Genomic DNA, 122,016 nt, shown 5'->3' on the forward strand with positions numbered 1-122,016 from the left:
CATTTTGCTCTCAGATTGAGTCAGCACCTCCTCTGTAGTAAAGTAATCAATAATGTCAGTGGATCAAATACATGATTTCATTTGAAGTGTTGCAAATCAGCACCTTAAAAAAGTATAGATTTTTTTGTATTCATAAATTGAAGTTGTATGACTGAATGAGACATTTTCTCAACACTTATTGTTGTCAGAAAGCTTGTTGTCTTAGTAGGATTCTCATTCTTTCACCATATAATTATGGGTAAGGGACAGGCATAACCTGTAGGATGGATCAGGGAAGTGTTGAATTCACAAATATGTTATGGCAGGTCTGAGGGTATACACCATGGTTCTTAGACCACAGTTGGTCATTCATAAGAAACTTTGTGTGACGCAGCACCTGGTAACCAGCATGTTGGCAATATAATTTTAAAATAGGCTACTTACACAAAACCTCAACCTCAGCTTTACCAATTGTAAACCATAAATACATATACTGTAAAACTGGTATATAGTGTAATGTATCAATTTCAATGTTCAAATGTTTCTTACACTTTATGAATAGCTATTCCAGCTTCAAACTATGTATGTTACTCATTACCAATCAAACAAGGAAGTTGATGGAGAAATCATACTCATTATGATAATATTTAGTTATATCATCTCATTCCTGGCATAGGGAAGTTATTGTTTTGTTCCACACAGCAAATCGTTTAACAGATCACAGTTTAAAAAGGCTGCTGAAAACGACAGCCCTGTGTTACTACAGGAGAGTGTGAAAAGTGATAATTATACTGACAGCAAAATGTCAAAATAGTCACAATAGGATAATTAACAGGTCATTTAAAATAAAATAAAATACCAAGAGGCTAAATCATTGTTCTAGTTGGATATAGTCAGCAAAGGGCTCTCAATAGACATATTTTCATATACCGGTGATCACTGGCATTAGCACACACCCACGCAGCCCCTGCAAGGTGGGGGGGCCCACAGGCTTTAGGTTGGTGTCCTCCTGCAGGTCGGGCCCCCCAGATAGCATAGGAACACGTGATAAGCCATTGTTTGTTTCATTATAGGAAATTAGCTTTAAAACTGCAACATTTTCTCTCAGACCCATAATAATAATAATAATAATCAGTTGTATGACTGAATGAGACATTATTTTCTCAACACTTATTGTTGTCAGAAAGCTGGTTGTCTTAGTAGCATTCTCATTCCTTCACCATTTAATTATGGGTAGTGGACAGGCGTAACCTGTAGAATGGATCAGGGAAGTGCTGAATTCACAGAGAGGCTTTTGATATGTTATGGCAGGCCCGAGGGTGGAACACTATGGTAACCACGTTCATAAAAAATGTAGTGTGACACATCATCTGGTAACAAGGATGTTGCCATAGGGAATTTATTGTTTTGTTCCACACAGCAAATCATTTAACAGATTACACCTTGAAAAGGCTGCTGAACACAATAGCCCTGGTGGGGTTACTACAGGAGAGTGGGAAAAGTGATACAGCATGATGTAAAAATAGTCACAATGTGATAATTATCTGGAGTATTTCTCCGGTCTTATCCAGTGTCCTGTGTGAATTTAAGTATGCTCTCTCTAGTTCTCTCTTTCTTTCTCTCTCTCAGAGGACCTGAGCCCTAGGACCATGCCTCAGGACTACCTGGCCTGATGACTCCTTGCTGTCCCCAGTCCACCAGGCCGTGCTGCTGCTCCAGTTTCAACTGTTCTACCTGTGGCTATGGAACCCTGACCTGTTCACCGGACAGGTCAGGGTTCCATTTTAAGAGGCTACAGAGCGCCTCCGGTCGTGTGTCGTTAGTGTCAGAGCAATGAGTGAAACGGTACTACTTCTGTAGGTCAATATGACCTTCTAGAGAGAGGGCATAGAGCCAGTAAGGTTAGATATTAGAAGATATCTGTTCGGTGACCTGAGCCGAAGTATTCTGTCCGCCTATTGCACTAAGCAAGTGTGGGCAGACCACAGGCTATGCCAAATGGGTAAATGTGAGACTTCACTATTAAATAAAATCAAATTTATTTATATAGCCCTTCGTACATCAGCTGATATCTCAAAGTGCTGTACAGAAACCCAGCCTAAAACCCCAAACAGCAAGCAATGCAGGTGTAGAAGCACGTAAACCCACCCTTTCCAGGGTAAAATGGACCCTATTTTGTGCTTGGAAATGAGATTTCTGAACAAAGTGGGGTTAGCTTGCACGAGATGCTAAGCTAACAAAAGGGGGAACATTTTTCCCTTCCTGTGTTCCGTTTAAATTCCTCCTCCTTGCGCAACGGAAGTCCCACCCTTTGTACTCCCGTTTGATTTCACCGTTACATCTCTTAAAAGAAGTAGGGGAAATCCAAACGTGGATCACGTTAAAATAATACAGCAATCTCAATTGCTTGGGTATCATCGCCTCATTCAATTTATTTATTCAAATTGTCGAACATACCTTTCTAGGTTCTTTCAATTAAATGAGACACCTTAAACTTTGCAATATTAATTTAGATGAAGCAGATCTCTCAGGATAATTTAAAGTTTAATTCCCAGATAGCATATACAGGTTTGATTATTCATTACATTTGATCAATCAGTAAAATCTGCTTTTGCAAAGCACAATCAATCAGTCCCACCTCCAGCAGGAATCCCATATGGCTGTGGCCTGAGGGGAAAGTGTACCATAGTGGTGAATGTACCTAACATTACTTTTATGATAACCCAGCAATCTCAATTGCTTGGGTATCATCGTCTCATTCAATTTATTTATCTAAATTGTCGAACATACCTTTCTAGGTTCTTCCAATTAAATGAGACACCTTAAACTTTGCAATAGTAACCTAGATGAACCAACTTCCCAGGTTAATTTCTCCCGCTCTCATTCAAGACTCTATCCAGGGCCCGCTTGATCAAGAAACAAGCCCCCGGACTTTGTCTATAGACTCTGATACGAAGTTTGCGATGAAAAAGGTCAAACGCTTCGTTAAAGCTAAGCCTAATCAAAATCGGAAACGTTTTTTAAAAAAGGGAAAAAAAAGTCATTGTTCGATGATCTCAAAAGGGCTTGAAGCAAACTAAACGTTGGTTTTAAAGTGGAACAATGCGACACTAAACTTCGAGGGGTCACTCAGACTACCTCGCCTCTCACATTGAGAGTCATGCTGAAATTACACTTCCAGGACGTATCGCTAGTTCACTCTGTGTATGTTACCAGCCTCGAAACTGTACCCCTGCTACTTGGAGCAGACTTGATGGATCAGTTGCTCCCATTGATGGATTGGAAAACCAACCAGGTATGGTCACAGGCCAAAGTACATTCTCCACTGAACACACTGTCTTTCCCTAACGCTAGCTGCAACACAGTCATTCACGAGGGGTATCTGTCGAAAACGTTTAGAAACCTCTTGGTGCAGAATCCTATCCAAGGAGATATTACGACATCTCGACACATTCCATCAGCCAACATGATTGACCATTCTTTTCATGATTTCGAGCCAGCTGTCTCTGTGAATGAGCAACTTCCCTCCTCCTTGCAGTCGTGCAATACAGTAGTTGAGATGAACGTCTCTTGCCCTTCGGACACTTCCGCAAGCACTGCGGCCGTCTTAGCAAGAAAAACATAGATGCGCAGAGTATACTCTGCTTCCGATGATACACCTTCCACTTTGTGGGGGGCTTTCACCCCTTACAATGATACTAATGGCGTTAGTCCAGCAACTGACCCGATGACTCCCACTGGAAAAACACTTTGCGATATCACAGACCGATATCCTCGTCTCAGTTCGTAGGTACTGAATAGGTTGCCACACACGGACGCGATGCCTCGACAGCCACTGAGCGTTTTGAAGCACAACACCAGGAGATTTGGTTGAAAGGTTACAGCCATTCTCATTACAACACGGCCGCTGACAACTCGTACATAGGGTCCGACCTTTCCGTTTGCGCCTCAGACACCAACACCACCCGCTGATGGGGGGGTCCGAGACACAAAGGGGGGGGGGGGGGGGGGAATAGTAGCCCAGACCCATAATGAGCCTCATCGAGGCCGGTGGGGGAGGTCGAGGCTACGGACAACATGGTACGAGGCCGCCAGAGAATAAATCAAATCTAGTTGTAAACTTCCCTATGAGAACAGTGAGGAGCAGACAGGCCCCTAGACGGAGATTACCTTAGAACACATCTAAGATAGTACTGAGGTGTACCACACTGGTTGTAAAGGAAGTCCAGTGGACTTGTCCAACTCCAAAACAAATGGCAACAATAATCATTCCTTGCCATGTGTAGGTTCTACTACAATACAACTAGTAAAATGCTCCAATCATGTGTCCCGGTAGAATAATATTTCAAAATAAATCGGTAGGATAACTGGTCCCTTTGAGCACCAGTACCAATACCAGCAACAGAGTCCAGCTACAATCAGTAAGAAGGTTAGAGAACTAACCAATCAAATTACCCTTGACAATGGCGACTGCGGAAGGACCACCAGAGGGCAGGCTGGGCTCATGGATAGTAGCCCAACAAGGCATGGGAGACAAGGTAACCAGAGGCAATTAAGCACAGCTGACAGTACTAATGACATACTCTCCTTCCCCTATAAGAGAGAGAATGGAACCAGCAGAGAGAGGGGAAACTATCTCTGGAAGATGGCCACCGAGAGAGAGGAGCTATCCAGGAAGAACCACTAAAACGGTGACAATCCCGTGACTTTTTGTTGTAGTTTAAAGATAATCCTATTATGTTCTTGTTTCATCTGGAGAAGAAGATGTATGTTTTTCCTTGGAAGATTTTCATTGATTATGTTGGAGTGTTTGTGTTGACCCTATGCCCTCAATAGAGAACTGTGTTCAATCAAGAAAACTTACTCCTGACTCGTTTATTCCACCTTCCCGCTTTAGAGTGACGCCCAATTACTTGGTCCGCTCACATTGGTGGAGGATGCGGGCATTAGGTGGACGAGTGACACAAGGATAAGTGAGTAAATCAAGATTCTTCCAGTAGACCCGGAGGAACCATTCAAGAACGATGGATAACGCCCTACTACAACAATTGATCACGGCACAGCAGACAACCATAGAACTCCTGCAACAACAGCTGAGCCGACGAGAAGAACCTAGAGTTAAGCCAAGAGCGGCTGCTCACGCCATCTTACCTCGTCTCTCCAAGGAGGATGATATCGAGGCCTTTCTCATGACCTTCGAAAGGACGGCTACCTTGGAAGAGTGGCCGCCCACAGAATGGGCGAGCGCATTAGCCCCTCTTTTGACCGGGGTGGCTCAGGAAGCCTATTTTGACCTGGATTCCCGCGAAGCTGCGGACTATGGGCGACTAAAAACCGAGATCCTGTCCCGGTACCAGCTGACTGCCAGAGATAGGGCTGTAAAATTCCATCAATGGACCTATACAGCTGATCAACCCGTCCGTGCCCAGATCTTCGCATTAATACGACTGACGAAACAGTGGCTAGAACCTGGAAAGGGAGTAGGACATGTGATAGAGACTCTCGTAGTGGACAAGATATTGAGAGAATTACCCAGTGACTTAAAAAGGGTTGTGGGGCAAGCCAACCCGTTGTCAGCCGACGACATAGCACAGGCGGTAGAAACATATCGGTCTACAGGGGAGTTGTTAAAAAGTGACAAGGAGGAACGGAAGGAGTCTTCCAATCCCGTACCACGACTCACCCCGGCGCGCCCGCCGCCGAAACGTCCAAACCCCCCCCGGAGGTGGGAGAAGTCAGCCACCACACAGCAGGGTTGGTGTTATAAATGTCAGTCTCCCAACCATTATGCCCCACAATGTCCTAGCAAGGATGAGCCCATGGTCACGGAGTCATCACTGCCTATCCCCACACATCCCGTTTTGAGGGGGCAGGATCAACACTGTTGGTTAGCAGAGATAGCCCCAGCCTCAGAGATTCCGGTGCGAGTCAAAGGACAAGATGTGGTAGCTATTCTCGACTCGGGAAGTATGGTTACGTTAATAGAGGAGTGGATGGTGACCTCCGCAGCACTGCTACCAGACAAAGTAGCCGTATCCTGTATCCATGGAGACACCCACTATTACCCCACTGTGAATCTGCCTATTCTCACTCCAAAAGGAAGGTGTACAGTCAGGGCAGGGAAAGTGCCCCAGCTGAAGGTGCCATTATTGATCGGGAGAGACTGTCCCCTATATAAGGAGCTTCGGCAGATGACGTTATGTACGGGAAGAAGAGGGACAGGAAAGAAGAGAAAATCCAAGCCCGAGGTAGTAGTCCTACAAGGAGACGTAGCCGCGTCCTCGTCCTCTGCAGCAAAGGAAGAAATAGCGACCCAACGTTTACGACAGATATTCCAGGAAACCACCGATGAAGACACATGTGAAGGGTTATACACAACGCAGGAAGAAAGGAGCAACCAGGCGCTAAGGGATATATTTGAAGCTCCATCCGAGGAGGGAACCTGGAAGGGATTCTCCTCGGTCACCCCTGATGGGGATGTGGAACATCCTCCACATCCCTCTACCGAGGTCGACCTGCCCCAGGAATTAAAGGGACAGTTCGGCACCTCGCAGCATAGAGACCCAGACCTAAGGGAGGCCATGAGGAAGGTGAAGGTGATCGACGGGAGGAACGTCGACGGATCAGGTGAGCCCCCTCTTCCTTACTATGCAATCAGGCGGGGTCTCTTATACTGGGTCGTGCGACGAAGGGGGGAAAACCAGGAATTACTAATGGTGCCTAGGCCATACAGGGATACAGTTCTACAGTTAGCCCATGCCCACGTCCAAGGAGGACACCTGGCACGAGACAAGACTATTGACAGAATCATGCAGAGATTCTATTGGCCCCGGGTCACCAGGGATGTGGCCAGGTATTGTAGGACGTGTGATCAATGTCAACGTACAGCCCCACGGCCACACCTACGTAACCCTTTGATTCCTCTCCCCATCATAGAGACTCCCTTTGAACGCATAGCTATGGACCTCGTAGGACCCCTCCCAAAATCCGCCAGAGGACACGAGTACATCCTAGTGGTTATAGATTACGCTACCAAGTTCCCGGAGGCCATACCCCTGCGTAACATGTCGTCAAAGGGAATTGCCAAGGAGTTATTCCTGATGTTCTCTCGTGTGGGCCTCCCCAAGACTATCTTAACCGATCAAGGAACCCCGTTCATGTCCCGGTTGATGAAGGACTTGTGTCGGTTATATCAGGTTCAACAGATACGTACAAGCATATTCCACCCTCAAACAGACGGGTTGTGTGAACGCTTGAACAAAACGATTAAAAGCATGTTGAGAAGAGTGGTGTCCCGAGACGGGAAAAACTGGGACATGCTTCTCCCACACTTAATGTTTGCCCTGCGAGAAGTACCCCAGGCATCCACTGGATTCTCTCCGTTTGAATTGCTCTATGGCAGACCCTGTCGAGGAATCCTCGACTTAGCCAAGGAGACCTGGGAGACCCAACCATGCCCCTTTCGATCCACAATAGAGCACATTACCCTGATGAGAGACCGCCTGTCAGCAGTGTGGCCCATAGTCAAGGAGCATATGGAGAAGGCCCAAAGGACCCAAGGCCGGGCCTATGATAAGTCCGCGACCCCCGTGAGTTCACCGTGGGAGAGAAAGTGATGGTGCTTGTGCCCACGGCCGAACATCGCTTGCTGGCGCAGTGGAGGGGGCCCTACGAGGTAATGAAAAGGGTCTCATCGGTCAATTACCTCATCAAGCAACCTGACAGGAAGAAGAAGGTCCAACTCTATCACTGGAAGATGGCCACCGAGAGAGAGGAGCTATCCAGGAAGAACCACTAAAACGGTGACAATCCCGTGACTTTTTGTTGTAGTTTAAAGATAATCCTATTATGTTCTTGTTTCATCTGGAGAAGAAGATGTATGTTTTTCCTTGGAAGATTTTCATTGATTATGTTGGAGTGTTTGTGTTGACCCAATGCCCTCAATAGAGAACTGTGTTCAATCAAGAAAACTTACTCCTGACTCGTTTATTCCACCTTCCCGCTTTAGAGTGACGCCCAATTACTTGGTCCGCTCACACGACATAGGAGTCACTCAGAGTGCAACACGTGGAAGGGAATCTCCAGTGCACTCTTCCAATGTTTACCACACATGTCACTAATAAATAGAATCCTCCATTCTGGAGTAAAATTATTAGAAGTCATTAACCATGATCACACCACGTATGACTGGTCCAATACTCAAAAGAGTACTTCCGTCGTGAGGTTAGCTCCTCCGTGGAAAACATAGCTATGAAATAGACTTCATACCTATTACCACTACAATAGTGGAAGACACAGTGACTTGTAGTAAAAACTACTACAGACTCCCTCGACTCCCCAGACTCCCGCGCTTGTGTAAGCATAAACGCACATGCACAACGGAACATCCAACTAGGATTTATGCTAGGATCACTTAAGGGTCCAAGCAAAATACCAGCCTTAGTAAAGTTTAACATTTACTTCTAGGCTTTGACTCTACAGCACTCACCAGTTTTCTTCCCAGAAGTCCATAGGTCATCCCTGTAGATTGCCCAAAACTAGTGCCTTACAGCTGTAAACTTATCATATAGTTATCAACTTAGGATAGTGCCTAAGCAACACACCAAGTAGGAAAACCCTAGATATGGCATTAGAGACAATGCCATGATAGTCATTTTGCCAGAGCATTGGACGTATATAGAATACAGTCCAATTAGATGATTTTTGTGTAAGAACTATATTTTGTATATCTTTTGTTTATGCTTTCATTCCTTTTCGGTTCAGTTCCTTTGACACTTAGGAAGTGATAGAGCCATAAACAAAGTCCCCATACAACCATCACTTAGTGCCACAACGCCGCTCATTGGGGAATGAATGCAATTATATATATTTTTGTGTGTGCGTTGTTAACATCTGCCTAAGTTACTGCCCAGATCTTCCAGTCTGGACGACGACCAGATGACGGGTCCGGAACGGCGACCCCAAATCCGGACACCGGCGGCCCATACATGTGCCAGCATGCCCCGCTGTCAGAGAGCCTGCCAAGGTAAACCACCAGAGGGGGGGACCGCAACGGCGATCACCAACCAGGACATCCCCTGGCCCTTCCTGGGGTACTTTGCAGCTTCCAGGGAACCTACCAAGGTAAATCACTAGAGGTGGCCGCAACGGTGATCACCAACCGGACATCAACTGCCCATTCTTGTGGTGGACTGCTCCGCTCTCAGAGAAGCCTACCAATTTCTGCCACCAGAGGGGACTGCAACGATGATCTACAAACAGGATATCATGTGGTCATGATTTTATGTTGATTTGTAACTTGCACGACAAACAAGATCCAAACCACCGGGGGGGGTGTATGTCATGACGTTGCCCTCTTTGGGTACAGCAAGCTCCATCCCCATCTTCCTGTCTCCTACACACAGGCTGCTGTGGTCAGAGAGAAGTCGTAAATTGCTGGAAGAGATTATCTCCTCATGGCCACAGAGAGAGAGTAGAGTTTTCATAGAAGAGAACAAAGGAATTTCTTCCACCACACAGACCTTGAGGTCCGAACAACATTTATGTTCTGGAGAATGTATAAAAGATTGGTGAAGACTCCAGCTACGAACTGGTCCGTTTGGTACAATTTTGTGAAACTCATGGGAGTCAATACGGCCACATGATCCTAACGCTGTTTATATAATAGCCTCAGATATAAGGTTTACATCTACAGTGCCTTGCGAAAGTATTCGGCCCCCTTGAACTTTGCGACCTTTTGCCACATTTCAGGCTTCAAACATAAAGATATAAAACTGTATTTTTTTGTGAAGAATCAACAACAAGTGGGACACAATCATGAAGTGGAACGACATTTATTGGATATTTCAAACTTTTTTAACAAATCAAAAACTGAAAAATTGGGCGTGCAAAATGATTCAGCCCCTTTACTTTCAGTGCAGCAAACTCTCTCCAGAAGTTCAGTGAGGATCTCTGAATGATCCAATGTTGACCTAAATGACTAATGATGATAAATACAATCCACCTGTGTGTAATCAAGTCTCCGTATAAATGCACCTGCACTGTGATAGGCTCAGAGGTCCGTTAAAAGCGCAGAGAGCATCATGAAGAACAAGGAACACACCAGGCAGGTCCGAGATACTGTTGTGAAGAAATTTAAAGCCGGATTTGGATACAAAAAGATTTCCCAAGCTTTAAACATCCCAAGGAGCACTGCGCAAGCGATAATATTGAAATGGAAGGAGTATCAGACCACTGCAAATCTACCAAGACCTGGCCGTCCCTCTAAACTTTCAGCTCATACAAGGAGAAGACTGGTCAGAGATGCAGCCAAGAGGCCCATGATCACTCTGGATGAACTGCAGAGATCTACAGCTGAGGTGGCAGACTCTGTCCATAGGACAACAATCAGTCGTATATTGCACAAATCTGGCCTTTATGGAAGAGTGGCAAGAAGAAAGCCATTTCTTAAAGATATCCATAAAAAGTGTCGGTTAAAGTTTGCCACAAGCCACCTGGGAGACACACCAAACATGTGGAAGAAGGTTCTCTGGTCAGATGAAACCAAAATTGAACTTTTTGGCAACAATGCAAAACGTTATGTTTGGCGTAAAAGCAACACAGCTGAACACACCATCCCCACTGTCAAACATGGTGGTGGCAGCATCATGGTTTGAGCCTGCTTTTCTTCAGCAGGGACAGGGAAGATGGTTAAAATTGATGGGAAGATGGATGGAGCCAAATACAGGACCATTCTGGAAGAAAACCTGAGGGAGTCTGCAAAAGACCTGAGACTGGGACGGAGATTTGTCTTCTAACAAGACAATGATCCAAAACATAAAGCAAAATTTACAATGGAATGGTTCAAAAATAAACATATCCAGGTGTTAGAATGGCCAAGTCAAAGTCCAGACCTGAATCCAATCGAGATTCTGAGGAAAGAACTGAAAACTGCTGTTCACAAATGCTCTCCATCCAACCTCACTGAGCTCAAGCTGTTTTGCAAGGAGGAATGGAAAAAATTTCAGTCTCTCGATGTGCAAAACTGATAGAGACATACCCCAAGCGACTTACAGCTGTAGTCGCAGCAAAAGGTGGCGCTACAAAGTATTAACTTAAGGGGGCTGAATAAGTTTGCACGCCCAATTTGTCAGTTTTTGATTTGTTAAAAAAGTTTGAAATATCCAATAAATGTCGTTCCACTTCATGATTGTGTCCCACTTGTTGTTGATTCTTCACAAAAAAATACAGTTTTATATCTTTATGTTTGAAGCCTGAAATGTGGCAAAAGGTCGCAAAGTTCAAGGGGGCCGAATACTTTCTCAAGGCACTGTATAAGTTATCTTGTATGAGCTTTAGTGCCGAATACATTACGTTGTTACAGGTGTCAAGCTTATGGTCATGTGGTAGCAGTGTGTAGAACAGAAGTTCCAAGGTGTGAGAAGTGTCCAAAATGGCATGAGACAAAGGAATGTGTAGCATTAGGGAAAGTAGTGGTATGTGTTAATTGTAGGGGTGCCCATGGGGCTGGGGATCAGAAATGTCCTGTGCGAGAGAGGCAGGTTGAGGTTTCCAGGGTTAGAATAGTGCAGAAGTTGTCATATGCTGAGGCAGTGAAGAAAGTAGAGGAAGATGGGTCAAGGGGAGGGATCCTGAGAGGAGTGGTGAGAGTAGTAGATCTGTACCACTACAGAGGTATAGGCCAACAAGTCAAATATGTTTTAGTAAGATTGGATTTTTAGCATTTATAGCAATTGTTATCAACTGTACTGCAGGGATGGAACGGAAGTCACAGAGAATTGAGGTTGTGGTGGCAGATGCAGAGAGGTATTTGGGTCTGCAAGACTTGACATCAGAAGTGTTACAGGGTGTGTTAGGTTGTGATGTCCCATCCTTTCAAATTGTTGGCATGGTAGGACTAAGTAAATCAAATCAGTTACATACACATGGTTAGCAGATGTTAATGCGAGTGCAGTGAAATGCTTCTAGTTCCAACAGTGCGGTAATATCTAACAAGTAATCTAACAATTCCCCAACAACTACCTAATACACACAAATCTAAAGGGGCGAATGAGAATATGTACATATAAGTATATAGATGAGTGATGGCCGAGCAGCATAGGCAAGGTGCAATAGAGGGTATAAAATACAGTATATACAGTACATGTGATAAAAGTAATGTAAGATATGTAAACATTATTAAAGTGGCATTGTTTAAAGTGACTAGTGATCCATTTATTAAAGTGTCCAGTGATTGGGTCTCAATGTAGGCAGCAGTCTCTCTGAGTTAGTGATTGCTTTTTAGCAGTCTGATGGCCTTGAGATATAGGCTGTTTTTCAATCTCTCGGTCCCAGCGTTTATGCACCTGTACTGACCTCACTTTCTGGATGATAGCGGTGTGAACAGGCAGTGGCTCAGGTGGTTGTTGTCCTTGATTATCTTTTTGGCCTTCCTGTGACATCGGGTGCTGTAGGTGTCATGGTGGGCAGCATGTTTTCCCCCGGTGACGCGTTGTGCAGACCGCACCACCCTCTGGAGAGTAGATTTAAATAGGGGAGTAGGGTGGTACTATTTTTATTTTATTCATTTTTAGAATGTTTTTGTGGGTGCAGTGTTAGATGGTAGGGTATTTGTTTATTTATTTTTTCAAGCAAAGTTTAAGGGAGTTTACTCCAGTCTAGTAGGTGGAGGTAATGAAACATTGGATGCCAACCACCGTTAAACCTCGTCGAAGATCAAGAAGAAGTGTAACCGGAAGTGGATTGGAGGGAACGAAAAATATTCTGACATCTGTTGAAAAGGACAACATAGTCTGTAAGTAAGTTCACATATGGTATTTAGCTAACAATGTTATTATAGTAATGTTTAGGGAGCTTGTCTATTGTATCAGGATCTGTACAAAGACAAAGGGCTAGCACTTGGTAACTACCTAAAGTTTACGCACAGACAGGGGGTGGGGATTGGTTATAAATATATTTGGTTTACGACTCTTTCCAATGTTGGAAATCCCAGCTAGCTAGCTAACGTTATTAAAACTGCCTGCCAGCTAGTTTTGTAATGTCATGTTAGGTATTTGGCACAGGCACATACGTATTTGGCATATGTCCCAATTGAAGCTAGCTGGCTAGCTAAATAGCATTGTTAGTCATATTGGAAAAATAGTGACCAATTGAAGTTTGTGCCAGAATTAATCCAGTTTGCTTATAATGGTGTTGTGAACTGGCTAACTAAATCGAACCTGCTGTTAGGACTGTTTTGGCTATTTAGCTCTAACAACACTTGCTGTTTTTTTTGGTTCTAGGGACTACCAACCTTGTGTCCAGCAGCCAGATCACCATGGCGAAAAGGAGGAGCCTGTCCAACCTGGTGGTGTCTTGTAAGTGGGCGTCCTGCACCTTCAAAGGCCACTGCATGGAGGAGCTCAGTGAACACATGTCACTCCACCTGAAGGATCACCTAGGAGACAGAGATGCTATGGAAGAACTAGGTGGGTTCGTGAGGGGACTGGCAGATGACAGCTACATCAGTGTCTCAGTATTGTCCCAATAGCTTCCTTTCCCTAGTCTTTTCCATCAGGTGGAAGCAAATGTAGAATTTGAAATCTTTCTGGCGCCTACAGTCTGTCAGTGATAACACACCTCCAAACAAGCTTCAATGCCTTACAACACTCCTTCTGTGGCCTCCAACTGCTTTTAAATGCTAGTAAAACTAAGTGCATGCTCTTCAACCGATTGTTGCCCGCACCCGCCCTCCCGTCCAGCATCACTACTCTGGACGGTTCTGACTTAGAATATGTGGACAACTCCAAATAGTTAGGTGTCTGGTTAGACCGTAAACTCTCCTTCCAGACTCACATTAAGCATCTCCAATCCAAAATTAAATCTAGAATCGGATTCCTATTTCTCAACAAAGCTTCCTCCACTCAAGCTGCCAAACATATCCTCGTAAAACTTACTATACTACCGATCCTTGACTTCGGCGGTGTCATTTACAAAATAGCCTCAAACACTCTACTCAGACTACATCCAATTTGCTATCACACTGCCTTCCATTTTGTCACCAAAGCCCCATATACTACCCACCACTGCGACCAGTATGCTCTCGTTGGCTGGCCCTCGTTACATATTCGTCGCCAAACCCACTGGCTCCAGGTCATCTATAAGTCTTTGCTAGGTAAAGCCCTGCCTTATCTCAGCTCACTGGTCACCATAGCAACACCCACCCGTAGCACGGGCTCCAGCAGGTATATTTCACTGGTTATCCCCAAAGCCAACACTTCCTTTGGCCACCTTTCCTTCCAGTTCTCTGCTGCCAATGACTGGAACAAATTGCAAAAATCACTGAAGCTGGAGTCTTGTATCTCCCTCTCTAACTTTAAGCATCAGCTCTCAGAGCAGCTTACCGATCACTCTACCTGTACACATGCAATCTGTAAATAGCACACCCAACTACCTCATCCCCATATTGTTATTTATCCTCTTGCGCTTTTGCACCCCAGTATCTCTACTTGCACATCATCTGCACATCTATCAATCCAGTGTCAATGCTAAACTGTAATTATTTTGCCTCTATGGCCTATTTATTGCCTTACCTCCCTACTCTTCTACATTTGCACACACTGTAAATAGATTTTTCTATTATGTTATTGACTGTATGTTTGTTTGTGTAACTGTTGTTTTTGCCGCACTGCTTTCCTTTGCTTTGCTTTATCTTGGCCAGGTCGCAGTTGTAAATGAGAACTTGTTCTCAACTGGCCTACCTGGTTAAATAAAGGTGATACAAATAAAAAAGTGATTTCAAAGGAAAGTAGTCAAGAACAGGAAGCCTTTGAAAAGTACTGAGACATAGTTGATTATATGCTGACCAGAATATCACTAACACCTACTGCCTTTCGCCAGATAACGTGTGTTGTGTTGCTCCTTCTAGATGACTATGCATGTCTGTGGGAGGGCTGTGAGTTCCTGGCTATGGGCAGCCCCAGGGAGCTGGAGATCCATGCTCACTTCCACACCTTCCACAGCAAACTCAAGTTCATTGGGGAGCAGATGCTCAAGTCCCACCCCAACTTCCCCAGCTGTACCCAGGACCTCCACAGCAACAACCTGGTCCCTGAGATCTCAGAGGGACTTGTGTGCCAGTGGGAGCACTGTGATGTAAGTTAATAATACCCTGGAGGGTGATTCTGCATCCCACTGTTTGACATCTACCTTATATTCCACTGCCACCCTCAGTGATTCTGTGTATGTGATGTACTTAATGTTTGTTGTTTTTTGCTACAGAGTACATTTAACAACCCGGAGTGGTTCTATCGGCATGTGGACATGCACGCTCATTGCACTGGTCTCTCTCCTCTCCCAGACCAGCAGCAGGCCATCTTCTGCAGCTGGAAAGGTACTGCTAGGGGCAAGAAAGGGATCACATTATACTGTATCAGCACAGCCTTTCCTGCTGTAGTGCTACATTGAATATACTGATGTTTTGTTGGCCTGCTTCAGCTGATATCCTCTTCATGTGTTTCCACAGGTTGTGATGCATTCTTTAAGATCAAGTACCGTCTGCGGGAGCACCTGCGCAGCCACACTCAGGAGCGTCTGGTGGCCTGCCCCACCTGCGGCTGCATGTTCTCCAGCAACACCAAGTTCTTCGACCACATCCACAGACAGGCCGAGCCAGAGGGTGAATGGGCTCAGCTCTGCCTGGCCAGAAGTCACTGTTTTACAGCTTATAGGCAGATATGTTATTGGCTTAGACATGTACATTTTTATTTGATTGAATGCCCTCTGATTCTTGCAGAGTCCCTGGTGTGTGAGCATTGTGACAAAGGCTTTGCCAATGAGAGACTGTTGAGAGACCATGTACGACAACATGGTGAGTGTGCTGTTCTCCACCACTTTTGTTCAGTATTATTTAGCTCATTTTCCATGTCTGGCTTGGACATGTACATCTATTAGTCAGATTTATTTTAGTTGTAGTGCTATCAATAGGGTTTGTCAATAAGATATTTTGATTGGCTGATGATGGCTGTTGTCTGTGTCCAGTTTCTTTCACTGTAAACCTTATGAGTGATCTATCCTCTGCCTCTCAGTGAACCATATCAAGTGTCCCCTATGTGACATGACCTGCACCTCTCTCGCCACTCTGAAGATCCATATCAAGTTCCGCCACTGTGACGAGCGACCCTTTCCCTGTGACTTCTGTGAGAGCAGGTTGTTGTTCCACAGTCATCACAACTTACTGACCCTTATGGGCTGTAAACATATTGTGCACATATTATTTTGCTTACACTTTTGTTTATGATGCATGTCTCCCAGCTTTAAGAACCAGCACGACCTGCGGAAGCACATGGAGACACATAATGAGGGGGCGGCCTACCACTGCTCTGTGGAGGGCTGTGACTACTCCTCCCGCATGGCCCACACCATGAACCAGCACTACAAGAGAGTACACGAGGTACTTGAGGCTGTCTGCAGGGGACGCCAAACACTCACTCACTGCTCAATAGACCTACAGAATCAAGATCAGTGTCAAAGCTTGACTTTTTCATTTTCAAATATGCTTTTGGGTTTGTGGAATTTTGATCACGTGTACTCCATTTGACACTTGTGTAATTTTCCCCTGTAGGGTGGAATGGTCTCAAAATACAAGTGTCATCTCTGTGACAGAACCTTCTCTTGGTGTTACACACTCACTCTTCACCTGCGCAAGAAACACCACCTGAAATGGCCCTCTGGACACTCCCGCTTCAGGTATGAACAGCACTTGATCTTTCCCTTGTGTGATTAGTTAACATGAGTTAGTCAGTTTTACCATAAGGGGGTGGTTGTTGATTATTTGGCTTGCTTCAGATACAAGGAGGATGAAGATGGCTACCTGAGGCTGAACATGGTGCGTTACGAGACAGTGGAGGTGACTCAGGAGATCATGAAGAACATGGCTAAGAAGAGGACGCCCCATAAGGGCCCCGGGTCCAGCAGCCGAGCCAAGAGAGCGGCCACCCGGGCAGCCAGGAGTCATGGCTCTCCCCCTGGCTCCTCCTCCCCCTCCTCTTGCTCCTCTTCCTCAGAGCTCTCTGCAGGGGAGGAGAAGTCAGCCCAGCCCAGCCCCAGGGGCAGTGACTCACCTGTGTACTGTGTACTGAGTAACGTGTCTGATATGGGGGATGACCCCGACGCAACCCGGGACGGCTCTGACTCCTGCGGGCCCTCGGGTGCTGTGAGGGCCCTGACTGAGGTGGCCAGGGGTCTGGGGATGGATGTGGTGTGATCACACACAGACCCTCCTTATTCTAGTGGTCCAAGTAAACTATTGACGTTGCCACATTGTTGTCTCCAACCTTGATCCTGTAGACTAAAGTAGTGATACCAACTTGAATTTTATCTCAATGAATAGGAATATTCCATTCGATGAATGCAGCCATTCATATCTAACGCACTGTCATTCCTTTGTGAAATGTGCACTTGGTTGAAGAAATACAGATCCAGTATCTTCCCAGGACCAGTGTTGGAGACCACTAATGTAGCATTACTGAATCACTCCAATGTTACAGCTGTGCTGCATGTATGATGGCTGGGCTTAACCTGGGATGGACTGTTTATTAAAGTTCACTAAATGTTAGTATCTCTGGAAGAGATGTGACAAGTTGACAAGAATGTGAAGACTGTTAGTGCTTACTATCCCTGATCAAATGTTTTTATTTGTTAGTGTTTTACAGTATTAGCTTTAATGCGGCGAGGGCGTTAGCAGCATCAGAATGTGACCCCATTGACAGCAGTTTTGAAATCACCTCAGGTTTTTAGTGTAGAAGTCTCAGGTCACTTTTTTTTTAAAAACTCTTTTCCATTAAGTTATAGGTCTTAGGTTTTCCTTTGTGGTCACTGGATAATCTGATTTCATTAATGCTGTAGCTTTTGATTTGACCAAGTTTTTTTTTAATTTAAGTTTTGTCAGTTATATTTTTGTATGTCCATTTTAGGAACAGTAACCAGACTAACTCATGAGTTAACATTTTATGAACGAATTTGCACTTTTATGTTGAACAAAATCATTGTTCATCAATTTACAGGTGTTTTAAGGGATGTAAAATCGTTTTTCAACACAGTAGTTTGTCCTATATCTGTGTCATACAGGTAATAATCAGAATCACAGAATTTGTCTTGAAGCAGTACCTTGCAGAGTTACAGTTCTAAGGCAAGCAAGCTCACAGAATAGCGTCTTCTGATTTCTGTCATTACGAGGTAGTCCTGTGGGACGCGCCAGACAATGGGAGAGAGAAGGGGACCAGAGGCACCAGTGTGCTTAAGGACCCAGGGGGAAGAGTTCTGTTGGGGAGGCTACTCTGGGGGCTCTGTGTGAGACCCACCATGGAAATATGTGTCACGTGGAATAGGTGGAGGTCAGGAGGCTGGGATGGGGGAGATGGCCTCCCATGGTGGCAGAACGGAGGCTGTGCTGGTAGTATTCCTCTCTGAGCATAGTCAGACGCTCTCTCCATGAGGTAAGCCCTCTCCTGCTGCTTCAGGGCCAGTGAGGGGTGATGGGGTGGGTGCGGAAAGCCGTGATGAGTGTCTCTGTATGACCAGTCTGCTGCCTTCAACAGCCTGGCCCCCACTACACCACGTGGAGGATCAGCCCTCATGCTCAGCTCTTGACGGGAGGAGACGGGGAGGTCCATACCTCTGTATACATCCCATAGTGGGTCTCTTAGGGGGGGTCCCAGGGAAGTGCAGGGTAAGGGTACCTCTCAGCTCCTGAGTAGGGGATGAGCTGAATAACAGGAGTGCCAACATGAGTCCGGGCCAGTTTACATAAGCTATTTACTGGGTAGAGTACTGGAATAATGTTTCCTATGGTCATGTGCTGCATCAACATGGAGGATGGAGTGTGTATTGGAGGGGTCAGAGATGGTTTCTCTGTGGGGTTCTGGGTTTGAGGGCCATCATTGAAATCCTGGTCATCCTCTCTGCCGCTTCATCTTCTTGGCCTTTATGTGGTTTTCACACTCAAGCCCTCTCTTCCTGACTCCCAGCTACGTCTGCCATTGGACCGCTGATCAGGTTTCAAGGTCATTGTCTGAGGAACAGACTTCTCTTTAGCCCCGTGAAATGTCAAGAGTCCCTGCAACATTGTGGCCTTGATGTTTCTCCACTATGTACTGTTTCTCCTCGATCTTCTCTCTGGGTAGGTGCAGCTGCTTTCCCCATTCCCTGTCCTGAGGTTTCCTGCTTGAATCGTTCAGGTTGTCATTCAGAGGACAGGGGTGTCTTCTGCTGCCTGCTCCACCACTCAGGAGTTCGTCCTACTTCTCCATTTGGTGCATTTAGATTGTCTTTGATAGATCATGGGATCATCATCTGTTTTTAAGAAGAGGAAGAATAAGCAAGTCAAAGAAATGTGAGTTTCAAAAGGCAATTCCCTCCTTTATGATTATATTGTCATAATACTGAACCAATGCTGAAGGGAGACTGAATGTGCTACTCACTTAGTGCTAGGATTGCCATTCCACCAAAGGCTGTGGCACTCATTGTCCCCAAAACTCCAAATGAAGGATGTGTACTGTGTGACTGGAGCAGGAGAACAATGGGAAAATGCTAATTTGAGTCATTTCTCTCTGTGTTAGATTACAGTACTCTAGTGAGAAGTCATCTTTTTAAGGAGGTTAAATCTTTGGTCCCTGTCCTCACCTTGGTTAGAGAATGGGGTGGAGGACTAAATAAGGTCCCGTTGACGGTGGATGGCTTGAATCAGGTCAGGACCAGCAGGCTGAGTCAGAAACTCCGGCTTGATACCGAAGTTGATTGCTTGTGAGTCCACTTGCATTTTCTGCTGAGAAATGGGAGGACAGACAGACATATAGTGCCAGTTATGTGTGGCTTCGATACAAATCATAATTTTGGGATTTTATACACATTTTAGTGGATGTTCAATACATTTTCATACCTTCACCCGCAGTTTATGGTGGTGGATCTGCTAAGCATTGCGGACATGCATTGTATGCCATCTTCCTGGTCTCTGAGAGAATATCCAGTTCAGTAGGTCGAAATAGAAACAGAACTCAAAACACTTTTCAAATGAGAACATTTTGGCGATACAAATTAAAATGATCTAAAGGGTACTCTTGGGATTCTTCTCACACAAGTAGGTGTTTGTGTGACCCAGACCTAGTCCTAGGTCCTGGTGCCATGTCTAGAACATTTGATGTCTGACAAAGACAAGGAAATGTAGACTTCTGATCACACACTACTAACTCATGACACCATAACTTGATGATATCTAAATACTATATATTTTGCCTCTGTCCCAACTTCCTAGTTCCCATTACTCTCTTTTCCACTGGTACCTTGGAAGGCTGGAAGGCCCCCTGCAGGGAGCAGAAGGGTCCTGGGTGCCATGGGGGCCAACCCTGGCATCACATGTGGATGGGTCAGCTATAGAGTATAGAAAAGCAGTATATGAGAGAGACTTACATTGTGTCTGTAGAAGGGATCCACATTAGTTGAGAATTTGACAAAATAAAAATAACATTCATTAGATTTGTACAGGCTTCATCAACATAATTGATATAAAACAGTAGTACTTCAAATCAAATGTTATTTGTCACATGCGCCGAACACAACAGGTGTAGGTAGACCTTAGTGAAATGCCTACTTACAAGCCCTTAACCAACAATGCAGTTAAGAAAATACATTAAAGTAAGAAGAATAACAAACAATTAAAGAGCAGCTTTAATTTAACTTCTCTGTACATTTCTGTGTGCTGATGTTGGTGTTCGTGGACCTCAGTGGACAGGTAGAGGATGGTCTGGCCAGAAACCTGGAAGGCCAGGAAGCGTGAACTCATCTGTTGCAGCACAGAGGGCTCCGAAGAGGACGAGCATAGCAGACATAACAAACACATTCCATGTAACTGTAATCATTTCTGCTATATTATGTCTGAAGATACTAACATATCTGTAAACAGGACCACTCCAAAAGGCTATATAGGGAGAATGGCAGCTAAGCAGATGAAGATGTACCTGAGTAGGAACTACCTGCTGGTTGCTGGGCAGTAGAAGGCGAGACACTCACTGGGAGCAGTGGGGTAGGAGGAGATAAGACAGCTGGGACACACACACACACACACCAACTGATTAATGGACTGCTGAATGTATATTTTTCTCTTGTTTTGTTTGTTCTTTTCCACTCTGATAAGCTACCCAGGAAAGGGCTGAAAATAGCCCACATTAATAAACGGTTGTGGCCAAAAGTTTTGAGAATGACATACATTTCCACAAAGTTAGCTGCTTCAGTGTCTAGATATTTTTGTCAGATGTTACAATGGAATACTGAAGTATAATTACAAGCATTTACAAGTGTCAAAGGCTTTTATTGACAATTACATGAAGTTGATGCAGAGAGTCAATATTTGTAGTGTTGACCCTTCTTTTTCAAGACCTCTGCAATCTGCCCTGGCATGCTGTCAATTAACTTCTGGGCCACATCCTGACTGATGGCAGCCCATTCTTGCATAATCAATGCTTGGAATTTGTCAGAATTTGTGGGTTTTTGTTTGACTCCTCTTGAGGATTGACCACAAATTCTCAATGGGATTAAGGTCTGGGGAGTTTCCTGGCCATGGCCCCAAAATATCAATGTTTTGTTCCCCGAGCCACTTAGTTATCACTTTTGCCTTGTGGCAAGGTGCTCCATCATGCTGAAAAAGGCATTGATTGTCACAAAACTGTTCCTGGATGGTTGGGAGAAGTTGCTCTCGGGGGATGTGTTGGTACCATTCTTTATTCATGGCTGTGTTCTTAGGCAAAATTGTGAGTGAGCCCACTCCCTTGGCTGAGAAGCAACTCCGCACATGAATGGTCTCCGGATGCTTTACTGTTGGCATGACACAGGACTGATGGTAGCGCTCACCTTGTCTTCTCTGGACAAGTTTTTTTCCGGATGCCCAAACAATCGGGAAAGGGGATTCATCAGAGAAAATTACTTTACCCCAGTCCTCAGCAGTCCAATCCCTGTACCTTTTGCAGAATATCAGTCTGTCCCTGATGATTTTCTTGGAGAGAAGTGGATCTTTGCTGCCCTTCTTGACACCAGGCCATCCTCCAAAAGTCTTTGCCTCACTGTGCGTGCATATGCACACACCTGCCTGCTGCCATTCCTGAGCAAGCTCTGTACTGGTGGTGCCCCGATCCCGTAGCTGAATCAACTTTAGGAGACGGTCCTGGCGCTTGCTTGACTTTCTTTGGCACCCTGAAGCCTTCTTCACAATTGAACCACTCTCCTTGAAGTTCTTGACGATCCGATAAATGGTTGATTTAGGTGCAATCTTACTGGCAGCAATATCCTTGCCTGTGAAGCCCTTTTTGTGCAAAGCAATGATGACGGCACGTGTTTCCTTGCAGGTAACCATGGTTGACAGAGGAAGAACAGTGATTCCAAGCACCACCCTCCTTTTGAAGCTATTCGAACTCAATCAGCATGACAGTGATCTCCAGCCTTGTCCTCATCAACACTCACACCTGTGTTTAATGAGAGAATCACTGACATGATGTCAACTGGTCCTTTTGTGGCAGGGCTAAAATGCAGTGGAAAGGTTTTTTGGGGATTCAGTTCATTTGCATGGCAAAGAGGGACTTTGCAATTAATTGCAATTCACCTGATCACTCTTCATAACATTCTGGAGTATATGCCAATTGCCATCATACAAACTGAGGCAGCAGACTTTGTGAAAATTAGTATTTGTGTCATTCTCAAAACCTTTGGCCACGACTGTACATATGTAGCCTTAGAAATAAGGTTCATGAAATCAATAACTTACATCAGATAACATCTATACATAGCAATCGTAAAGTATTCAGACCCCTTCCCTTTTTCCACATTTTGTTACATTACAGTCTTATTCTAAAATGAATTAAATTAGTGTTTTTCCTCATCAATCTACACACAATAACCCATAATGACAAATCGAAAACAGGTTTTTAGAAATTTTAACAAATTACTTAAAAATAAAAAAAGGAAATACCTTATTTAGATAAGTATTCAGACCCTTTGCTATGAGACTTAAAATTGAGCTCAGGTGCACCCTGTTTCCATTGATCATCCTTGAGATGTTTCTACAACTTGGAGTCCACCTGTGGTAAATTCAATTGATTGGACATGATTTGGAAAGGCACTTGTCTATATAAGGGCCCACAGTTGACAGTGCATGTTCGAGCAATAACCAAGCCATGAGGTTGAAGGAATTGTCCATAGAGCTCTGAGACAGAATTGTGTCAAGGTACAGATCTGGGGAAGGGTACCAAAACATTAATGCAACATTGAAGGTCCCCAAGAACACAGTGGCCTCCATCATTCTTAAATGGAAGACGTTTGGAACCACCAAGACTCTTCTTAGATCTCGCTGCCAAGCTGAGCAATTGGGGGAGATGGGCCATGGTCACTCTGACAGAGCTCCAGAGTTCCTCTGTGAAGAACCTTTCAGATGAACAACCATCTCTGCAGCGCTCCACCAATCAGGCCTTTATGGTAGAGTGGCCAGACGGATGCTACTTACTCCTCAGTAAAAGGCACATGACATCCCACTTGGAGTTTGCCAAAGGGCACCTAAAGGACTCTCAGACCATGAGAAACAAGATTCTCTGGTCTGATGAAACCAAGATTGAACTCTTTGGCCTGAAGGCCAAGCGTCACATCTGTAGGAATCCTGGCACCATCCCTTCAGTGAAGAATGGTGGTGGCAGCATCATGCTGTGGGGTTGTTTTTCAGCAGCAGGTACTGGGAGACTAGTCAGTTTGGGGGAAAGATGAACGGAGCAAAGTACAGAGGGATCCTTCGATGAAAACTTGCTCCAGAGCGCTCAGAACCTCAGACTGGGGCAAAGCCCGGACTTGAACCCATTCGAAGATCTCTGGAGAGACCTGAAATGGCTGCAGCGATGCTCCCCATCCAACCTGACATGGCTTGAGAGGATCTGCAAAGAAGAATGGGAGAAACTCCCCAAATACAGGTGTGCCAAATATGTAGCGTCATACGCAAGAAGACTGTAATCGCTGCCAAAAGTGCTTCAACAAAGTACTGAGTAAAGGGTCTGAGTACTTACAGTTGAAGTCGGAAGTTTACATACACTTAGGTTGGAGTCATTAAAACTCGTTTTTCAACCACTCCACAAATTTCTTGTTAACAAAGTATAGTTTTGGCAAGTCGGTTAGGACATCTACTTTGTGCATGACAAGTAATTTTTCCAACAATTGTTTACAGACAGATTATTTAATTTATAATTCACTGTATCACAATTCCAGTGAGTCAGAAGTTTACATGCTGGAGGAAATAGGTACAAAGTATCTATATCCACAGTAAAACAAGTCCTATATCGACATAACCTGAAAGGCCGCTCAGCAAGGAAGAAGCCACTGCTCCAAAACCGCCATAAAGAAGCCAGGCAATGGTTTGTGGACAAATATTGTACTTTTTGAAGAAATGTCCTCTGGTCTGATGAAACAAAATTAGAACTGTTTGGCCATAATGACCATCGTTATGTTTGGATGAAAAAGGGGGACACTTGCAGCCGAAGAACACCATCCCAACCGTGAAGCACGGGGGTGGCAGCATCATGTTGTGGGGGTGCTTTCCTGCTGGAGGGACTGGTGCACGTCACAAAATAGATGCTACACTCAATTCGTTTTTGGTATGTAAACTTCTGACCCACTGGGAATGTGATGAAAGAAATAAAAGCTGAAATAAATCATTCTCTCTACTATTATTCTGACATTTCACATTGTTAAAATAAAGTGGTGATCCTAACTGACCAAAAACAGGGCATTTTTACTAGGATTAAATGTCAGGAATTGTGAAAAACTGAGTTTAAATGTATTTGGCTAAAATGTATGTAAACTTCTGACTTCAACTGTATGCGTCAGCAACCACAGCTAATGAAGTAACTGAAACCCTTCACAAAGAGTTGCAGTCCGTTTTGGAATGGGTAGCCAGTAATACAATGTTCCTGAACATGTCCAAAACTAAAAGCACTGTATTTGGTACAAATCATTCCCTAAGTTCTAGACCTCAGCTGAATCTGGTAATGAATGGTGTGGTGTGGGTGTTGAACAAGTTGAGGAGTCTAAATTACTTGGTGTTACCTTAGATTGTAAACTGTCATGGTCAAAACATATTGATTCATTGGTTGCAAATGTAGCGGATGTGAAATGGCTAGCTTAGTTAGCGGTGGTGTGCGCTAAATAGCTTTTCAATCGGTGACGTCACTTGCTCTGAGACCTTGAAGTAGTGGTTCCCCTTGCTCTGCAAGGGTCGCGGCTTTTGTGGAGCGATGGGTAACGATGCTTCGTGGGTGACTGTTGTTGATGTGTGCAGAGGGTCCCTGGTTCGTGCCCGGGTATGGGCGAGGGGACGGTCTAAAGTTATACTGTTACACAAAGATGGGGAGAGGTCTGTCTGTAATAAAGAGATACTCTGTCTTTTCACAGTCCCCAGGTCCAGAACAAATTCAAGGAAATGTACAGTATTATACAGAACCATAAGTGTATGGAACTCCTTTCCATCTTATATAGCACAAGTTAACAGCAAACCTGGTTTAAAAAAACAAAGAAAGCAACACCTCACGGCACTACGTCTCTCCCCTTGTGACCTAGATGTGTATATGTACTGACGTACACTATCATTCAAAAGTTTGGGGTCACTTATAAATGTCCTTGTTATTGAAATATATATATATTTTTTAATGGTCTATTAAAATAACATTAAATTGACCAGAAATACAGTGTAGACATTGTTAATGTTGTAAATGACTATTGCAGCTGGAAACTGCTTTTTTACATGTAATTTTTTAAAATAGAATATCTAGGTAGGCGTACAGAGGCCCATTATCAGCAACCATCACTCCTCTGTCCAATGGCAAGTTGTGTTCGCTCAACTGGCAGCCTCATTAAATAGTATCCCCAAAACACCAATCTCAATGTCAACAGTGAAGAGGCTGGCCTTCTAGGCAGAGCTCCTTTGTCCTGTATCTGTGTTCTTTGCAACTTTGCGTAGAAGGCCAGCATCCCGGAGTCGCCTTTTCACTGTGTGTCAAGGAAGCAGTGTGACGCATGGCTCTCGACCTTCGCCTCTCCCGAGTCCATATGAGAGTTGGCGTGATGGGACAAGACTAACTACCAATTAGGGGTAAAAAAATGTAATTTAATTTTTTTTTTTTAAAAAGGAGTCCAGAAGGTTTCTTCGGGCTGTCCCCATGGGATGGGACCCTTCTTCAGACCCTAGGTTTTAGAGAGCACTTTCTTTTCTAAGAGTGTAGACAAATAATGTCATTGGAGTTATAATTGATCATATCTGCCAAGTGATGTCAGACAATGTGACATTCCCTCATTCTAGAAAATCCCTAGTCATTTAGAAAATCTCATCAGCTATATGGCCAACTGGTCTGATACTGACACGAGCTAAGGCAAGTTTTACTCTGGAGCTATATATATATATATATATCAAACCAAAGTTTATTGGTCACATACACAGATTTGCGGATGTTATCGCAGGTGCAGTGACATGCTTATGTTTCTAGTAACAGTGCAGAAACATAAGCATTTCACTGCACCTGCAAATCTGTGTACGTGACCATGACCAACTTTGATTTGATATATACTGTAGCTCCATAGTAATACATCAAAGTGTATTGGTCGCGTACACAAATTTGCAGATGTTATCGCAGGTAACAGGTTCTTTTGAAAAACATTATAAGGGAACTTGATAACAGCTTGAAAACAGGGGTCTCTATTCAAACAGATCTGCTTTAACCAACATCCATAGCGGGTTTCTTGGCGGTGTCGGAGGTGGAACTACATGCTGTTGTAACGGTTTTCTTGACTTGAAGGAGAGGCGGACCACAATGCAGCATGGTTTCTATTCATGTTTAATTTATAAAGACTCTACACATGAACAAACTAATAAAACAAGAAACGTGAAAACCCCAAAACAGCCCTATCTGGTGCAAACACAGAGACAGGAACAATCACCCACAAACACACAGTGAAACCCAGGCTACCTAAGTATGATTCTCAATCAGAGACAACTAATGACACCTGCCTCTGATTGAGAACCATACTAGGCCAAAACATAGAAATCCCAAATCATAGAAAAACAAACAGACTGCCCACCCCAACTCACGCCCTGACCATACTAAATAATGACAAAACAAAGGAAATAAAGGTCAGAACGTGACAGTACCCCCCCCCCCAAAGGTGCGGACTCTGGCCGCAAAACCTTAACCTATAGGGGAGGGTCTGGGTGGGCGTCTGTCCGCGGTGGCGGCTCTGGCGCGGGACGCGGACGCCACTTCACCATCGTCTTAGTCCGCCTTATTGTCTGCTTCCGTGGCCTCCTAACCACGGCGACCCTTCTAAATGACCCCACTGGACTGAGGGGCAGCTCGGGACAGAGGGGCGGAAGCTCAGGACAGAGGGGCTCAGGCGGCGCCCGGCAGACGGGCGGCTCAGGCGGCGCCCGGGCAGACGGGCGGCTCAGGCGGCGCCCGGGCAGACGGGCGGCTCAGGCGGCGCCCGGGCAGACGGGCGGCTCAGGCGGCGCCCGGGCAGACGGGCGGCTCAGGCGGCGCCCGGGCAGACGGGCGGCTCAGGCGGCGCCCGGGCAGACGGGCGGCTCAGGCGGCGCCCGGGCAGACGGGCGGCTCAGGCGGCGCCCGGGCAGACGGGCGGCTCAGGCGGCGCTGGAGAGGAAGGCTCTGGCAGCGCTGGACTGAGTAGCTCTGGCGCCTCTGGAATGAGGGGCTCTAGCACCTCTGGACTGAGGGGCGGGAGCTCTGGTAGCGCCGGAGAGGAGGAAGGCTCCGGCAGCACTGGACAGGCGGGAGCACCTGTAGGGATGAGACGGAGAGACAGCCTGGTGCAGGGGGCTGCCACCAGAGGGCTGGTGCGTGGAGGTGGTACCGGATAATCCGGACCGTGCAGGCGCACTGGAGCTCTTGAGCACAGAGCCTGCCCAACCTTACCCGGTTGACTGCTCCCGGTCGCCCTGCCAGTGCAGCGAGGTGGAATAGCCCGCACTGGGCTATGCAGGCGAACCGGGGACACCGTGCGCAAGGCTGGTGCCATGTAAGCCAGCCCAAGAAGACGAACTGGGGACCAGATGCGTATAGCCGGCTTCATGGCACTTGGCTCGATGCTCACTCTAGCCCGGCCGATACGCGGAGCTGGTATGTACCGCACCGGGCTATGCACCGGCACTGGGGACACCGTGCACTCCACCGCATAACACGGTGCCTGCCCGGTCTCTCTCGCCCCCCGGTAAGCACAGGAAGTTGGCGCAGGTCTCCTACCTGGCTTCGCCACACTTCCTGTGTGCCCCCTCCCAATAAATGTTTGGGGCTGACTCTCGGGCTTCCATCCATGCCGCCGTGCTGCATCCTCATACCAGCGCCTCTCTGCCTTCGCCGCCTCCAGCTCTTCTTTGGGGCGGCGATATTCTCCAGGCTGTGCCCAGGGTCCTTTTCCGTCCAATTCGTCCTCCCATGTCCATACCTCCTCGCGCTGCTCCTGCTGCCGCTTCTCCCGCTGCACCTTGGGGCGGCGACCCTCCCGTGGTTTTGCACCGGGTCCTCTCCCTTCGAGGATTTCTTCCCAAGTCCAGAAGTCTTTCTCGCGCTGCTCCTGCTGCTGCCCGTTACCACGCCGCTTGGTCCTGTTGTGGTGGGTGATTCTGTAACGGTTTTCTCGACTTGAAGCAGAGGCGGACCACAATGCAGCGTGGTTTCTATTCATGTTTAATTTATAAAGACTCTACACATGAACAAACTAATAAAACAAGAAACGTGAAAACCCCAAAACAGCCCTATCTGGTGGAAACACAGACACAGGAACAATCACCCACAAACACACAGTGAAACCCAGGCTACCTAAGTATGATTCTCAATCAGAGACCACTAATGACACCTGCCTCTGATTGAGAACCATACTAGGCCGAAACATAGAAATACCCAAATCATAGAAAAACAAACTTAGACTACCCACCCCAACTCACGCCCTGACCATACTAAATAATGACAAAACAAAGGAAATAAAGGTCAGAACGTGACAGCTGTCAAATACAACAGCAGCTCCTGGCATTATACCTAGGCTGAAAGAAATCCTCATTATTTCGTTGAATGATTTTTCCATTTGAGCGTAATTATTTCTATATAGCCAACACTTTCTCGTTCTGAACTTCTAACGCGAGTGGCGGTTGTGGCTTTACAACGATGATCAAGAGCAGCTCCAACACAGTTACACCTCCTGACACAGCCGAAACATTAGCTATGCAGGTGTCGGCAATCTCCGGTTAACTTTTGATCTGATTGAATCTAGGCCTTCGGTGTGTTTCACAGGACAGGACACTCTAGTTTCAAAGACCACACAGTCTAAAAAATATATGCCAGTTATGAGTTGCATTATTAGAATAATCCAATTGAGGACTTTGGCTTTACAAATCCATTTAATTGATTTGTGCCAGTGTGCCAGATTACTGTCCACATTGAGACAGAAGTTCATAGAGAATCACCAACGCATATAACCTGCAATTAACTCACTTTGCTGAAAACCTCCTGTGAACAGAAAACAAATCAACAAATCCCCCTTGGATTATGCTTGTACGCCATGCATGGTGTTTCTATAGTGAAAGGGGCTTTGGGAGTCTCATAATGGATTGTTGGGATCTCTTTAGGGTGATGCCCCCCTTTCAAGCCCCTCTCTATGGATGGAACAACTGATCCCTCTCTCTGCAGGGAGTAAATCCCTTGGTGAGAGATGGGGTTTGTATGGGGCAGAGTTGATGCAATACGATGGGGTGGGGCCAGCATTAGGCCTGAGGTAATACGGAGAGAGAACATTAGCCCTCTAATAATGTAGACATTCTTAAATGCATTTCTATAGCTTCTGAAATATTTTTTACAACGGTGGGGGAGTGCCAAGTTGGAGGCACGCTGGCTTCAACACAGTGCCCCCTATCTGTCATCTAGTGTATACATAAAGCATTGGGTTAAACCTGTGTTTGGAGCTGTCAGCCAGTGGGATAGGTATGTCCTCCCTTCCTTTACTTCCTGGCTGTTTGTGTCAGTCATCACAGTGCCATGGCTGCCCTGACCTCTCTAACCCCTCGGCCTGAGAGATCCAATGGCTTGATCCCTCCATTCTCATAAAGACAAGATTAGCTGGAGGTTAACCACTCCTGTTCTCTAAATTGCGTCCTTGCCTGCACACAAAAAAGAGACGCCAACGAAGGACATGTATGTGAAAACGGCCAAGAATACAGAACACCCATACATAATCCAAAGAAAAAATTAAGTTACACCCTTAATTTACAATGTAAGCTACTGTAAGTATTTCAGTCATCTCAATTGGCAGGAAACATTCCATTAACCAGTTTGCAGCCCTCTCTGTGTGCGTGTCATAGTAAAGAAGAGGTTGAGCTGATAACTAAAACACACTCACACAGTTGTCTGTACTTGCTGACAGATTCCAACATGGTTGGAATGTGAAACCGAGTGAAACAGAGTCTCTCCAAACATCTTCTCCATTCAAAATAGTCTCAAAGACACAACAACCGATAAAATCAGCTAATAATAAATACAATGTGCAGTAGCCCATACCATATTATGGATACCAGATCATGGAAAAACTATGTTTATTCGTACCTATGTTACAAATCATTACCAATTAGTAAATCCGGACAAACATTTTTACGTTTTCAGACCTTCAACGATCATGCCTTTGAAACAGGCAGACATAAACACACATATACTAACCTATCTATTGTGCCAATGCATGTCCAATTTGTCAGCCAACCTTAGCAGCAATCCAAAAAGGCAGGCAAGTGGCTTACTCCAATGAATAAACCCTTATCGGAATTCGGAAGTGATTCAAAATCCAGCCTCTCCAGCATGAGACTAATTTGGCTCTGAGACAATCCTCTGTCTGTCTGTAGGGTCTGTAGTGTCAGGTAACACTCAGCAAATACTTCCTCTACCTCGCTTTGTCTTACTCACCCTCCCTCTCTCGCTTTCTAGCACTCTCTCTCCTCCTCATCCACCCTCTATTTTTCTCTCTCATCTCTCTATCATTCACACTCAGTCACTCAGACAGCCCAAGAGGTGGTAATGGGGATACATGGGGATGTCGATTCTCTAAAGGGGGATCTGGAACAGAACATTTAACCCCCTCTACAACCCAAATAACCATAACTACTCTGCGTTAGACCAGAGGCCCGAGCTGCCCTAGGAATGCCCAACTTAAGACACACTTACATAATAAACATTATGACTACTACGTATGAATACTGGCTATAGGGGGGTTAAAACTTTTCATACCACATTGGATATATGTCAAGCCCTGACCGTAGAGAGTATTTTATGTCTCTATTTTGGTTTGGTCAGGGTGTGATTTGGGTGGGCAGTCTATGTTCTATGATTTTCTATTTCTATGTGTTTGGCCGGGTGTGGTTCTCAATCGGAGGCAGCTGTCTATCGTTGTCTCTGATTGAGAACCATACTTAGGTACCCTTTTCCCCCACCTGTTCTGTGGGAAGTTAACTTTGACTTTGTTCAGGACACATAGCCCAAAGCGTCACGGTTTTTAATTACATTTTTTTTTAAATTTTTTTTTAAACCTTTATTTAACTAGGCAAGTCAGTTAAGAACAAATTCTTATTTTCAATGACGGCCTAGGAACAGTGGGTTAACTGCCTTGTTCAGGGGCAGAACGACAACGGGCAGTTACTAGTCCAAAACTCTAACCACTAGGCTACCTGCCGCCCCCTTGTCATTTTTAATAAAGAGAAAATGTACGCTTACCATGCTGCACCTTGGTCCAGTCCTTCAGCCAGCCGTGACATAACTTCCCACCACCAACGGACCAAGCAGCATGGTAAGGTGGACTCCTGGACATGGGAGGACGTTCTGGATGGCAAGGGAGTCTACACATGGGAGGAGATCCTGGCGGGAAGGGATCGCCTTCCATGGGAACAGGTGGAGGCAGTTAGGAGAGCAGTGGCAGCCGCAGAAGGAACCAGCGGTATGTGGGAACACGGCTGGCAAGGATGCCCGAGAAGCCCGAAACTCCCCGTGCTTACCGTGGAGAGCATGGGACTGGTCAGGCCCCGTGCTATGGGGTGATGCTCACGGTGTCGAGGCGGAGCATTCATAGGCCGGTGTGCTCGGTGTCAGCATCCCTGGGGCGGCAGCGTAGCCTAGTGGTTAGAGCGTTGGACTAGTAACCGGAAGGTTGCGAGTTCAAACCCCCGAGCTGACAAGGTACAAATCTGTCGTTCTGCCCCTGAACAGGCAGTTAACCCACTGTTCCCAGGCCGTCATTGAAAATAAGAATTTGTTCTTAACTGACTTGCCTGGTTAAATAAAGGTAAAATAAAAAAAAATTAAAAAAAATCCCGCATTTGCCGGGTGGAAGCTGGCATCCAGCTATGCACTCGAGACTACTAGTGTGCCTCCACGGCCCAGGAAGAGGCCTCCTGGATGTCTCCCCAGCCCGGTGAGTCCTGTGTCTCCCTCCTGTCCGGCGCTGCCAGAGTCTCCCTCCTGTCCGGCGCTGCCAGAGTCTCCCTCCTGTCCGGCGCTGCCAGAGTCTCCCTCCTGTCCGGCGCTGCCAGAGTCTCCCTCCTGTCCGGCGCTGCCAGAGTCTCCCTCCTGTCCAGGGGCCCGCTACAAGGGTCCCCAGTCTGGGGTCGGCGGCGAGGGTCCCCGCTCTAGAGGCGCCACCTAAGTGGGCCGAGCCAGAGGTGGAGCGGGGTCTACGTCCCTCGCCAAAGCCGCCACCGCGGAGAAATGCCCACCCAGACCCTCCCAGGTTCAGGTTTTGCGGCCGGAGTCCGCACCTTTGGGGGGGTACTGTCACGCCCTGACCGTTTATGTCTCTATTTTGGTTTGGTCAGGGTGTGATTTGGGTGGGCAGTCTATGTTCTATGATTTTCTATTTTTGTGTTTGGCCGGATGTGGTTCTTAATCAGAGGCAGCTGTCTATCGTTGTCTCTGAGAACCATACTTAGGTAACCTTTTCCCCCACCTGTTTTGTAGGAAGTTAACTTTGACTTTGTTCAGGGCACAGCCCAAAGCTTCATGGTTTTGTTCTTTGTTTTTTCAGCATCATTTTTAATAAAGAGAAAATGTATGCTTACCATGCTGCACCTTGGTCCAGTCCTTCAGACAGGTGTGACAATATACCACGACCTCCATACAGGTCAATTAAATGGCCAAGCTTAACTTTTAATTTAGAATTTTAAATACAGAGAATTCATGGAGGACAGTCTAATCTTCCACTACTTAAGTGAGTAACCTTTATCTCAATTGAATTAAACCAGCTGTAGCAGTTCGTCTTGGCATTGTATACAAACATTAGATTCTGAGCATATACAGTACAGAAGTTACATGAATGGACTGAACCTCTCATTTCATTGATCTGAACACAGTCACCTTTCTATGTGTTTACAGACGTTTTATTAGGCTGACCAACATAATGGACAGCTGCTTCTCTACTGAATGACAAATGGGAGATTTATACTAAACAAAAATATAAACAACATGTAAAGTGTTGGTCCCATTTTTCATGGACTGAAATGAAAGATCCTAGAAATGCTCCATATGCACAAAAAGCAAATTTTTCTCAAATTTTGTGCACAAATTTGTTTATATTCCTGTAAGTGAGCATTAATCCTTTGCCAAGATAATCCATCCACCTGACAGGTGTGGCATATGAAGAAGCTGATTAAACAGCATGATCATTACACAGGTGCACCTTGTGCTGGGGACAAAAGGCCACTCTAAAATGTGCAGTTTTGTCAAACATAATACCACAGATGTCTCAAGTTTTGAGGGAGCGTGCAAATTGCATGCTGACTGCAGGAATGACCACCAGAGCTGTTGCCAGTGAATTTAATGTTAATTTCTCTATCATAAGCCGCCTCCAACATCACTTTAGAGAATTTGGCAGTACGTCCAACTAGCCTCACAACCACAGACCATGTGTAACCACGCCAGCCCAGGACCTCCAAATCCCGCTTCTTCACCTGTGGGATCATCTGAAGGAGTGCTGAGGAGTATTTCTGTCTGTAATAAAACCCTTTTGTGGGGAAAAACTAATTCTGATTGGCTGGGTCTGGCTCCCCAGGCTCCTCAACGTAACCAAGACTGAGATGATTGTGGACTACAGAAAAAGGAGGACTGAGCATGCCCCCATTCTCATCGACGGGGCTGTAGTGGAGCAGGTTGAGAGCTTCAAGTTCCTTGGTGTCCACATCAACAACAAACTAGAATGGTCCAAACACATCAAGACAGTCATGAAGAGGGCACAACAAAGCCTAAAACTAAAAAGATTTGGCATGGGTCCTGAGATCCTCAAAAGGTTCTACAGCTGCAACATCCAGAGCATCCTGCTGACTGGTTGCATCACTGCCTGGTACGGCAATTGCTCGGCCTCTGACCGCAAGGCACTACAGAGGGTAGTGCGTACAGCCCAGTACATCACTGGGGCTAAGCTGCCTGCCATCCAGGACCACTACACCAGGCGGTGTCAGAGCAATGCCCTAAATCTCATTAAGGCTCCTAAATTCCTGATTCAGTGCACAACGAGCAACAGGAGTGTGAACAACAGGTGGAATTATAGGTAGTGTTGCCAGAGTCTCTCATTTAGCTATGTTATAAAGACTGACATGATTCAATGAGGCAGAGGGATAAACCACCATTGAAATCAGTTCGCTGTGATGGAGCAGGAATAAGAAGGAAAAGAGAGACTTGTTATTCTATTGTTATTTTATTTATTTATTGAACCTTTATTGAACCATTTCAAGTAGCTCAGGTAATTTATAAAACTCAACCATAAAACCCAACCATACACATCAGGTCCTCAAAGCTAGGGACTGCAAACTCAGTTGCACTTTTACATTATGTACACAATATAAAAAAGTATGTGGACACCCCTTCGAATGAGTAGACAAACATTGGCAATAGAATGGCCTTACTGAAGAGCTCAGTGACTTTCAACGTGGCACCATCAATAGATCCCACCTTTCCAACAAGTCAGTTCATCAAATTTCTGCCCTGCAAGAGCTGCCCCGGTCATCAGTAAGCATTGTCATTGTGAAGTGGAAATGTCTAGGAGCAACAGCAGCTCAGCAGCAAAGTGGTAGGCAACACAAGCTCACAGAACGGGACCACCGAGTGCTGAAATGTGTAAAAACCCTCACTACCGAGTTCCAAACTGCCTCTGGAAGCAACATTAGCACAATAACTTTTCATCAGGAGCTTCATAAAAGGGGTTTCCATGGCCGAGCAGCCACACACAAGCCTAAGATCACCATGTGCAATGCCAAGTGTCGGCTAGAGCAGTGTAAAGCTTGCCGCCATAGGACTCTGGATCAGTGGAAACACGTTCTCTGGAGTAAGGAATCATGCTTCACCATCAGGCAGTCCGGAGGACAAATCTGGATTTGGCAGATGCCAGGAGAACGCTACCTGCCCTGATGCCGAGTGCCAACTGTAAAGTTTGGTGGGGGAGGAATAATGGTTTGGGCTAGGACCCTTAGTTCCAGTGAAGGGATATCTTAACAGTACAGCATGCAAAGACATTCTAGATTATTCTGTGCTTCCAACTTTGTGGCAACAGTTTGGGGAAGGACCTTTCCTGTTTCAGAAATGGTTTGATGAGATGGGTGTGGAAGAACTTAACTGGCCTGCACAGAGCCCTGACCTTAACCCCCATCGAACACCTTTGGGATGAATTGGAACATTGACTGTGAGTGTCACGCCTCGACCGAAGGTGGCTCCCCTTCCCGTTCGGGTGGCGCTCGGCGGTCGTCGTCGCCGGCCTACTAGCTGCCACTGATTATTTCCTCCCCCTCCTTATGTGTTTATTGAGTGCACCTGTTTTGAGTTGGGTATAATTAGTGAGGCTTTATTAGTCAGCCGGCCCGCCTGGTTCCTTGTGCGGGATTAATTATTGTGACATTCTGTTTTGTGTAAACTGGTGCGCACGTCTGTGAGTTACGTGCTTTCCCATTTCGTGTTTTTTTTCTGGACAGTATAAGTCCCCCTGTTAGGGGCGTTTGTTTTGTATTACACCCTGTGTTTTCGTGGGGTTGGCTTATGTTCGCCGTTGTTGTGCATTAAAATAGCACTCCCCTGAACTCTCTGCTTCCTGCGCCTGACTTCTCACCCACTACACTCAGAACGTGACAGAATCACTCACCAACCAAGGACCAAGCGGCGTGGTAAAATACAGCGACGACAGCAGCAGCAGCAGCAACAACAGCGGCCGGCATCACAGGACTCCTGGACATGGGAGGAGATACTGAACGGAGAGGGACCCTGGGCACAGGCTGGGGAATATCGCCGCCCCAAAGCAGAGCTGGAGGCAGCGAAAGATGAGCGGCGGCAATATGAGGAGGCAGCACGGCAGTGCGACAGGTACGAGAGGCAGCCCGAAGCTAAGCCAGGTAGCAGACCTGAGCTCACTCCTCGTGCTTATTATAAGCAGCACGTTACTGGTCAGGCACCGTGTTATGCGGTTAAGCGCACGGTGTCGTGTTATATAAATATTCATACACATAGCTCATATAAACAAAGACATTCCGTCGTAAGAACACATATACCCAGCCATAAGACTGACCCCCTCTTCCTTATATAAACACACATCTCATCTCCCTCTAACTGGCCGGTCCCAAGAGCAAAGAACTTTTGCTGTGCACCAATGGGGCCCGCTCTGGCTAGAGCAAGGCCCGCCTCCAACCCTCCGACCAGTCAAGAAGACCGAAACGACAAGACTCCACCTACTTTATTCTATGTATAAAAATGTATGTAACCATTGTATAGGCCTCTTTTTTCACCTGGCTCCTTGCCGAGTTATGTGAACTAGGTCCGTGCACGTAAAACTGCGGGACAAGATATCTCTGACTCATTAAAACTGTCTTTTGTTACAACTGAAATCCACTCTGTCCAGCGTCCGTGATTTGGTCTCAACTCTCCAGTATTTGAACACTAACAGTCGCCAGTACGTGTCCATAGCCCGGTGCGCTATAGGACAGCCCCCCGAGAGTGGCATGCGAGTGCGGGCATCGAGCCAGGGCGTATGGTGCCTGCTCAGCGGGTCTGGTCGCCGGTGCGCAGTTTTGGTCCAGGGTATCCTGCGCCGGCTCTGCGTGCTGTGTCTCCGGGCGCTGGGAGGGTGCAGTGCGTCCTCTGCCTGCGCTCCGCTCGTGCCGGGTAAATGTGGGAATGGAGCCTAAGGGAGAAGTGCGTGTTAGATCTCCCGTGCTTACCCACAGCCCTGGTTCAACCTGTGCCTGCACTCTGGAGGGTCCGGGCTAGAGTAGTTGTCCAGCCTGGGGAAGTGGTGCCAAGGTTGCGCACCAGAGCTCCAGTGCTCCCCCACAGCCCGGTCCTTCAGGTGCCTCCTCCTAACACCAAGCCTCCTGAAGGTCTCCCCAGCCTGGTGGTTCCTGTGGCAGCCCCACGCACCAGGCTGTCTCTCTGTCTCCTCCCTGCAGGTGGTCCCGCCTGTCCGGCGCTGCCGCCGGAGTCTCCCGCCTGTCCGGCGCTGCCGCCGGAGTCTCCCGCCTGTCCGGCGCTGCCGCCGGAGTCTCCCGCCTGTCCGGCGCTGCCGCCGGAGTCTCCCGCCTGTCCGGCGCTGCCGCCGGAGTCTCCCGCCTGTCCGGCGCTGCCGCCGGAGTCTCCCGCCTGTCCGGCGCTGCTGCCGGAGCCCCTCTGTCCCGAGCCGCCGCCCCTCTGTCCCGAGCTGCCCCTCTGTCCATTGAGAAGAGTTGCCATGGTTAGGAAGCCACGGAGGTGGACAATGAGGCGGACTAAGACAATGGTGAAGTGGGGTCCGCGTCCCGCGCCAGAGCCGCCACAGCGGACAGACGCCCACCCAGACCCTCCCCTATAGGTTAAGGTTTTGCGGCCGGAGTCCGCACCTTTGGTGGGGGTGGGTATGGTCAGGGCGTGAGTTGGGTAGGCAGTCTATGTTTGATTTTCTATGATTTGGGATTTCTATGTTTCGGCCTAGTATGGTTCTCAATCAGAGGCAGGTGTCATTAGTTGTCTCTGATTGAGAATCATACTTAGATAGCCTGGGTTGCTTTGTTTGTTTGTGGGTGATTGTCTATGTTAGTGGCTTGTGTCAGCACAGGTCTCATTTGTAGCTTCACGGTCGTCATTGGTTTATTGTTTTTTGTTACTCTTTTGTATAGTGTTGCAGTGTTCAGTGTTCTCTTTATTAAAATTCACTATGAACACATACCACGCTGCATTTTGGTCCTCTGATCCTTCTCGCCTCTCCTCTTCAGATGAAGAGGAGGAAGACCGTGACAGTGAGCCCTACATCAGTGCCCTACCGCACTAATGCTCTTGGCTGAATGGAAGCAAGTCCCCGCAGCAATGTTACAAAATCTAGTGGAGGCCAGAAGAGTGATAGCAGAGTGTTATAGCAGCAAATGGGGGACCAACTCCATATTAATGCCAATGATTTTAGAATGAGATGTTAGACGAGCAGGTGTCCACCTAGTAACTGGGAGCAATGAGTTGTGTACATTCACATGCTTTGAAATCGTTGAGAACGCCGATTGGCTGATGGCAAACCAGCTGCGTTAACCGTAAACTGAAAGCAAAGCTATCATGCATGTACACAAATTAGTGTTAAAAAACATGTTAATTGATTGCTTTTTATGTTTTGTTGCATTTGCATGGGAGAAGTCGGAGCTCAGAAATGGTAGATGAGTTTCCCACTGGAAATTACCAGCTGGAGGGGCATTCAAGCGGATTTTACCCAGTGTAAGAGCATAATTTGAGGAGTCTCCGGAAGCATGAGAGGAATGGGAGATAGAGGAATACTGCTGAGGCAGAGGGCTCGTAGTGAGGACGACTGGCTACTATTCTGAACTTCGTGTGGTGAGCTTTCTGGCGCCCAGAGCAGCTGAGGCATCACCCAAGTCGGTGCTACACAGTGGAAGAGAAGTCCAGTGGCTATAAGTCAGGCTGGTTCCCAGACTTTCCCTCTACAGGATCAGCAGCAGACTCCATCAACTACCATCCTTTGACCAGCTCTCTCTACTCAAGCCATGAACTGACCACCCCTCTCTTCAGAGGATGCAGCTTTCAAAGACTTGGCCTCTATTGATTGAACTGTCATGATATATTGCTTGCTTTTATTTGCTCTTGAAGTGCTTTGAGATTTTATGAAAAGCACTATAGAAATGTAATAAATTATTTGAAATGTAATAAATTATTATTTGGATTCCTGGAGAACCAGCTCACACATCAGCCCTCTGATCTCACATCCCCTCAGCCTTGTATGAACCCATACTAGAACCACATGCCAATAAATGCACACGTTAATTTGTCCTTACTGTACACTGTTTGGTCCCCAGGTGATTTCAGTGTGACTAGAATAGTATTGTTGTACAAAAATTGCCCTCAATTACACAGCTCTGGCACACTGTCCCTAATGCCCACTAACCAATAAGGCAACTAAACTCAGCAAAAAAAGTAACGTCCTCTCACTGTCAACTGTGTTTATTTTCAGTAAACTTAACATGTAAATATTTATATGAACATAAGATTCAACAACTGAGACATAAACTGAACAAGTTCCACAGACATGTGACTAACAGAAATGGAAAAATGTGTCCCTGAACAAAGGAGGGTCAAAATCAAAAGTAACAGTCAATGCAGCTGGTGGCCACACCAGATACTAAGTACTGCAGTGCATCTCCTCCTCATGATTTGCCAGTTCTTGCTGTGAGATGTTTCCCCACTCTTCCACCAAGGCACCTGCAAGTTCCCGGACATTTCTGGGGGGAATGGCCCTAGCCCTCACATTCCGATCCAACAGGTCCCAGACATGCTCAATGGGATTGAGATCCGGGCTCTTTGCTGGCCATGGCAGAACACTGACATTCCTGTCTTGCAGGAAATCACACACAGAACAAGCAGTATGGCTGGTGGCATTGTCCTGCTGGAGGGTCATGTCAGGATGAGCCTGCAGGAAGGGTACCACATGACGGAGGACGACGTCTTCCCTGTAACGCACAGTGTTGAGATTGCCTGCAATGACAACAAGCTCAGTCCGATGATGCTGTGACACATCGCCCTGGACCCTCCACCTCCAAATCGATCCCGCTCCAGAGTACAGGCCTTGGTGTAACACTCATTCCTTCGACGTTAAACGCGAATCCGACCATCACTCCTGGTGAGACAAAACCGCAACTCGTCAGTGAAGAGCACTTTTTGCCAGTCCTGTCTGGACCAAATCAAATTTTATTTGTCACATACACATGGTTAGCAGATGTTAATGCGAGTGTAGCGAAATGCTTGTGCTTCTAGTTCTGACAATGCAGAAATAACCAACGAGTAATCTAACCTAACAATTCCACAACTACTACCTTATACACACAAGTGTATTGGGAAAAATAATATGTACATAAAGATATATGAATGAGTGATGGTACAGAACGGCATAGGCAAGATGCAGTAGATGGTATCGAGTACAGTATATACATATGAGATGAGTAATGTAGGGTATGTAAACATAAAAGTGGAATAGTTTAAAGTGGCTAGTGATACATGTATTACATAAAGATGGCAAGATGCAGTAGATGATAGAGTACAGTATATACATATACATATGAGATGAGTAATGTAGGGTATGTAAACATTATATTAAGTGGCATTGTTTATAGTGGCTAGTGATACATTTTTTACATCAATTTCCATCAATTTCCATTATTAAAGTGAGCTGTTGAGTCAGTATGAGTTGAGTCAGTATGTTGGCAGCAGCCACTCAATGTTAGTGGTGGCTGTTTAACAGTCTGATGGTCCCTGCTTTGATGCACCTGTACTGACCTCGCCTTCTGGATGATAGCGGGGTGAACAGGCAGTGGCTCGGGTGGTTGTTGTCCTTGATGATCTTTATGTCCTCCTGTGACATCGAGTGGTGTAGGTGTCCTGGAGGGCAGGTAGTTTGCCCCCAGTGATACGTTGTGCAGACCTCACTACCCTCTGGAGAGCCTTACGGTTGTGGGCGGAGCAGTTGCCGTACCAGGCGGTGATACAGCCCGACAGGATGCTCTTGATTGTGCCTCTGTAAAAGTTTGTGAGTGCTTTTGGTGACGAGCCAAATTTCTTCAGCCTCCTAAGGCGCTGCTGCGCCTTCTTCACAACGCTGTCTGTGTGGGTGGACCAATTCAGTTTGTCCGTGATGTGTACGCCGAGGAACTTAAAACTTACTACCCTCTCCACTACTGTCCCATCAATGTGGATAGGGGGGTGCTCCCTCTGCTGTGTCCTGAAGTCCACAATCATCTCCTTTGTTTTGTTGACGTTGAGTGTGAGGTTACTTTCCTGACACCACACTCCGAGGGCCCTCACCTCCTCCCTGTAGGCCGTCTCGTCGCTGTTGGTTATCAAGCCTGCCATTGTAGTGTCGTCCGCAAACTTGATGATTGAGTTGGAGGCGTGCATGGCCACGCAGTCATGGCTGAACAGGGAGTACAGGAGAGGGCTCAGAATGCACCCTTGTGGGGCCCCAGTGTTGAGGATCAGCGGGGTGGAGATGTAGTTAGCTACCCTCACCACCTGGGGGCGGCCCGTCAGGAAGTCCAGTACCCAGTTGCACAGTGGCGGGGTCGAGACCCAGGGTCTCGAGCTTGATGATGAGTTTGGAGGGTACTATGGTGTTAAATGTTGAGCTGTAGTCGATGAACAGCATTCTCACATAGGTATTCCTCTTGTCCAGATGGGTTAGGGCAGTGTGCAGTGTGGTTGTAATTGCGTCGTCTGTGGACCTATTGGGGCGGTAAGCAAATTGGAGTAGGTCTAGGGTGCCAGGTAGGGTGGAGGTGATATGGTCCTTGACTAGTCTCTCAAAGCACTTCATGATGACGGAAGATAGTGCTACGGGGCGGGGCGATAGTCGTTTAGCTCAGTTACCTTAGCTTTCTTGGGAACAGGAACAATGGTGGCCCTCTTGAAGCATGTGGGAACAGCAGACTGGGATACGGATTGATTGAATTTGTCTGTAAAAACACCAGCCAGCTGGTCTGCGCATGCTCTGAGGACGCGGCTGGGGATGCCGTCTGGGCCTGCAGCCTTGCGATGGTTAACACGTTTAAATGTTTTACTCACGTCGGCTGCAGTGAAGGAGAGTCCCCAGGTTTTGTAGCGGGCCGTGTCAGTGGTACTGTATTGTCCTCAAAGCGAGCAAAGAAGTTATTTAGTCTGTCTGGGAGCAAGACATCCTGGTCCACGACAGGGCTGGTTTTCTTTTTGTAATCCGTGATTGACTGTAGACCCTGCCACATACCTCTTGTGTCTGAGCCGTTGAATTGCAACTCTACTTTGTCTCTATACTGACGCTTAGCTTGTTTGATTGCCTTGCGGAGGGAATAGCTACACTGTTTGTATTTGGTCATGTTTCCGGTCACTTTGCCCTGGCTAAAAGCAGTGGTTTGCGCTTTCAGTTTCACGCGAATGCTGCCATCAATCCACGGTTTCTGGTTTGATGGTTTGATGGCAGCAATGGTGGGTTTGTGCCCATAGGCGACGTTGTTGCCGGTGATGTCTGGTGAGGACCTGCCTTACAACAGGCCTACAAGCCCTCAGTCCAGCCTCTCTCAGCCTATTACGGACAGTCTGAGCACAGGCCTCCTAATTGTCCTTAGAATTTCTAAGCAAACAGCTGGAGGCAGGGCTTTCTCCTATAGAGCTCAATTTTTATGGAATAGTCTGCCTACCCTTGTGAGAGACACAGACACAGACTCGGTCTTAACCTTTAAGTCTCTATTGAAGACTCATCTCTGCAGTAGGTCCTATGATTGAGTGTAGTCTGGCCCAGGAGTGTGAAGGTGAACGGAAAGGCACTGGAGCAACGAACCGCCCTTGCTGTCTCTGCCTGGCCGGTTCCCCTCTCTCCACTGGGATTCTCTGCCTCAAACCCTATTACAGGGGCTGAGTCACTGGCTTACTGGTGCTCCTTCATGCTGTCCCTAGGAGGGGTGCGTCACTTGAGCGGGTTGAGTCACTGGAGTGGTCTTCCTGTCTTGGTTGGCGTCCCCCCTTGGGTTGTGCTGTGGCGGAGATCTTTGTGGGCTATACTCGGCCTTGTCTCAGGATGGTAAGTTGGTGGTTGAAGATATCCCTCTAGTGGTGTGGGGACTGTGCTTTGGCAAAGTGGGTGGGGTTATATCCTGCCTGTTTGGCCCTGTCTGGGGGTATCATCGGATGGGGCCAGTGTCTCCTGACCCATCCTGTCTCAGTCTCCAGTATTTATGCTGCAGCAGTTTTGTCAAGGGGCTAGGGTCAGTCTGTTATATCTGGAGTATTTCTCCTGTCTTATCCGGGTGTCCTGTGTGAATTTAAGTATGCTCTCTCTAACTCTCTCTCTTCCTTTCTCTCTCTCTGAGGACCTGAGCCCTAGGACTATCTGGCCTGATGACTCCTTGCTGTCCCCAGTCCACCTGGCCGTGCTGCTGCTCCAGTTTCAACTGTCCCAGACCTGCTGTTTTCAACTCTCTAGAGACAGCAGGAGCGGTAGAGATACTCTCAATGATCGGCTATGAAAAGCCAACTGACATTTACTCCTGAGGTGCTGACCTGTTGCACCCTCGACAACTACTATGATTATTATTTGACCATGTTGGTCATTTATGAACATTTGAACATCTTGGCCATGTTCTGTTATAATCTCCACCCGGCACAGCCAGAAGAGGACAAGCCACCCCTCATAGCATGGTTCCTCTAGGTTTCTTCCTAGGTTCTGGCCTTTCATGGGAGTTTTTCCTAGCCACGATGCTTCTACACCTGCATTGCTTGCTGTTTGGGGTTCTAGGCTGGGTTTCTGTACAGCACTTTGAGATATCAGCTGATGTAAGAAGGGCTATATGTGCGTTCCTGGTGTAACTCTGGCAGTTGTTGCCATCCTGTACCTGTCCCGCAGGTGTGATGTTCGGATGTACCGATCCTATGCACGCGTCGTTATATGTGGTCTGCCACTGAGAGGACAATCAGCTGTCCGTCCTATAGCGCTGTCTTAGGTGTCTCACAGTACAGACATTGCCATTTATTGCCCTGCCTCCTTGCAGCATGCCTAAGGCACGTTCAACACAGATGAGCAGGGACCCTGGGCATCTTGCGTTTGTTTTTCCAGAGTCAGTGGAAGAGCCTCTAGTGTCCTAAGTTCCTAACCGTGACTGCCTACAGTCTGTAAGCTGTTAGTGTCTTAACAACCGTTCCACAGGTGCATGTTCATTAATTGTTTATGGTTTATTGAACAAGCATTAGAAAGTGTTTAAACCCTTTACAATGAAGATCTGTGAAGTTATTTGGATTTTTCCAAATTATCTTTGAAAGACAGGGTCTTGAAAAAGGGACGGTCCATTTTTCCCCTGAGTTTAGCTACCCTTCCAATGGGATCCCATTAGACTGAAAATAAGGCAGTGATTAGATGAGGCTTTGGGATGAGATGTTCTTAGTTAGCCAATTCCACTTTTACTGACCTGCCAAATCCCTTTAGTTGGGGTAGGGGCTAAATGAGGGTAACCCTAAACCTGTGGTACATTAAGGATCCATCTGAAACCCACCCATGGCCCAGGCAACCCCTAAAACAGCTCATTAAAGTGGTAATCCAACACTCAACCAGCAGTGAGGGAGTGGCTAACAAGGAAAGAGGTAACATTTGCATTAACTGTGATATATTTAAAAGCTAGGGTTAGAATTATGTACAGGTAGAAAGCGCTCCATTTCCCAACACTGCAAACAATGTTTTCATAACAGAGACCAAGAATAATGATAGGTAGACGCACTTTATTCCTAAAACAGAAGCTGCGGCACACATGTATATGTACACACACACACACACACATATATACACACACACACACAATTCTCTAAATCCGTCATATAAAATACATATATATGTATATATATATATAAATCTGACAATCTGTACCTCATATCCCATTTAACTGAATGCATTGAATTACTGTGCAACAGACTACCACTGTAGCTGAGCTGTAAGTCCTGTCCACTCAAAAGGAAGGGATATAAATGCCCAACCTACCTATCTGTACATCAGGGGAATTAAAATGTAAATACCCTTTAAAAAAAATGACTCTAAAAGCAGCCTACAGCAAATGCAGCTTACAGTTTTGTAATTCAAAAAAAATGTGATTACATTTTAAACCAATTCCTTTTAAAGTGAGATGGCAATACACACCATCAGATTTTTTATATATATAAAAGAAATAAAAATGACAAATTTAAACTTACAATAAATAATATATATGCAGGCATTTCATTAAGCTAACATTTTATCAGAAGATAATTAAAAAGACAACTTATTCTCCTTTATGAAAAGTCCCTTATCCAAAATGATAAAATGGACACTTGGCATTTGATTGATAGGACACCTCCAGTGCTGCCATGGAGACGCTGGCTGGGGGAGATTCCTTATGGCCAAGCCCCCACCCTGAAGTGTTGAGGGTCCATCCACTCCAGGAAACACCCTCCCATTAGTTTCATGAGCTCCATAGATTCCACTTGATATCCTTGTTCAGAGCATGTTCATGATAAAGTTGTACATCTGATTGAGCACCACAAAGTGAACAGGGAGACAGGATCGCCGGTCTTGAGTGGCAGGGTCACACGTCAGCCAGGAGAGGGCATTGTACTGCTCCAGCACAAACCTGTCAGGGGCAGAGAACACATAACTATGTATAACTAACTATACATTAAATTCCCCTCTTAACTAATAAACCTATGCTCTACCTATCAAATCAGTGTATTTCCCATTGCTTTCATTCCATATTGAGCAGTGTACCTGAGCACATCTGAGGTGTGGTTGGAGTCCAGAGGGTGGGAGTGTTTGCTGTGGAGAAGCTCATCTGATTGGACCGAGGACACGTGCAGGTGCAGGGAGGCCTGGGGAGTGACGACAAACAAGAGGTCAGCTAGATTAACAAACGTCACACCAGTTAGATTAGAAAAGGGAAACATTCAAATGACAGGACTCCTGATCAAGTAAAGCATAAAAGTGCTGCTGAGTTTTATGACCAGAGAAGAACAAACGCCTTTGAGAGCAGAGTGAGCGTTAGGTTAACTGTCAGAGGAGCAGTAGGTAGGTACAGTACCAGTCAAAAGTAAGGACATATCTACTCATTCAAGGGTTTCTCTTTATTTTTACTATTTTCTACATTGTAGAATAATAGTGAAGACATCAAAACTATGAAATAACACACATAGAATAATGCAGTAACCAACAAAAAAGAATTAAGAATCTCAAATAAAACTATATTGTTTTACAAAGTAGCCACCTTTGCCTTGAAAGGTTTGCACACTCTTGGCATTCCCTCAACTAGCTTCATGAGGTAGTCACCTGGAATGCATTTCAATTAACGGGTGTGCCATGTTAACGTAATTTGTGGAATTTCTTTCCATCTTAATGTGTTTGAGACAATCAGTTGTGTTGTAGGGGTGCTATACAGAAGATAATATTTTACCAAATAGGGCCAAGTCCATATTATGGCAAGAACAGCTCAAATAAGCAAAGAGAAACAAAAACAGTCCATCATTACATTAAGACATGAAGGTCAGTCAATCTGGGAAAATAAACACTTTGAAAGTTTCTTCAAGTGCAGTCGCAAAAACCATCAAGAGCTATGACGAAACTGGCTCTCATGAGGACCGCCACAGGAAGAAGACCCAGTTACCTTTGCTGTAGAGGATCATTTCATTAGCGTCAACTGCATCTCAAAAAGCAGCTCAAATGCTTCAGAGTTCAAGTAACAGACATCAACTGTTCAGAGGAGACTGCGTGAATCAGGCCTTCATGGTCAAATCACTGCAAAGAAACCAATACTAAAAGCCACCAATAAGAAGGAGAATTGCTTGGGCAGAGTAGGTGAACGGATGATCCCCGCATATGTACAGTGCCTTGCGAAAGTATTCGGCCCCCTTGAACTTTGCGACCTTTTGCCACATTTCAGGCTTCAAACAAAGATATAAAACTGTATTTTTTTGTGAAGAATCAACAACAAGTGGGACACAATCATGAAGTGGAACGACATTTATTGGATATTTCAAACTTTTTTAACAAATCAAAAACTAACAAATTGGGCGTGCAAAATTATTCAGCCCCTTTACTTTCAGTGCAGCAAACTCTCTCCAGAAGTTCAGTGAGGATCTCTGAATGATCCAATGTTGACCTAAATGACTAATGATGATAAATACAATCCACCTGTGTGTAATCAAGTCTCCGTATAAATGCACCTGCACTGTGATAGTCTCAGAGGTCCGTTAAAAGCGCATCATGAAGAACAAGGAACACACCAGGCAGGTCCGAGATACTGTTGTGAAGAAGTTTAAAGCCGGATTTGGATACAAAAAGATTTCCCAAGCTTTAAACATCCCAAGGAGCACTGTGCAAGCGATAATATTGAAATGGAAGGAGTATCAGACCACTGCAAATCTACAAAGACCTGGCCGTCCCTCTAAACTTTCAGCTCATACAAGGAGAAGACTGATCAGAGATGCAGCCAAGAGGCCCATGATCACTCTGGATGAACTGCAGAGATCTACAGCTGAGGTGGGAGACTCTGTCCATAGGACAACAATCAGTCATATATTGCACAAATCTGGCCTTTATGGAAGAGTGGCAAGAAGAAAGCCATTTCTTAAAGATATCCATAAAAAGTGTCGTTTAAAGTTTGCCACAAGCCACCTGGGAGACACACCAAACATGTGGAAGAAGGTGCTCTGGTCAGATGAAACCAAAATTGAACTTTTTGGCAACAATGCAAAACGTTATGTTTGGCGTAAAAGCAACACAGCTGAACACACCATCCCCACTGTCAAACATGGTGGTGGCAGCATCATGGTTTGAGCCTGCTTTTCTTCAGCAGGGACAGGGAAGATGGTTAAAATTGATGGGAAGATGGATGGAGCCAAATAAAGGACCATTCTGGAAGAAAACCTGATGGAGTCTGCAAAAGACCTGAGACTGGGACGGAGATTTGTCTTCCAACAAGACAATGATCCAAAACATAAAGCAAAATCTACAATGGAATGGTTCAAAAATAAACATATCCAGGTGTTAGAATGGCCAAGTCAAAGTCCAGACCTGAATCCAATCGAGAATCTGTGGAAAGAACTGAAAACTGCTGTTCAAATGCTCTCCATCCAACCTCACTGAGCTCGAGCTGTTTTGCAAGGAGGAATGGGAAAAAATGTCAGTCTCTCGATGTGCAAAACTGATAGAGACATACCCCAAGCGACTTACAGCTGTAATCGCAGCAAAAGGTGGCGCTACAAAGTATTAACTTAAGGGGGCTGAATAATTTTGCACGCCCAATTTTTCAGTTTTTGATTTGTTAAAAAAGTTTGAAATATCCAATAAATGTCGTTCCACTTCATGATTGTGTCCCACTTGTTGTTGATTCTTCACAAAAAAATACAGTTTTATATCTTTATGTTTGAAATGTGGCAAAAGTCGAAAAGTTCAAGGGGGCCGAATACTTTCGCAAGCAAGGCACTGTAGTTCCCACCGTGAAGCATGGAGGTGGTGTGATGATGCTTTGCTGGTGACACTGTTGGTGATTCATTTAGAATTCAAGGCACACTTAACCAGCATGGCTACAACATCCCATCTGGTTTGAGCTTAGTAGGACTATCATTTGTTTTTCAACAGGACAATGACCCAACACACCTCCAGGCTGTGTAAGGGCTATTTGACCAAGGAGAGTGATGGACTGCTACATCAGATGACCTGACCTCCAAAATCACCTAAACCAAATTGAGATGGTTTGGGAGGATATTGTGTTATTTAATAGTTGATATATTCTACAATGTAGAAAATAGTTTTTTTTTTACATGAAGGAAAACCCTGGAATGAGTAGGTGTGTTCAAACATTTGACTGGTACTGTAAGTACCTTGAGGAACAGTGGGCACTGGTTCTGTGCCTGGGGGCAGGCGGACCAGAACCAGTCAGGCAGGGGGCCAGCCTTGGCTGTGGAGATTAAGTAGCCCAGGGCCATAGGCTGCTGCAAGATGTTCAGGGCCTCCTCGTGGGACTCCATACGATCTGTGCTCTGGCCCTGGAACACACCGGGACATAGGTTGACACCAATACTTATTCAACCTTCATTTACCAGCAGTCAGGTAAGCATCCTCCTGCTGGTAGTGTTGTACAGGGGCAGAGAGGCTTACCTTGCTGCCGTCTCCCCCCTGGTGATAGTGTCCACCGGGGGAGTGAACGGGGGAGGTGGTGGGGGAGTTGGGCAGGATGTTGATGAGATCAGGGTCCACCATATCATTATCAAACAGGTCAAAGATGCCCATCCCATCTGAACCATCTATGAAGAGGGATAAACAAAGGGTCATTCAAGACTATGTCCCATTAGCTCAGACAGAGAGCTGCTTTGTCTCCGTTTCAGTAACATCGCCGTGCGGAGCCAGACTACAGCCAGAACATAGAAAGGCATCAACATTTACAGTGTGTGTGTGTGTGTGTGTGTGTGACTGACCAGGGTTGATGGGGTTGAAGGCGATGTCTAAGTTCTGTTCGGTGGTGGCGTTGTTGACCTGCACCATTGCCGAGGTGGGGAACACCAGGATGTGGGTGCAGGACGTGTCCTGAGGAGTGCTCAGCTGGGACGTCTGCATGTTCAGAGTGGTGCTGCGGCCGAACACTGAGCCTGTCGACACAGAGTCTACACACAGCAGAGAGAAGGGTTAACATGATACAGACATCACCAAAACATTTCAGGAAATTCAGTGGACTCACAAACAGGGGAAGCAAGGCCATTGCTCAAGGTTCAACTTCTGTTCATTTTTACCTGGCATGATGACAAAGGAGCCTTGGGGCTCCATGGCAACCAGGCAGGCGCTGAGGATGCTGGGAGTGTCTGCGGCAGAGATGCCACACATCCTGCAGGTCTCCTTGAGGCGCTTGCTGAGAGACTGCAGGTTCCTCCTGCTCAGCAAAATACTCCAGTCTGGAACAGAGGGAGAATGTCATCAGGGCACATCAAATCATGTACAACTCATTGTATCACTTACTGCAGCTAAACGATTGCTGCAGCTGTACATAGTCCATCTGTAAATAGCCCACCCAATTTACCTACCTCATCTCCATACTGTTTTTATTTATTTACTTTTCTGCTCTTTTGCACACCAGTATCTCTACTTGCACATGATCATCCATCACTCCAGTGTTAATCTGCTAAATTGTATTATTCGCTCCTATGGCCTATTTATTGCTTACCCCCCTCATGCCTTTTGCACACAATGTATAGAGACTATTTTTTTCCAACTGTGTTATTGACTTGTTTGTTTACTCCATGTGTAACTGTGTTGTCTGTTCACACTGCTATGCTTTATCTTGGCCAGGTCGCAGTTGTAAATGAGAACATGTTCTCAACTAGCCTACCTGGTTAAATAAAGGTTAAATAAAATAAATGCACTACATGAACAAAAGTATATGGACACCTGCTCGAACATCTCATTACAAAATCATGGGCATTAATATGGTGTTGGGCCCCCCCTTTGCTAATATAACAGCCTACACTCTTCTGGGAAGGCTTTCCACTAGATGTTGGAGCATTGCAGCAGGGGCTTACTTCCATTTAGCCACAAGAGCATTAGTGAGGTCAGGCACTGATGTTGGGCAATTAGGCCTGGCTCGCAGTCAGCGTTCCAATTCATCCCAAAAGGTGTTTAGATGGAGTTGAGGTCAGGCCTTTGCCAGTCAAGTTCTTCCACACCAAATCAACAAACCATTTCTGTATGGACCTCGCTTTGTGCATAGGGACATTGTCATTCTGATACATTAAAGGGTCTTCGCCAAAATGTTGCCTCAAAGTGGAAGCACAGAATTATCTAGAATGTCATTGTATGCTGTGGTGTTAAGATTTTCCCTCACTGGAACTAAGGGGCCTAGCCTGAACCATGAAAAACAGCCCCAGAACATTATTCCTCCTCCACCAAACTTTACAGTTGGCACTTTGCATTGGGGCAAGTACACTTCTCCTGGCATCCGCCAAAACCAAATTTGTTCTCCGGACTGCCAGATGGTGAAGCATGATTCCATACTCCAGAGAACATGTTTACACTGCTCCAGAGTCCAATGGAGGTGAGTTTTACACTGCTCTAGCCAACACTTGGCACTGCATGGTGATCTTAGGCTTGTGTGCGGCTGCTCAGCCACGGAAACCCATTTTATGAAGATCCCGACGATTGGTTCTTGTGCTAACGTTGCATCCAGGCACAGTTTGGAACTTGGTAGTGAGTGATGCAACAGAGGACAGATGACTTTTAACGCGCTGCGCTCGGCGGTCCCATTCTGTGAGTTTGCGTGGCCCTTGCACTTTCCACACACTTACAGTTGACCGGGTCAGCTCTAGCAGGGCATACATTTGACAAACTTACTTGTTGGAAAGGCAGCATCCTATGACAGTGCCACGTTGAAAGTCACCGAGCTCTTCAATAAGGCCATTCTACTGCCAGTGTTTGTCTATGGAGATTGCATGGCTCTGTGCTTGATTTTATACACCTGTCAGCAACAGATGTGGCTGAAATAGCGGAATCCACTAATTTGAAGGGGTGTCCGTGTGTTCACACACAGTCAAACGTTTGGACACACCTACTCATTCAAGGGTTTTTCTTTATTTTTATGATTTTCTACATTGCAGAAGTTAAGACAAAACTATTAATTAACACATATGGAATTATGTAGTCACCAACAAAGTGTTAAATCAAAATATATTTTATATTTGAGATTCTTCAAATAGCCACCCTTCAAGACAGCTTTGCACACTCTTGGCATTCTCCTAACCAGCTTCATGAGGTAATGCATTTCAATTAACAGGTGTGCCTTGTAAATTTGTGGAATTTATTTCCTTAATGCGTTTGAGCCAATCGGTTACGTTGTGACAAGGTAGGGGTGGTATACAGAAGATGGGGCTATATGGTAAAAGACCAAGTCCATATTAAAAATGGCAAGAACAGCTCAAATCAGCAAAACAAGAAACAAGTCCATCATTGACTGACCTTCATGTCTTAAAGTAATCTGGAAAATATCAAGAACTTGACGTTGCAGTTGCAAAAACCATCAAGCACTATGAAGAAACTGGTACTCATGAGGACCGCCATAGGAAAGGAAGACCCAGAGTTACCTCTGCTTTAAAGGATAAGTTCATTAGTTACCAGCCTCAGAAATTGCAGCCCAAATAAATGCTTCAGAGTTCAAGTAACAGACATCAACTGTTCAAATCGCTGCAAAGAAACCAGTACTAAAGGCCACCAATAAGAAGAAAGAGACTTGCTTGGGCCAAGAAACACGAGGAATGGAAATTAGACCAGTGGAAATCTGTAATTTGGTCTGATGAGTCCAAATGTGATATTATTGGTTCAACCGCTGTGTCTTTGAGACGTAGAGGTGGTGAACGGATGATCCCTGCATGTGTGGTTCCCACCCTGAAGCATGGAGGTGGTGGTGTGGGGGGTGCTTTTCTGGTGACAGTGTAGGTGATTTATTTAGAATTCAAGGCACTTAACCAGCATGGCTACAACAGCATTCTGCAGCGATACGTCATCCCATCTGGTTTGCGCTTAGTGGGACTATCATTTGTTTTATCAATAGGACAATGACCCAAAACACACCTCCAGGCTGTGTAAGGGCTATTTGACCAAGGAGAGTGATGAAGTGCTGAATCAGATGACCTGGCCTCCACAATCACCTGACCTCAACCCAATTGAGATGGTTTGGGATGAGTCTGACCGCAGAGTGAAGGAAAAGCAGCCAACAAGTGCTCAGCATATGTGGGAACTCCTTCAAGACTGTTGGAAAAGCATTCCTCATGAAGCAGGTTGAGAGAATGCCAAGAGTGTGCAAAGCTGTCAAGGCAAAGGGTAGCTACTTAGAAGAATGCAAAATAAATGTTGATTTGCCTACCACTTTTATGGCTACTAAATGACTCCATAGGTTTTATTTAATAGTTTTGATGTCTTCCCTATTATTCTACAATGTAGAAAATAGTAATAAAGAAAAACCCTTAATTGAGTAAGTGTGTTCAAACTTTTGGCTGGTACTGTGTGTGTGTGTGTGTGTGTGTGTGTGTGTGTGTGTGTGTGTGTGTGTACACACACACACACAGTTGAAGTCAGAAGTTTACATACACCTTAGCCAAATACATTTAAACTCAGTTTTTCACAATTCCTGACAATTAATCATAGTACAAATTCCCTGTGTTAGGTCAGTTAGGATCACCACTTTATTTTAAGAATGTGAAATGTCAGAATAATAGTAGAGGGAATTATTTATTTCAGCTTTTGTTTCATCACATCCCCAGTGGGACAGAAGTTTACATACACTCAATTAGTGTTTGGTAGCATTGCCTTTAAATTGTTTAACTTGGGTCAAACATTTTGGGTAGCCTTGCACAAGCTTCCCACAATAAGTTGGTGAATGTTGGCCCATTCCTCCTGACAGAGCTGGTGTAACTGAGTCAGGTTTGTAGGCCTCCTTGCTTGCATACGCTTTTTCAGTTCTGCCCACAAATTTTCTATGGGATTGAGGTCAGGGTTTTGTGATCCCCACTCCAATACCTCGACTTTGTTGTCCTTAAGCCATTTTGCCACAACTTTGGAAGCATGCTTGGGGTCATTGTCCATTTGGAAGACCCATTTGCGACCAAGCTTCAATATATCCACATAATTTTCCTCATGGTGCCATCTATTTTGTGAAGTGCACCAGTCCCTCCTACATCAAAGCACCCCACAACATAATGCTGCCACCCCCGTGCTTCACGGTTGGGATAGTGTTATCCGGCTTGCAAGCCTTCCCCTTTTTCCTCCAAACATAACGATGGTAATTATGGCCAAACGGTTCTATTTCTGTTTCATCAGACCAGAGGACATTTCTCCAAAAAGTATGATCTTTGTCCCCATGTTCAGTTGCAAACTGTAGTCTCACTTTATGGCGGTTTTGGGGCAGTGGCTTCTTCCTTGCTGAGCGGCCTTTCAGGTTGTTGATATAGGACTCATTTTACTGTGGATATAGATACTTTTGTACCCGTTTCCTCCAGCATCTTCACAAGGTCATTTGCTGCTGTTCTGGGATTAATTTGCACTTCTCATACCAAAGTACGTTCATCTCAGGAAGACAGAACGCGTCTCTTTCCTGAGAGGTATGACGGCTGCGTGGTCCCATGGTATTTATATTTGCGTACTATTGTTTGTACAGATGAACGTGCTACCTTCAGGCGTTTGGTAATTGCTCCCAAGGATGAACCAGACTTGTGGAGGTCTACAAATGTTTTTCCTGAGGTCTTGGCTGATTTCTTTTGATTTTCCCATGATGTCAAGCAAAAAGGCACTGAGTTTGAAGGTAGGCCTTGAAATACATCCACAGCTACACCTCCAAGTGACTCAAATTATGTTAATTATCAGAAGCTTCTAAAGCCATGACATCATTTTCTGGAATTTTCCAAGCTGTTATTAAAGGCACAGTCAACTTAGCGTATGTAAACTTCTGACCCACTGGAATTGTGATACAGTGAATTATAAGTGAAATAATCTGTCTGTAAACAATTGTTGAAAAATTACTTGTGTCATGCACAAAGTAGATGTCCTAACCGACTTGCCAAAACTATAGTTTGTTAACAAGAAATTTGTGGAGTGGTATAAAAACTGTTTTTTATGACTCCAACCTAAGTGTGTCAACTTCAACTGGGGGGGGTGATATATAAATAACACACACACACACCTCTCTGTGTGGCATACATACATCTCTGTGTGGCATACCTCGTAACTCTCCGTGGCCAATCCTGCCCAGGCGGCCAATCACCACCCTCCAGGGAAGTGATGTCACCTGTACCAAGCCTAGACACCACTCCCACAGCTTCTGCAGGCCCAGCCGTCTGGCTGAACCCTTTTTCCTCCGAGCCCTTTACAGAGGACACAACAAAGTCACAAAAGAGACAGATTCTGAATTGAATTTGAGTGTCTACCAATTTACATGTGTGTCACTGACCTGTTTGGCACGTCAATGCTGATGATGCATGTCTCCAGCAGCTCTCCTGATTGGTCAGTACAGGAGGCCAGGAGCCAGCGCTGGTCATGCGACAGGCAGTAGCCCACAAACAGCACATTGTACTTCTGAGAGGCCTCTCCGAACGTCTCCCCCAGCTCTGTCTGCTTGTCCTTGATGGGCGCCAGGATGAAAGGTGGTGTGTACAAACGCAGACACTCCGGCCTCTGCATAGGTGTGAAAGTCAAAGGGTCAGACCAATGGTTCCTTGTGTGTCACTTAGCAAGCTGCATTTAGTAAGCCATTGTGATTTATTCAACAGAGCAGTGGTCTCTTGGATCATCAAGGTATATGCAAGGAGTTGCCAAAGAGCAGGATGTTATGTTAAACAAACCATTCACATTGTGACAAATTTCTAATTTCTAAAATTTCTAAATTTCTAGAACTGATAAGCAATCTAAATCAATCCATTAATAATATTTGTGAGGTTTTAGTGCCGTTTCCTATGTGTTGTTTACCTCGGAGCTCCTCAGTGCCATGTCGATGGCCAGGCCAGGGCCGAAGCCCGTCAGAGCCTTGATGTTGGTGTTGCTGGGGAGGGGCCGTCTGCACTGGGTGAACACCGAAAAGGCCAGGGACTTGAGGTGCTGACCATAGAGATGGCGCTCCTCAATGCGCACTGGCTGCAACAAGTACTGGCAGGGAATGATCTGACCAACACAACACATAGTTAGAAACCAATGTTTTAACCACACCAACCCCACAGGTGTTTGAGAACTGTTGTCAAAAGAGCCAATGTGCTGAACATAAATATGGATGGTCTGCAGTCTGGCTACATGTGTCAAGTCGTCCATTACCTGCACAGACACAGAGTTTCTGATGTGAGGCGGCAGGAACTGGAGCATCTCCACATAGCAGCGCAGCAGACCCAGCGTCCACACACTGGAGTGGGTGTCCCTCTCCCCGTCCTCGTAGCTGAAGGGGTCCACGATGTAGACCACAATGGCCGGGGGGAACGTCACTGCATGGGACTCTCCGTCTGTAGGGACACCAACCTTATCTCTCTCCAACGTGCTATAGAGAGAGAAGCACTCGGGTCAAACAACCAATAATCAACTAGCTTTATGTATTAGATTAAAGATATTTAGCAATCCATATGTTCTCTTCCAGACAAGCAGTGGATAAAATGGGAGAGATGGGTAAGGTCGTAACTCAGCCTATTCCAAGTGCGTGTAAATTACAAACTCAGGGCTACAAGTGGTGCTACAGAAAATCAGTTTGACTAAACCAGAGGACGTCAGATGGTGAGGGTACATACGTCTCCACGGGCTCAGTGGTGGCCTGGGGCTGGTTGGCAGTGGGGCCAGTCTCTCCTGTGGTCTGAGCACCCGACTGGGGCCCGTTCTGGGAGACGCTGCCCTGCAGGCCTGATGTCCCGTATGGTGTGTAGGAGCTGGGCTTGGCTGAGGGCATTCCTACCCCCCCTATCCCTCCCACTGCCTGGGGGCCTATGGTGGAGGAGGGTGGTGTGCTGTTGGTAGGCTGGGCAGTGCTGCTGCTGGTGGAGCTCTGGGGGCCTGAGGAGGGGGTGGTGGTGGAGCAGGGGGACTGGGAGGAGGAGGACTGGGGAGAGGCCACAGTGGGGCTGCGCTGGTTCAACAGAGAGCTGTCCAGAGACTGCCCAGCCAGGTACGGAGCTGAGGAGAGTAACAAAAAAGTTGCGAAAAAGAAGACAGATATTGTCAGATATTAAGAGACACCCAACTTGCCTTTGTAGAAGCCAAATAAAAAATTATAAACACAAGAGATCCCAGCTCTTATTCAGTACAATCTCCTGAAAAAGAAGATGGCAATCTAATGAACGACGTACCCAGGTCATGCCGGCACACTTGGGCGTAGAGTTTGAGTTTGCTGAAGGCCTCGCTGTTCCCGTTGCTGCTGGCCATTTTGAGGAACCAATCACTGAGGGGCTGCTCTGCCAGGTTCCTGCCTTCTGCCGTACCAACCCGCAATATGCCATCTGCATGAGTCTTACAGATTGGTCTGTGCTGACCCAATCGACAGGCCTGCAAAGAGAAAATCATGGGTAAACGTACCAATTTTCTTAAAAATGTATATTTTATTAGACTTTGGGGGGGTGTCTATCTGCTTACCTCGTACACGGCCGTAAGGTCCTTGAAGAAGCTCTTAGCGCCGCGGAGCAGAGCCTCGTTCTCAGGACAGACGACCACATATCCAACGTCCCTGTGGGAGCCGAAGGGGTCCAGCAGCAGCTTCTCCCAGTAAGGCAAGCCGAAGGGCGACAGCACCACAAAGTCATACTCATACCCCACCAGGAAGGTAGGGATGGGGAGGGGCTCTGGAGACTCGTCAGTGCCTAATGGTTCAGAGAGGAGGCATAGTCAGACTCATTGCAAAGTTTAGTTAAGGGCGGCAGGTAGCCTAGCAGACAAGATTGGGCCAGTAACTGAAAAAAAATGCTTTGTGTAAACGTAAACAAGATATAAAGTACTTAGAAAAGACAACGGACCTATATATATATTTTTTATAATATAATATTTGAGAACTAACAAAATAAAAGCTAGACAATCAGGGTGAATGACATTTAGAAAACAATACATTTTGTAGTATGGATTTTGTCATTATGTTGGAGCAAAATAACACAGCATTAATCATGGCAAAATGCATGTAATTGCAGGAAATTAGATTTAAAAGGGAAAAAGATTCTCAGCTCCATGCAGACATTTATAGAATTGAAAGAATTCTCTTCAATTCAGCTGCGCCGAAAGGCCACCACCTAAGCCCCTTTTTGATACAGAAAAAGCCCTGGATGCATTCATCTTTAAGTAGTATTATTATCATCATCCTCCTTGTGTTTACCGTAGGATCCCCTGCCGGCCATCTTGTGAAACTGCTGCCAGGTGAGAGGTCCCTGAACTCCCCAGGACCGTATGCTCCTCTTCTTCTGGATGGCATCCTGGAGTACAGGCTGGAGGGAGAGCAACACCCGCAGCACGTCCTGAGAGAACAGCCTGCTCACTTCTGCAGCTGAGGGGGAGACAGTGGGTGGGAGGGATCAACATCATACAAACACACATCCAACCAAGAAGACTGTGTTTCACATAAGAGTAGGAAGAAAGGAAATGGAGGAAGAGAGCAGGAGGGGAAACAAGTTTGTGCATTGTCAATGAGTGAAGGAGTGGACTCACCTTTGCGTTTAGGCCAGTTGTGTAGACACGTACTCTTAACCAGTGCCTCGTCCACCTTGCCTCCTGACATGTTGTCCATGAACTGCCGGCCATGCTCCAGAGCCATGTAGCAGTCGTTATAGCAGTCCCTCTCCTCTACCCGTAGAGAAAAGCGAGAGGGGCCTGAGGACAGAGCCCTGGGGTACTTCACCCCAGCCATGGGGGAGAATGGGTTGGTACACTGGTCCTGCAGCAGCAGGATGAGCTCGTCTGGGGGCCTCTCTTTGGGGTTGCCAGTCCTGTGAAGGGAGGCAGCGTGCAGCTCCTGGAAACGCCTCTCAGAGTCCCGGCCAGCGTCTGAGTCGCGCCCCACCAGGTCCAGCTCGTCCTCCAGGAAGAGCCCAGCCGAGCTGCCGTAGCGGCGGTTGACCACGGCGCTGAAACCGCAGGTACAGGGGTACTGGGCCTCGCCATTGTCGTTAAGATACACACCCACATCTGCACCACGGATGTTCATGTTGCACACGCACACGCAGCAGCTGTCAAAGTTACAGTCCTTGAAAAGGTTCATGACGGACTCAGAGAGGATGAGGGTGACGTAGAGGCTATGGGCCTCAGGGATGGAGGGCACGGTGGCTGGCTCCACTGAGCTGAGAGGTCGACAGGTGGAAGGGGTGGAGGCGGGCGAGTAGAGGTCCGAGTTGTCATATTTGAGCGATCCCTGGACACTGGCTGGCCCTCTTGGGGTGCGTGGGGTACGGGGAGTGCGTGGGGTGGGGGCGGAGAAGCGGGGTGTGGCTGGGGAGGGCAGGATGCCTGTGCCGCTGTTGCTGGGTGGGGCACTGTTGGACATGAAGGGCGTGTGGGTCTGAGGTGTGTAGCTCTGGTAGTCTGGCTCAACACTGGGGATGTTACTGAAATAGTGAGACAACAGCACAAACATTAAAACTCCTGACACACAAGTGGGTACATGACTTGTATAATTCAAGGGGACCAGTCTGATTGGTTACCCGTCTTTGGTGAGGAGGCCCATGGATGGCACTGGGGGTATGAGCTCCAGTTTGCCCATGGTCCAGCTGGGTGTGTAAACACAGTCCTCTGGCAGCTTGATGGGCATCATACACTGACTGGGCAGCATCTTCAGTGGAGCAAACATGGAGCAGCCCGTGAATGCCTTGCACGCCTCCGACTTGTAAACAAACGAGAAGTCCTGGAGGTAGTTGGGGGAGAGAAGGAAAATAAGCCACTATAATACTTCAGCAAGTCTAAGCTTAGAGAAAGTATTGAAGCTGACAACAGCATGACTAGACAGAGTATGTTAAATAAGACGTCAGTGTTATTCCACCCCCCCCCCCCCCCCCAGAAAAAAAAAAAAAAAACTTACACTATGAGCACTTTGCTGATACCCTGTACTTACTATGACATGTGGTTGTCTCACTGAGCTATCCTTAGATGAATGCACTAACTGAAAGTCATTCTGGATAAGAGCAACTGCTAAATGACTAAAAGGTTCATGTCAAATCGAGAACCTCCACACTAGACTGAAGTTAAAGGCCCATAACAATTTAAACATTTATTTTCCTGTGTTTTAGGAATATTTCCACACCATGAGGTTGGAATAATATTGTGAAAATTATAATGCCCTTTTAGTGTAAGAGCTGTTAGAAAAGACCACATGAAATTTCTGTCCATTTTGGTGGGATGGAGTTTTGGCATTGCTTGGGGACGTCACCAGGCGGTATAGGTCACTAGACCAATAACAAAGAGTTTCAAACCTCTCTGCCAATAACGGTTCTTTTTCAGGTTACATATCCCTCATTAGGCCCCACACTCCAACCACCACGAAAGTCCGAGCAAAATTCTTGCTTGAGAAATTGCTCTGGCAATTTGCTAAGACGCCATTTGTCATTTTTGACCATTTTCATAGAAAACAATAAGAGTAAGTTCTTAATTATTACCCAGAAATGATTTTCAATCAAGATAAAAAAAACAGCTGTATTGGGCCTTTAAGATACCTTGATCTCAGAAGGCTTGGGGCTGCAAAAGCCTTCCTCCACCTCCATCTTGTAGTGGCTGCTAAACTGGCTCCCATCCAGCAGAGTGAGGCCCAACCCACCCTCCTGGCCACCGTAGTCCTTCCCCCCAGTGTTCATGGGGGAGTAGCCCATGATGTGCTGTTCCAGAGAGGGGGGGGTGGGGAACATCTTGTGCAGGTCAGCAGAGCCTGGCGACAGGAAGGTGAACAGAGGAATCACCCTATTGTTTGGTAAATTAATGTAGGATACAGTGATGACCTAAAGAGAAACTTTAGGGAAGGAATTGGAGAAAGTGAACATACTTATGCAGGACAGAGGGTCCAGATTTGATGTTTTGTGTTCCTTACTGCCAAACTTGTCTCCATGTACTCCTGCTCTCCTGGATCCAGGCTGTTGGAGACAGATCATTTTAAAAAGGCTTTGAAAAGAGAGCTTTTCTAAGACTTTACACAATGTTCTGTTAGCAAAGTATCAACTTAAGATACGGAAATGGACAAAAGGATATGTAACCCAAACAATGTTGCCCCCCATGTAGATGAGAACTACAGTGCCTTCAGAAAGTATTCATACCTCTTAACTTACTCAAAATGTTGTTAATGCCTGAATTCAAAATGGATAAAATAGTTTTTTGCCCACCCATCTACACACAATACCCCATGACAAAGTGAACAAATATTTTGAGAAATGTTAACAAATGTATTAATAATGAATTGCAGAAATATCTAATTTACATAAGTATTTACACCCACAAGTCAACACTTCGTAGAAGCACCTTTGGCAGTGATTCCAGCGTTGAGTTGCCCTGGGTACGTCTATCAATTTTGCACATCTGGATTTGGGGATTTTCTCCCATTCCAGATTTACTCAAGCTCTGTTAAGTTAGATGAAGAGCAGCAGTGAACAGTAATCTTTCCACAACAGTTTTGGGCTTTGGCTGGGTCACTCAAGGACTTTCACATTCTTGTTCTGAAGCCATTCCAGCATTGCTTTGGCTGTATGCTTTGGGACATTGTCCTGTTGCAATGTAAACCTTCGCCCCGTCTAAGGTTGTTTTCACTCTAAAGCAGGTTTTTAAATCAAGGATTTGCCTGTATTTTGCTCCATTCATTGTTCCCCTATCCTTATCAGTCTCCTAGTCCCTGCCGCTGAAAACCCTCATAGCATGATGCTGCCACCACCATGCTTTACAGTAGTGGTGTTAGACGGGTGATGAGCTGTACCTGATTTTCTCCAGACATAGCACTAGGCATTCAGGCCAAAGAGTTACATTTTTTGTCTCATCACACCACAATATTTTTGCCTTATGCTCAGAGTCTTTCATGTGCATTTTTGCAAACTCCAGGTGTGCTGTCTTGTGCCTTTTTTCTTGGGAGTGGCTTCCGTCTAGCCCAAATTGGTGAAATGCTGTAGACTTCTGTCCTTCTGGCAGGTTCTCCCATCTCAGCCAATGAACTCTGTAGCTGTCAGAGTGGTCATTTGGTTCTTGGTCACCTCCCTTGCCTAGGTCCTTCTTGCCCAGTTTGGTCAGACGGCCAGCTCTAGGCAGAGTCTGGATAGTTACATATTTTTTAAATTTCCCAATGATGGAGACCACTGTGCTCTTGGAAACTTTCAACACTAGAAATGGTTTTATGACCTTCCCAGATATGCTTCATCACAATTCTCTCAGATCTAAAGACAGTACCTTGGCCTTCATGTTATAGTTTCTGTTCTTACATGTACTGTCAACTGTGGGACCTTATGTAGACAGGTCTGTTTCTTCCTAAAAACAATTTAATGGGCCACAGCTGGACTCCAAGTTGTAGTTACATCTCAAGGACGATCAAAGGAAAGTTGATACACCTGAGCACAATTTGGACTGTCACAGCAAAGGACTGTATTTCATTTAAGAAATTTGCAAAAATCTATAAAAACATGTTTTCACTTCATCAGTATGGGGTAGCGTGTGTAGATGGGCAATCATTTTTATTTAATAAATGTTGAATTCAGTCTGTAACGCAACAAAATGTGTATTATGTCAAAGGGTATGAATACTTTCTAGAGGCACTGTATACTCTACTGACCGCAAGCTCGTCTTCGTCTGAGTTGAAGAGGTTGTCCAGATCGTTGATGGACACAGCCAGGTCTGTCTCATGGATGAGGCTGGTGGAGGGTATAGGCTTCCCACCGGCCGCACCCTGACCATCTGCACACACAAAGGAAGTGCCATCAGTAACCACTCTGGATGACCATTTTATTGAAATTCCACTCGTAGTTTTATAGGAGTGATTAAAATAAAAAAATTAACAATAAAGGAGGAAATGCTCACCATCTGCTGAAGTCCCACTGCCATCGTCACCCTAAACAAACACCAGCGTAAAGAAATGCGTTATTCTCTTGGCATCTGCTACATCACTGGCTCCCAACCAGGGGTTACTTGGTCTATCCACAGTGGGTACTTGAGAAGACCAGAAGCTTACTGGTAAAATGTACATGGGTGCTTCAGGGGTACTCCAGGCAGAGCAAAATTCAGTTGGTGGTACAGTAAGCAAAAAATGTTGGTAACCACAGTGCTACATCATCCCATAAGCAAAAGTGGCATACACATGTCAACTGAACTAACCACATTAGGTAGGATTAGGAAAAGGGTGTAGGGATAACTATGGAATTAATTCTTAGAAACTCATGTTTGAAACTCACCTTGTGTCTCTTGCTGGTTTCTCTCTCCGATCCTGGTTTGTCCTTCTTGTCAGTGAAGGTGAACTCCTCGTCTCCCTCCACGAAGGCGTAGGGGTCTGGCTCCTCCTCATGGTCCTCGTCAGCCATGGCAGCCGCCAGGTGGCTGTTCCTCCTCTGGGTGTAGGTTCTCACCAGGTCGTCAGACACCTTCAGAGGCCTGCCAGAGCCAGACATCAACCTGGGAGGAGACAATGTTACGTAGATGTTCAGTAATCATGTGAAAGCAGGGGAAACTGCATATATAATGCTCAAAGTGGATGTACAGAGAGGGAGAAACCAAATATCTATCATAGCCACTCATCACCTTGGTGCTTGTAGTAAGGTTTATCATTACATCTTGAAAGAGGGGGTAGTGTACTCACTCTGTGACAGAGACAATGTTCTCCTGCCCTCCTCCTCCCCCAGAGTCATCCTGTAGTTTGTCCACAGGCAGCAGTGGTGTCAAGAAGTCTGAGGCCTTCTTCCGTGGCAGGTTGAAGTACTTCCATGGGTTGTGGGCCGAGTCTTCGTTGGGGTTGATGGCTGAGCCCACGTAGGCAGTGGGTTCCAGGGATTCAGCGTAGGTATGGGGGAAAGGCAGGGGCAGATCAGACAACGTCTTCTGAGGCAGCAGGCAGGGCTCAGAGGAGGGGGGGTAGAAGTGTTGGTGGATGGGCGTGGAGGAGCTCTTCATGGCCCCAGGGTCTTCCTCCCCGTGCTCGCAGGGGTGGGGGCTGAGAGGTGGGGGCTGGGGGGAGCCAGCCAGGTCTTGGGGGGTCCCGTGGGTGTGCAACATGGGGGCTTTGGAAGGGGCTGTGTCTATGTGGTGCAGGCTCGGGTAGGGTCCCTCATCCTGGGTTCTAATACACAGCCTCCGGGGTTCCATGGCCTGCTCCTCAAACACATAGCTGCGGTGGTGAAAGGGTGTCTGGGGCCTCTTCTGCTGCTTCTCCCCCTTCTCCAACTTCTCGCCCAGCTTGTGTTTGGGTGGCGGCTGTGGGGGCTTGCCCACTGATGGGGGGTTTCCTGAGGTGCTGCCTGATCGTTGCTTCTGGTTTTTATGCCTGGGGTGAAGAGTCAAAATATTGGAATAGCAATTTACTGAATGTTCATTTCCAAGATGTCTGTCATACAAATCAGACCCCCTAAAGGACTCTGGTGAGTTACAGAGAACAATTCACATCAGCCTAAAACACATGTCAAGCAAGGCCCGCGGGCCGGATCTGGCCCATGATGTCAATTCATTTTGGCCTGCTTCCATACCGCCCACGACGTTCTGCACTACAAGTCCTAGCAAGCACTACTAACTTGATGAGCTCCAAAGACAGTGCATTGCCACACACACCCCCCTCCTCCCAGACCCACACGTACACCCACCCAACCAGGAGCCAGCTAGTGCGCTGTATCACCTCATTTGCAGCAGCCAAGCGGTTTTCCTTAATGGTACTGACCGAACCTACCAGACCAAAAGTTTAAGTTGTAGGCTAAATGTTGATGCCAAGTTTCAGTTCCATTGCTGTAGCCTACAGACAATGCCATCTTTGATGTCAAAAAGTTATTAGATAAAGGATTCACACGAGTATAAATTAATACTAAAGCACACAAGTGAGTTTGAGTTAAAGGTTGAGTCATCGACTTAATGAAATTACAGCTTGATGTGCTGTCCCATTTACAGAGCAGCAGAGGGAAAAGGCACAGGCAGTCCTCCTAAGCTACTAAAATGTTTAATTCTGGCTTCGGTTTATAAAACTTAAAACAAAAAAAACCTGGAACAAAATGCTTAAAATATTATTTATTTTAAAATGCTATATTCAGCATCCCACGTAAATGTATAAGTGGACATCATAAAGGGGCATATTTAAAAAAAAAATATATATATATATATATGGTCAGTTTAGGTCGCAGTTCTATTCACGTTTTATTCTAAAAACAAACATAGGCCATGTCTGGACTGTAAATTCATTGTGTTTTTTCAATATGGCCCGTGCGGTGATTGAGTTTGACACCCCTGGCCTAAAACCCCCACCGTTTTATAAAACGTGATCCACAGTACCTTGAACAGTTGCAGTGTGCCCTATGCGATGACTCCACAAAATCCCATACTCCCGTTTTGTCCCCCTCCTCCTCCTCACAGGTGCCATTGGTCAATGTAGCAAACTTCCTCCTGACAAAGAACCAGACAAACAGAGCTCAGCAGACAGCCTCTCCTTCAATAGACCAGTAGTATGATATGAATCAGTAGGGTGAGGTGACAGGTAGTGTACATACTTGCTCTGGGCCCGGTTGGTAGTGCACTCCTGCCACACGCTCTCCACCACCTGGGCAGCCAGCCTACGGGGGATCTTGCTGCCATGGATACCGCTGCTGTTGGAGCTGAAACCATCCACTGTCAAGCACAGCTTTAACCACCTCTGGGCTGCCTGATGATCTATAGCAAAAAAGATAGAGAAACACTTAAGTGATAATGCCCAAGAAGCCGGTGTTTGGAGGATATACAGTTTTGGCTGTAGGTGTTAGCCCAGAGACAAAACACTGGCTTCGAGGGCATTATCACTTTTATAAGACTGGTCACCAACAAACTCAAAATAATTGACATATTTTCATTAAAGAAAAGTTACTCTGATCAATTTATTCATACTATTTCATCCTTCCGCGAGACATAGCCCTAGATTTGTGTCAGGACTGCTACCTATGCAGGCTGGTTGTTTGTTCTATAGGTTAGGTTAGAACCCGTCGTTAAAGTATTTGTTTTAAATCTAAGGATCGACCCAGTCGTTTGTTCTAAAAGTTCCATTGCCACAATGGCTGGTAACGTTCTTATGCCTTGCTTGCTAGCCAGCCAACTTTGGCTAACAGTCACGTCAAACAGCACAGCCAGAACAGCAGCAAAGTAGCTGAATATTGTTTAAGCGGTTTTTCTAGTAAAATAATTTGGGATACATCCATAACAATGAATGCGCTAATGATGCACAATTTCACCTGGCATATAACATTTGCTCTCTCGCCAGGCCACTGTTCAGCATAGATTTCTAACTGCACAGCTAAAACATTAACTTCGAACTGAAGCTGGAATGACAGAAAACTAGCGGCATTTTGTGATTTTCTATTGACATTTATGTAACCCCAATAAAAAAAGAAACGTCCTCTCACTGTCAACTGCATTAATTTTCAGCAAACTTAACATGTGTAAATACTTGTATGAACAGAAGATTCAACAACTGAGACAAATTGAACAAGTACCACAGATGTTACGAACATAAATGGAACGTGTCCCTGAACAAAGGGGTGGGGGTCAAAATAAAAAGTAAAAGTCAATGCAGCTGGTGGCCACACCAGATACTAAGTACTGCAGTGCATCTCCTCCTCATGGACTGCACCAGATTTGTCAGTTCCTGCTGTGACATATTACCCTCACTCTTCCACCAAGGCACCTGCAAGTTCCCGGACATTTCTGGGGGGGGGGGGGGTGGACCTAGCCCTCACCCTCCGATCCAACAGGTCCCAGACATGCTCAATAGGATTGAGATCCGGGCTCTTCACTTGCCATGGAAGAACACTGACATTCCTGTCTTGCAGGAAATCACACACAGAATGGCCGGTGGTATTGTTATGCTGGAGGGTCATGTCAGGATGAGCCTGCAGGAAGGGTACCACATGATGGAGGAGGATGTCTTCCCTGTAACGCACAGCGTTGAGATAGCTTGTTATCATTGCAGGCACAGTCCGATGATGTGACACACCGCCCAAGACCATGACAGACACTCCACCTCCAAATCGATTCCGCTCCAGAGCACAGGCCTTGGTGTAACGCTCATTCCTTCGACAATAAACGCGAATCCGACCATCACCCCGGTGAGAAAAAAACGCAACTCATCAGTGAAGAGGACTTTTTGCCAGTCCTGTCTGGTCCAGCGACGGTGGGTTTGTGCCCATAGGTGACATTGTTGCCGGTGATGTTTGGTGAGGAACTGCCTTACTGGTTAGGCCCACAAGACCTTAATTGCCTACAGTCTGTAAGATGTTAGTGTCTTAATGACCATTCCACAGGTGTGTGTTCATTAATTGTTTATAGTTCATTGAACAAGCATGGGAAACAGTGTTTAAACCCTTTACAATGAAGATATGTGACGTTAATTTGTAAAAATCCAATCATTTTTGAAAGACAGGGTCAGAGACAGTTTTTTATGCTGATTCATGATAATCGACTGGCTCGTCCTGACATCAGACACGTTCATTACTATGGGACAGCTGGAAATCGAATGTAATATTGAAACAATGTTGCAAATGTCAGAGACCGGCAAGGTTAATACAAATCTCCTTAATACAAATCTTTTAGTGTAGATCTATTACATAAATTGCCTGGCTGGGCTGATGAGACAGTGGATTGAGCAGTCAGATGAAACAGAGTAAATAGGTATTACAACGTCAGATTTAGCCAGTGGTAACTTGTGGAATAGACATCGCCTGGAAGGGGGTATTTATCCAATCAGCATCCAGGATTAGACCCACCCGTTGTATAAATTAATAATACTCAGTATTAGTAAATCCTTCAACTTACCAAAATAATCAGTTATGAGTTTCATGTACCTATCTAGGGAGTTTTTCCTAGCCACTGTGCTTCAGCATTGCTTGCTCTTTGGGGTTTTTGGATGTGTATCTGTATAAGCAATTCGTAAAAAGGGTTTTATAAAAGAATTTAACCTGAACGCATCAATGTTTAATCATTCAAAAGATGGACACTGAAGCCAGACAGCAAATCATATCCTATTACACCTGCAGTGTTTTTGGTCCTAATAGACTAATTAGTAAATGGTAAGGATACCCGTTTGGGCCTCCTCTGGTGATGTGGGAGGAGTAAGGGTGACAGAGGACATGGCATGGTCTCTGTGGGTCCCCTGGCCCTCACACAGGATGGCTGAGGGGTTGGCTGAGCCCTGGGGGGCTAGGGCAGGGAGGTCTGACTGGGGAACCAGTACTAGACAGGCAGGGTACACCATCCTCACTCCAGCTGGAACAGATCAGCACAACACATTTTGTCAGTGACAGCCTCATTCAGAAAACACACACAATTGCAATACCACATACTAACCATGAAAATAACACATCCACACACTGGACAACACGCAACTGTAGCAACATCCCCCATCTTACCAACAAGGACCTCCACGGCTGCTAGTGAGTCGTCCTCCCAGTCTGCATCCTCCATCTTGTCCTCAGGGCGGTCCTTGGCGCTGGGGCTGATGGGATAGAACTGCCTCCACTCCTCAATGAGTTTCTGGGTGGGGTGGTCAGACATCTTGAAGGACTGGCCCGTGACCGTCCCGTTCAGACCATATGGACTCAAGATGACTGTGGAAAGGAGAGAGGGGATATGAAGTGTGAGGTCAGCACAGGTCAGAATAGAGTCGCGACTAGAGATAAATTAATTATGACAGCAGGCAAGACTATGCTTGAATTATAAATACTACTGCAGCAGCATTGCCTTTGACAAAAAATATATAATTAAAATCTATGGAAATCACAGTATCTAACCAATGACAGGTAGTTTAACTGTTGTCTCAATAGGCCATGGCTGGTTAGACCCACCTTGCAGGGGGCTGGCATTCTGCTGTGCCAAGCTCAGGTGCTCTTCACTCAGTCGCTGGACAGACTGGTGCTGGGCAATCTCTACGCTCGTGCACACATTACTGTCCCCGTGCAGGAAGAAGGTGAACGCACACGACAGGTGTTCACTGCAGAAGGGATGGAAAAACACAGTCAGTCTCAGATCCACCTGGAAATATTGGTAAGACATTCCTTAGAGAAGCAATCCGAGTGAAACATAAGATTCAATGTCTTATCAGATACAGAAAGCAAAATGATTTATTCTCATTTGGATTCACTGTTACAGGTTTCCTAAATGCAAAAGAAAACAATTAAAAGGGTTGAACAGTTGTCCTTGACCTGACAGGATACTTCAGACATGAAAGAAAAAAAACTATACCAAAACAATCTACAGTCATGAGGCTGTAAGCAGGGTTTGGGCTAGAAATGAAACTGAAAGGCAAACAAAGATTTGCTGCTGTATGCAGAGTAAAGATCTTCTTGCATGACTTCTTGACAAACGGAGCAAGTCAGGATACACTGGTTTATTACAATCGGTGCCATCTTTCTTTCTGCCTCAGGCTCACTCATGTTATACGTGCACTGAACAGTTAACAACAGTAAATGTACAGATTAAAAAAAAAAAAAGACATCCAGGGTTTTCTTCTGGATCAAAAAGGAGCGTAGGTGGTGGGTGTGGCGTGGCAATGGGTGCGGTCGGCACTGCCGAATCTCTACACCACCATCTAGGCTGTGTAGGCATTTTTAAGCCAATCTCCTGCAATTTTCACCATGGAGTGGAGATCATGAAATTTGCTACAAAAAAATTTTTTCTACATATTCTGCCATGGAGTAGAGAATGTTATAGTTTTAAAGGTAATTTCCTGCCATTGTATGCATTTTGCCATGGCTAATGCTCAAACAAAATCAAAACTGCTAAATTAATTATTTGGGGGATTTTCCCTGTCTAGATTTTATGTTGGTGATTGAAAACGAACAAATACATTATTACAAAAAAGTAGGTCTATCTTTTCAACATACTTAATATGTGGTTTTAAGTTCACACCGAAAGCATTTGTCCATCCCAAAAGTGAAATATTTTTAAAAATTACACCGTTTGGACGCTTTGGCAGCCCGCCCAAGGATTACAATGGCCGAAAAATCCCAGTTTTCCAGTTAAATCGTAACAAAAACTTTGATTTTCTATTAGGTTGAATCAAAGGTGGGAATGTTGGCACGAGAAGGCACAAGACAGGGTTATCAATGTCAAACTAATCTTTACAATCAAAACTTTTACAGTCTGTGTTACATAGATAGCAGCGCCAGTACTTTGCTGGTAGGATAATAGTCTCAACATCCCAGAAATACAATTGATGACAGGCTATTGGTCTGTTCCTAGAGCGACAGGCCCATGTCTTCACCAGAGAGAAAGCAGCTGGAAATCCCGATGAGGGCGCTCCACTAAAACATGCCCACAAGAAAAGAAAACTGCTTCCCCAAATGCTCTCTGTTCTTTAAAACCACAATTTAACCAACACCCATCTATTTGTGTGACTACCTGGACCTATCAATTGGTTTAAGTATTGAAACCAAACCATATGGATTTGAATGAAAAGTACTTGAATAAACATGAAACAATAAATATAAGCAGCAAACAATTTCAAATAGGCTACATGCCATATTAAACAGCATATAAACACTAAACAGGTCAGCAGCAGGAAGAAGGAATTTAAATAAAATATGTTGGGAGGGTACATTATTCCAAGGCTATAGCCTACAAAGAAATACATTGTGAAGCATTGCGAGTGAAACACAATAAGCTGGTAGGGAAATAAACCCTTGGCATCTAAACATTTTGTTATATTAAATCATTAGTCTATAAATTATAAGCTGTGACTTACTTAGAATTAAAAACAATTTACACAACCCCTTTTTCATGATATCCAATTGGTATTTACAGTCTTGTCCCATCGCTGCAACTCTCGTACGGACTTGGGCTGTGCAGAGATGCAGAGTAAAAAAAAAAAAAAAAAGGTAGGCCCAAAAAGGTTTTTAGGCAAAATAACGCAATCAAAACAGAAAGCTCCTTGAATGGGGGAATATGCCAGGCCTATTGGGCCAAAATCAATTATGGCCTATTGTATAAATAATACAACGGAAATGAAGGGAACTTTTAAGAGATCTGATTTTTTTTCCTACAATGATACACTTAGTTATGACTCAGTTATCTACCCACCACATTCCTTTCTTTTAGCATGTGCACAGAATAAGTATCTTGCTTTTGGGATATGTGTCTTCAGATTCCACAATGATTATTTAGTTGTGGACACTACAATCACCACACTCCCTCCCTTGGTACTCATCTTTGTAAGTCACCCTGATTTAGCACTTGTGTGCTTTATTGGTTTCTTTATGAAAATATTTAGCTAACTCCAAGACAGTAGCTAAAGCAAGGGGATATAGCAGCACACAAGTAGACTACAAATGCATGCTGGGGCGGGCATGCCCTGAGCTGGTGAAAAGAGCGCTCCTAGGCACGCTCCGCTCTACTCACATACTGTCTTATATGCCATTAAAACCTACTTCCAGATCACAATGGCTGCTTACTGTGAGGAAAATGGTCATTGAGGCCTGGCCTTCAACCAGCATGGACAACAGACAGATTATTTTAGTTTCAGTTAAAAGTGATCCTCCAAGACACCTATAGACCAAAATGTGATCACCTAGTTAAAAAATAACAGATTATTTTAAAATTGAAATGTTGAAACAAGGCTTTATTTCCTCACTAGTGCTGCACAGCCAAGCGGGCTAAACACACCAAAATAGTTCCCGTTGACAAGGTTTGTGTAAAACCACAATGCAGACTCAGGTGACAGTGAGACAGCTGAATCTCACTCACACACCAACTCATTTTCACCAAGTCCAAGGAGGCACTGCTCTTCTTCAACACCCACTTGTAGAGGTCTTCATCCTGAACATTGTGGCCAATTCTCACACACTTCACACCCGTAAACACACCATGACAGCTTAACACCCCAGTGATCATGCACTGCTTGAATTAGCAGGGCAGGCAAAACAGGCAGGGCTCAAATTAGCCCATTAGGGCTCTCCAGGATTCCCCCAGGCCCCATTTGAGTGCAGGGGGAAGCCAAAACTGTGGTGTCATTCCACTTAAAGGCACCTGCATGCTTCCCAGCCGAAGAGTTCTTGCATATATTATGACTACATAAGCTGTTAAGGCAAAAAAAATGTAGGGCGCAAGCCAATGTCTATGCCTCTTCATCTAGGTTTGGTCAACAGTAGGGATTGTTCAATTAAGTATTTGTTTGTTTTCCCGCACATTTTATTCATTGAGAAATACTGCACCAAACATCTTAGATGTAAAATTGCTCGACTAAGATCTTCTCTGCAAAAACCTCAGAATGAATGACAGATTTATTTGAATAATTCTGACTATTTTGAGGAAGTGTATACTTGCTACAGCGTCTCAAATTTACAAACAGTACTATTGGTGCTTTTTTCTTGTTTTTCAAGCTAAGTTCTTTTAAAGGCGAGCACACTCGTTTGGTCAGCCTAGCCGCCAGGAAAACTAAAGCATGCTGACGCATAACAGGGCAAAAATTAATACAGTATGCATGTCTAATCACAGCAGCAGAAAATAATTATCTGCTGCTTGTTCAACCTGAGAAAAGGCACCACATAGATTCCCTAATGTTCCCAAATTATCTAATGGCAGTGTAGTAGTTGTCTGGAATCTGAGGTAATTTATAGATCAGAATCTGTGCAGGGCTGACTCACGTGAACAAGCATACATTCACCTGCCCCCACTAAAATACTATCTACGGACAACAGGAAACTCTCCAGACATCCAAGAAGTAATCCAGCAGAGCTATTAACAGAAAAGGATACTGATGTGTGAACGGATACTAAACATATGCTGCCTTTGAAGAGCCAAGTGTCCTAGGGGGATTTCAATGAATCCATCAATCCAACGAACCTCAGGGTTTATTTCAAGAATAAATCATAAGAGACAAAAGCGTCAGATAGGGAGTCACTGACAAAGTGTGTACATTTCTATGGCCTGTGTGTTACAAAGCACATGCCCGAACATCAAGTAAAAGGAAAACTATCACATTCACATGCTGACAAGATCAGGCATGCGCGTGGGTCCGCCATCGCACAAATGTTGATTTTGTCCATCCACACCAGATGCGATCAGGACACGCAGGTTGAAATATCAAAACGAACCCTGAACCAACTATACTCATTTGGGGACAGGTCGAAACACATGAAACATTCATTGCAATTCAGCTAGCTAGCTTGGTGTTGCTTGCTAATTTGTCCTGGGATAAAAACCTTGGGTTATTTTACATGAAACGCATAAGGTCCTCTACTCCGACAATTATTCATCTTTCAATCACCCACATGGGTATATGATCCAAAAAAAACAATGAGGAGAATGGAGAGGTGGGGCTTGCAGCACGTCAAAATAGAACAAAGTTATATTTTAGAGCCTGGCTATGGAGACACTCAATGACGCGAGCAGTTTGGATGAAATAGTCGAATAACGTGTACATTTATTTTGTAACACGAGCAGTGTGTTCAGCATGTCAGAAATGGCTGAATTTCACACAAGACATTAATTCACATCATTAACACCTTCCATTGGCATTCACTCAATTTACTATAGGCCTACATTTGTGGCCAACCAATTTACTATTCTTGGCAGATGTTTTTAATCCAGTGCAATACATTACTAAAACCAATAAGGAATTACACTGGATCAGGATGCCTGGTTGAACTGCTGTAGAAATGTATTAGAAAGTCACCAGAGCACTCCGCAAAACTGATGAAGATATCAATACACTGGTTACAGAAGAGGGTTAATATGGGGACTCTTACCTCTTACTGATGGGCTTCTCATCCTTCTCGTAGGGCTTGACAAACCACTTGCCAATACGGACAAAGCTGCGGTTCATGAGGCAACGCTCCAGCAGGTTGTGTACAGCTTTGAACAGGAGTGTGCGGCACTCGTAGGACAACCCGCTCTCCCACTCGCCTTCCTCTTCACCTGAGCCAGGGAGAGAGCAAAGACAGTCAAATAGCTGCTGAATGCTCCATCAACATCACAACTTTAAACTGTAAACAAGAACTGAAGGATTGGTGGTGTTGCCGTTTGTTATGGGTTCAAACAAGATTCAAACAAGATTCAAACAATGTTTACGATGAAACTCAACACATTATGCAACTATGGAAATAATATGTTAGGAAAAATCCACTAAAAAACAGCAGTCAAACTGTGTAGCTTTCATGGACATTCAAGAAGCAAAGTGTCACCACCCACGCAATCATGATGCATTATATCCAAAAGATAATTTGAGTGGAGTTTCCCTTTAAGCTTTCACAATTAACTGTTGCAACAGTTTGACGGGTGGTGGGGATACAAAAGGTAATTTCACCTGACTAGTGTAGGATAGATAAACAAAAATGTTCACTTTGTTTTATCAGTGGCAAGGACTATAAGATCTAGCCACCAAAATCAAATCAAATTTTATTTGTCACATACACATGGTTAGCAGATGTTAATGCGAGTGTAGCGAAATGCTTGTGCTTCTAGTTCCGACAATGCAGTAATAACCAACAAGTAATCTAACTAACAATTCCAAAACTACTGTCTTGTACACAGTGTGAGGGGATAAAGAATATGTACATAAGGATATATGAATGAGTGATGGTACAGAGCAGCATAGTCAAGATACAGTAGATGGTATCGAGTACAGTATATACATATGAGATGAGTATGTAAACAAAGTGGCATAGTTAAAGTGGCTAGTGATACATGTATTACATAAGGATACAGTCGATGATATAGAGTACAGTATATACGTATGCATATGAGATGAATAATGTAGGGTAAGTAACATTATATAAGCAGCCACTTAGCTTCACCCTGTAGGCAGCTAACTACTGTAACAGGAGCTGCGACTCCAATGAAAAAGCAGATGGGAGATATTATGATTTAGGCTTTCAGCTGACCAGTATCATGGTGTGCAACCCCCCCCCCCCCCCAACAACAAGTAGACCTTAAAACTGTAGGCCCGACATGCAAACTACTTGCATCTTTTGGTAGTGAAAGATGCAGGTAGTCATTGAAGTGCATCAGGCTGTGGACTACTGGACAACTCATCTGAGCAGTGCCTTGCATGACTGGCAGCCTCTCTCCAAAAGTCAGAGTTTATCCTAACTCCAAGTGAGCCACAAACATAACCTTCCCGTAGCAGAGGCTTGCCCTTACTTGACAGATCGTGGTGGATGAGTTCGGCGAAGCTGGGGTCATCCCCCCACCAGAAGAGCCAGAGCTCACGGCGCCCCGGGGTGTGGTGCCTCCGCCACACGCTTAGCACATCGGCCGCCAGGCACCGGCTGAAGCTGCACAGGATGGGGTCTTCCTCTGTCACGGGAAAGAGGATGGGCGAGGAGGTGGGCCCCTGCCACACAAAACGTCGCCATTTTATCCCAGTCAGGTCAGCCTGGGGGATGGGGTGAGAAAAAAAGAGAGCTGAGACAGAGGTCCAATCCCAAATGGACACTAGAACCTATGCACTTGTAGAGATCTGAGAGGATTTCACAGGTGCAACTAATATGGTAATCGCTCTACCTTGCCCTCTGATAGGCTCGATGGAAGTTTCACCATATTCCTTGCAAGATCTTCGAAAGTACGTAGGGTCCATTTGGGATTGGCCCAGAGACAAGAGGCAAGCCGGCTGAATGTAAAGCAGTGCAGTAGTAGCCTAACTCCTGGGACAACTTTAACAGCTGCTTTATCTAACCAGTGTGAAGTTCCTCCAAATACAAAATGTAAAGGATGCAGTTGTTCCTTTGTGTGCAACCTAACCTTCCAAATCATTAGTCTTTAGGGTTCAAAGGGTGGGAAACCCATTTATAGCAAAGTATTTAGTGCCAATGGTTATTACCTAGAATATTCAATATAGAATAGCTTCGAATGCTATGCAACATTTTCTAGAACAAGAATATAGAATCAATTCAAAATATGACAAGACATTTATTATATCCTAGTTTTAATAAAATATACAGTTTCAGAATCACTAAAACTATTGGCCTATAGTTGATATAAGGTACACTTGTCTTAGTACCCCGTTGAAAGTTCTATCCATAAGGGAGTACCACATAACACTACAATGAGGAAGTGTGCAACTCACTAGCTTCATGAGTTGTAGTTGACAGCACTGGTGATAGGAATGCTCACTGAAGAAAACAATACTGTAGACCTAGTCATAGGCTGACTCATATTGTTGGCCTAAAAAGTTAGCCATAACTAACTAACCAAGCATCAAGTTGTAAACAAACGCAAATGTACACTGACTTGTTGCTAAGAAATAGTTAGTTGGATAGAAGAAATTGAAATCAAATATATAGCTAATGGTAATGAGGTGAAGAAGAATCATTAACATCTCACAATGACAGACAACCTCACAAAATAACCTGAACATTGCATGCCAGTTAGCCAACATTAGCTAGCTAGCGAAATGATTGCTAGCTAAGTAAGAATGTTTGTAGTTGAATCTGGTGTACTTCAACTGCTATAAACTAACATCGTATCAACAAAGTATTAATGTTAGCTAACTACAGTTAAGTCACTTGCAAAATTGCATTAGACAGTAATCTAGAACAGGCCTTGACGCCTCCAGTCAGCTGCAGTCAAGCGGTTTAGCTTGCTGTCTGCCTAGCCAAAATGGCTTTATGGCCTCAGTTTGAGCTAGCTAACGTTAGCATGCCAACATAGTTTAATCACTCACCAGGCAAAATAGGTTGGAGTGGCAGTCCTCTAAACTGGCCCCGTTTGGTACAAAACATGAACTCATCCTCACAGCGTGGTTGAACAATCCATCGTCTCAGTTACCGAGAAGAGCAATATTCAGCTAAGTTATTTGATCTGGATATTGAGTATTTAGCCAACTAACCCAGAAAACTAAGATGCTAACTTGCTAGTTATTTATACAACCGGTTGATGCCTAGCCACTATGCTAGCTTCTTGCTTGCTAAACAGTCTCGCTGTCTTAATAGCCAGCTAGCACAACTAGCTAGTTAGCTTTCTACGCTAACAGCGAGTCCGTTTTCTTACTTTACTTCATAATACGTTAACTAAAATAACTACACGAACCATACCACAGCCTCACCATGAAGTGATGTAATCTAAAACAAGTTCAGAGCAAAGAAACGCTCCCCTCCCTGAGTTAAGCTATCTAGCTAACATAGCCAAGTCAGACTAAATAAAACAGTTAGCTAACACCACCCTTATATTCCCCATAGTCGCCGGAATCCGATAAAACTATCAAAACTTTCACTAAAATACTGACATCATGATGTAAATGTCCAGTAAGGGTAAGCATTTGCGTTTACTGATTCTCGGGTCCTGCAGGTTGCCATTTGAATTCAAGGCTTGAATTCTTTAATGGCGGCCAAGAGGACAACTCTGCCTCCCAACTCCCATTGGCCAATTTGTGGCAATGGTGGGGTGGGGGGGGGGGGTCACACTATAACTGATAGCTCGTAACTGAGTTTACTGATCAAACCAATGACATCTTTGTATCAAGCCAACTCATCCTATAATGATCATTATGCTTTCAGGCTCCAGCCAGCCATAATCTAATGGAAATAGTAAAAAAAACGGAACCTCTCATTCTGGTCCCAGTCAGTCAATCACAGGTAATCCTCCTCAGGTAGCCAAGTGGTTAGAGCGTTGGGCCAGTAACCGAAAGGTTGCTTGATCGAATTCCTGAGCTGACAAGGTACAAATCAGTCGTTCTGCCCCTAAACAAGGCAGTTAAATTAACCCACTGTTCCTAGGCTGTCATTGTAAATAAGAATCTGTTCTGAACGGACTTGCCTAGTTAAATAAAAAGACACCACTAAACAAGGCAGTTAAATTAACCCACTGTTCCTAGGATGTCATTGTAAATAAGAATCTGTTCTGAACGGACTTGCCTAGTTAAATAAAAAGACAGAACTACTGCACAATATGTCAACAAAACAGGGCACAATAGGACAGTTTTACTAAATGTTTGCATTTTTGCAAGTTTTCCCCTGTTCTTTATTAGAGAAAAAGGTAAATAGAGGTAAAGGAGGGGGAATCATATCTCAAACATACACAGCTGTTTGGGGGAGCTCTGACAGAAGTGTGGCATACTTTCAACTCCAGCTGATGACATGAGGGTATAATGTTTAATTTCCAGGGCACTCTAGTGTCTACAAATATATTTATTAATTCACATTATTTTGGAGATTTCTGTTACAGCTATCAGAATACATTTCTGAAATACTCCCCATACAATTTCAGGTGTAGAGTGACAGAAAGCACCCTTGTTGATTATTTTATGTTTGTCACGAGTGAAACTCTTGCATCCAATGTACAGTACCAGTCAAAAGTTTGGACACACCTAGTCATTCAATGGTTTTTCTTTATTTTTTAAAAACTATTTTCTACATTGTAGAATAATAGTGAAAACATCAAAATTATGAAATAACACATGGAATCATGTAGTCACCAAAAAAGTGTTAAACAAATCAAAATATATCTTATATTTGAGATTCTAGTAGCCACCCTTCACCTTGATGACAGCTTTGCACACTCTTGGTATTCTCTCAACCAGCTTCATGAGGTAGCCACCTGGAATGCATTTCAATTAACAGGTGTGACTTGTTAAAACCTAATTTGTTGAATTCATTTCCTTCATAATGGGTTTGAGACAATCAATTGTGTTGTGACAAGGTAGGGGTGCCCTATTTGGTAAAAGACCAAGTCCATATGGCAAGAACAGCTCAAATAGGCAAAATGAAACGACAGTCCATCATTACTTTAAGACATGAAGGTCAGTCAATACGGAACATTTCAATAACTTTGAAAGTTTCTTCAAATGTAGTCGCAAGAACCATCAAGTGTTATGATGAAACTGGCTCTCATGGGGAACGCCACAGGAAAGGAAGACCCAGAGTTACCTCTGCTGCAGAGCATACGTTCATTAGAGTTACAGCCTCAGAAATTGCAGCCCAAATAAATGCTTCACAGAGTTCAAGTAACAGACACATCTCAACATCAACTGTTCAAAGGAGACTGCATGAATCAGGCCTTCATGGTCAAATTTCTGCAAAGAAACCACTACTAAAGGACACCAATAATAAGAAGAGACTTGCTTGGGACAAGAAACATGAGCAATGGGCCCCCTCGGGTGGAACCACAGTGTCTCCTGACCCCTCCTGTCTCAGCCTCCAGTATTTATGCTGCAGTAGTTTATGTGTCGGGGGCTAGGGTCAGTTTGTTATATCTGGAGTACTTCTCCTGTCCTATTCGGTGTCCTGTGTGAATCTAAGTGTGCGTTCTCTAATTCTCTCCTTCTCTCTTTCTTTCTCTCTCTCGGAGGACCTGAGCCCTAGGACCATGCCCCAAGACTACCTGACATAATGACTCCTTGCTGTCCCCAGTCCACCTGGCCGTGCTGCTGCTCCAGTTTCAACTGTTCTGCCTTATTATTATTCGACCATGCTGGTCATTTATGAACATTTGAACATCTTGGCCATGTTCTGTTATAATCTCCACCCGGCACAGCCAGAAGAGGACTGGCCATCCCACATATGCTCTCTCTAATTCTCTCTTTCTTTCTCTCTCTCGGAGGACCTGAGCCCTAGGACTATGCCCCAGGAATACCTGACATGATGACTCCTTGCTGTCCCCAGTCCACCTGACCGTGCTGCTGCTCCAGTTTAAACTGTTCTGCCTTATTATTATTCGACCATGCTGGTCATTTATGAACATTTGAACATCTTGGCCATGTTCTGTTATAATCTCCACCCGGCACAGCCAGAAGAGGACTGGCGACCCCACATAGCCTGGTTCCTCTCTAGGTTTCTTCCTAGGTTTTGGCCTTTCTAGGGAGTTTTTCCTAGCCACCGTGCTTCTACACCTGCATTGCTTGCTGTTTGGGGTTTTACGCTGGGTTTCTGTACAGCACTTTGAGATATCAGCTGATGTACGAAGGGCTATATAAATAAATGTGATTTGATTTGATTTGATTAGAATGGTGGAAATCTGTCCTTTGGTTTGATGAGTCCAAATGGGAGATTTTTGGATCCAACCACCGTGTCTTTGTGAGACGCAGAGTAGGTGAACGGATGATCTTCGCATGTGTGGTTCCCACCCTGAAGCATGGAGGAGGTGTGATGGTGCATTGCTGGTGACACTGACAGTGATGTATTTAGAATTCAAGGCACACTTAACCAGCATGGCTACCACAGCATTCTGCAGCAAAACCATCTGGTTTGCACTTAGTGGGACTATCATTTGTTTTTCAATAGGACGATGATACAAAACTCACCTCCAAGCTCTGCAAGGGCTATTTGACCTACACTTTTTTTATATATGACCAAATACTTATTTTCCACTATAATTTGCAAATAAATTCATTAAAAATCCTACAATGTGATTTTCTGGATTTTTTTTCTTCTAATTTTGTCTGTCATAGTTGAAGTGTACCTATGAGGAAAATTACAGTCCTCTCTCATCTTTTTAAGTGGGAGAACTTGCACAATTGGTGGCTGACTAAATACTTTTTTGCCCCACTGTATATATATATATACCGTTGAAGTCAGAAGTTTAAATACACTTAGGTTGGAGTCATTAAAACTAATTTTTCAACCACTCCACAAATTTCTTGTTAACGAACTATAGTTTTGGCAAGTCGGTTAGGACATCTACTTTGTGCATGACACAAGTAATTTTTCCAACAATTGTTTACAGACAGATTATTTCACTGTATCACAATTCCAGTGGGTCAGAAGTTTACATGCACTAAGTTGACTGTGCCTTTAAACAGCTTGGAAAATTCCAGAAAATTATGTCATGACTTTAGAAGCTTCAGATACGCTAATTGACATGATTTGAGTCAATTGGAGGTGTACCTGTGGATGTATTTCAAGGCCTACCTTGAAACTCAGTGCCTCTTTGCTTGACATCATGGGAAAATAAATGAAAATCTGCCAAGACCTCAGAAAAAAATGTAGACTTTCACAAGTCTGGTTCATCATTGGGAGCAATTTCTAAATACCTGACGGTACTACATTCATCTGTACAAACAGTAGTAAGCGAGTATATACACCATGGGACCACGCAGCTGTCATACCGCTCAGGAAGGAGACGCGTTCTTTGGTGCGAAAAGTGCAAATCAATCCCAGAACAACAGCAAAGGACCTTGTGAAGATGCTGGAGGAAATAGGTACAAAGTATCTTTATCCACAGAAAATGGAGCCCTATATCGACATAACCTGAAAGGCCGCTCAGCAAGGGAGAAGCCACTGCTCCAAAACCACCATAAAAAAAGCCAGACTATGGTTTGCAACTGCACATGGGGACAAAGATCGTTCTTTTTGGAGAAATGTTCTCTGGTTTGATTAAATAAAAATAGAACTGTTTGGTCATAATGACCATCGTTATGTTTGGAGGAAAAAGGGGGATGCTTGTGGAGCCGAAGAACACCATCCCAAACGTAAAGCACGGGGGTGGCAGCATCATGTTGTGGGGGTGCTTATCTGCAGGAGGGACTGGTGCACTTCACAAAATAGATGGCGTCATGAGGAGGAAAATTATGTGGATATATTGAAGCAACATCTCAAGACATCAGTCAGGAAGTTAAAGCTTGGTCACAAATGGGTCTTCCAAATGGACAATGACCACAAGCATATTTACAAAGTTGTGTCAAAATGTCTTAAGGACAACAAAGTCAAGGTATTGGAGTGGCCATCACAAAACCCTGACCTCAATCCTATAGAACATTTGTGGGCAGAACTGAAAAGGCATGTGCGAGCAAGGAGGCCTACAAACCTGACTCAGTTACACCAGCTCTGTAAGGAGGAATGTGCCAAAATTCACCCAACTTATTGTGGGAAGCTTGTGGAAGGCTACCCGAAACATTTGACCCAAGTTTAACAATTTAAAGGCAATGCTACCAAACACTAATTGAGTGTATGTAAACTTCTGTCCCACTGGGAATGTGATGAAAGAAATAAAAGCTGAAATAAATCATTCTCTCTACTATTATTCTGACATTTCACATTCTTAAAATAAAGTGGGGATCCTAACTGACCTAAGACAGGGAATTTTTATGAGGATTAAATGTCAGGAATTGTGAAAAACTGAGTTTAAATGTTTTTGTCTAAGGTGTATGTAAACTTACGACTTCAGCTGTATGTGTTCTCTTCACTATTATTCTACAATATAGAAAATAGTAAAAATAAAGAAAAACTCTTGAATGAGTTGGTGTGTACAAAATATTTGACTGGTACTATATATATATACATGAACATTGGTGCGAAGACCAGTCGTGCACGCAGTGCATTTTGACCAAACTGTTCCCCATTCTTTTGATCCAGATTTCTGGGGAGTATTATACCTCATATTTAAAGGGATACACCCAAATTACAAAATCACATTTGTTTCCTTACCCTGTAAGCTGTCTATGGACAAGGTATGACAGCAATCCAAATATATGGTTCATTATGAGTCTAAACTCTATCAGTATCATTGTTTTTAGGGGCAGCAGGTAGGGTTAGAGCATTGGGCCAGTAACCGAAAGGTTGCTAGATCTAATCCCCGAGCTAACAAGGTAAAAATCTGTCGTTCTGCAAAAAATAATTTCTTGTTAACTGACTTGCCTCGTTAATTTTTGGGAGGCAAAATCCAAACAAGTGCATCTAGTCATGCAGTACCACTTACCACCACATGGCAGCAGCCCCAGTATGAGAAATGTATTTTCACCGAAGTTGGCAGCAGCCACCCAGTCTGGCTCTCAGTTTGGGTACTGCTGGTTTATAGGACAGAAGCAGAGATTTTTACACAGCGAAGAGGACGTGAAAATAATTTATACATGAGGTTGTTGATGCTGGCAAATATTATTCAAGGCGAGCTGGTACGACAGGCTGGAAAGCTGAGTTACTGACTTGAATATATTTACTTTATACCAAGGTTTGCTAGGCAGCATAATTTAACCTGGGCAGGATACAAACCAGGATATTCAACATGTTTTAAAGTCTAGTCATAGTCCTGGGTCTGTCACAGCAATTCTAGTCCAACTAAGCAATGGTACCTTTCCAACAATTAAAAATACACTGAGTTATTATTCATGTTTACCATTATAGAAGATATGCATGTACTCATTTAGCTTTCACATGACGCAACATTCTCTTCTCTATCAGCAAAACAAATATAACCAAATGCCAAAAAGTAATTGACACTAAAAGTGAAAGAATGTAAAAAGTAAACATTTGTTTTTATTGAGGCCCTCATGAATTTATCCATCATTGATATAGCACAGTAGATGCATTTATTTTGTATTAAGACAAAGCTATGTTCAGAACCTCAGCTTATTGATAACCCTCCCAATCATATTTTCAATTAACAATAATTCATGATTTCATTCCGAGCCAGGAAGCAATCTTCAAGAAATACTGTCAAATCTCCCAAGTGTTCAGTGGAAGCAATTAATTCATCATAAGCATTCAATCATCAAACAAGAAGCACTTAGATTGATATTTTATATACTGCACATTTTATACATGTTCTCATTCCTTTTTTTGTGGTAGAATGGAGTAATAAAAACAAGTTAAAGATTCAAAGTGATGCCCCGGCCCGCTGGTCCAGTCCTGCTAGGGGTCAGGGTGAAGAGGTCAAGGGGACCTGAGGGAGTGGCCCAGTCCGCCGAGCTCAGCTGCAGCACACTGGAGGTGAAAGCCTGAGGGAGACTTCAGGTAGTGATGGTGTGTAGAACTGAAATGTAATGTTTCATAGTCTCTAGTGTCTTTATATTTAAAAAATAAAAAATAAGAGAAGAAATATCAACAAAGAAAAAATTAAATCCTCTAAGATGAGCTGCTGGTCATAGGTTAATGCGTAGATGCTCGGGCCGCTTGGCCATGACAGGGTAGGCCTGTTGTTTGAACTGGGACAGGTTGGCTCCCGAAGGCTGGCGGATGGGAAGGGGCGCAGAGGCCTCAGAGCTGGCCTGCACTTCCATCTGTTCTGAGGCGGACACCTCCATGACCTGCTCCTGGGGCGACTGGAGACATAGAGAGGATCCGCCGGGCATCAAGGGGCCCCGGGGCCACATGTCACCAGCAGAGAACTTGAAAGGGCTGAAAATGAATAGGGGACATACTATGACTGTGATGATGTGGCATATTCAATGTTACTGCACAAGCTATGTAGGAACAGCCGTAGAGGCTGAAACAATGGAATACCTGACTGGTGTTCTTGGGCTCCCCAAAAAACGCTGGGGTGAGCGGATTTTTGGCTCAAATGAGAATTTTTCCTTGACGTTTTCCAGTACTGATGGAGCAACATACGTAAAGCCCTGCAGAAGCAATGACAGAGGGGTTATGGTCACCAGTACTGCCTACAAATGTTTTAAGGAGAAATTAAGGTGAGCAAAGTTACTAGGCTCGAATTTAGTCAACCTTGTTCTATATAGATTGTGCATGTTAAAAACCTTTTTTTTTAATGATAGGCTATACTCTATGGCTGGATTTATATTTTTTCCTATGCTACATTAATTTGGCAGACCTAACTTGATTGACCCTCTTTCTATTACAAGGCCTAGTCTATGAGAGGCCTAATCATATTTGTATGAATATTTTGTTCAGCGCCTGTTGACGAGTCATCAACAGAAAAATGAATTCAAGTTTATCAAGACATTTTGCAGAAGAATGTAAGGCTATCTGTCTGCCAATTGAAGCTCAGTTGTGTATGCAACAGGTCAACAACCCAAAACACAGAAGTAAATAAACAGCAGAATGGCTTTAACAGAAGGAAATACGCCTTCTGGAGTGGCCCAGTCAGAGTCCTGACCTCAACCCGATGGAGATACTGTGGCATGACCTGAAGAGAGCAGTTCACACCAGACATCCCAAGAATATTGCTTAACTGAAACAGTTTTGTAAAGAGGAATGGTCAAAATTCCTCCTGACCTCTGAGCAGATTGGATCCGCAAATACAGAAAACGTTTGGTTGAGGTTATTGCTGCCAAAGGAGGGTCAACCAGTTATTAAATCCAAGGGTTCACAAACCTTTCCTACCCTGCACTGTGAATGTTTACATGGTGTGTTCAGTAAAGACATATAAACGTATAATTGTTTGTGTGTTATTAGTTTAAGCACACTGGGTTTGTCTATTGTTATGACTTAGATGAAGATCAGATAACATGTTATAACCAATTTATGCAGAAATCCAGGTAATTCCAAAGGGTTCACATACTATTTCTTGCCACTATGTATAATAAAAACAATATGTAGCCGAAATAAAAGATACCAGAAATGTTCCATACACACAAAAAGCTTATTTTTCTCAGTCTGTACACAAATGTGTTTACATCCCTGTTAGTGAGCATTTCTCCTTTGCCAAGGTAATCCATCCACCTGACAGGTGTGGCATATCAAGAAGCTGATTAAACAGCATGATCAATACTCAGGTGCGTGCACCTAGTGCGGGGGACAATAAAAGGCCACTGAAATGTGCAGTTGTCACACAGACAATGCTACAGATGTCTTGAGGGAGCATGCGATTGTCCACCAGAGCTGTTGCCAGATAATTAAATGTTAATTTCTCTACTATAAGCCGCCCCAAGTTGGTTAGAGAATTTGGCAGCACGTCCAACCGGCCTCACAACCGCAGACCACGTGTAACCACACCAGCCCAGGACCTCGACATGCGGGATCGTTTGAGACCAGCCACCCAGACAGCTGATGAAACAGAGGTATTTCAGTCTGTAATAAAGCCCTTTTGTGGTGGAAAACTCATTCCGATTGGCTGGGCCGGGCTCCCCAGTGGGTGGGCCTGTTTCCCAAGTGGGCTGGCCTATGCCTTCCCAGGCACACCCATGGCTGCACCCTTGCCCAGTCATGTGAAATCTGTAGATTAGGGCCTAATAAATTCATTTCAATTGACTGATTTCCTTATATGAATTGTAACTCAGTATAATCGTTGAAATTGTTGTGTTTATATTTTTGTTCAGTATAAAATGTCTTTAGAATGTGCATGTAACAAAGAAAGAAAAATCTGTAAAAACAAAAGGGTGGTGGACAGGCCAAAAACAAATAATAATAAAATAATGTAATCCCTAACAAGATATGTAGCCGTATTACCAGAAAGGCTTGGTTAGCGCTTTCACTCAGCGTGGAGTCGTCTGGGCTGTCTACTGGTGTCTGGCTGGTGAACTTAGAGTCAAACTGGCTCACATCTTCAGCGGATTGCTATAGATACAAGAGATCAGGTGTGTTACAGAGTCTAACGCCTGTGAGAGCTTGAAAGGTTGTCTAAAACAAAATGGAAGCTCTTCTGTTGCTTACCAGGAATGGCTTGAATGGAGGCTCCACTTTCCTGGCCAGGAGCTCTTCCCAGTTAATGTGTCGGAAAAAGGGATGAGCCTAAGGAAAGATCATCAGAAAATAATAATGATAGCTTTTAAATTTCAATACTTCCCTTTCCCCTCACACTTTTGAACACTTCTATTTAGGGTCATCTTCTGTTGTTTTATGATCAAAGGCTTGAGACAGAAAGTGGTGCTTGCCAGAATGGGGTAAAATCTCAAACTCTCCTGCCCTCAAGGATGAGGTTACAGTTTATTCTTGAAAGCATCAAGTCACTCCATCCAACATTTTTCCATTCCTTCTCTTGTTCTCACCTGCACCTCTGTAGCATCTCCGGCCCCTGCTCCAAGTCTTGACGAGGCATTTCTCTTCAGCAGCTGAAAAACAAGAACTAGTATAAATACATAAGTGATTACAAAAATAAAAATAAAAGGTAAAATGTTTAAACAAATAGTCACCCTTTTCAGGAGATCTCTGGCTTCTTGTGTGAGGTAGGGTGGGAGGTTCAGCTTGCATTTTAAGATTTTGTCAATGGTCTTCTTCCTGTTTTCACCAGTGAAGGGTGGCTACATTTGAAGAAAGAACAAAATAATAACATTGGGTCAACACCACTTGATTGTAATAGAAGTTGTTGTATTACCACATCATTATAAGCAAGAGGCTATGAGAGAAGTTTTGTACTCACCGCTCCAGTCAGCATATCGTACATAAGCGCTCCAAGACTCCACCAGTCCACTGCTCTGTTATGTCCACTTCTCATCAGGATCTCTGGGGCCCTGATACAACATCAATTTTTTTTTTTTTTTAAATACATATTTTCATGGTAGACTGAGGCAGTCAATATATAAAAATTGCAGAGCTTTCAACAGATTTACATGAAGAACAGGTGGTGTGTATTTTACAAAGTGTGACTTACATGTACTCTATGGTGCCACAGAAAGTATGGGTGACTGTGCCGCCGTGGATGGACTCTTTACACAGCCCAAAGTCAGTCAATTTCACATGGCCTGGAAAAACACAACACAGAAAACAAGTCACCAATTTCACTTTGAGGTGGATATGCAGAACATTTAGTAAATTACATTTCCTGCAGAATATATTGATGGGGAGGAAATCAAGTTATATATCTCAATATTATTTTATATTTTTGCTACTGTAGGTAGCATTAGGTAGCGCTAGTCAGCTGTTAGCCAAAACTCTGGTGTTTGTCATCCTATATCTTGTTCCCCATCTTTTTAAATAGTGTTGCAAAATGTTTTCACCACTTATTTCCATGACTGATAAAAACTTGTTTTCACATGCTCTCTTGTCTCTCAGCAGCAGACTCACATGCTGACCGGACACGTCGCCTGTGCGAGCGTCGCAAAATAAATGTAGAAATCCATGTTATTCAATTATTGCACCCACACTGCTTGCGCGCATGCGCCAACGAGCGTCTTCGTTACCAAGGGCTAAAATAGAACTCATTCCTATTTCTGACGCAGATCGCGCTGAAAGTCCTGCCTCTCCCATCTCCTCATTGGTTTATAGATGCAGGTACCCACGTGCCATCTCCTCATTGGTTATACCCACGTGGGTGATTGAAAGACGAACTGTTTTGCCGGTAGTCGTGGTAATACTATGAAAGTTTAGATGCGATCACCATATAAGTTCAACGATGAAAAAGCCTGAAAGGAGGAGAGATGACTAGAAACGATTCAGTTGGTCGTTTTATGTGTGGATTAATTTGTCGGAGTGGAGGACCTTGTGCAGTTCAGGTAAAATAACAACTCAATGTTTATATCCCCCAGGACAAATTAGCTAGCAACAGCAAGCTAGCTAAATAGGATAAATTAGCTAGCAAGTGCAAGCTAACTAGCTAAATTGCCATACATATTTAATGCTTTTCGACCGTCCCCAAATTAATGTCATTGGTTAAGAGTTTGTTTTGATATTTTAACTTGCGTGTCGTGATCGCGTTTGGTGTAGGGGGACAAAATAAATGTATGCACAATGGCGCACGCTCGCAGCCGGTTTGGGATCCGTGTTATAGTGAGCAATATTTTTGGAATACCAAATTACAATAAAATCGCAGTATCGAATCGCAATACACATTGAATCGTGAAAATCACAACCCATATCGAATCAGCACCTAAGCGCGTCTCATGAGGTCCCTGGCAATTCTCAGCCCTAATGTCTAACATGAAGTGCATATACAAGCACAAATATGGATGTATTTACAGCCAATGTAGCATCAAATATGGTCCGACTTGCAGTGAACATGATTGCAACTCAGGACGTTTGTTCTGACATCCTTGCCCAGCTCCAGCATTACCTTGGTTGTTAAGCATGATGTTTTCAGGCTTCAGGTCTCTATAGATGATGCCTTTCTGGTGCAGATGGCCCAGAGCCATGGAGATTTCTGCCAGGTAAAAACTGCAGATAAGAAAGAGACCACATTTACATTGTATTATTTTCTGTGCCAGGCACAGCCAACACCTGGTTCCCCAATCTTCAGTTTACTGCTTTTGTAAATTGCATTTTCCCTTTCACCAACTAACATACTGGTGGAGGATATTCCAAAGAAGTGTCTTAGTGCAGTGGATGTAAGAAACCTGCCACTGGTATGACAATATTGCCTTTCGTCATCTCTACTCACCAGGCTGTGTCTTCCATAAATATCCCCTCTCTTTCCAGTTGCATAAACAGCTCTCCACCTGAAAATAACAAAATAAATTAAAACTGAAATAGAAAAAAAAAAAACTATGCAATTGTAGTGATGTACAAATGCACAAAATAATTGTGGGGGGACTACACCAAATTAACCCATTTACATTTTGAATCCTGACATTGACTGAATTTCACATACCATAGTGTGAATTTGTCTGTAACTCTAGATGTGCACAGACAGGAAGGGATGGTAGACAGGATATAGACACTATTACATACATCCCTGTGCCCAAGAACACAAAGGCAACCTGCCTAAATGACTATAGAACCGTAGCACTCACGTCCGTAGCCATGAAGTGCTTTGAAAGGCTGGTAATGGCTCACATCAACACCATTATCCCTGAAACTCTAGACCCACTCCAATTTGCATACCGCCCAAACAGATCCACAGATGATGCAATCTCTATTGATGATGCAATCTCCTTTCCCACCTGGAAAAAAGGAACACCTATGTGAGAATGCTGTTCATTGACTACAGCTCAGCGTTCAACACCATAGTACCCTCAAAACTAATCACCAAGCTAAGGATCCTGGGACTGAACACCTCCCCTGCAACTGGATCCTGGACTTCCTGACAGGCCTCCCCCAGGTGGCGAGGGTAGGTAGCAACACATCTGCCACGCTGATCCTCAACACTGGAGCTCCCCAGGGGTGCGTGCTCAGTCCCCTCCTGTACTCCCTGTTCACCCACGACTGCATGGCCAGGTACGACTCTAACACCATCATTAAGTTTGCTGGTCTGATCACTGACAACGATGAGACAGTCTATAGGGAGGAGGTCAGAGACCTGGCCGGGTGGTGCCAGAATAACAACCTATCCCTCAACGTAACCAAGACTAAGGAGATGATTGTGGACTACAGGAAAAGAAGCACCGAGCACATCCCCATTCTCACCAACAGGGCTGTAGTGGAGCAGGTTGAGAGCTTCAAATTCCTTGGTGTCCACATCAACAACAAACTAGATTGGTCCAAACACACCAAGACAGCCGGGAAGAGGGCACGACAAAGCCTATTCTCCCTCAGGAAACTAAAAAGATTTGGCATGGGTCCTGAGATCCTCAAAAGGTTCAACAGCTGCAACATCAAGAGCATCCTGGCCGGTTGCATCACTGCCTGGTACGGCAATTGCTCAGCCTCCGACCGCAAGGCACTTCAGAGGGTAGTGCTTATGGCCCAGGACATCACTGGGGCAAAGCTGCCTGCCATCCAGGACCTCTACACCAGGCGGTGTCAGAGGAAGGCCCTAAAAATTGTCAAAGACCCCAGCCAAAGACTGTTCTCTCTACTACCGCATGGCAAGCGGTACCGGAATGCCAAGTCTAGGACAAAAAGGCTTCTCAACAGTTTTTATCCCCAACCCAAATTTTTTGCATTGTGTCCCCCCCCAACCCCTCTTTTACACTGCTGCTACTCTCTGTTTATCTTATATACATAGTCACTTTAACTATACATTCATGTACATACTACCGAAATTGGCCCGACCAGCCAGTGCTCACGCACATTGGCTAACCGGGCTATCTGCATTGTGTCCCACCACCCCCTCTTTTTACGCTTCTGCTACTCTCTGTTTATCATATATACATAGTCACTTTAACGATACCTACATGTACATACTACCTCAATAAGCCTGACTAACAGGTGTCTGTATATAGCCTTGCTACTCTTTTTTCAAATGTCTTTTTACTGTTGTTTTATTTCTTTACTTACCTACACACACACCTTTTTTCCCCGCACCATTAGTTAGAGCCTGTAAGTAAGCATTTCACTGTTGTATTCGGCGCATGTGACAAATACATTTTGATTTGATTATGGTTAGATGTAATGTGCAGAGGCCCATTAAGTGTTGATGTAAAGTATGCAAAGGCCAACATCCTGTGTGTGACAACCAATTCAGATGATTTGAATCATGATTTTGGTGAAACCATCCTTTGGTCTAAGAAAAGAAACCATCTGCATGACTGGGACTTCTAATATGGAAGGAGATTCAGTCTGGCTCCCCAGCAACTCTTGGGCAACAGGAAGAATGTGGAAAGAATGGATGGTTGTTTATCTTCTGGTGAATAGGTCATTTGGTGTAACTGCCTTTGTGACCCCTGATTTACTGACCGCTGAGGTACTCCAGGATGAGGTACAGCTTTCCCCCCGTCTGGAAGGCGTAGATGAGATCCACGATGAAAGGATGCTTCACTTCCTCCAGGATGTTCCTCTCCGCCTTGGTATGGGCAGTGTCCTTAGCATTGCGTACAATCATAGCCTGCGAGGCCCCAAAACATTCATGACCATTAGTCACGTTATTACCGCTAGTCTGCCATTTCAAAAGCCACATGATAAAATACATTTCATTATCAGTTCACGACAAGCAGCCACTGTCAAGAATGTGCTAACACTTAACTCAATGTTGCTTAGAATAGTTCTGTTTGAAATTAAGCAATTGGCTTTTCAGTGCATTTTTTAAGCATAGCTTGTTGGAAAAATCTTGATGAAGTGGTAAGTGACTGCATCTGTCATTAAAGGCCATTTCACTTTCACTGATCAAGCAAAAACACTATCTATTGTGCAAAATCTAATGGACTGAGACAGCTTCTTAACAGCCAAGTCTGCAGCAGCGAAGATGGCTAACAAGACCATTACCCACCAACAGGCTTCAAGGAAATATTTGTACACAGAAGCAACATAAAACAATGTTTATTTGTCATATTTACTACATTTGAGACAAAATTGAGAGACACTTAAGGGCTATGCATGCTGCCAATGATGTACTAAATGTAAATAAATGTGTTTGAATGTTGTTTTTAGGTACCTTCTTTAAAACCTTCATTGCAAATATCTTCCCCGATGCTGCTCCAGCAACTTTTCGAACTTGAAAAACCTACAAAAAGAAAAAGGCAATAACCAGTTCAACACAATGGGCCAGGCCAAATAATGACATGGAATTAAAAAATGTCATAAAAGTAATCTTATGAAAATACATTTGAATAAGAGGAGGATACCTTTCCATAGCCTCCCTTTCCCAGCACCCGCAGCAGTTCAAAACACTCCGGCCTGATGTTCTCTGTTCCTTGATTGACGTTGTCCTCAGATATCTCAATCTTCTCACAGTCGTCCAGATTGCTGAGGAAAGAAGTCATGCAATTATATGCTCACTTTCAATAAACTGACTGTAGCACGGTACAATTACTAACTACTCAACATAATGATTTAATCGACCAGTCCTTCATAATGCTAAGTGTTAACACTTACAATTCAAAGCCGCTGCACTGGTCCATGAAATCGTTGATCTGAGTCTGACAGAAAATGCGAATTAAAATACAAATCTGCTTTATAACTGAAATCACTGCAGAGCCATAGAACCGCAGTAGCATCTCATTAGATTCAACAGGAATGTTGATTATATTTTAAAAGTGTTCAATCTTAGACGCAAGGACAACTGAAATCAATGCAATATTAGTTAAAACATTAAGTCAGCACAAGCCAAGATTTGAGAGCATACCATCATTAATTCAGAATCCTGGATAGCAGATCTTGAGCTGTAGACTGCTTTTCTTGACAGCCTAGGAATTTACCCCTAATTTACGTTTATTATGTTATAAATGTTAAGAAGTCTTTATGGAGGTAATTATTTTACACCCTAAAAAACATGTGACGTGATATTTAGTGTTGCCCAAAATCCTTGACAAAGGGCACTAAACGAGATGCGATTACATACGAAATGTTTACGCTAAAGTTGTCATTCTTGGTAGCTAACTGTCAGTGCATGAATAGTTATTTCATACCATTTAAACATGGCCCTATACAACCAATTCACTAGCTACTTGTCGCAAATTGTTCATAGATAGGTCTATCAGAACTGTGGATGTCCACTATAACCATGATTAAAAGCTTGTCCCAATTGGGATCTGCCTGTGTCCACATAAGGACCTCCACTCCAGTCCATATTGTTCCAAACTGCAGAAGTGCCAAAATAAACTGTTGCACGCCAGCAACCAAAGCACGCTTGCTTTTTTTGCACACAGACCGTCTAGCAAGTTTAAAAATAGTATATTCAATATTAGTATAACGCGTTACGTATGCAAATGTCGTAATGCAATGTATAACAACTATCTCGCGAAAGCTGAGAACAAGTGACAGCTCATGAGTGTTAATTTAGCTGGTTGATCTATGCGGCTAGCTGGTAGCATTGTCAAAATTGGGCCTAATGCATTGGTAACAAACCAAGACGACAGGCCTATCTATACCTAGTAAGCTAGCTAACATGGCTATTAGAAGTTACATCGAATACTCGTGCGACAAAATCGAGAAAATTACCTCCTCGAGCTCATCGTCGGAGACATTTTCCTCCGGCTGATCCAAATCGATATCGAATATACCCGCCATCGCTGCTCTCGTTCAGTCCGTGAAAATAGCTCGCGCTCCCCGCCTCATGGACAAACACACATCGCAGCGGCCATAACCGGCTACTACACTGAGCATGCGCACCACGCAACCAACTAAGTGAAGCGCGGACATGATCGATTTGTTGCAGGAAACACCGCGAGCTTCAAACCAGACTGGAATACAAACATAAAACTGTCATTGATAGTTGGAGGAAACATAGCTAGCAAGTTTATTTTCCATACATATTCATTGAACATTTAGGCGAACATACTTGAAAACAACAACTTTTGCAAGCAGGAATAATAATGTCCATCGTGACAGTGCAACTTGGACAATGTGGCAACCAGGTAGGCCAAGAGTTGTTCGAGGTGATCAGCAATGATGCAAATGATACGCAAAGAAAGGTTTACAGTGAATGCAGCAGTGAGCGTTTCTTCAATGAGACTGCAAATAGAGGTAAGTTAGCTATTCCTAATGATAATAAGCTGGTGCACCTCTTCTAACATTTAAACTTAACAGATGTGTATTTAACCTTTAATGTTGTCTTTGCACAGAACTCGTGGCAAGGTCAGTGCTGATTGACATGGAACCCAAAGTCATCTCACAGAGTATTGCAAAGACTGCCAAATCTGGGAAGTGGAGATATGGGGACCGTTCACACTTCAGTCAGAAACAGGGTTCTGGAAACAACTGGGCAAATGGGTAAGGATGTTTTCAATGTGCAGAATTTGTTTGAAGGGGCTGGCCACCTTGTAATTAACATGAAAAACTGGTCAGGTGACATCATGTACAGTGCATTCAGAATGTATTCACACCCTTTGACTTTTTCCAAATTTTTGGAAACGTTACGTTACAGCATTATTCTAAAATTGATAAAGTAAACATTTTTCCTAATCGAACTACACACAATGTCCCATAATGACAAAGTGAAAACAGGTTATTAGAAATAACAAACAGAAATACCTTATTTACATAAGTATTCAGACCCTTTGTAATGAGACTGGAAATTGTGGCCGCCATCATTCTTAAATGGAAGAATGTTGGAACCACCAAGACTCTTCCTAGAGCTGGCCGCCCAGCCAAACTGAGCAATCGGGTGAGAAGGCCTTAGTCAGGGAGGTGACCAAGAACCCGATGTACACTCTGACAGAGTTCTTTCTTTTGAGTACTTTCCGAATGCACTGTAGTTAGGAAAAACGCTATGCCCTGCACCTGACAGCAGTGTCCATAGCACTATAATATGACAACACTGTGTTTTCTTTTCTTTGCGTGTAGATACTGTGTCCATGGACCACGTCATGAGGAGGTAGTGATGGACATTGTGAGGAGGGAGGTGGAGCACTGTGACTGTCTGGCAGGAATCGTGGCCATGATGAGTGTGGCAGGGGGCACAGGGTCAGGGGTGGGCACATACGTTACTCAGTGTCTCCGGGACGCCTACCCAAACTCCTTCATCCTCAACCACCTGACATGGCCCTATGGCACTGGAGAGGTAAGAGGCTTGCTTCAGTGCCTGCAAAACATCACAGAACTGTCAACAAATGTGTATATACAGTGCCTTCGGGAAGTATTCAGACCCCTTGACTTTTTCCCACATTTTGTGACATTACTGCCTTATTCTAAAATGGATAAAATAAATCATTTTCCTCAGCAATCTATACACAATACACCATAATGACAAAGCAAAACAGAAGGGAGAAACTCCCCAAATACACGTGTGCCAAGCATGTAGCGCCATACCCAAGAAGATTCTGTTGTAATCGCTGCCGAAGGTGCTTCAACAAAGTACTGAGTAAATGGTTTGAATACTAATATTTCCGTTTTTATATTTTTAAATTAGCAAACATTTCTAAACCTATTTTTGCTTTGTCATTATGGGTTATTGTGTGTAGATTGATGTGGACAAAAAACAATTTAATCGATTTTAGAATAAGACTAACGTAACAAAATGTGGAAAAAGTCCAGGGGTCCAAATGCACTGTAAAGGCCTAACATTTATGTTTTAAAATAGACATATTTCCTTTGGAATAAGAAAGTAATATTGCAAAGCATTTACTTTTTACATTTACATTTGTCATTTAAAAGACGATCTTGCCCAGAGCGACTTACAATTATCTTAAAATAGCTAGGTGAGACAACCACATATCCAGATGACTAGTTTTCACTAATTGCTGTATTGTGCTTTCCTTTTGAAGGTGATAGTCCAGAACTACAACTCTGTGCTCACACTGTCACACCTCTACCAGCTCTCAGATGCCATCCTGGTTCATGAAAATGACACGGTTCACAAGATCTGTGCTCAGCTCATGAATATCAAACACATATCATTCAGGGACGTCAACAAAGTCATCGCCCACCAGCTAGGGAGTGTTCTGCAGCCTGCACTCACTGGTGACTCCCATGGTATCTACAATAGAAACCCCATAGGTGAGTACTGAGCAGCATCAACACTGTACTGTAACAACACACATTCTGTACATATACACACATAAACATATGCCCCCTTCAAGTGTAGTAGGTGGATGAAATAAACCAGTGTGTCAGAAAGTATTGACGTTGCATATCTCACACTTGTGTTTCCAGGTGAACTGATGAGCAGCCTGGTGTGTCACCCAGAGTACAAGCTTCTCAGCGTGTGCAACATTCCCCAGGTGTCCAGCTCCTCTATGGCTTACAGCATGTTCACCTGGCCGGGCCTGCTCAAACATCTACGTCAGATGCTCATTGCCAACTCCAAAATGGAGGAAGGCACGTGTTGTGTTCTCATAGTGCATTGGTCAGAAATGAGTGCTGTACTAGTCTTGAACACTAGGAGTCTGTATTGGCTAACTGAAATTCCAAATCAATCTATGTCCCCATGCAACTCAACATGGGTCTATTTATATTGATGCTGTTTAGTCATGAATTGTATTGTTTTTTTTTTTGTGTAGCCATGCTAGTTTGTATAAGCTAGCTTCTCCATCATGTGTTTACTGTTTCATGTCCAAATGTTAATGCTCTGAGGACTGTTATTTATCAGGCATCGACTGGCAGGTGCGAGCCCCCTCTCTCCAGCCTGAAGGGATAAAAAGGACCGGGAGTCACAGACGACCAGGCTTCAACACCTCCCTGGCCAACCTGCTCATACTGCGGGGGAAGGATGTGAACAATGCAGAGATAAGTAAGAGACCAGTACATAGGTGTCTAACTACTATGGGACATTAGACTTTAATATAGATAGTAGTTGATTCATTCTAGAATCCAAAATAACTTTTGAATGTTTTTAAATCTATAGGTGGATTTCAGCATCCGAGTCTATATACCCCCTGGCTTCCAGCAGATGAGGCTTTCAGCATGTGGAAAACCCCAGTCCCGTTTAACAAGTATGAGAAGTCTGCTATACTGGTCAGCAACAGTCAGACTCTGTTGAGGCCTCTGGACAACATGGTGGGGAAAGCCTGGAACATGTTTGCCTCCAGGTACAGTTAGACACATCATGTAAAAATGGCATGCATGTTCACTTATATTGAAGTTTTCCAATGGTAGACTAATGATTTAAACTACCTCATTCCCAGGTTATTGGGTTTCCACATATTGATGTGGTGTCTTTGCTTCCATAGGGCCTACATTCATCAATACACTAAGTTCGGGATCTCAGAGGAGGATTTCTTGGATAGCTTCACGTCTCTTGAACAGGTCATCTCTAGCTACAGTCAACTTTGATGCTACGGTCTGCTTTGGACCAGTACGATACTGTTTGGATATGACACAAACCAGGATTCACTCCAACTGCAAATTTGGACAATGCACTTTCTGATTGAGCTAACATATGCAGTGTTTAGCGTGAATGTGGTCTCTGAACATTGCCTTTAAACATGCATTGCGGAGAAATTGCGCGATCGGATTGTATTCCGGCCTAAGCCAATAAAAACTTGCAGGGAGCTTATGCTATATTGGCATGTTATTGGACAGGAGATTGAACATTACACACGTACTGTTCTCTTGTACCAAAGGAGTCAAAGAGCATTAATGTTGAAAGAATTACATGTACACTTTTGTAAAATGATTTTATACAAATAAAATTCCATTATTCAAGTACATTGAGGGGTATAAATACAAGTAACACGTTTTATATGAACAAGGCTTTTATTGAAGATTTTTCAGAAAAGACCACTAAATGCACACAAAACAGCCATGATGCCTTACAAAGATGTCTTTGTTGGAAAGACAAGTTTGATTTGAATCATTAGCCATAAAAGGTACTGAAATTAGCACATGCTTTAAAGGTTGTACCATAGTCAAGACAGCACTCTTCAGATGGTTAATACCCAGAACTTCAGACAGCTTACAGGCTGTTGTTGCCATGTGATTCAAACAGTCAACACCAGTCTGATAAGCTATCTGACAGGATGGGAGAGAGAGTACAATACCTGCAGCAACCAGGACCAGGTCTATACAAACCAGCTTCAGAAAACTTTTTTTTTTTACAGGACAATAAGCCGTGATGATATACAACTCGCTCATATCTAGTTTCAAATTACAACATATCAATTCCATATTTAAATACATTCTCCAATTTACAATATAGCGATCCATATGCTTTTTGAGAATCTTGGCACTTACCTTTTGATGTTAATTCTTTGTGGTCTGAGTGCCTAAGCACTTACCTCAACAGTAGAAGATGCTCTATATACAATAACATGGGGCAAGCTTACAAGAATGGAAGCAATTGTTTAAATAGTAAGAGAAACTCAGACATGGAAACAAGAATGATTTAGGCATTTTATATATTCTGCTCAAAGACCGTCTAAATGTACAGAATAAAAATGACACTAAGTTAGCTGAGTGTAATGTTAAGTTACAAATCCTTTTTGTTCCGTTTTGGTCCAAGTTAGTTCGTCCAGATCATTCAAAATATATGTGCATACATACCGTCCCAAAAATATTTCCAGGATGTGCAAACCAATAACACATTGATCCGACTTGATATTGCTATTTCCAAGAAACACAAAATGACAGATGGTCTATTTCTGATCAACAGGACAAAACACAAGAAAATGTAACCCTGAAAATGTCCTTAGCATCATATCAGCATACACAATGTCTGAGTCCATCCATACAGTGAAAAATTTGGTACAAATCAAGTCTAGTGATTTAAGAACTGTGTTCAATGGAAGTAGGACCCTCCACCTTGCATAAGGCATTGCAGCTGGTATAGCTGCCAGCAAAACAGTTGACCTCCAGTTTCTGCTTAACTGCTCATAATATCCTATCACATATCACACACTAAACACAGATGAGGGGAAACTACAAAACCTTAAGGACAAACAAACAGTATACATCTGTAAGCACACACAATAGTGCCAGTTCAGCCTCTTAAGAATGGAAAAGGGCAAGGTTAGTTTGAGACAGAGCCGAGGGACTCAGCAGTCAGTTGGTGAGTCTCTTATCATTTGGTTTTCTCCTCAGTGTACCTCTGCTGCCGACTCTGTTGTCGTCGCTTGGCGTAGCTCTGAGCCATGGAGTTGATGATGGAGAAGATAAAGTAACAGACCATGACCAGAACCACCTTCTCAAAGACCCATGACAGCCAGTTCTCAGTCTGCACAGAGAGACATGCATACAGAGGAATATTACTCGACTAACACGAATGCATTACAATTTGTATTATCTTGGCAATCAATAAAATCACATGCTTTGTCTCGACATAGGAAGGATGGATGATGGTAATAGTGCTCTTACCGCCGGGGTGCCAGCGCCAGTGTGGTGGTGGAGTTTACTCCTCTGGGCCTCCAGGTACTCACTGAAAGGCTTCTGTATGGAGGGACCTACCCTCGGCAGAGACCTGACACAGTGGCAGGGCAAGGACATCCACAGGCAAGGGAGAGGCGAGGCGGGGGAAAAGAGGGAGGGAAAGACAGACAACATTATATCCCAGAGTACTTACCATATCAGCAGTATCCCTTCACATGGTAAAATAATGAGGCTTTGTCGAGGGAACCCTTGGTTTAAAGAGAACAGTCTATTGCTCATGATGTCAAGAGTTCCAATTTCTATGTTTCTAGTTAGGCATCAAGTCTAGCTGGGAGTTCCCACTGCCAGTGTAGTGGCTGAGAGCACACAGCAGACTGAAGTGAGGCAGTCCTCATCTCTTATTTATTCCTGAGATCCCTATAAGAAACCAGTCTGAGCCCAATAACCAGGAAGTGACTCAATATGCTGTCATCACAGCCTTATGGGTGGAAACAGATCAAACTAGGCGTGTTCATCAATATGACTGTCCATATGGGAGGAAGAGCAAAGGATTAGATCACTGTGTGGGCCCCTCAGTTCATCAGGGCTCTTTACATTATAGTTACAGGGAATGCAGACAAATTGAGTGTAAGAGAACCCTCAGACACCACAACTTGATGTACCGGAGTAACACCACAATAATTCGTAGTTGACAGTACTATACCAAAATAATTGGTATAATTTAATCAATGTATCACAACCATCATTAAATAAAATATACAAACATTTCTTAGACATGGTTACATTATTTTTTTTGTTGCAGGTGTTAATATAAACTTCATCTAAAGCTTGACTAGACAGATAATTTACTATCGGGGTAAAAAGTTAATTGGATAATTATAATTGCTGATCTTAAACAAAGGGATATGGCATGCCCATTCCCAGACTAACTTTGAGTGACTCATTCAGCCACACACAAACTGCTGCAATCACCAACAGTTCCGATTCAGCGTTCAAGCACCAGTGTAACACATAATAGCGAGTCAGACCAGTCAAACAATTGCAATGGTAGCAAGCAATTGTTCTTTCTCACGCGACTCATTTTAACTGTGAATAAGATGGCACTATAAACTGATCATTAGTTGTAAGCTTTATTTTATTTGTTCATGATGAGAAGAAATAGTCAAGGAAGAGCTGAAGATGTTAGCTTATTATGTTGGATGTGTTAAATGGAAGTGATGATTTATTTTTCTTTCATACAGTGGCTTGTGAAAAAATGTACCCCCCTTGTAATTTTTCCCTTTTTGTTGCCCTACAACCTGGAATTAAAATGTATTTTTTGTGGGTTTGTATTATTTAATTTACACAACATGCCTACCACTTTGAAGATGTTAAATGTTTTATTGTGAAACAAACAAAGACTAAAAAACTGAACTTGAGCGTGCATAACTATTCGCCCCCCCAAAGTCAATACTTTGTAGAATCACCTTTTGCAGCAATTGCAGCTGCAAGTATCTTGGGGTATATCTCTATAAGCTTGGCACATCTAGCCACTGGGAATTGTATTCCCATTCGTCGAGGCAAACCTGCTCCAGCTCCTTCAAGTTGGATGGGTTCCGCTGGTGTACCGCAATATTTAAGTCATACCACAGATTCTTAATTGGATTGAGGTCTGGGCTTTGACTAGGCCATTCCAAGACGTTTAAATGTTTCCCCTTAAACCACTCAAGTGTTGCTTTAGCAGTATGCTTAGGGTCATTGTCCTGCTGGAAGTTGAACCTGTCCCAGTCTCTTTGGACTGAAACAGGTTTCCCTCAAGAATTACCCTGTATTTAGCGCCGTCCATCATTCCTTCAATTCTGACCAGTTTCCCAGTCCCTGCAGATGAAAAACATCTCCACAGCATGATGCTGCTACCACCATGCTTCACTGTGGGGATGGTGTTCTCGGGGTGATGAGGTGTTGAGTTTGCGCCAGACATAGCGTTTTTCTTGATGCCCTAAAAGCTATATTTTTGTCTAATCTGACCGGAGTACCTTCCATATGTTAGGGGAGTCTCCCACATGCCTTTTGGTGAACACCAAACATGTATGCTTATTGTTTTCTTTAAGCAATGGCTTTTTTCTGACCATTCTTCCGTAAAGCCCAGCTCTGTGGAGTGTACGGCTTAAAGTGGTCCTATGGACAGACACTCCAATCTCCGCTGTGGAGCTTTGCATCTCCTTCAGGTTCGCTTTGTTGCCTCTCTGATTAATGCCCTCCTTGCCTGGTCTGTGAGTTTGGGTGGGCGGCCTTCTCTTGGCAGGTTTGATGTGGTGCTATATTCTTTCAATTTTTTAATAATGATTTAAAGTGGTGCTCCGTGGGATGTTCAAAGTTTCAGATGTTTTTTTATAACCCAACCCTGATCTGTACTTCTCCACAACTTTGTCCCTGACCTGTTTGGAGAGATCCTTGGTCTTCATAGTGCCGCTTGCTTGGTGGTTCCCCTTGCTTAGTGGTATTGCAGATGCTGGGGCTTCCAGAACAGGTGTATATATACTGAGATCATGTCACACTTAGATTGCACACAGGGGAACTTTATTTAACTAATTATGTGATTTCTGAAGGTAATTAGTTGCACCATATCTTATTTAGGGGCTTTATAGCAAAGGGGGTGAATACATATGCACGCACCACTTTTACATTTTTTATTTAAGCAATTGTTTCCCGTTCACTTCATCAATTTGGACTATTTTGTGTATGTCCATTACACGAAATCCATTTAAATTGTAATGCAACAAAAGGAAAAACACAATGTGGGACAAATACTTTTGCAAGGCACTGTACATCCTGCAGTTATTGTTTCCCTGCTGCTGTCAGGGAGATTCTGGTTCAGTCAAAGCTAAACTGCTGTGAGTCAGAACAGATTCCATCTGATAGGTGGTCAGCCAGCCATGTGGGGAATTGGTTTGCGTGTAAGGGAAATACCCTTAAAGGTAAACACACACATCTGACTTTGATGTTAAGCTTTTATGATAGTATTTGATCCAACCCCCCCCCCCTCAAGTCACTTGTCTGTAAGAGCATTTTTACATCATTGTATGAAGCAAGGAACCACTTTACAAAATGCATTACTATCTTTTTCACCATTGAAACAGACAAATGTAGGCTACACTCTACATATTCAAGCCTGTCTCAAAATACAACACTGCCCCTTTAAGGCTCTCTTGGAGGATGGTTGACCACCCTGGTAGCAAATAAAATACTGCAACGTTACAATTACAACAAAATACTTGGTCTTTATAAAATAATTCCCTCCAGGGCTTGAAATTAAGGGTGTCCCGTCGACAAATACTTTATGTCTACGGTACAGAACAGACTCATGGACAGTTCTGGGAAGATTCATACTACTGCACAAAATTTTAAAAAGCAATGATGCTGATGCAACAGATCAGACAGTTTAGCTTAGAATGTTGATACAGTAGTTTTATTTCTTCATATTATAATGTCAACAATGTGCAGATGGCTGTAGGCTGTGCGCAAATGTTCCAAAATGCAATTAGTGGGAAAACACAGCTGACTACATAGAACATGAGAAAAATGCTGGTTTCAATGGCATAGGCTATTAGACCCAAGTGTTTATAAAATAATTCCCATGGTCTTATTTTGGTTAGGCTACTTTGAAAAACAGTTTTAAACAATTCATTTAAACACATTTTTATTTTTTACTTAACAAGAGGACAAGCATCCATGTTGAGCCCCTGCCCCCCAGTAAAGCACCTCTCTCTTCATCTATACGTATACATTAACAGACACATACTCACCCGATCAGAGACACCATCTGTTCCACTATGTGCTTGCTGAACGTTATAATAACAAACAGTTTCTGTGGGAAGACAAATGAATCAACTGGGTGATTAGTGATCAGTCTCGGTCAGAGACAGTGAGACCCTGAGTCGCCATCTGCACTGAGTTGGGGAACATATCCTATGAACACAGTGACACATGCCATCCCAGCCAAATCTGGACAGTAAAAGACCCATGAGGTCTGAGGGAGAAGCACAAAGCCTCCCCCGGACCCTGGTCCTCCTCAACCCTGGAGTGCTTTGTCAGAACTGGTGAGATCACTGGCTGCTACCACGGAGATTAATTGGTCTGGTTAGACGGCTCAGCTCTCACCACCACGACTCACAGAGAGACACAGTCAGTCTCTCACCGTCTGGGAGTAGATTAGTCACTGTGGAAGACTCAACAATAAAGCCTACAATTAAGAGTTTTATCTAGTTTGCAAAAAGCAATGGCTCTCATTAAAGTGCTCTCCATACTCCTTTCATCTGGAATGGTCTTCTACAGCAGCACTAGAAGTACTTCAACACACAGACACCATGGAATTACAGCCAACTGAACATATTCTGACATTGTCTGAATGTCTAATTGGTTAGTACAACTAAAATATTTACTTGTATGTGCATCTTGACGATGGCTTTCCCAATAAGCGTCGCTCCAAAGAAGGTCCAAAATGGTACCAGGAAGTGGCCACATGTTATACCAGCCAGGTCAAACAGAGGATTAGGTATCTGAAAGACAGGTCATAACATGTGAAAATATATCCTGTAATAGAGGAATGCATTTGAATTCTACCTTCATTGCCATAACTTCATTGCAACCAACATCAACATTCAGTGATGCGCTTTAATAATAAAGGCCTCAACTTTAAAAAACAGTATAAGATAACAGAGTGCACGTCAAGTCATCAAATGTAGGCTTGGACTTACCGAGGCGCAGGCTAGAATCCCAAAGAATCCCACTTTCTGCACCATGTTCTGAACGCCCAGTTTTGCTCTTGTGACAAAATCCTGGAAACATAATTCAACAGTTTATTATCAAATATTACATTTATGCTTAACACATTAACAAACCATTTCTTCAATAATATCAATACCATGATATATAACCAAACCGAAAAACAAGTCTAATGTAATTCTGAAAAGGGTGTTACTTGATAAAGAATGCATGTAGTATAACAAACGCTATCAGATGGGCTATTATCTTTTCCTTTGATCTCTTTAAGCAGCTCTGCTAAAAGTCCAAGCCAAGAGTTGTTGGCAAAGAACTGTTGAACTCTTATGATCTGATTGATATACACTACATCAAAATCAATGACGTCTTCAGTGATAATGTGTCAACCCTTGCCCTAAAACTATTCCGTTGTAACCGTCAGGTCAAAAGCATCTGACATGAATCTGTATATCGAGACCTTAGGACTTACAAGGTTCCACCTGACATTTGTCAAGAAGGAGTTATTCATATAGAGTTGTTCTTTAGGAAGTCCTTCACATGTGACATATGTGAGATGTGAAAAAGTCAATTTACAATGAAAAGATCTGAACCTGTGCAAACACCTTTGAACTTGGTGCTATAAAGGTTATATCTGCAATCCAATCACACAGAGCTGGGTTGTCAATAAAAAAGAATGTATGTCGATGTACTTTTTGAATCATGAAAGAGGAAGAAGACATCACAAAACAGTCTGGGACTTGAAAAATACTCATCTCAATACCATACAATTTGCAGATAGAACCTTTCAGTACCAAGTCCTTTGTTCATATCACAGGTTATGGTCCTCTTTTGCAAGTACTTTTTTTCACCACTTTTTCAGAAAAATGGCCATCACTTAAGCCCTTCATGGCAAACATAAATACATGTGCCTTAAGGCATGTTTAAGAACCATTTGAGAGGCATTGTTTTTGTCTTGTTAGATATCAATATGAAAACCTTCTAAAAATAAATAAATAATAATTAACCTTTATCTGAACTAGGTAAGTCAGTTAAGAACAACTTCTTATTTACGATGGCCTAGGAACAGTGGGTTAACTGCCTTGTTCAGGGGCAGAATTACATTTTTAGCTTGTCAGCTCGGGGATTCAATCCAGCAACCTTTCGGTTACTGGCTCAACGCTCTAATCACTAGACGACCTGCCACCCCTTAATGGAAGGAGTATTTCACTAAAACTACAAACATACCACATTTTATTGATAACTAGCAAGTAGTTTCCTGAGTTTGGGTGTCAGAGACCAGAAAAATGTATCAGTTTACTCATCCAGAGCTAAGCTTTAGCAATGTTGCTAGTTCTGCATTGGATATAGTGTATTTGTCATTTTAGTGAACTAGCTTAGTTAGCAATCTAATCTAAGGGGTAGGCACTGGTTGTCATGTCAGTAGCCTGTTCACATTGCCTGTCCTTCAATTGAAAGGATCATGAAAGAAAGACCTTAAGGATGATTAAAGGGGAGCTTGTTTCACCGTGACTCACTCCACTAGCAACTGTTACTGGAAATGGTGGGAGGGGCTTTCAGAAAAGTCATGTGACAACTGGAGACCAATCACAGGCCAGATAGAGAAGTCAGTAGATAGTGATGGACAGTTAGGTAGAGTTCCATCCCCAAATAAAATACTGAATGAGAGTTTATAAGACTACAGAGACTTGGGTGGAATGGGGCATTCAAGAGGCAGGCTACTACACTGTGAGAGGGGAGGACAGAGTCCCCACTCACCTGAGCAGTCTGTGCCTGCTCCAGCATCTCCTCAAACTCCTCATAGTCTTCGTCGTCTGGGTCTGCTCCAGATGCCCTGGCTGCTCGGGCCATGAAGTAGGGGGGCAACTCCCCAATAGCTGTACCTGCACCCTGGAGAGACAGTCACACACTGGTTTAGTTTAGCACTGGTTCATACCAGAGTCAAGCATAGCTCTATGGTCTCTCACTACTAGATAATCTCTTCGGTGAGGTTACGTGAGGTCAACTGAAGACTACCATTGTTGATCCCTCAAGATGCCCCGACTGTTCTAAACCCAAAGGAGCGGTTTCCCCAGGCACAGATTAAGTCCTGGACCAAAAAATAAAAACGTTTTAAAAATGGACATTCCCCATTGAGCTTGCTTTTTTTTGTCCAGGACTAGGCTTAATCTGTGTCCGGGAAACCACCCAATAGAGTTCACTAGAACGTTGAGCCTAGACTTTAGGTTAATTATACTTATTTTTGCCATTGAAGACAGACGTGTTTACTCACCCACATACAGGCTTCCAGGCGGACCTTTGAGACAATGGACCAGAGTGAGATGCTGCCCTCCACTCCTCCCTCTGGACAGATGATCTGGTCTGGGTAGGGGGGCTCGGGGAAGTCTGTAGAACCACACTCGTACGCAGCCAGGGTGACTGATGCTATGTGTGGACCCTGAGAGCCAGAGGATGGATATTCTTTAATTCAACTGAACATGTACAGTTGACACACACTAGATATGGGATGATAAACAGAAAATTACCGACACCACCTTCTTACCGAAGCATTTAGCTTAATTTGTTGATTTTGCTACACAACAATGCAATCTGAGAAGCACATGACCTTTGCTCAAAATGCTATTGCGGGACAAAGACCATTTTCAAAGCAACTACTGTTCTAGTTACAGAGGAGAGTCCCAGCTTTCTGTGAGTATGCCAATGCGTTTCTCACCTCCTAATATTGAGTTCATAATATTGAGTCCACTTTACAACCGGTGTAGGCTTTAGTTAGTATGGTTTTGATGCGCCCGCAGAGCCCAGTGCGCCATTTGCCTACATCAAGTAGCATAGGCCTAGTGCTGGAAAGTGTTTGTAGGACATTAGACTACATTTACTGATAGTCATGTAGACTAATCGATGAATCTATCTAGCTACAATAGCATATTTAGAGTTTTGAGTTCCCACTTCCTCAGCTGGTGAATAATAGCATCTACAAAGATGTCAGCAGATTCTCTACAGAGGCAAAAATAAATCTGATAATTTCAGATCCTATTTTGACAGGTTGTACATCAAAATATCAATCATGCATTTGCTGGATATGTTAGATGAAATCATAGGCTACCACCTCAGTTGTCTTACTTGGCACTGGAAAAATACGTTTTGAGCCGTATCGCTAATGTAAAGTAACTGTCAAAAAAACAAAACAATTGGTTGTAATCGAGCAAAATAGTTACATTTAATAGCAATATTACTTTTTGTACACAGCTCTAGCACTTACCCCCCAAAAAATAGTGTTGTTATTTTTTGCTGATTTATTGTTATTGGTTTTTAAAAAATGGGTCAATTTATTGCGATATGGATTTTTGTCCATGTCGCCCAGCTTTAGCCACCTGGCTTCAGTAACAAGTAAGGGCAGTCAGGGAACCTGAAACCACAACACAGGAAGCCTAGTATGCCATATCCTATTGAGATACCAAAGTGACAAGAGATAGACAGAAGACAATTAGTCAGTGCTGATCCCCATAGCTCTCCTAGAGAAAGCGAGCGGACATGCTGGGGAGTCTTCTTTTCACAATACGGGTTCACAAGGTCTCAATCCCTGCCTTTCCTTTCCTTCCATTACAAATCCATACTCGTTTCGCCATGATGATGAGTCAATGATAACAAAACAATACCTTTTCATTATTTGGAAAGAAATAATCCACAAAAAACAGCAAATGAAATGCACGGTGGCCATTGCCTTGAATGTTTAGCAAAATAAGAAGAACAGTCCCTACATTTCCATCTGAATCCAGCATTACCAGACTCATGAATCATACAATTATGCTTGTAACCCCCAGCTGAATGGGAGCATGGTCTCTGCTCCTTACTATGGGGCATCTAATTCTTTAGGTCTGAGGTAAATCCATAGCAGCTCTTTAGAGGGCAGATGTTTCTGGCACCATTCAACTTGGGACTTTCCAACATGTTGACCTTACCTCAGTATGGTAAAGTGTGCACATAGCCTAACTATTTTATCAGGGAGCACAACCTCACCATTCTCCAGATAGTAGGAGGATATATTGTTTTTAAGTGGAGAGTACAAAAAAACAGTTAAGCAAGCACTCTCTCATATCAGCACATATTTACACAAGTGGTTGATATTTTAGTGATGCCTTGATTGAAATATAAAGCAAACATACTGGTAATAGCCAAATGAACATTTGTACAATACAAAGTAGGCCAACCGCTATAGAAATCATGACATTGCATCTTTGAATGAATATAGCATCATTTAAGTGTTTATAAGTTGCATTAGACAAAATGGGGCCTACCACTATACAAATCATGATACTGACACTGTCTTTATGAATTCATATTGAATAATTTGAGTGTTTGTAAGTTGCATTAAAGAGCTACAGTTTCTCATTTTGGAAAAGATGACTGAAAGCTGATGGAAATAACCACGCTCACACTGAGTGGGGAGATGTAGGAAAGGGAATAAGGTCATACACACGTCTAGGGGAGATGACACGTCATGAGGTCAACGCCACCAACACTACCAGAGGCTGTGGTTTACAGGCCTGTCTCTACTAGTGGGTTTAGGTAGTATTTAGTGAAGAAAATTGGTCGTTAGGCATAGAATTGGAAGGACTATCAAAGTAAATTGTATTTCCAAAGCAGTTATTTCAAAAGTTTAGTAGAAACCGTGCAATTTCCCATTTGTAAATGTGGAGCTGTTGACTCAAGGGTATCTACATCATAAGATCTAGTGAACAATGGCCACCTCACTGAAGAAAATGGGGACCTCGGCAGAATCACTTCCTTGTCTTCGTCACAGTTGAATGCTTCATTTCACCACAGCCAAGATGGATGTCACAAACACATCACACAGTGAGGAAGGAGCGTGACTCAACCACAGTCACACTATGATCACTCATCAGGAACTAGGGCTGTGGTGGTCATGAAATTGTCGGACGGTAATTATCATGCAAATAACTTCCGTTCCATACTATCCCAAAGATGGCTTATTGGGTTGAGGTCTGGGGACTGCGCTGGCCACTCAAGTAAACAGAACTTGCTGTCATGTTCCATGCAATGTCAAACGAACGTCATTACCATCACAATAAACTTAAAACGGGAGGCAACTGTCATAATATAATTGGCTTAACAGCCAATGTGTATTATTCAAGTCATAAATTGACTCTTGCGGCAGGTAGCCTAGTGGTTAGAGCGTTGGACTAGGAACTGAAAGGCTGCAAGATCGAATCCCCGAGCTGACAGGGTAAAAATCAAGGCAGTTAACCCACTGTTCCTAGGCCATCATTGAAAATAAGAATATGTTCTTAATAAAGGTAAAATACAAATAAAATAGCTGGACTGAAAACTCAATGTTTGAAAAATGTCAAAGTATGCTTGTCTGTCTGACAATGGAGCCTTCAAAAGGGGGCATTGCGATTCCTCCTAGTTGTGGACGTCCCCAATGAAATGCATGACATCCGGCGTAACAGTGTACTTATTGGTAATGTGAACGAGGCTTAAGTCTGCAACTCAAATGATTTTAAAAAGTTCCATGAAAGTCATGAACTCTGCTCTGTTTCTGGCGCAGGCTACACACACTTCAGTCTCTAATTCACAATTTGACAAGCACTTGATAATATTCTCACCTATCAGACTATTCTTAATAGAGGTTGACCGATTAATTAGGGTCGATTTCAAGTTTTCATAACAATCGGAAATTGGTATTTTTGGACACCAATTTGGCCGATTTAAATATATATATATATATATTTTTTTTTACACCTTTATTTATCCTTTATTTAACTAGGCAAGTCAGTTAAAAACATACTTATTTTCAATGACTTCAATGATTTTTACCTTGTCAGCTCGGGGATTCAATCTTGCAACCTTACAGTTAACTAGTCCAACGCTCTAACCACCTGCCTCTCATTGCACTCCACGAGGAGACTGCCTGTTACGCGAATGCAGTAAGAAGCCACGGTAAGTTGCTAGCTAGCATTAAACTTGTCTTTAAAAAAACAATCAATCAATCATAATCACTAGTTAACTACACATGGTTGATGATATTACTAGTTTATCTAGCGTGTCCTGCGTTGCATATAATCGATGCGATTCGCGAAAAAGGACTGTCTTGCTCCAATGTGTAACTAACCATAAACATCAATGACTTTCTTAAAATCAATACACAAGTATATATTTTTAAACCTGCATATTTAGTTAATATTGCCTGCTAACCTGGCTCGTTGCGAACTCTGTGAAGATTATTTATTCCGAACAAAGACAGCCAACTTCGCCAAACGGGGGATGATTTAACAAAAGCGCATTTGCCAAAAAAGCACAATCGTTGCACGACTGTACCTAACCATACATCGAAGGGGCTGTATTGGAGCGGGTCGAGAGTTTCAAGTACCTTGGTGTCCACATCACCAATGAACTATCATGGTCCAAACACACTAAGACACTCGTGAAGAGGGCACGGCAAAACCTTTTCCCCCTCAGGAGACTTAAAATAATTTTGCATGGGTCCCCAGATCCTCAAAAAGTTATACAGCTGCACCATCGAGAGCATCCTGACCGGTTGCATCACCGCCTGGTATGGCAACTGCTCGGCATCTGACAGTAAGGCGCTACAGGGGGTAGTGTGTACGGCCCAGTACATCACTGGCGCCAAGCTTCCTGCCATCCAGGACCTACATAATAGGTGGTGTCAGAGGAAAGCCCATAATCGTCAGAGACTCCAGTCACCCAAGTTATAGACTGTGATCTCTGCTACCACATGGCAAGCGATACCGGAGCACCAAGTCTAGGACCAAAATGCTCCTTAACAGCATCTACCCCCAAGCCATAAGACTGCTGAACAACTAATCAAATGGCCACTAATCAAATGGCTATTTACATTGACACCCCCCCATGCAGTCACTTCACCCCTACCTACAAATTACCTCAACTAACCTGTACCCCCGCACATTGACTCGGTACCGGTACCCCCTGTATATAGCATTGTTATTGTTATTTTATTGTGTTACTTTTTATCTTTAGTTTATTTGGTAAATATTTGAACTCTTCTTGAACTGCACTGTTGGTTAGGGGCTTGTAAGTAAGCATTTCACGGTAACCTATATTCGGCGCATGTGACAAAAAGTTTGATTTGATTAGAATTTAAATATGGTCTTTAAATGTAGCCTACTAATTTTAACACAAGTGTATAAAACAGCCTCCATTTGTCGGGGTGTAGACTCTACAAGGTGTTGAAAGCGTTCCACAGGGATGCTGGCTCATGTTGACTCCAATGCTTCCCACAGTTGTGTCAAGTTGCTGGACCATTTTTGTGAAAAACTCAGCAGCGTTGCAGTTCTTCATATAAACCAGCGCGCCTGGCACCTACTGCCATATCTCGTTCAAAGGCACTTAAATATTTTGTCTTACCCATTCACCCTCAATGGAACACATACACAATCCATGTCTCAATTGTCTCAAGGCTTAAAAATCCTTCTTTAATTAACCTGTCTCCTTAAAAAAAAATATATATATATATATATATATATATATATATATATATATATTTTTTTTTTTTAAAGGCCCCCCCAATTTAAAAAAAATAATATAGCCTGCGCTCGAATAGCAAATGGAGGAAGCTCTTCCCTCAGTCTCTCATTCACAATTTGAATTAGCAATAAGAATTGAGCAATAAATAGCAGCACAAGAAAGCTTGGATCCTCTTTTAAAATAGTGGTCAGTCAAAACTCTTTACATACATGATTGTGCAATGACTGGGTTTATAACAGTGTCACTAGACTCTGTAGTTGGTAGGCTCTCCAACTCTGTTCCAGGAATCCTAGGCCTATAGGTTATGCTTAGAGTTATTTTCCATTTTAGTTGTGATACGAACCTTGTCAAAACATATCGGCTAGGATACATGATGAATGCGACTATGATTTGAAAAAGTTGCAAAAACTGTCTTCCCTTAGACTGCACACGCTGGCCATCATTCACAAGTGATTATTATTATTTCACACTATTCTCAATTTAATTTTGTCTTTACATATGCCAAATAATGTGTGTGAAATTAGTTTTGATTTAGAATGGGCCATTATCAAGCACCTGTAGGAACAGGGGGGAAAAAAAGATGTCATAGTGAATGGAGGACACTTTTCCCGTGGTTAATTTTCATGCCAGATAATCTACTCCGGTTGTAAAATAAGCAATGTGTTTAATATTAGGGAAGTTGAGAAATAAATATAGTAGGCTAGCCTATAGAAAGCTGATAGGATCCCCTTCAATAGAGGCCATCAAAATTATTTTTTGCATAGCCTATAGAAATGTTGCACATCATGGGCTTATAGGAACACTTATTCCATTCTATGCATCAACCAGCTATGAGGAGCTGGCTCTCGCTGCGCAACAGGTGATCCTATTCTGCTCAAACTCAATGTCAGGGCTCTCTTTCAGTGTTTGATTAGATTTTCGATTGCATTTGCATTGATGTGAGAGTGATTATAGGAACAGATCGCTGAGTACCAGGTCATTAGCAACCGGCCGTTAGCAAGTTTGGTAGGCTACTAATGACCATCGGTGGCATCAGAGAGCAAGTTTTGGAGAAACCTAGTTACCGTGACTCAACTGTCACATGGAATTTGAATCCGGGTGTAGCGGTAATACGGTCACTGTAACAGCCCTAATCAGGGCCCAGTTTTTCAAAAGTTATCTATTTGGACTTAGTCCAGATAGATAACCTTTGAAAAACTGTGCCTAGAGGTGAAAGGCAGATCCTATGGAGAACTGAACACACAAATAATGAGATAGGAAGTGAGGCCACCCACTGGACAAACTGTGGATATGTATTACATTTCTGGTAGTGGTCAGCGTTAAACATCACTCAGATGATGAAAATAACCTGTGCACAAAATATGTCCCTCTTGCTCAAAGAGGACAAAGACAAGCCTGTCAACTAATTCACCGTAACTATATATTTTTGTATCCATTGTGCCAGTTATGGAACAACAAGCAGAGCTAACAGCCTCACAAAAATATCCAATGTCACATACTGTGCCAGCATTCTCAAATAAGTAATTACTACAGAGATACAGCAGGCTTTTCCACTGTCTGAGCGTGACAAGTTAGCTTATGTTTTTGTTGGCACAGCGGACAGGCAAGGGAAGGGTGGTTATCTTACTTACCAGGTATAGTAGGAAGGTATGTAGGCCAGTCCCAAGGCCTACTGAGGACAGGATGCCCAAACCTACCCAGTAGGCACACCACAGGAACCTCTTCTCCAGGTACTGCACATACTGCAAAGGAGAACAGACAGGAGGGGGAAAGAGAAGTAGAGAGAGTTTAAGGCTTTTGCATGGACATAGATAGCCATAACATACTGCAAAATACATTTATCCTTTGGAGAGAACATTGGTAACCTATGTTATGCTAAGGATAGTGGTGGAAAAAGAGGAATTGTAAAAATTGTACACCATAATATCAACATATAAACTACGTTACATCCAATGTATTGGCCTGAGCCTCAAGCAAAAAATGTTGTCTCCTCAGATGACCTTTCCTCTAGAAATGCTGTGTATCTGAATGAACAGTTACTTATCTTTAACCATTAAACATCTCAAATAAATCAATTACAGAGGAGGTGATAGAGGTTTCTTTTTCTCTCCTTCCTTACCTTCTGGTGTGCTCCCTCAGTGGAGTAGGCAAGGGAGAAGAGTGAACACAATACCAGGATCAAGAACACTGTACCCCTTCTTTGCCATAACCTATAGAGGGGAGAAGTAAACAGTTTATTAGGTACAACTATTTAATGACTAGACTGGCAAACTGAAAAAAAGCTTTCAATTGAACAGTTGATTTCTAGTTTTACTGTTAAGTAGTGGTGGTTTACTTTAATGTCCATTCCTTTAGTGTGATGAAGGTTTCCAAGAGGAAGTAGTTTAGTGTGACGATAGGCCTCCTCCACAGCACCAGAGCGAGACGCTCCTCCCGATCTTTCTGCCTCCTCTCACTCACCGCAGAGTCTGTAGATACCGGAGCACACTCTTGAGGTCAGACTAACTTATAAAGTGGGATAGTTTAAAAAAAGCTACTGCAATATCCAATTATTTTGCTGGACACCAGGCAGTGACACAGGAAAGCCCTAAAAATTGTCAAAGACTCCAGTCACCCTAGTCAAAGACTGTTCTCTCTGCTACCGCATGGCAAGCAGTACCGGAGTGCCAAGTCTAAGAGGCTTCTAAAACAGCTTTTACACCCAAGCCGTAATACTCCTGAACATCGAATCAAATGGCTACCCAGACTATTTGCATTCCCCCCCCCCCCCCCCCCTTTACACTGCTGCTGCTCTCTGTTATTATCTATGCAGTCACTTTAATTTTACCTACATGTACATACTACCTCATTTGTAGCATCGCTATTGTTATCTACTGCTGCTCTTTAATTATTTGTTACTTTTATTTGTTACTTTTTTGTTGTATTTTCTTAAAACTGCATTGTTGATTAAGGGCTTGTAAGTAAGCATTTCACTGTAAGGTACACCTGTGGTATTCGGCGAATGTGACAAATACAATTTAATTTGACATAAGACTCTCGTGACTTTGACAAAGTCATGTGACTGTCTAGGCCTAAGTAGGAACATAAAACTAGCAATTGGTGGTGTTCTATAGTCTAGACATTTTAATCATTTAGTAGTTAATTAACTATGGAATAAGTTAGTACCCAACAGCTTGGGACCATTCTGGCAATACTGGAATGTTGCAAGAAGAACTGCCAAGATAATATTTTTTTGCAGTTGCTGCTTACCAATAGCAACACACACCATTCTCCTTCCTTGGTAAAACTGTTTATCTTTTCTCCATAAAAACACAGCCTAATGCTGGTTCACTTGGAAAAGTTTCAAAACCAACCTGCAAAATGTCCATTCTGTTTGTCTTTGGTTCCTCGCTTCTGTGGTTGTTCACAGCTTGCCCCATTCTTTGCCATCTCATTCACTGTTGAATTTTTTTAGGGTTTTGGCCTCTGTCAACGGTAGAAAGCACATTAGCTAGTTATTGCTTGTCACTAAATGACAGCTAGTGGAAGATGTTGCCACACGCTAAAGTTAGCTTGCCAACCGGCATACAAGCTAACAAACAGCTGATAACAAGTAACCCTTATTCACGACTCAAACTCCATTGGAATACATTGACCGGCTGTATAAACCACCATGGGTTTTCAAGAACTAGCTAGCAAGTGACGTTAAAGTGTGTAATATCACTCTCTTAGCAAGCTGGCTGGCTGGAGTGAGTTTATAAAAACATAGTTAGCTACAATTAATTGTTCAATGCTTATAACTATGAATAACGGATTATTAACTACAGTAACCCATTGCATGTTGACGTCGCTAGTTGGCCAGATAGCTAGCCACTTAGCTAGACAGAGCTAACGACACTGTGGGAATAGTTTAGGCTACAACAACCATGGAAACATGTTAGGATCTAGTTACTTCAGTTGTTGTGTTGACTGTAATGCCACAACTCTGTTCACATTCGAAAATGATACATATTCTAGACAAATATAAATGTGTTAGTCACACAAATTGAATTAAATGAGCTGTCATACCTCCGAATCTTCTTCCTGGAGGAATGTTCTTCTTCTATGGTATATTTGGCGATCGCACAACTTCATGTGTATCCCGCCACCTACTGTGCGGGGTGGAAACAGGATTCCCAAAAATGTAACAAAATACTAACAAAATACTTTTGCCACCTTTGTCTCCTTCACCCTTACAGGGCACTCCAGGAACTCCTAAAACAACAAGACCGACAGACTTTCTTCTTTTTCTCCATTCATCGAGCGGGTCAGATGCTCAGCACCAACCACCAATGTTGGGGAGTACAAAAAATTACTGTAATTGTAATCCGTTACGTTACCAGCAAAAATATTGTAATCAGATTACATATACTATATGTCTATAGCAAATGCAGCAAATGGCATTCAATTTTCACATTCCATGGCACAGCATTTATTTTTCAACTCGAATCAATGAGCCCAATCAGTCCTCCATGACAACAACATCATAAACAACACAGTAGGGCTGGCTAATAAGTCCTTTGTTTTGGGTTTATGCTCAGGTAAAACAATTTGGCTAATCTATACTTCCATATTTCCAAGTCCTATTCTTGAAGCTCAAGGGGTATAATATTTATTGGAATGACTGGAATTCTGATAGACTTTGGTGTAATGTAAAGATATTATTTAATCGTATAATTATGTTGTAGAAAGTGATGGGTTAGAAAAAGCCCACATAACCAATCCATAAATTAAAATTTAACATCCATATACAGTCTGGCCAGCTATGTAAACTTTAACATTGATTTATCCTGCAATAGATATCGTTCAGTTGGTAACATACATTTTGTCATCTTCGAATGCCTCTTAAGTGAAAAGTAATCTAAAAGTAACTGAATGTAATCAGATTACATTACTGGGTTTGGGTAATCCAAAAGTTAAGTTACCGATTACAATTTTGGACAGGTAACTAGTAATTGTGACCGATTACATTTAGAAAGTAACCTACCCAACCGTGCCAACCACACCAGGAATTTTCTCCAGGTATTCAACCTGAACATCCATCGTCAACCCTGAGATGACTCCTTTGACGGGTGCTCTACTCCAAAGTTAAAAACACAAAACTTCTGTTGTTCAGATTCTTTTGATGTTCACTGCAATCTTCCTCTGTTCTTCAGAAATACAATTGATCAAAAAAAGACCATTCGTGGTCACTCTGACAGACTCCACTTTTCCCAGTGTGGCGGAGACAAGCACAAGGACAGGTGAAACAGATCAGGGCATGACAATTGAGGTGTACAAACTATGGCATAAGGGGACGATGTGCGGATAAGAGGCAATCTGTAATTTCGATTAAGACAAGGACAGATATAGTCAATGTAACTATTTGTTCAGCACTTTTGAAATGTACAGTGACAGAATTCAGAACATGGGCCGTTTTTACATTATTCTCCCTGTAAACCAAGTCAGAACCACAGGATAAATAAAGGGGGCATATAAGCTGACAATGAAAGCTCTTACAATATTCAATGATGACATTTCTCTAAAACAGGCTATAGGCTAAATGTGTACCACCAAGTCAGAACAGTAGGCGAAGTTGTGAGGGGAACAGGGACCAAATTATTAGGGTGAAGCACATGGTCTACTAACAGCTTACTACACAACATACACTTAGCTACAGCATACATATCTCCATGGCATATGACGTGCAGCACCATACAAGACATTTTTGGACTCACCTTGTTGTGCTATGCTCACTGTCCTTCGTGGGCAAATTTTGTTGTCAAACATAGTCATCAAAGTCTGGCATTATCTGGATTTATGGTGCTTCAAGATAACTGGGAACTCTGACAAGGCTCTGATAAGGAACTCTGACAAAAACGAGGTTGAGTCATGACGTCAGTGATCTTCAGGTCGGAGCTCTAGAAAGAGGCCCAAGTTCATGACTTGGAATTCCGAGTTGGATGCCTGTTCAAAACGTATTTTCCCAGTCGGAAACTAGTTTTTTTCCGAGTTCCCAGTTGTCTTGAACTCACTGAAGTCTGAGATTTCCCAGTTTAGAGTTTCCAGTTGTTTTGAACTTGGCATAAATCATGCTAGATTGACAGCATGGTCAATGTTGAATGTTTATACTTTTAAGCTTGGAAAAGATACCCTAAAACCCAGACTTGGACCACACACCCACTCCACTGAAAAGCAGGCTAGTAATTGCATTGCAATGCTTGCAGTTAGCCACTGATTCCTTCCAAACCACTCATTGTTGAGTTTGCGTTTTCAACTTTTTGTTGAAATAGTTCTTTCATAATGGAAAGCAGATATCAGAGCACGGCAACACGATAATCTCTTAAACTTTTAGTTTTAAGTTTTAAGAACAATAGCTCTATATATGTAATGTATACAATAGCTATGTATTTATACTATGATCCTCCCATTTAATGGAATGCCCCCCTCCTTCATATGTTGTGTCTGCTAAAATGTTTTACCTGGTTCTTCAATGATAAATAGAACAGGTAAGGTTAACTTTGATTCTATACAAGTAAAGACCAACAAAATCCAACTTATCACATGGAATGTGCATGGGCTCCATGATTGAAAAAAGAAGCATACGGTATGAACACTTTAAGGAATTGTCAGATGTGATTATCTTGCAAGTGTTACATTTAAAAAAAAAAGAGAAATGTAACATTTAAAGAGGAGCTGGATTGGAGATAAATAAGAAGACAACATTTTATCTTCTATCCCAGCACATGAACAAAGAAGGCCATTTTCTAATGTTGAATTGTGCCTTACATGGTAAGAAAATATATATTGATTTTAATGTATACCCCACCAGAGGCAAATGTGATGTTTTTAGATAGAATTCAAGCTATATTAGATCAAATACAGATAGGAAGTATTATTTTAGCAGGTGACATGAATTATACATTCGATAAGACTGATAAACGTAGTAATATAAATTGCTAATTTAGGGAGCTTCCAAAGAGGCTGAACATTTTCATCTCTACTAATTATTTACAGGACACCTAGAGATTATTATTAACTACAAAATACTATTCATTTTTTTTCTCAAAGTAAGAAAAACTATTAAAGAATTGACTACATTTTTATTTTTAAAAATGCACTCAACAATTTAGTGGATAAAAACATTCATGATATAGTGATAACGGATCATTCTCCGGTATCATGTTTATTACACCAATAGAAAATACAATTGGCGACAGAATTTGGAGAATGAACAGGGTGCATCTTCTGGGCCCTAAATGCATAAAATACTTAAACAAAAAAATGAAAACCTTTACAATTACAAATGTAGACACAGAGGACAGAGAAAAGCCGATCCCCAATATAATTTGGGATGCCTATAAGGCGAACATTAGGAGATGATAATTTACTCTTCATTTACTAATTGTTATACTCTGCTAAAGTTACATCTGATTTAGAAATTAAAACGAAAGAATAAGGAATCACTATCTCAGAAAAAGACCATAAAAAATCCTTACGGGTAAAGAAGAAAATACAATTTCAGAACGTAAGCAGGAATATGATCTTTCACTTTTGAAGAAAGCCAACAACTACAGGTTAATCTCAAATAAAGCATACTACTTAATGACAAATAAACCTGGATAAATACAGTATCTCGCAGCTCTCACTAAACGAATGCATGATAAACCAGTTATAATTTTCAAAGGTAAAGACACAAACACTGTAATTAGAAACAACGAGATTAATGACCATTTTAGAAGCTTCAATTAAAATGTACACTACCATTAAAAAGTTTGTTCAAAATTGAAATAACATCAAATTGATCAGATATACAGTGTAGACATTGTTAATGTTATAAATGACTATTGTAGCTGGAAATGGCAGAATTTTTAGGAAACATCTACATAGGTGTACAGAGGCCCATTATCAGCAATCATCACTCCTGTGTTCCAATGGCACGTTGTGTTAGCTAATCCAAGTTTATAATTTTAAAAGGCGAATTGATCATTAGAAAACCCTTTTGCAATTATGTTATCACAGCTGAAAACTGTTGTGCTAAATAAAGAAGCAATACAGTTGGCCTTCTTTAGACTAGTCGAGTATCTGGAGGATCAGCATTTGTGGGTTCGATTACAGGCTCAAAATGGCCAGAAACAAAGACCTTTCTTCTGAAACTCTTGTTCTGAGAAATGAAGGCTATTCCATGCGAGAAATTACCAAGAAACTGAAGATCTCGTACAACCTTGTGTAATACTCCCTTCACAGAACAGCACAAACTGGCTCTAACCAGAATAGAAAGAGGAGTGGGAGGCCCCGGTGCACAACTGAGCAAGAGGACAAGTATATTAGAGTGTTTAGTTTGAGAAACAGACACCTCACAAGTTCTCAACTGGCAGCTTCATGAAATAGTACCCGCAAAACACCAGTCTCAACGTGAACAGTGAAGAGGCGACTCCTGGATGATGGCCTTCTAGGCAGAGTTGCAAAGACAAAGCCATATCTCAGACTGGCCAATAAAAATAAAATATTAAGATGGGCAAAAGAACACAGACATTGGACAGAGGAACTCTGCCTAGAAGGCCAGCATCCCGGAGTCGCCTCTTCGCTGTTGACGTTGAGACGTCAGTGACTCAACCCACTCAAGTGACGCACCCCTCCTAGGGACGGCATGGAAGAGCACCAGTAAGCCAGTGACTCAGCCCCTGTAATAGGGTTAGAGGCAGAGAATCCCAGTGGAGACCAGCAAGGGCGGTTCGTCACTCCAGTGCCTTTCCGTTCACCTTCACACCCCTGGGCCAGACTACACTCAATCATAGGACTTACTGAAGATATGAGTCTTCAGTAAAGACTTAAAGGTCGAGACAGAGTCTGCGTCTCTCACATGGATGGGCAGACCATTCCAGGAAAATGGAGCTCTATAGGAGAAAGCCCTGCCTCCAACTGTTTTAGAAATTCTAGGGACAATAACGAGGCCTTCGTCTTGTGACCAGAGCGTACGTGTAGGTATGTACGGCAGGACCAAATCGGAAAGATAGGTAGGAACAAACCCATGTAATGCTTTGTAGGTTATCAGTATAACTTTTAAATCAGCCTTAGTCTTAACAGGAAGCCAGTGTAGAGAGGCTAGCACTAGAGTAATATGATCCACCTTTTGGGTTCTAGTCCAGATTCTAGCAGCCATGTTTAGCACTAACTGAAGTTTATTTAGTGCTTTATCTGGGTATCAGGAAAGTAGAGCATTGCAGTAGTCTAATCTAGAAGTGACAAAAGCAAGGATACATTTTTCGGCATCATTTTTTGACAGAAAGTTTCCGATTTCTGCAATGTTACATAGATGGAAAAAAGCTGTCGTTGAAACAGTCTTGATATGTTCGTCAAAAGAGAGATCAGGGTCCAGAGTAACGCTGAGGTCCTTTACAGTTTTATTTTAAACAACTGTACAACCATCAATATTAATTGTCAGATCCAAGAGAAGATCTCTTTGTTTCTTGGGACCTAGACCTATAACTTTTTGTTTTGTCCTAGTGTCCTAGAGGTAAAATATATAGTGAAAACAATAGTGGTCCTATAACGGAACCTCGAGGAACACCAAAATTTACAGTTAATTTGTCAGAGGACAAACCATGGACAGAGACAAACTGATGTCTTTCAGACAGATAAGATCTAAACCAGGCCAGAACTTGTCCGTGTTGAACAATTTGAGTTTCCAATCTCTCCAAAAGAATATGGTGATCGATGGTATCAAAAGCAGCACTAAGGTTGAGGAGCACGAGGACAGATGCAGAGCCTTGGTCTGATGGTATCAAAAGCAGCACTAAGGTCGAGGAGCATGAGGACAGATGCAGAGCCTTGGTCTGAGGCCATTAAAAGGTAATTTACCACGTCCACGAGTGCAGTCTCAGTGCAATGATGGGGTCTAAAACCAGACTGAAGCATTTCGTATACATTGTTTGTCTTCATGAAGGCAGTGAGTTGCTGCACAACAGCTTTTTCAAAAATGTTGTGGGAGATTCGACATAGGCCAATAGTTTTTTATATTTTCTGGGTCAAGGTTTGACTTTTTCAAAAGAGGCTTTATTACTGCAACTTTTAGTGAGTTTGGTACACATCCGGTGGATAGAGAGCCGTTTATTATGTTCAACATAGGAGGGTCAAGCACAGGAAGCAGCTCTTTCAGTAGGTTAGTTGGAATAGGGTCCAGTATGAAGCTTGAAGGTTTAGAAGCCATGATTATTTTCATCAATGTGTCAAGAGATATAGTATTAAAAAACTTGTGTCTCCCTTGATCCCTTGATCCTGGCAGTGTTGTGCAGACTCAGGACAACTAAGCTTTGGAGAAATACACAGATTTAAAGAGGAGTCCGTAATTTCCTTTCTAATGATCATGATCTTCTCGTCAAAGAGGTTCATGAATTTATCACTGCTGAAGTGAAAGCCATCCTCTCTTGCAGAATGCTGCTTTTTAGTTCGCTTTGCAACAGTATCAAAAACAAATGTAGGATTGTTCTTATTCTCCTCTATTAAGTTGGAAAAATAGGATGATCGAGCAACGGCGAGGGCTCTTTGATACTGCACGGTACTGTCTTTCCAAGAACGTTTCCAGCCAATATGGCAATGGAACATTTAGAACGAACTGTCACATCTGCTCCTGCTACGCCCTCTGGTGTTCATCCGGTGTCTTCTTGACCTGCACTTAGTCCCCCCCCCTGTCCACTCTCTCCCTCTCTGTGTGATTGTGTGGTTGGAGACAGGTTTGCTGGAGTCAGACCAGCTGCAACTCGTCCCATAATCAAGACCTCTACAAATACTCAGTTTTGCCACTTCCACTCTGCCAGATTGTAATCTCTGCTCAGTCAGTTCATGATTCTAGCCATTTATTCAAGTTTGTGTTACTCTGCTGTGCCTGTTCCCCTGCCTGACATGTTTATCCTCTCATTGCAGTTTACTGCTCTCTGCCTCCTGTCTCCCATTCCACATCACCCAACTA

The 122,016-nt window shown here is 43.7% G+C and overlaps 5 protein-coding genes and 1 long non-coding RNA gene across 10 annotated transcripts; 2 read left to right on the forward strand and 4 right to left on the reverse strand.

Annotated features, from left to right (window-relative positions):
- Positions 1-12,604: 12,604 nt before the first annotated feature.
- On the forward strand, positions 12,605-18,053 carry zgc:112083 (uncharacterized protein LOC550461 homolog). Of its 2 annotated transcripts, none has more exons than XM_036965175.1 (10): positions 12,605-12,776; positions 13,260-13,445; positions 14,885-15,111; positions 15,238-15,349; positions 15,482-15,634; positions 15,752-15,826; positions 16,044-16,164; positions 16,270-16,408; positions 16,580-16,704; positions 16,804-18,053. In XM_036965175.1, exons 2-10 carry the CDS (start codon positions 13,295-13,297, stop codon positions 17,219-17,221), a joined length of 1,521 nt encoding a protein of 506 aa, XP_036821070.1. In that variant the 5' UTR covers positions 12,605-12,776; positions 13,260-13,294; the 3' UTR covers positions 17,222-18,053. The 2 variants fall into 2 exon arrangements, with proteins under 2 accessions (XP_036821070.1, XP_036821069.1); XM_036965174.1 differs by having other exon boundaries at positions 12,607-12,772.
- On the reverse strand, positions 17,897-21,166 carry LOC118944716. Its single transcript, XR_005040008.1, has 2 exons — positions 19,639-21,166; positions 17,897-19,518 (listed from the first exon to the last, which is right to left on the reverse strand). It is a non-coding gene; the product is annotated as an uncharacterized LOC118944716 (long non-coding RNA).
- A 23,615-nt stretch (positions 21,167-44,781) lies between these two features.
- On the reverse strand, positions 44,782-77,048 carry LOC110507820 (mediator of RNA polymerase II transcription subunit 13-like). Its single transcript, XM_036964820.1, has 30 exons — positions 76,340-77,048; positions 74,818-75,052; positions 73,425-73,593; positions 68,526-68,671; positions 68,091-68,288; positions 67,762-67,947; positions 65,208-65,367; positions 64,993-65,103; positions 63,323-64,003; positions 62,922-63,138; positions 62,551-62,581; positions 62,306-62,427; positions 60,545-60,632; positions 60,222-60,430; positions 59,217-59,416; positions 58,228-59,120; positions 57,899-58,066; positions 57,172-57,395; positions 56,889-57,084; positions 56,337-56,715; positions 55,876-56,092; positions 55,537-55,728; positions 55,022-55,245; positions 54,793-54,935; positions 49,827-49,985; positions 49,515-49,700; positions 49,198-49,343; positions 48,921-49,085; positions 45,814-45,914; positions 44,782-45,679 (listed from the first exon to the last, which is right to left on the reverse strand). The coding sequence occupies exons 1-30, from the start codon at positions 76,403-76,405 to the stop codon at positions 45,547-45,549; spliced, it is 6,345 nt and encodes a 2,114-aa protein (XP_036820715.1). The 5' UTR covers positions 76,406-77,048; the 3' UTR covers positions 44,782-45,546.
- Positions 77,049-82,834: 5,786 nt separating this feature from the next.
- Positions 82,835-93,122, reverse strand: LOC110507821 (ribosomal protein S6 kinase beta-1). Of its 4 annotated transcripts, none has more exons than XM_021588107.2 (15): positions 92,964-93,122; positions 91,899-91,942; positions 91,649-91,769; positions 91,459-91,527; positions 90,765-90,912; positions 88,588-88,645; positions 88,264-88,364; positions 86,866-86,956; positions 86,635-86,725; positions 86,408-86,515; positions 86,264-86,326; positions 85,929-86,006; positions 85,725-85,832; positions 83,826-83,938; positions 82,835-83,720 (listed from the first exon to the last, which is right to left on the reverse strand). In XM_021588107.2, exons 1-15 carry the CDS (start codon positions 93,030-93,032, stop codon positions 83,465-83,467), a joined length of 1,518 nt encoding a protein of 505 aa, XP_021443782.2. In that variant the 5' UTR covers positions 93,033-93,122; the 3' UTR covers positions 82,835-83,464. The 4 variants fall into 4 exon arrangements, with proteins under 4 accessions (XP_021443782.2, XP_036821729.1, XP_021443785.2 ...); XM_036965834.1 differs by lacking the exon at positions 92,964-93,122 and adding an exon at positions 92,149-92,583; XM_021588110.2 differs by lacking the exon at positions 85,725-85,832.
- A 25-nt stretch (positions 93,123-93,147) lies between these two features.
- Positions 93,148-97,107, forward strand: tubd1 (tubulin, delta 1). The gene is made up of 8 exons (XM_021588111.1): positions 93,148-93,488; positions 93,587-93,734; positions 94,308-94,524; positions 95,228-95,459; positions 95,616-95,780; positions 96,052-96,192; positions 96,307-96,490; positions 96,632-97,107. The coding sequence occupies exons 1-8, from the start codon at positions 93,338-93,340 to the stop codon at positions 96,732-96,734; spliced, it is 1,341 nt and encodes a 446-aa protein (XP_021443786.1). The 5' UTR covers positions 93,148-93,337; the 3' UTR covers positions 96,735-97,107.
- Positions 97,108-97,777: 670 nt separating this feature from the next.
- On the reverse strand, positions 97,778-115,234 carry vmp1 (vacuole membrane protein 1). Its single transcript, XM_021588112.2, has 12 exons — positions 115,098-115,234; positions 114,404-114,515; positions 113,386-113,518; positions 113,170-113,260; positions 112,682-112,792; positions 105,796-105,960; positions 105,282-105,413; positions 103,502-103,582; positions 103,187-103,303; positions 102,551-102,612; positions 98,754-98,856; positions 97,778-98,613 (listed from the first exon to the last, which is right to left on the reverse strand). Exons 2-12 carry the CDS (start codon positions 114,477-114,479, stop codon positions 98,461-98,463), a joined length of 1,224 nt encoding a protein of 407 aa, XP_021443787.2. The 5' UTR covers positions 114,480-114,515; positions 115,098-115,234; the 3' UTR covers positions 97,778-98,460.
- Between the last annotated feature and the right edge of the window lie 6,782 nt (positions 115,235-122,016).

This window comes from Oncorhynchus mykiss, chromosome 27 (assembly GCF_013265735.2).
Source record: "Oncorhynchus mykiss isolate Arlee chromosome 27, USDA_OmykA_1.1, whole genome shotgun sequence".
Classification (NCBI taxonomy): Eukaryota; Metazoa; Chordata; class Actinopteri; order Salmoniformes; family Salmonidae; genus Oncorhynchus; species Oncorhynchus mykiss.

Excerpts from the sequence above, each read along its gene's own strand:
- zgc:112083 (XM_036965174.1), top strand. The coding sequence starts at position 12,652 with ATGAAACATTGGATGCCAACCACCGTTAAACCTCGTCGAAGATCAAGA. Across the intron at positions 12,773-13,259 it reads TGAAAAGGACAACATAGTCT|GGACTACCAACCTTGTGTCC; the intron begins GTAAGTAAGTTC and ends TTTTGGTTCTAG. Across the intron at positions 15,350-15,481 it reads CATCTTCTGCAGCTGGAAAG|GTTGTGATGCATTCTTTAAG; the intron begins GTACTGCTAGGG and ends GTGTTTCCACAG.
- LOC110507820 (XM_036964820.1), bottom strand. The coding sequence starts at position 76,405 with ATGAGTTCATGTTTTGTACCAAACGGGGCCAGTTTAGAGGACTGCCAC. Across the intron at positions 68,289-68,525 it reads GAATGCCAGCCCCCTGCAAG|TCATCTTGAGTCCATATGGT; the intron begins GTGGGTCTAACC and ends TCCTTTCCACAG. Across the intron at positions 59,417-60,221 it reads CCAAGCCTTCTGAGATCAAG|GACTTCTCGTTTGTTTACAA; the intron begins GTATCTTAAAGG and ends AACTACCTCCAG.
- LOC110507821 (XM_021588107.2), bottom strand. The coding sequence starts at position 93,032 with ATGGCGGGTATATTCGATATCGATTTGGATCAGCCGGAGGAAAATGTC. Across the intron at positions 88,365-88,587 it reads TTTATGGAAGACACAGCCTG|TTTTTACCTGGCAGAAATCT; the intron begins GTGAGTAGAGAT and ends TCTTATCTGCAG. Across the intron at positions 86,327-86,407 it reads CCAGAGATCTCCTGAAAAGG|CTGCTGAAGAGAAATGCCTC; the intron begins GTGACTATTTGT and ends CTTGTTTTTCAG.
- tubd1 (XM_021588111.1), top strand. The coding sequence starts at position 93,338 with ATGTCCATCGTGACAGTGCAACTTGGACAATGTGGCAACCAGGTAGGC. Across the intron at positions 94,525-95,227 it reads GGCCCTATGGCACTGGAGAG|GTGATAGTCCAGAACTACAA; the intron begins GTAAGAGGCTTG and ends TTCCTTTTGAAG. Across the intron at positions 95,460-95,615 it reads CTACAATAGAAACCCCATAG|GTGAACTGATGAGCAGCCTG; the intron begins GTGAGTACTGAG and ends TTGTGTTTCCAG.
- vmp1 (XM_021588112.2), bottom strand. The coding sequence starts at position 114,479 with ATGGCAAAGAATGGGGCAAGCTGTGAACAACCACAGAAGCGAGGAACC. Across the intron at positions 103,304-103,501 it reads GGATTCTAGCCTGCGCCTCG|ATACCTAATCCTCTGTTTGA; the intron begins GTAAGTCCAAGC and ends CCTGTCTTTCAG. Across the intron at positions 102,613-103,186 it reads TCGTCAAGATGCACATACAA|AAACTGTTTGTTATTATAAC; the intron begins GTAAATATTTTA and ends GTCTTCCCACAG.